Source organism: Ochotona curzoniae, unplaced genomic scaffold (assembly GCF_017591425.1).
Source record: "Ochotona curzoniae isolate NIBS_2020 unplaced genomic scaffold, NIBS_Ocur_1.0 scaffold_3208, whole genome shotgun sequence".
Taxonomy (NCBI): Eukaryota; Metazoa; Chordata; class Mammalia; order Lagomorpha; family Ochotonidae; genus Ochotona; species Ochotona curzoniae.
Genome location: NW_024467106.1, coordinates 10,406,971 through 10,525,888, shown reverse-complemented (window position 1 = coordinate 10,525,888; position 118,918 = coordinate 10,406,971). Strand labels below are relative to the sequence as shown.

Genomic DNA, 118,918 nt, shown 5'->3' with positions numbered 1-118,918 from the left:
GACCTCAGTAGAAACCACGTATTTGCTTAGTTTTGTCCTGCCCTATTGTATTTGCCTCACCTCTCATGAGTTTTTCTTAAGAGCCAGTCTCCCTACAAAGCGCATGGATGAGAATGTCTGTTTTGGGTTTTACTTTCAGTGAACTACCCTGAATTTAAGGGGACTGTGTGTGGACTGTCTCACTTCTGGACGTGGTTCTGAGGCTCTTGTTTGAATTGGGGCCTCTGAGGCCTCTATTGATTTAGAGCAGATTTGAAATCTCAAGGCAAGCTCCCAAACACTGAGGTGCTCTCAGGAATCTGGGATTAGAGATGGGCTTCCCTCACTTCTCAGCCTTCTGGCTAAGATCAGATGAAAAGGGCTCCCATAACCAGGGCTAAAAGAAGCTGTGAAGACATCAGCTGTCTTAGGCTTCCTCCAGTCTGCACTCAACTGAATACATGGACCAAACTTAACTATATGGGTCTCCAGGTAGAGTAGCTATGCATGGTAGTTAGGAGGATGGATTTTATAATCACCTCTTCACCCATCAGTTTTCTTCTCTACATTATAATTTCCATGAAAACAGACACTGGTCTAACATCCTAGAACTTGTTATAGTCCCTAAATGACACTTAAACCCTCAATAAACTGTTGCCGAATGAATGAATAATCAAGCTGGCCAAGGGAGTTGGTGTTGAGATGGCAGATCGTACATGGCCTTGACTGCTATGCTGAGGAGTTTGGGCTTCATATTGCATATAATGGGAAATTAGGGAGGGAACTTTAACCTTACCATTCCGATCTTAAGAATGCTGTTATCACTTCAGACATATTTGTGTTCTTTGTTCTCTCAAAAGGATAGCTAGATCTTGCTGTGCAAATTATTCAGGGAAAATTATAAGCAGATTTGGATGAAAGCCTATGTCAAACATTCACCCACAACAGCAAATTTTTAAAATAATCTATCAGTTTCTAAGATGTTCCTGAATTTCAGCGACATCACTTCCCAAGAGGATGTTCCTTGACTACTTATACAATTCCACCAGTCTGGGTGAAGGAAACGAACATATATTTTTCAAAAGAACAGGTTCAAATGACTAACAGACATATGAAAAAAAAGCTCAAGTTCCCTAGCTATCAGGGAAATGCAAATAAAAACCACCCTGAAGTTCCACTTATCTGCAGGGAGACTAGTCTATGGTCAGAACTCTACTAACAACACCTACTGGTGTGAATATGGGGAGAAAGGTACCCTCCTTCAGTGAGCATAGGCTAGTACAACCATTATGGAAGTCAGTATGGAGAGCACTAAGACAACTGAAAATTGATCTACTGTATGACCCAGCTATCCCACTTCTGGGAAGATATCCAAAGGAAATGAAAGCTGCATGAGAAAATGATCTGTAATCCTATATTTATAGCAGCTCAATCTGTAACAGCAAAGACATGAAAACAACCCAGGTGCACATTGAGAGAGGAACAGATAAAGAAACTGTGGTATATCCATTCCATGGAATACTACTCAGCCATTCAAAAGAATGAAATTCTACGATTTGCAACCAAATGGTCAAAACTAGAGAGCTTTATGCTCGGTGAAATAAGTCAATCCCAAAGGACAAATATAATATATCCTCTCTGATATAGGGTAATCTTCATGCAAATTACACGATCAGCAGGTATACAGGTATATACCTGTATATATATATATTCATCTAGAGGAACTGTATGATGGAGACTAACATACCAAGCATTGAAGATACATAATAATATGCATCTCTCACATAAAAGATGGACTCCCAATGAAACTATTAGACATACCTTGAGAATAGGATGTTGGACTTTCTACTATCATCTATGCCTATAATGTCAAGATATACTTAAATATCAGAATGATGGCCTTGTGACTGTTTTTGAAGGACTATACTATTGCAGTAATATAGGGGAAGTCAGCGAGGGAGAGAGGGAACGAGAAGGGTGGAAAGGGAAAACCCTGAGCCTATGCAACTCTATCATAAAATACAATTTTGAAAGCAGGTAGGATATTATTTATTATTTTTAAAAGATTTATTTTTAAAGATTTTCTTTATTCGAAAGACAGTATTCCAGAGAGAGGAGGAGAAACTGAGTGTGTGTGTGTGTGTGAGAGAGAGAGAGAGAGAGAGAGAGAAAGAGAGAGAGAGAGAGAGAGGGAGAGAGAACTTCCATCCACTGGGTCATTCCCCAAATGGCTGCAATAGCTTGGACTGGGCCAAGCTGATGCCAGGAGCAAGGAGCTTTATTCAAGTCTCCCACAAGAGTGCAGGAGCTAAAACGCTTGGGCCATTTTCCACTGCCTTCCCAGACCTATTAGCCAGGAATGGGAGCTAGACAAAACATGAATCAGCAAGGACTGAAACTGCTGCCCATACGGGATGCTGCCTGGCAAGCAGCACCTTAACCTGGTATATCTCAACACTAGTGCCTATTTATTTATTTGAAAGGCATGGTTACACAGAGAGGGTAAGTTACAAAGAGAGGGAATCCTCCACTTGCTGATTGACTCCCCCCTCAATGGCCACAATGGCCAGGGCTGGGCTAGGCTGAAGCCAGGAGGCTAGAACTCCATCCTGGTCTCCCATGTTGGTGACAGGGGCCACATACTTGGACCATCTCTCCAGTTTTCCTGGGCATATGATCAAGGAGCTGGATAGGAACTGGAACAGTGGGGACTCTAACCAGTGCTCATATTTGGCATCAGAAGCATCGGTTTAACTCTCTGTGCCACAACACCAGTTTCATGGTAAGCTGATATTTCAACTACAGTTTGAGTTCTAAACCAAATCAAGCAGGATACTGTACCGACAAAGCCAGGAAAACCACTCTATCAACAATGCATCAGAAGAGCTTATTTAGTAAAAAACCATTTATCAATCAGGTGGTTCAGTTGACAAACCTGACTCAATCTAGCTTAGAGCATTTTCAGACAAACAGTGACAGAAAATGTTCTGTCTGATGAGAACTGTGAGAACTTGTAAACTGTGCCTTCATTTTTGCCCAATCATCTCAGTAAGTAAAATCATCTGAATGGAGAGACAAACAACCGCCCCTCAATTTCAAGGATATGTTTAACACTGTGCTAGCTCTTCTCACACGGATTTCACAATTGGGGCCAGAAAAGGACAAGCTGTGTTTCTTGTTTACATTGTTGCTGAGGGGGGACAAACACAGTGACAAAGATTCGAAGCTTCCCCACCTTAGCACCCTAAAAAAAAAAAGGCAAGCCCAACAAGCCAACAAGCTTCTGATCAAATTTCAAGCTACTCTTACTATGTACCTTAAGTCACACACATTTACATTCTCAAATACCAAAACCTTTGGAGTTGCTGCTCCCAATATCTGACAGTCAGGAGGGAAAAGAGAAGCAGTGCAGGCGTGATGATCTCAATGGTCTTCCTGCACAGCACTGCTGACATTCTGGGATGTATGACTGAGGTGAGCTGCCTGTGAACTGTAGACTGCTTAGAAGCATGTCTGCTCAGTAGCCATTACAGGTCAGCAGAACCTTTTCTGAGTTATGACAACAAATGCCCCTGACATTGGTAAATGCTCCCTGCTGCAGGGAGCAAGGCAAAAATAATCGCCAGCTGAAAAAAATTATTGAATTGCTCTGTGGCTGGGTGAGCTTTTTTTTTTTTTTTAAAGAGAATGAGGAGAGTTCTTACCTGTGTTTTTATAAAATTCAGCAGGCTGTTGACTTGTGCTATTTTTTTAAGTGACCATTGGAAACTGTAATTCCCTTGGTTTCCTTCACAAGGAGCCATCATCACTTCAAGCACCATTTCTCTACCGATGACTTCCAAATGTGCTCTCCAATGGCAACCTCTCCCCCGTTGATGGACAGAACACCAGGGGTCTGTGGCTCATACTTTTTTTTTCCATCTGCATTTGCTGGAGAGGCAATATCATGGAACCAAATTAACTTGAACACCATTTCCACAAACCTGCATTTTATTCCCTAGATATCTCCTAAACTCCAGAATTGTATGCTTAACTGCCTTACTCAAAAATCCCCCACCTGCATATTTAATTAGCATCTTAACTATATCTAAATCTGAAATTCCAAAAAGCTATCCTCTTCCAACAGAGTAAAAGAATTGCTATCTCTAATGGTCTCTAATATGAAAGTTAGGAACTAAAGCAACCAGAGAAATAAACAAGAAACTTGGAAGAAATGGAGGCTATACAAAGAAGAGGTTCTCTCTGCCAAACAACCTCCTTCATTAACACACTCCAAAAGTAAGAAATTGTAGCCTTAAAGAATAGGATACAAAAAGTGAACATCTAGAGAACAAAGTGAGTTCTTAGATATTAATAACATGGCAACATAAACAGAAACATGTGGAAGAAATAACTAAGAATGTTTTCCAGAGCATACGCACACAGCTGTCAGACTGAAAGTATCTGCTCTGTGACACTGGTCCTGTTATGTTTGGGTATTAAGCCAAAAGCTCAGGCTTCAAAAACAAAAATAAAGGGGACAACATCAAACCAAAAAGCTTTTGCACAGCAAGTGATTGGGGAAAAAATATTTTTAAACCACATATCCAATAAGGATATAACAATCAGAATTCTTTTACGAAAAAAAAAAAACCTCATATGTCTCAGAACAAATCATCTGAATTTTAAAATGGGCAAAGGATCTCATTCATTGGTTTTGGACTGGTGGTATGAAGTATGTCAGGTTTAGTTAAACAGCAAATGCAAAAGTACATGGTGCCCCCTGATGGAAGTCACCTGAATTTCCTACTGAGGTAAAAACCATCTCTTGCTGTAATGAAAAGTGACTAATGCAATTTACAACAACATCCTTCCTCCAGCTTTAGCTGTTCTACTCAATTTTGTGCAAACTATACTGAATCAATGTCTTGATATTACTTTACACTGAATTAGCATTATCAAGCTTTGTCCCCCTCCCTCTTTCTGGGGTTTGCAAAGTTGTTCATTGCCAAGCAAACTCTTTCCTATCCACATACTCTCTAACTAATCTCTTCTCTTTTTCAAACCTAAATTGAGACATAACTTCTAGGAAAACATTGCCTAGTAATGAAAAAGCTAAAATTGAGAAATTACTATGGGCTAGGTACCATTCTAAATTCTTTCAAATACATTTTTATTATGACCAAAATGCATTATCCCACTTTGTAGATGAGGAAACTGAAGGCTTTCTAGAACGGTGTTATGTGGGTGGGCACTTGGCCCAGAGGTTTTGTGGGAAACCCACATCCATATGGGAATTCTTGGGTTCCAGTCTGGGCTCTGCTTCCCATCCTGCTTCCTGCTACAATGCATCTGGAAGGCAGCAGGTGGTGGCTCCAGTGCTGAGTCCCTACTGCCTACAGCCTACCTGGGCAACCCAGATGGAGTTCCAGCTTGCACCTGGCCCTGTGTGGCCTACTGAGGGCATTTGAGAATCATGGTGTGCAACCCCAGTCCAGGCCGAATGGAATTCCGAAGCACGTGTACTGGCTGCACCTTTGGCTGTTCATCCTCATGTATGTGGTGTTGTTTATCTTCGTGTATCTTTTGCCCTGATTTGCTGACACCATAATTGAAAAGTTGGTTTGTGAAGTGGACTCTGAAAATGATTACACACTTCTTGGATAAAGAAGATCAGATTATGCTATAGCCATATTTCACGTCTCTGAAGGACTTTTTCATTTTACACATGTATTCCATCATTTAGAAAATTACATTTAATGGGTAATAATTGCACTTATTCGTAGCTAAGTTCTTAAATTCTTTGATTGATGTTTACCAACTTTTCAATATCTGATGGCTTTACATGGACTGAATATAAAATTATTCCTACCAAAAGGTTTAGTGTGTTCTTCAGGTAAAATATAGCAATGCCTTTCCTGTTTTAAGGGTTAAGTAGGGCGTAATGTGATACAGATCACATAATGAATAATAAGGTGAGGTATATACAAGTTCAAAGTAAATTACAGAAGGGCAGAGATTTTGAGAGAAGGAATGAAGTGTATTTGTCTTGGCCCTAAATGCTTTTTAGATTAAGTTGGACTGTTATGAAATGTCATGGTTGGCAAGTTGAGTCTTTAAAAGGCAGTAGATAACAAATACTAGAAATCTAGCCTGCAGGCCCCTTTACCTGAATGCCTTCCTTTAATTCCTTTTATATCCTTTAGCTCCCTGAAATAGGTTTGTGGGTTTCAAATCTGTTTTTTTATTGCTGTTGCATTCAACTGTGTTTGTGACCAAAATATAGATTTGTTTTGGTGATGTTTGTAACTTCCTTAAATACTCCAGGAGATCAAAGTATCTCTTCAGTCACCAGTGACACGAACCTTCTCTCTGTAGACCAAGCATTATTTTATTTGTATTTACTTTTAACTTACCAGATTCAGTAACAGAAATCTCCCATCCATTTCCATCGCTCATGGGACTAGGCTGGGAGAAAACTCGAGTCCTCCAAGGGGTGACAGAATTCCTTGAACTGGGACTTTTTCCTCTGGAGACAGCTATGCTGGAACCAGGAAGCAGAGGTGGATATCAAATCCAGGCACCAGAGGGGAGACTGGCTCCCTAACTGCTAACATAAACACCTCTTTCGCTGAAGTTCATGTTACTTAGGAAGAATTGGCAGTACAGGAGTAGTCAGCTAATACGTAATCAGAAAGGTCCCACTCGGAAAGCAGTTACCGTAGGTACTTAAACTATTCCCAGTAGCCCTACAGAATTTATAAACTAATGTTAGCAGTTGGCTCTTGGCACGGACATTAGTGGCATTTAGTGTGTGTGAACTGTCTTAAAAGTATTTGGGGCTATTATTTCTTCCCCCTGTAAAATTCAGTTAGCTTTCAGGGTAATCTTGCATCTGAACAGGTGTGCAGTTGTAACATCTGAACATCCAGTTTATCACACAGACTGCGAACTGTTTTTGCACTGCTTGCCCACGGTTTTGCCTGATACATGTTTATTTACATGGCAAAAAGAATTATGCTGGCTGAGATTGCAGAGCAAGCAGCCGGTAAGGCAGTGACTGCACTTGCAGATTTCTGCACCAGTATCATGGTCCTGTGTTTACCCTGGAAACTAGAAGGCTGGTGTGAACAGATACGCTTTGGTGGCAGCGTTTAAAGAAACGCCCCTAGCATCCAGCTCGACTTTAAATGTCTACTGAACGCATGAAGCGAAGGCAGCACTGTTGGCTCGCCCCAACTGAAGCCACCGCGGCGCTGCACCAGCAGCAGGGATCCGCGGGGTCCCCGGCTCGGCTTGCTCCTCAAACCTCCTCATGTGGCGCCAGAGCTGCGTATGCTCCGAGGTTTAGTCGCGGCTGGGCCGTCCGAACCCCTCAAGAAGAGAATTCGTCTCAAAAGTAGTCAAGTCGGCAGACGAGTGCTGTGAGACGCACCCAGAGTCAACACGAGCCGGGCAGAGCGAAGCAGGTGGCGGTGCAGCGTCGGTGCCTCAGCTCGTCCTCTGACCCAGCCCTCCGGAAGGAGCTTCGCCTCAGAGAGGGAACGGCCTTGTGCGTAGCCACAGCTGCAAACCGCAGGCCGCCTCGGTACCCCAAGCTGGGGCGCGCGAGTTTGCCGGGCTGCTGCGGCGGGAAACCTCGTACCAGGCACCCCCGGACAACCGGCGCGCGCGGCCGGCTGAGGCGGGCACAGGCCGCGGGCACAGGCCGCTCGGCCCCGCGCAACGGCTCGGGCTGGGGGCGGAGCCGAGCAGTCCCCGCCCCCGCGGCGCGCGCGGCACTCGGCAACCGGCACAACACAACAAAATGGCACCCGCGCCGCCCGGCGCCTGAAAGGCAGGGCCCGTGCGTCTCCCGCCCGGCCTCGGTCCGCTTGGCTGTTCAGTTCGGCTCCTAGGCGGTGAGTGCGGGGCTGATGGAGGCCATCGTCCAGAGTCCAGACCGAGCTGCCGGGGCTGTGGGCAAAGGCGGAGAAGGCCCGAGCCAGGCGTGGGGTGGGACGGCTCCGGATGGATCCGGGGCGGGGGCGTGTTGCCTGGGAATTGGGATTGGACGCCTAGGATGGGAGGGCCCGGAACAGGCGTGGGAAGGTGGATAAGGTACGGAGATTTAGATGAGAAGTGGTGATGGAGGGATACTGGCAGAGGGAGGGTCTGAGCGTGGGAGGTGCGGCGCGGGAAGGGACTGGGGCTCCGCCAGATTGAGGAGCATAGGTGTGCCAGGATGTGTGGGAATGGCCGGATAAAGGATCCCAAGGTATTCTGACAGGTGTCCTGCTGTCAGACAGAATGCAGAACCTGGAAACACAGTGAAGAATGGGAAACTTAAAGAAGGGGCCAAACGATTTTCGAAACCTACCAGACTAGGGTTCAAGTCTCTCTTCTGCCATATTGTGTATTCCTTAGCCCTATGACTGTGGTCATGTTCCCCAACCTTGTTGAGTATCTTGTCCTGGTAGGTGTATACTGAGTGTCCAGATACAGTTTTGATGACTTGACTTGTACAGTAAATCATTTAGAATTTCCAATATCTGGTGTGAAGGTAACCGCGGTTTAAACAGTAGTGTCGCTGAGTACCGGAGAAGTTAAATAGATGGAAAATCGGGGTTTGAACTCAGACTGTTCAGTTCTGGTCTCTTAAGCTCTCATTTATGATTAAGAACTGCTGCTTGTGAATGTGGTCAGGCGAAAGTTTCAGCATGATTTAGGTTGTCTGGGTATTTGCTGGGATAGAGAGAAATGAACAGTTGGAGAAGACGGGATGGATATAGAAGTGTGAAGGCAGAGTGCTGGAAAGCACAGTAGAAAACATAGAAGAGACCACAGGATGTGAAGGGACTGGGACAGAAATTGTCAGAAAACTTGGTAGAGTGAGATTAAGAAAGATAGAAGGCGGAAGTGGGCAATATGGAATGGGACAGTAGCTTTGGGAACAAGAGTAGTTGTTTGGAAGGCTTGAAGAGGTGTAGGAATTGTAGGAAGGGCTGGAGAGGGGTAGACACGATTGCAGTGGGGCAGATGGCATGGGATGAAGAAGAACGAGAGAGTAAGTTCCAAGATACACCGTAAAGGGCTAAGATGTGGAGGTTAAGAAGTGCTGGTGGATATTGCGTGTTAGGGTGGCCTGTACAGAGAGATGACAGTTGTGAGATGATCAAAGTTTGCCTGATTGGGAGACGAGAAAGATGCCAAGTTGAGAATAGCCGGATGAGAAGTGGAGTTTGCCATCTGTCTGGAGCTGTGGTGGACAGGACTGTGAGTCCAGGTAGGTTGTTTGGGTTGGAGCTGACAGGGTGGTTAGTGTTTGCTTACTCTGCCGTGTGATTCCAATGATCGTGTGGTTCTGGTTGGTGGCTTTCTCTTGGTCTGCAGACCATCTCCAGCGTGTTTAGATTGTGCCTCCAGCTCTGGACTTGTTTTGCTTGTTTTCTCTTGGTCCTAACCGTTCGCTCACTTTAGCCCTACCTCTCAGCTGCACGCTGTTTTCCATTGGTTGGTTTTTGTCTGTATGATTACAAACAAGATCCAAGAGCCATACCACATCCTCATCCCTACCTTTAATTTCTGTTTCAGGACTTAACCCTTCCAGGAATATCTCTGTGAAAGAACGCTAACCAGTTTTAAAACCTGTAAATCCCAAGGTCTAGTTCACCAAGGTAGTTTGTCTATGAGGCAGACTACCTATATCTAGTAAGTCCAGGCTTTATGGGAGCTGTGGCAGACCAGGGAGCGGATCTAGGGATGCGCTGTGGCTTGTAAACCATCACCTAATCTTCCGCTTCATAATTCATAAAAGGTAGGGGCTGACATAGATTTCTGGAATCCATTCCAACATTTGTAACTCTATGAATAAATAAGCCAGAGTTTTACTAACCACGGGAGGGGACAGAAGGGTCTCAAGATAGCCAAGTGAGGCCAAGGGTGTTTGAGCAGTAGGGTGAGAGGAATTCTGGATGGGTTAGTATCTGGGAAACTAAGATGCAGCATAGAAAATAACTATTGCATAAACATGAGATGCTTTTATCTCAAACCAATAATGTTTTAAAAGATTCATTTTATTTGAAATGCAGATTTTACAGAGAGGAGAGATTGAGAGAAATACAGAAATTTTCCGTTTGTTTGCCCCCCAAACTCCCACAACTGCCAGAGCTGAGCCAGTCTGCAGCCAGGGGACAGGAGCTTCCTCTGGGTTCCCCACATGGGCGTAAAGACCCAAGGTCTTGGGCCATGCTCACTGTCTTCCCAGGCTGTCTGTAGGGATTTGGTCAAAAGTGGAACACCCAGGACATAAGCCAGCAACCATATAGGGTGCCCACACTACAGGCTGAGGATTAGCTTGATATGCCACTGCACAGGCCCCAAACCAAGAAATTTAAAATAGAAAGTACACTCTTCCCTTTGTATCCATGGTTGGTTGTTTCTAGGATGCGCCACACATCTGAAAATCCAAGGATATTCAAGTCTCATATAAAATGATGATGATTTGCATATAACCTATAAACATCCTCCTGTATTCTTCACATCATCTCTGGATTATTTATAGTACCTAATACCATGTAAATATAATATTATTGCATTGCTTAGGGAAGTATAACAAAAAATAACAAAAAATTGTGTACATGTTCCGTGTAGATATAATTTTTAAAATGTTTTCTGTCACAGTTGGTTGAATCTGCCAATGTAGAAGCCATGAATATGTGTGTCTGTAGCATGCATGATTGTTGCAGTTTTGTCATCTTCTGACATGCCATGGAAGGGAGAAGGATATGTGAAAGTGGGACTGGGCCCTGTTCTTCATCTAATCCATTTTGGTCAGGAATATGTGAAGTTTGACCACTGTAAGCACATGCCTCTTAGCCCTTCTCAAGTTTGAGAGTGCGATTCTTGGGTAGAACAGGAGTGCTGCTACAGCTGAGTCTACAACCCGTAGTCTTGCTGAGAGACTTTCTTCTGTGGCAGAATGGCATTATATAACGCACAGAGTTTCCAAACTCACCTCAAGAACCATTTCCTGTTTAGCTACCCGGAAACTCTCTGGACTTCGTCATTTCTGGACAAGGTTTATGTATTCCTGAGCAAAATGGATGAATGGGTATGTACTGTTGTATGCAGTTTTCATTTTATAGAAGTTCACTGTGTAAGCATGCCCGGTTACCTTTTTAATCATTGGTGATGTGTTCTTCAACCTGCAACTCTTCCTGGAAGGGGGAGCGTGGGGGCTAAAAGTCCCAACTCTATGATCAACCTTGGGCTTCTAGCCGCCGTAAATGGCCATTTTGAGCCTATTGACCACCAGTCATGCAGAAAGGCATTCATTGTTCCACAGATTCCAAAGATTTTAGGAACTATATGATAGGAAACTAGAACAATTACATACACACACATATATACTTTTGTGTGTGTGTGTATGAAAAGAGAAAAACTTTAAACAAATCTGAAATAGTTTGGATTGAGCAAAGACTAATTCATGGATTGGGCAGCCTTCAGGACTAGGACACTTTGCAGTGTGTGCAGACAGCATTGTTGAAATGAAAATAGAGGTGAGGTAAGGAAACCATCCTGCTCAGTGAGAGCTCAGGTTGGCCTTTTTTCCAAACGGTCTAACTGCTTGTCTGCCTGTGACTGAATGGAGCTTGTGATTGACTGAGACTCAGCTATTTGTCCCCAAAGCATAGTCCTAAGCTAAGCTTTCAGTTCATGTGCATGTTAAGTTACAGTGCAGTTCACTTTATGGATACTGTCTCAGCAAGAAGGGTAGGATTAGCCTTGAAAGTTCTAGAAATAATTTAAGAAGTTTGGTAACTTCACAAAAATTAACCTTTTTAAAAATACTGAACACTCTTACAGGTCTAGATGGGCGCCTGGCTCTATTGTTGCAATGAAGAAAGGTCCTCAACAGAGAGTCACCTCCAGCAAGATGCCACCGTCATCTCCCTCTCCGAGCCCGTCATCTCTCACTTCCAGTATGAGGTCCAGGTCACTTTCACCTCTGCTTGGGCCTGACACTTTGCCCTTTTATTCCGAAGGACAGTGGTGTGAGCAAGTCGAAGTTACAGATGAAAACAGCATGCCTTTGGACTGCCAAGACCGTAAAAGTATGGCTATCTAAGAAAGCTAAGAATTTGGTCCCCAGAGTCATGAGCAGGAATGGATAATAGGAGCCCACATTTTTTGATCAAATTTATATCTATCATAACTTGGCATATTGTGGGGTTTTTTTTCTTTTATCCTTTCTGTATGTATTTCATTTTTTATAAAAAGATGTAGTCATTTATTTGAAAGGCAGAATTACAGAGAGCGAGAGATTTTCCATCTGCTGGCTCCCTCCCCAGATGGCTTCAGCAGCCCGAGCTGGACCAGGCTGAAGCCAGTAGCCATGGCTTGTTTGTTTCTGATAGAAACCAGTGGAAAGATTGAGCCTCTGGTTGGGGGTAAAAATTGCTGAAAGGATTAAGAATATGCAGTTTGCAGAAAGAGGAAGTTTTATTTCCTGTGCCGTAAAGCTCATACCCAGGTTTGCCATCCTGTGGTACTGCAAGGACATATTGTCCACTTCAAAGTGGAATGCCTGGATTCGGTATGAAAACATCCTTACTTGGGCTGTGCCAGTGTATCCGTGAAAGGCCTCATTTCCACATGTGGTACATCACATGTCCCACCATTGAATTTGTTTCTTAAAATAGTTGGTCATTCTGAGAGTTTTCACAAGTGCCTTATTCTTCACTAAATCGTAAAATCACAGCCATCAGACTCTGTTGACCTGGATGTCTGATCAGTTCACACTTTAAATATTACCACTGTTGAGTTCGTATTGTACTGACCTTTATGCCATTTAGGTTGGTACATTATTTTTAATTTGATTGTGACCCCTAAAGAAACAAGTGGTAGTTTTCTTCTTATGGTTATTTTTGTTGAATGCTATATGGCTTTAGCAGTCTTTGATGGCAGTAGCCAAGAAGGTCATTAAGTCAGTGTGCTGGACATCAAATTAGTGCTTTGTCTCCTTAAATTATATTTTTGTCTTTATTTAAAATAGTAACAAATTTTGAGATTCTCGTTAGAGAAACAAATTAGGAAAAAAAATACTTTTTAAGTATTTCTGCATTGCTTAGCTTTAGTTTGGAATTTTAAAAAAACTATCAAGTTGTATCAGTTTAGTTTTAAAAACTCACATGAGGGGCCAGTGTTGTGGCATAGTGGGTAAAGTCACCACCTGTAAGGATGGCATCCCGTATGGATGCTGATTGACTTCCCAGCTGCTCTTTTTCCTATCCAGCTCCTTGCTACAACCTGGGAAAAGCAGCAGGAGATGGTCCAAATGTTTGGGCCCCTGACAGCCGCATGAGAGACACTATTGAAGCTGCTAGCTGCTGGTTTCTTGTTATTTCTGACTTTCAAGTAAATAAATGTATCTTTTTAAAATTTATTTATCTTTGTTGGAACGACAGATTCACAAGGAGAAGAGGAGACAGAAAGATCTCCCCTCTACTGGTTCACTCCCTAAAAGGCCACAGTATCCTGAGATGAGCCAATCCAAAGCCAGGAGCCACTATTTGGTCTAAAAAATGTCTTCAAATGCAATATAAAGGACGAGGATCAATTAAATATCAGAGAAGGCAAATCCTGTTCATTTAAATAGTTTCTCTCCCCTTTTTTGCAACCTTCTCTGTCTCTCCTTGATATCTAGAAGAGGTTCAAATTTCTATTATACAACTAAAAAAATAAGTGTGGGCCCGGCACAGTAGCCTAGTGGCTAAAAATCCTTGCCTTGCACATGCCAGGATCCCATATGGGTGCCAGTTCTAATCTTGGCAGCCCCACTTCCCATCCAGTTCCCTGTTAGTGGCCTGTGAAAGCAGTCAAGGACAGCCCAAAGCTTTGGGACCCCACTCCTGGTTTCGGATCAGCTCAGCTCTGACCATTTTGGCTACTTGGGGAATGAATCATTGGACAGAGATTTTCCTCTCTGTCTCTCCTCCTCTCTGTGTATCTGACTTTCCAACAAAAATAAAATTTTAAGAAAAAAAAAAGGTGTAGGAGGTCAGTGGCATAAAAGGCTAATCCTCTGTCTTCCATCCCATATGGGTGCTGGTTCTTGTGCCAACTGCTTGGGAAGAACACGGAGGATAACCCAAGGACTTGGGTCCCTATACCCATGTGGGAGACCCAGAGGAAGCTCTTGGCTCCTGGCTTCACACTGGTATAGCTCTGGCCATTGCAGCCATTCAGGGAGTGAACCGTGAATGGAAGGTCTCTCTCTCATTTTCTCTGTTACTCTGATTTTCAAGTGAAATAAATCTTTTTGAAAAATGTTTGCATTACAGTGGCAGCAAAAAATGATTAGTTTTTCAGAATAACCAAATCTTCCTCTATTGATAATCTGTTTCTGCAATTCCAGAAGCTGATTCGTGTGTAGGAGTCCGATATATTACAGAAGCCCTCATTAAAAAACTCACCAAACAGGACAATTTGGCCTTGGTAAAATCTCTGAACCTTTCACTTTCTAAAGATGGCGGCAAGAAATTTAGGGTAAGTTACCAACCATTTCTGGATCTAAGCCCTGGTTCTAGTTTTTCTGTACCCCAGAGCTACAAAGAAGGAGAAAGGTCAAGCTGTCATCCCTGTGGTAGCCCCTTGAGTGCTCGCAGTGAAAGCTCTAGATCAGAAGTGTAACAGCTGTGACATCATAAGCAACTGTCGCCCAGTATTCTGCACGTCATTGCCTGCCTCTAGCGAAGGCGCTGGCAGAAATACAGCTTCCCAATCAGAAACTTGGTTCCTGTTTTTTGTACAGTTTTATTGGAACACAGCCAAACTCATTTGCTATTGCCCAAGGCCCTTTCTGCATCACAGTAACAGAGCTTGGGAGAGGCAGTCCCTAAGAGAAAGATCTGACATGATTCTCCAGCTCTATGGTGGTCCAAAAATATGCCTGTACAATCCTTCTGTTATTCATTTTCAGTGTGATATTCTTTTATTTTGTTGCCTTTTACAGAAAAAAAAAATGCGATCCTTGCTATAGGGTTAGCTACTCTATTCATAACTATACAACATGAAACCCAATTTAATTAGCAAAATGGAATTTAGATTCTTCACAGAGGAAGGATGCTGAGTTGAGACCTTAATAGTAAGAACTTGGCTGTGTGAATAGCAAGGGCACAGAAAGGAAAAGGAAAGTATCCTGGAGCTTAAAAGCTACAAAAATGGAATATCTGCTTAGTAGGTAGTTGCTGTGTAATTATTATACATGGGGTATTCTTTTAGACAGTAGAAGTAAGTACTCTAAGTTTTTAATCACGGAGAATTTAGATCTTAATTTGGAGACTGCCTCTGACTAAAAGGAAAACTAGCAAAGATGAGAGGAATGCCAGGGAGAGTGCGATGAAAGAGCCTGACGGAGGCGCTGGGCAGAAGCTCCAGCAGGAGGGCACCCTCAGGTAGGAAAGGACGAAATAAAATGCCAACAGAATACAGTGCTGACGTCATGTGCATTTAAGATGCCCTTCCCTCTGTTTTTAAACCTAGCAGATTCCTTCTTGGGTTCTCTGTATTTTTTTGTTTTGTGAGCCTAGTATTGTGTTTCCATTTTCTCAGTCACTAATTTCTCATCTTTCTGTTGATCAGTTTTTATTTAGTACACTACGTGCCAGGCAGTAGTCCTATATAGCATGAGCACAACAGAAAAAAAAAATAGACTCTTGTTGCCTTGTGTTCTGCTGCATTTCTTGCTAGTGTTCACTGCCTGGAAAATCATGTTTGCTTGTTTGTTTGTTAGCTGTCTGCCCTGATGAAGGAGAACAAACTCCTGCCTTCCTTATTCCCCACTGTATGCACAAAACAGCTCCTGGCACATAATCCACTTTTGCGAAGTATTTATAGGATAGATGAATGAATAGTAACCTTGGCGAGAACCATTTGAGTGTGTGGATGTAGTAGAAGATACATGCCCAATCCAAATGGCTCCAATCCGGAGGGAATGGAGGGAGGAATGATGCAGTGCAGACAGCTCTGTGAGAACATGAGTGGCAGATAAGGGAGATAAGATGATGGCTCAGTGCTCCGGTGCCTCGCTTGACAGAGAGGAATCAGCACAGAGATGCTGTCCGGTTCAGTGCTGTGTTGCTGTGTCCTCATTACCTCTTGCCATGGCTTGTATGTGCTTGAGTAGCTAACAAATATCTTTTGGAAAATGACCACTTTTTAACTTCTGGATAAGAAGATTCGGGGAGCAGGTAGTTTAGATTATGCCAGAACATAGGCACCTCAGGTAAACTCAAAGGAAACTTCTGTTTGGAAGAAAGGAAGGGAGAGAGAGAAAAAGGGGTAGCGTAGACAAGTTGGGGCAGAGGGAGCAGTGATTTTTGTTGGATAGTCCTGAACTGTCTGTGTAGTCAGTGATCCACTGGGGAGCAGGATAGCACCCCCTTTGGTGAGGGGGAGCTGCACCCGAGGCATTGTCTGTGTGAGCGCTGAGGGTTTGCTATTCTCTGATGACTGATCGAAGCAGCCGCTGACACACAGGCTTTGGTTCAGCGTGCTGTGTCCGTGCATCTTGTATAAAGTTTTTACTCATTTGTTTCCAACCAGTATATCGAAAATTTGGAAAAGTGTGTTAAACTTGAAGTCCTGAATCTCAGCTGTAATCTAATAGGGAAGATTGAGAAGATGGACAAGCTGTTAAGATTACGGGAACTCAATTTATCGTATAATAAAATCAGGTGAGTAAATGCTTCCTTAGGTAGCATGACAAAGTCTGTGTATAGAGTGGTTCATCCGCTGCCCGTGTTAACCAGAGCCCTTTGAAACCTTGTCCATTCATGGTCTAGTCCTTCACATATAGCTGTTTGTATGTTTTGGCATTACATAGGCACAGGAAATTATCTAACATTATCAAGGAAGGAGATAATATTTTCGAGTCCCCAGCTGTATCTGAATTCCATTTCTGACAAACCTCCCACAGATGTCTGTGATTTTCTCTGTATTTGGGAAAGAATGTTGACAGGAAGCCAAGAGTTTTTAATTTTACTGTTTTGGTCTCAAGTATTTGAGCCCACTGAACCAGTGTATTTATCCTGATGTTCTTTGCTCATTGCCCTAAGGAATAACTCCCAATCCTGTTTCTGATTTATAATAAATATTACTGTGAGAAATAATCATTAATACCTACAGTGATAAAACTGCATGTGGACAAACTTATTACAATCAAAAAGATTCAAAGATCAAATCTGAAACATCTTAATATTTGTATGCTTTTCCCTCAAGTTATGTTTGGTAAATATGGTGGCCAAAAAGCCAAAATAATAGCAGACTTTTTAGTAAGACAAAAATGATATTTTAAATCCAATTAATGAATGAAACTTAAAATACAAAATTCAGGTAAGGAATGATTGCTTCTGATGAAAATAATTTCAGGAAAATAAAAATGAAAATAAAGAAGCTTAGAAATATTCACCCAGTACAGAAAATTGACAAAAGAATTAAATTTACAATCACATAAATGTTTTATTAATTTAAATATTCTTATTGAAATATTTACATTCAGAAACACAATATCGTTCCAGAAGTAATTATATCCTGCTGGCATTGTTAATTTTTATAACAATGATGTGATAGTTTCTAGCATTGTACTTACTAAATTTGATTTATCCTTTTGTTTCCAGCAAAATTGAAGGCATAGAAAATATGTGTAATCTGCAAAAGCTAAACCTTGCAGGAAATGAAATTGAACATGTTCCAGTATGGTTAGGGAAAAAATTAAGATCTTTACGAGTCCTTAATCTAAAAGGCAACAAGATATCATCGGTAAGTTATTCAAAATTGTTTTATTTTCAGATTTTTGAAAATCCTGAATAAAGCCAATTTACAATTTTCAGTTGTTTTGAGAAAAAAAAAAGAGAAACGTTTTGTTTTTAGCCAACCACTAAAATCAGGCATAACCTAGAATACTCCAGAGTTCATTAGATATAGGCAGTTCTCATCTTGCATGGTTTCCGCAGTAACTAAGAGTTGATTGTTTAGCAGTCGCATTTATTGTCTCACTTGAGCCTTTAACAATGTTGTTCTTACTAAGAAGCCAGTGCAGAGATTGTTTTTCATATACTTTGAGTTAGACAGGGTGGTCTTATTCCCACTTATATGTAAGGTTTCAGACTCAGTCCCTTACTCAAAGTCACAGCTCATGCCAGAATTTAGATCACTACAAAGCAAAGAATTTTATTTCCCTTTACAGTATTATCGTATAATCAAGTTTTCAATCTTGTGGATTAATATTAATCATGATATCGTGTGGTATTAGAAGTTGATCACTCACTTTTCATACCAAAGCAGCATTGTTGTAGTCAACATAATTGGATAATGATATGGATTTTACTCTGGAGTATAGTTTGCAATTTTTATGGTTTTTATAGTTGCACGTTCCAAAATTTTTTGCTAAGTAAAAACATTCATTTGTCTAAAAATTGGAAAAATCATGGTGTAACTTAAAAACCCTCAGATGTGGAACAGAAAATGAAAAATGTTTCTTTAAGTATGTATGCAGACTTGTCTCCTATAATGTTAGAGAATGCCTTACTTTTTCTAAAATTTGTTATTTAAACTGGAGAATATGAATCCCGGTACCAACTCCTTTAAGAGTATTGGTGGGCTTGTATAAAATGAAAGCTGTAAAAATGCTTTAGAAACTTTTATACACTAAATAACTCTAAAGCTGTATTCCTCAAATTGTCACAAATGGAAGCCAGTACTAACAAGCAGTATTTATTTAACACTTTTTAAAAGATTTATTTATTTTTATTGGAAAGGCAGATTTATAGAGAGAGGAGGAGAGACAGACAGAAAGATCTTCCATTGGCTGGTTCACTCTCCAAGTGGCTGCAACAGCTGGAGCCAAGCTGATCCAAAACTAGGAGCCAGGAGCTTCTTCCATCTGGGTCTCCCCTGTGGTTGCTGGGTCCCAAGGCCTTGGGTTGCCCTCGAATGCTTTCCCAGGCCACAAGCAGCGAAGTAGAGCTACAGGATATGAACTTGTGCCCATATGGGATCCTGGCACATGCAAGGCAAGGGCCTCAGCCACCAGGCTGCTGCACTTGGTCCTGATTTCAATTTTCAAAATATTTATTTATTTGAAAGGCAGAGTTACAGGAATAGACAGAGACAGACTGAGAAAGAGAGGGAGAGAAAGATGGTAAGATTGTCCTTGTCTGGCTTATTTGCCAGTGGCCACAATGGCTGAGTTGGCCTGGTTAGGCTAGGTTGAAGCGAGGAGCCTGAAACTATCTGGGTCTCCCAAGTGGGTGACAGGGACCCACCTAAGCCGCACCATCTTCTGCTACCTTCCCAAGCGCAGTATCAGGGAGTTGATCGCAGTGTTCTGACCCGGGATGCTTGTGTGGCTTAACCAAATATACCACAGAGCTGGTTCCATCTGGAGCTCTCGAATCTCTTGTGATTACGGGAAGAGATATCTAAAAATTCCTCAGAGATTCCTACAAGGTAGTTGATGCTTACGATAGTACTAAGTGTCACCTAAGTAACAGAAAAACCACCTAATAAATGTTGGTGATTTTTGATTTTGTGTAAGGTTTTCATCCTGATTTTGACATGGATTATCATTAGGAGTCATGCACATTAACTTGGGAAACAATATTGGCTTGTACCAGCTATTTAGAATAGTGTTAGTCAACTTCCTTAAAACCTTTCATAAATGGAGGAAAATTGTTTCAAAATGTGTCTTGGGGCAGGCATGTGGTGTAGTGCGTTAAGCAGCTGCTTGGAGTGCCTGCATTCCATATCAGAATGCTGGTTTGGGTCCTAGCGCCTCGCTCTGCTTCTGATCCAGCTTCCTGCTGATGCATCCTGGGAGGCAGCAGATGATGACTGCCGTGGTTAAGCCCCTGCCAACCATGTAGGAGGCCCAAATAGAGTTCCGGCCTCAGGGTTTTGGCTTGGCCCAGCCCTGCCACTGCAGGCATTCAAGCAGATGAAAAAAGTACCTCCATATCTCTACATATCCTTACGTGTCTTAACTATTGGTTATAAGTCAATTATCAAAGGCTTACCAAAATCTTTTTCTAGCCATTTAGAGATTTTTATCAATGTAATGAAACACATGTAAGTTGCACTCACTTAAAGTGAAATTCCGTGCTTATAGGCTCCGAGCTTTGGACAAGTCACCAACTTCTTTGAAATTGAGTTTCTTCCTCTATAAAATTACGCTGGTGCTTGCATCGCAGGTTGTGGGAATCACAGTGAAATGGAACGTTGGGGCCTGATACTACTGTGATGCGTGTTGTTTCCTTTTTATTCCTTCTGCAGTTTTGGGGGTTTTGGGTTTTATGCATTGATTCCCTGCAATGTAATAGCAGTTTCCTCAATGCCTTACTTCCTTTTAGGTATGTTTTAAAGTATAGCAATTGTGGTACTATGTTGTTGTTTTAGCTCCAGAATGTAAGCAGGTTGAAACCACTTCAAGATTTGACTTCCCTGATCCTACTTGAAAATCCAGTTGTGGCGCTTCCTCATTACCTCCAGTTCACCATATTCCATCTGCGTTCATTGGAAAGTTTGGAAGGTCAACCAGTAACCACCCAGGATAGACACGAGGCTTTTGAAAGATTCAGTTTAGGTAAAATAATTTTTAAATAACCTGAAATTTGGGCAAAGAAGGAATTTATTTTGGTTATCAAAAAAATGCTGTATGAACTTTATGAGACTGTTAAACTTTTTAATACTGTTAAAATTTATAATGAGTTTTATAATACTGTTAAATGAACTTTGTAAAGTCATTAAAGTTGCATGGCAAGTGATACCATAAATCAATTAACTTAACATATATGTACAGACAAAAAAAAAGGAAATCTAGGTGCAGTGACAGAGAGGAACCTTCCAGATGGTGTAATGTGATACACAGGAGTGACCCTCTGAGGAAGTAGCAGTTAAGCTGAAGACAGAGGGAAGAGAGGGTTCGCCATGTGAATTGCGGTTGTCATGAAAAGGAACAGCTTGTTTTCTTAGGGTACGAGGACCCTAGGAGTTCAGTGAGGCAGGAGTATTATTCTCCCACTCTCCCCCATGAAAAAAAAGTTTGGGGAGATAGAAAGACGTAAGAAGGCACAGGTCTTGAGGTTTGAATTCTATTTCAAATATAAAATCTGATTAAGAAAAATTTTGGGCCAAGGTAGAGAATGGTACAGGGCCAAATGAATGTGAAAGGATCTGCTGGGGAAATGCTGCAGTGATCTAGGCTGTAGCTGCTGGCGGCCTGTACTTAGGTGGTGGCTGTGGGAAATTAAATGGATCAACTTTGGTGGTAGGATCAGTAGCACTAATAAATTATATAATTCTGAGACTTCGGGGTTGAGTAAGTGGTTAGTTGGGATACCGTTTATTAAAAAAAAAAAGGAAGAATGCAGAATTTTGTTTAAGACGTGGAGTTTGAGATATCTGCAAGAGAACCAGGTAAAATTCAAATTTAGAGTTTGAAGACACATGAACTGGAGATACAGTTTTGGGAGTCATCCACAAAAATGTTTTCATGGGAATGAGTTTGCTCATTCAGGTGTGGATGGAAAAGAGGAAGAAAGGCAGCTCGCTGAAGAAACTGAGAGGCCAGCAGGGCGGAGGAAAACCAGCAAACAGCAGGTTGCAAAACCCCAGAGAGATTCAAGAGAGGAAGTGGTCGACCATGTTGAGTGTTGTGGAGACATGAAGCGAGCTGCACCAGAGGAAGTGCTTTAGACCAACTGCGGGCGGTGGCGAGCTTGACAGGAGTGCTGGGAACAAATGCCAGATTACAATGGCTTGAAGAGTGAACTGAAGGGAGATGTTGGCTGGAGTTTCCACTTAGAGTTTTTTCTGCCCTAGTCCTTAAAAAATGTTTCAAGTTTAATAGTAATAATAAAAAAAGAAATATTTAGCCATAGCTTCCAAACCAGGAGATGGGCAAAAATGATGAAGGCAACAACCCCCAAAGCTGGTAATGAAACAGACCAGCAGAATATTCAAGAGTGGAATGGAGGGACGAACCATGACTGGATTCTCTTGGTCCTTGAGAAGACATGGAGATGATATTAGAGAGGAAAGAAGGCGCTTGATAGGAAGGGTACTTTCTGCATGGAAAGGGAAGAAGATGCAGGTAGATGTAGCTAGTTTTGTTTTGTTAGTGGGATAAGAAGGTGTGTTTTTTCATTGAAATATAAAGTCATCCTGTAAGAAAAGCTCCATGGAGTATAGAAGGTTTGAGGAGAAAGAAGAAGATTTGAAGTGACTGTTGCAGAGTGTTGGGAAACGAACCAGTCTTTTAACCTTTTAAAATTGATGTTAGTCCGTTTGCACCTTTATGTTGCAGTCCAGTGCTTAAAAACAGGGTAAAAACCAAAAACAGGGTGCATTGTATTAGTTTAGGATTCTCCTATCGCCATTTGTAGCTAGGATTTGTATGTTTTGGAAACATTAACAATATAATGTGAAGGAAAGTTATCATAAAAATATATTATTGGGAAAATGTAGTTTATTTGTAACTCCAAATATTAATTAAAACTTGAATGTGCTAGATAGACTCTTAGGAGTAAACCTTGAGCTAGAAAGAGACAAGTAAACGATTTGGTCACACTTTACACTGTCCTGTGTGACGTGGGGCATGGCAGAAGTTCACAGTGGCGTGGGAGCATCTGGGGAGAGAAAAGGGCCATTGTAGATTTCTTAGAGATTTTGTAAAAATTAAGACCCAAAGGATGCACAGCAGCCCACTAGGAGTTAGAGAAGACAGCTCTGGGCAAAGGGTGGGAGTAAGAAGCCTGCACATGAGAAAGGGCATTGCAGGTCTGAAGAACTGGAATGGTGTTTCCAGAAAGCGGCAGGGGGTGTGTGCTGGGAGAAGGGACCCAAGAGGGTCAGGTGGCTTCCCGAGGATCCTTATCAGCACTGCGTGTCAGCTTTTTGCATCTTAACCTAAGAGTAATTAGGAAGCTCTTGAAGGATTTTAAGATGATGTAGTATTTCACACTCATAGCATTCCTTTAAATAGAATTATGAACATCAAATAAAGCATGATAGCTTTAATGCTGCTTAGTATCACAGGAAGGTATTCTAACATGTATTGTTAGCCCGGGAAAGGATCAGAATTCTGCATTCACAGTAAAGTTTTTACTGAACTTGTTTTCACATCAGCATAAAAGTTGAAAAAAACATAGTCAAGCATCACAAATGGGTTGATGTCTGTATTGCCTTTTAAAAGTATGATCCAAATAATACCTTTTTGCTTTTAATGTAAATGAATTTCGAGATCAGTGTTATATTTTTTCCCAATGCTGTGGTGGATAATTTTAGAAGTAGAATTGTGTTTATACAACTCTTGAATTTCTGCTGTTTTATTTAAGAAATAGTCTTATATTCTTTTCAAACAGGAAATATAATGATAAACTGTTACTTTTTTATTGGCAGAAGAGATAGAAAGACTGGAAAAAGACCTAGAAAAGAAGGTGATGGAAACCGAAGAGCTTAAAAGCAAACAAACAAAGATCCTTGAGGAAATCAAAAGCCAAGATAAACTGAACAGATCCTTAAAAGAAGAGGCCATGCTACAGAAACAAAATTTTGAGGAACTTGAGAGTGACCTAAACACGAAAAATGAATTGGTGAGTCTGTATTTTGTATTATGTTTCTGGTATTAAGATAGTTTTTAACCCCTAGGTTCAAAAATGCAGCTTCTTGATCATAGAGTGGGGCAGACATAGTTTAACAGAAATATGCAGATGACTTTACATATTGTAGTTGACCAGACACTGGATGATATGGCAACACGAGGTTCATGGTGTGTGGCCTGTTCCATGCAGCATGGCATCCAGAACCAAAGGAAAGGGTGACCCCCGCCCCCCCACCCACTCTGAGGCAGTGGTGAGCCTGCCCCAGACATGTGTATGTTTTTAAACAACATTTTAGATAAACTATTTTAAACTTTTAGAAGGCAAAATTATTCACATTTAAAATATATTCTAAGCGATTCTATTTCCATTGATAGATTCTATAGAAATTATAGCCAGATGTGTGAAAATTTTATATATACGTATATGTAATTGTTTATACTCACAAACATGTATATACACACACAAGGATATTCACTGTAACATTGTTCACATGAGTAAAAACTATAAATCAGTGGGAGAGCCCTTAGTGGACATCTATGTGGTAGAACAGTAATAAAGCAGAGCTGTTATGTCCTGACATAGAATGCTGCTTGACATATTTTACTAGGTGAAAAAAAGCAAGTTGCAAAACAGTTTATAAAATGTGTTTTCCTGTATTTTAAAATACATTAAATCATATTTAAGTAAAAATGGTAAAATGTGCACCTAACTCTTTACAGTAAGTATTTCTGAGGAGTAGAATTCTAGGACACCTTAAAATGGCCCATTGTGTGTATCTGTTATATTTGATTTTTTATATCTTGGGTCTGTGGTTGAAATAGGAAGCATAGTAAAGTGTGAAAAGATGGAGAGTAGATAAGGTCTGTTTAGAAGGTAATTTCTGCAGAGCATAGAGCAGTCTTGAGGTCATGTTAGGTGAGCAACGACCAGGGAAGTAAGGGTGTGCAGACTGACAGGAGACCCAGTGAACTGTGACATTGCTCTAATAGAGGGTTTTCTTAGGCACTAGAGTTAGCTCCTAAGGCCCCGGAAGAGAAAATGCAGACTTAACAAATACAGTTAGGAAAAAGTGGGTTTCATCTAGTAACCTAGAATAAGTTCTGGTGGCTGTCCTGAAGTGTGACAATGACTGAAATATGTTTGCTGTCTGAAATAGGCAGAGGCCGGCCACATGCTCAAGGTTTGGGGAAAGATCAACAACAGTAGACAGGGAAAGGGACCAAATGACTAAAGGCTTTTTCAAATCAGAAAATCTCGGATTATGTAAACTTGGGCCATTTTTTGATTATTAATTACCTACCCCTCTTCCCTCCCCACCCCCCCACCCCCGCTTTTGGTGTTAATCCCGCAGTCTGACATTTGCATAATTTGTAGGGACTTATTGTGTAGCTAACAGAGTTGTAGATACACTTTCCTAAATTCTGTATCCCTTAAAAATTCTGTTTTGTTTTTTTTTTTTTAACAAGAAGGAAAATGTTCTCTTCTCTGATTAGAGAAGAAAGCTGGCACTTTGAAATATGAATTTTTAACCACTTCCTTCTTGCCTGAGGGAAAAAGGTCATGTTATACCAGGCCAGTTTGATGCAAACACAGGACAGCTTCCCCAGCTCCATTGTGTAAATGCTCGGAGTATTTGTGAGTTCCTTCACGTACCTTTGTAGATGGTTTTGAAGTTTCTCAGTTGTATCTGGAAGATATTGTGTTAATGATAAGTGTTCTCCATTTGTGATAGAGTGAATTGATGAGGAATGAACCTGGCGGAGAGTTATTGACAGTTGTATTTAAGCTGTGAACTGTTCCCTCGCTTGTAATACAGCTATGGTTGTGTAATGAGTATGCAATTAAGTACATAGTCTTGGACTATTTTTGTGATTTTACAAACAAGACAAAATGATATATGTGAACTGTTTTCCAGTTCATGTATAAAAATCTTTATTATAAACTTTTTTATTAAAAATGAAAACTTTTGTTAAAATCTTTTAATATAAATCTTCATTGTTTTTAAAGTCTATATTGTATTCCATTAAATAAACCCTCCATAATTTAGTCAACCTACTCTTAACTGATGCACATTTAGGTTGCTTTTTGTTTATCTATTTATATATTTATTGCTTTTACAAACAACTGCAGAGAAAATCTCACAATGGAAATGCTGCAGTGAGACCAGCATAGCCATGGGTTTCTAAACAAATGTGGATTGAAAATATTAGGCTAGGTGCTCACCATTGCCCCTTCAACATTACTGTGTAGCAGCTGCTGGCAGCATTTCCATTGTGCTAGCTGTTATGTGGAACCTAAAGGTGATATAAAGGATACAGGAGGGTGGGTGGTATGCTATATGCAGATCCTGTGCTTTTATGCGTGGACATGTTTTTATATGGCAGGGTCCTTGAATGGAACTCCTGTGGATGCTGAAGGATGATTACTCACACACGTAACTTTTATACACATACCTGTATTTCTTCAACATAAATTACCACAGAATGAACTCTGTTGTGTAATTTGTATCTAAATTTTTTATTTATGTTAGCACATACTGCAGAAAGCCAATAGCCTATTTACACTTCACAGCAGCAAATGAAGGGATCTAGTTTCCAACTAGATATTGTTATTTCAAACTTGTATGATAGGAAAAAATGTCATTTTTGCATTTACTGGAGAGTTGAGAAGTGCTTGTATATTTACTGATTATTTTGTATTCTTTAAATTGCCAATTTGTGTTCTTTTCCATATTCTATTATTCCAAGGGACTAAATTAAAAGAAAAAGAATTATAAGTCTTACTCTAGTAGCCTATATTTAAAACCATTTTCCATTATCTTTTAAATAATATCTGATAATAATATAGCTTACAGTTGTATGATGTTTTCCAGTTTTGTAAGGCTAGCAATTGCTTGTACATTTAGGCCATTTATTATAAAATAGCATTGAAATAAGTCTTCTGGTGGCCATCTAAACCATAATAATCCCCCAGTCCCCCACCAGCGGAAGTTAGCCTCTGTCCTCTTACAAGTTCTTTAGTTCCTGTCCTTCTGTTTCCTTATTTTTAAGTAAGTATGATTTGCCTCTCTTGCCCACCTCAGAGAGTTGAACTTAATGAGGTGATCAATGTTAAAATGATTTGAAATGAATCAAGCCAAGGAGTGGGAGGTGGTAAAGCTGACTCATGGAGTGACAGTGAAATGTGTCCATGTAAAATAATGCAGGTAGTGATAACTGTTTCTTCCGGTGGTAAGTTTTCAGCAAGGATTGGGTTTTGTTCCTGCAGTTAAACTCCAGAGTTCTTTAGTGACAGTATCTGTTTGCTTCTTTTTCCCTTTAGTGCTTGTCTTGGTTTCTGGCAGGCTTTGTGCTGGTTCTTTATTCTTCCATAAAGGTAGCTCCTTCAGGGCTCAGCTGCACACTGTGTTTTTCATGGTTTGCATGACAACTTGTATTAATCTGTTTGTTTATATTTTAAGTTTTGAAATTGCTCACCTCTTTAGGAAATGTGTTTGTGTGTATATATTTTATTATCATTATTATCACATATAGGTGAGCAAATTTGAATGTGATGGGGGGAGTGTTGCTATTGTCTTTCCTGCTTATTTGCAGTCACCTCTTGATTATCTGCAGTCACTACGACAAGCAGCCTACTTTGTTGGGCCTTCGCTCCTTAATTGCTCTCACTTAAGCCCACCTTCAACAGATATTTACTTTTCTTACTATGATATGTGCTAAGCCTGTGGCTACAGAAAGTCCGAAGTACTTTGGAATGCACAGATTATTGCTTGCCTGAAAAGACCAGTCCGTGCATCCTCCGTGTGTCAGGTTACAGTTTCCTTTTGTTTGACCCTACTGCCAATGAGATTTGTGGTGAACAAACCCAAGATCAGTTGACATTATTGTTTGTGAGTGTTTTTCTTAGGGATTTGTGAATGCTCAAGGAAATATCAAAGTGGGTAGTGTGCCTTACTCTCTGGAGCAGGACTGCAAAGGCTGCGTGCTACAATAGGTAGAGTGTCAGGAACTGAGCTCCACCTCTCTGACTACCAGCTCTGCCTTTGGACAAGTTATTTAACTTCTCAGTGCTGCCTCTTAACATCTCACAGGGTGCTGGTGATGAGTTGGTGGGATAGCCCAGCACAGGGTCTGGCGTACAGTGAGTCCTCGGATTCATTGGCTGTTACCCAAGCTGGCATTTCTTCACAGATAACCAGGGGGTGACTGTAAACTAAATAATGCATGGCTTTGAATTCCCAGGTCTTGCAAATTTGTGCTTTTTATGTTTTCCTTTCCTCAGCTTGCATTTTTATCTTACTGAAATTTGACTGCATGTTTTTGTCTGACCACTACTTTCAGACACGAGCAAAGAAAACCCCAAATCACAAAAATCACCTTTGAAATGAACTTGAACAGTTGGCTTAGTAGAAACATTATCCGTGCTGGTGGTTCAGTGTCTAGCCTCTGCTTCTAATCTAACAAGTCAGTTCACCATCAAAGACTCCATTTCTGTATAAGTCAGATAACTGTGTTGGATGATTTCTTGTGTTCTCCCAGCTCTAAATTTTTTAAGAATAAACAAAAAGTTATAGTAGAATTATTTTATTATAAATTAGTATTCGAGGCTGGTGTTGTGGCACAGAAAGTTAAATTACAGGTTGCAACACAAGCATTCCATATTGGAGTGCCAGTTGGAGTTCCAACCAACCTGCTTCTGAGCCAGCTTCCTGCTAATGCTCCTGGAAGGGCACCGGAAGATGGCCCAAGTCCTCGGGCCCTTGCCATCCAAGTGCGAGACCAAGGTTAGCGTTCCTGGTTTCCGAATTTAGCCCAGACCTAGCTCTTGAGACCAGTGGGGGTTGAATCAGCATATGGAAGATCTCCTTCTCTCTGACTCTCCCTCTCTCACTGAGCCTTTCCAAATGCATAAATAATTCTATTTAAAATTTTACTCTGACATATTTGGATCATTGATTTATTCACATTCCTTACCACATGTTACAAAGAATAGTACTCATAAAACTGAAATGCCATTAGACACAAAAACTATAATGTAACAGGAGAGCAATTAAAGCTAGTCTCTTCCCGCTCTTCCTTTTCATTCCTCTGTAACTAATGCCCAGTGTTATTGCAGTGATTGGAGGCTATGATCCACATTTAAGAGTGAGTTTCAGAGAGAATGCTAATTATTAAGAGCCAAAAAACAGATACTTAATATCCAGTTACTTTAAAATAATTGATTGTATTATTTTCATGTTCCGATAAACACTTAATAAAACACAGAGATAAAACCCTGACATACCATTATAAACTTCAAAGGTCTTTTATGTGATCTCTTATGAAATAATTATTTTTATTTCATTCTTAAAAACCTTAGAACAATGATAAAATATTTTGAATGTGGGTTTTGCTGTGGAGTTTTTAAAAACAGTTATTAGTTATGATGAGAACTGGATATATTCTTACATCTTTATGCTAATTTACTGATTCTGTGTGTTGTCTTACACTAAATTGGGCCTATAGCTAAAACAGAAGACCATGGAACTAACGCGAGCCTGTCAAAAGCAATATGAGCTTGAGCAGGAATTGGCCTTTTATAAAATCGATGCGAAGTTTGAGCCACTAAATTACTATCCATCAGAGGTGAGTTATTTTTAATTTATTAGTAATCCAAGGTTAATGCTGAATTGGTTGGGGAGGAAGGGCAGGTGGTAGGGACCATTCAAAGGATTTTGTCAGTAACCAGACCACTTTCTTGAGATGAGGACATCTGCAGATGAAACTGTCCTCCTTGAGTTATTCTTCTCAGTCCATTAGAACAGTGTCGGCAAGAACCAGAAAGCCCCCACAGGGTCTCACACAGCTGTATCCATAACCAAAAGCAGCCGTGTGAACCTCGGGGTCCTCACTGAGGGGCGTGGGTGATGAACTCCCCCAAGTGCTTCCGTGCTGTGGAGTAGTAGTACTCGCTCCGGTTTATTCAGTCATCACTGGATTCAGGCTTAGTGGACCATTTTGGGGACGATTGCCGCATGTGCTCCTACAACTGAGAGCCAGTGACTCCAAATTGTGTTACTTAATTTTCTAAAAATCGATTATTAAAGTATACTTGACCAAGATTTAACTTACATTAGCTAAGAAACAAAAAATAAAAGCATTCAGAATTTTAATTAGAAATCAAGCAGTGCTGAAAGTCAAGCTTTCATTCTTGTGGTAGATGATACATATTTTAGCATCTAGGCATGTAATATTAACATAAACTTAGGCAATTCTGTAATATAATACCTCTAGTGAGATGACTGCTTGGAATAATCATGGATTATTATGTTTTTCAGTATGCTGAAATTGATAAAGCCCCAGATGAAAGCCCTTACATTGGCAAGTCCAGGTACAAGAGAAACATGTTCGCCATGGAGAGTTATATTGTTCCTAATGCCCAGGCAGTGCAGATCAAGCTGGTGGAGCCGCCTGAGGGAGGACAACCTGGAAATGAACCTGCTAATCCAAGAGTCTGTTCCCCGCTGGGTGTACAGCTGGAAGACAAAGAAAAAAAAATAAATACAGGTTGAAAAGAATTCTTTAAAATCCTTGAAAAATATAAAAAAGATTGAATATATAGACCAGCTTTTCTTACGTCTTTTAGTCTTTTAGTTGAACATGCTGATGATATTGTATAGCTGTTACATGAGAAGTCTAAACAGAAGTAGTGATTCATTGCAGATGATTCATTAATGATTCCAATTGATGGCTGAGAATGGGGCTTTTGACAGGAATTTGGTGGCATTGTGTCCAGGATAGCTAAGAATGCATAAATCCTATCCTGCCATCAGACATTGAAACTGTACATTCAAAGGCAAAGCTGGAATAATTGAAGCAAGTAAGGACCTATTTTATTAGTTGTCTTGCAGATTGCCAGAGCTTAAGGCAGTGCTTGGGAGGAGCTGGCCCGGGGCCCCCTGACTTCCTGACCCCCACACCTCTCTTCTGCAAGGGGGATCCTAGCACCTCCGTAAAGTCACTGGGAGAGAAATCAAGCTGAGGACACTGCGGAGATGGTGCTGATGACAGACTCTGATTACATTTGTCCACTCAGCTGCGTGGATGTAGAAGAAAGAGATAGCAGACCTGAATTCACACCTCCCCACTTGAAATCCTGGGCCGTGGTCTGCCCTCAGCACTCGTGTTAGCCACTCAGGGGTTACTGAACCAAAGACGTGGAGGGCCTGTAGAGACTGCCTGATGAAGGGAAGACAGGGCTTGCTTCTTTCCCACATACACTCTATGCAAGACGCTGGCGGGGCAGGCGAGATAAACTGCTCTGTGTGCTGACTCCCTGCAGAGAGGTTGCTCAGTAGTGAACCTCTTGATACACTCTCATACTAAAGCAGGGTTTCTTTCTTTCTTTTTTTTTTAATGCTCTGGAGTTAATAACAACTAGTGATATGTAAAGTGCATATTTTGCAATAAAATCCACCTCACTAGGGTTTCACTAGTGTTGAGGGTATTGAGCAAGGCCTCTTTTTGTTAAGATATAAACAGGTAAAGAGACCAATTATAGGTCTGTAAACATATCATGAAACAGTTTATCCTAGAGAGTCATAGAGATAAAAGCCATAAAAGTAAGCATTTAAGAAAAAATTTTAAGATCTGTAATAAGAGAATTTAATTGAGGGGGAGGAAAGAGGCTACTGAAAAGGGAAATCTAGTAGAATTTCAGAATTTAAGGTGTTTCTTGTGTGTGTGTGTGTGAGCATGGTTTTTAAATTTGCAGCACAAACCCGACTGTCACAACTGCATGATGAAATAGAAAAGGCAGAACAAAAAATTTTAAGAGCTACTGAAGAATTTAAACAACTGGAAGAAGCTATACAGCTAAAAAAAGTATGTAAAAGTAAAGCAACAATGCCAAGAGGAAATGAGAGAAATTGTATGTGTTTCCCCTTTATAGCTATAGAAAACCACTTTTGTATCAGTGCTGCCTGACTAATTATGCATTGGTTAATTTCAGAGTCAAATATGGTTCTAGGATTCCCCCGTTACATTTTTTCTTCCATTCATAATGATATTCTGTTAGCATTTTATAAAGTATATAGAAATAAAATACTTTGTATAAAAGAATGTGTTCTCGCTATTAAGGAAGTGATTATTTTGGCCAAGGAAGTGGCTTCCTAATATATCTTCTAAATTAGGAATCGCTCCCTTAAGATCAGAGGACCTAGATTAAGAGCCAAAGGTATTTAAAGGTATTTCTGATTGGATAAACACTGTCAAAGATGAGAACCAAAAAAAAATGTGGTATACATAAAGATGAAAAGTCTACAACATGTTCAGAAATTGCTGATGTGCACCCTGAAGACATAAGGAACCCAAAACCATGATATAATTGTATAGGAAGAAATGAATGATTTTAAAAATGAATGATTTTAACGTTTTCCTTTTGTATGTAGTACATGTAAGTTGTATGTTAAAGTCAGAATTCATTCGTAACAGCTAGAACAAGAATGTGAAGCCAAAATTGTAGTTTTTAAGAAAAGATACACTGTGTTGTTACTTTTACATTGTATAGTAACTAGAAATTTGTGTTTATTGAGAGGTGAACAAAACAGATGGTGACCTGAGGTGGACACATGGTGACATGCAGGAGCCAGAGAGCGAGGGGCGGGCTTTGAGAGAGGCCAAGGCCTTCAGATTAAAGATTTCCCTGTAGTCTGGATGTCCTGGAAGATGTGGGCATGAGTTTAAGGTTCATGGAAGGCCTAGAGGCCGTTTTAAGTAGCTTTATTTGTATGTGATGGGACACCTTTGAAGGGTTTTAAGTAGTATACTGGCTGATGCTACTTGTCACTTGTGAGAGTGAAATTGGGGTGAGGGTGATGGGAGACGATGGAGATGAATGTTTCTGTTGGGGAGGTTGGCGCATCCCCAGTAAGGTGATGCTGACTGACTTTAGGGAGGTTTCAGCAGTAAGACTGGATAGGACTTTGATTTTATACTTCTATGCAGACTTTTGAGAAATGGTTAGTATAAATGTCCATGCTGGGGCCAGCGCTGTGGGACAGAGTTAAGCTGGTGCGTGTGATCTAACAACCTGTGCCACAGTGCTGGTTGCTTCTGAGCCAGCTTTCTGCTCAGGTGTCGCTAGTCAATTTCCTGGCCAATATCTTTACATATAAACTCATTAAGACACCGTAGTTAGTGAAAACTCATTAGAGAAGTGTGACCAGTGAAATGATCTGTAGAGTCACGCAGAGTCTTGGTCCCGCACCTTCTAGTGTGACTTTGGGCTTACTTAACTGGCCGTGACTGTTCCCTGGTCTGTGAGACGGGGTAAGTTACATGCTTTGCAGGTTAAAACATGTAGCTTATGAACAGTGCCTGGCACCTAGGAAGGACAAGAATGAAGTAAGCTGTCATTCATGTAGCATCATGATGATTATTAATATTTTACAAGGTGCCTATGCCAGAATGACTCCATTTGTATCTGCTGTTAAATCACAGGATTTTGTACATGTCTGCATGTAATCATCAAAACACAGATATGCATAGGGTTTCTAAGTAACTTCCACATTTTATTGATATTTCAAAAACTGATAGAACATAGAACCTTTGTAATTTGCAGAAGTTGTCTTTGTAAATCTGTTGCTATCTTGATTATTTTGTTACTGATATAATGGGGTCTGGGGGTGCTTAGATTTCAGAAGCAGAGAAAGACCTTCTTTTGAAGCAGTTGAGTAACAGAATACAGCTTCTAAATAAATTACGCCAGGAAGCTATGGATGTGGAAATGCAGATGGAAAAGCAAAGGCAAGATATTGCTGAGAAGCAGGAGGAGATCAAGGGTCTGCAGACCGCCCTGGACAGGCTGGATCCCAAAGACCCAAAGCACGTAAGTGAGCTGAGGCATCGTGCCTTGTTCTGTATGGGGGAGGGGAGGCAGCAAGTGTCTCATCGTGACTGCAAGCAGAATCGTTTTTGAAGGTCCCTTAGTTTGGTGCATGAATTTAGGGAGTGTGTGTACATTATATGTGTATATTATTATATGTGTGAATATACATCTACACACAAACATGTGCACATGCATGAGATTTGTGTGTAAAGGTAACCTGGACTTTGGATGCATTAGCTTTCAGTAAATGATGGCCACATGCTTCACCTATTACTTTTGAAGTGGTTGAGTTTCATTGTATTGCAGAACAAAAGAAACCGCCAAGAAACTTCATAGCCATTCTCCTTTCCTTGCCTCTGCCTCCTTTTTTTTTTTTTTTAAGATTTCTTTTCATTTATTTGGAAGGCAGAGTTATAGAGGGAAAAGGAGAATGAGAGAGAGAGAGAGAGCGCTTCCATCTTCTGGTTCACTATGCGAATGGCCACAGTCCCAGGCCTGGGCCAGTTTGATGTCAGGAGTTTCATCAGGATCTCCCAGGTGGGCAGGTGGGCAGAGGGGCCAAAGCACTTGGCCATCCTCTGTTGCTTTCTCAGACACATTAGCTGGAGCCGATTCACTCCCTAGATGGCCACAATGACCAGAGCTGAGCCAATCTGAAGCCAGGAGCCTCTTCCAGGTCTCCCATGCAAGTGCAGGATCCCAAGACTTTGGGCCGTCCTCAGCTGCTTTCCCAGGCCGCAAGCACGGAGCTGGATGGGAAGTGGAGCACAAACCTTTGCCCATATGGGATAATGGTGCTAGGAAGTGTAGTATTAGCTAGTAGAGCCATTGTGCAGACCCTCTTTCTATTTCTTCTTTAATCTCTTATGAAAATATGCACTAAGGCTATTTTTTAGTCTCTTGAAGAATGAACTCTTTCTAAGATGCAGTCAGAAGTGGTCAGGCCAAGATAAGAAAGAGGACTAGGCTCTTGGTTGTCTCTTCCTTGAGCAGTCTTTTCTAAGGGCTGTGTCTTAGCTTATATTTCTAAGATTAAAATACACTTCCTGCGTATTTTACTTGCATATTTTGTACCTGTGTATCCACAGAAATCATAGCATTGAATATGGTGGAGACAATGTACTATTGAGTGCTTTCAGTACTTGACAAGTAATTAATTATTCCTTTAAATATGTTAGTAAAATATGTGGGCCAGCTAATTTTAATAAAAGTGAACCTGACCATCATAGAGCCCAAGGCTTAATATTAAAAATGAGGGCCTAGCGTGGTAGCCTAGCAGCTGAAGTCCTCACCTTGCATGCGCCAGGATCCCAATGGGCTCCAGTTCTAATCCCAACAGTCCTGCTTCCCATCCAGCTCCCTGCTTGTGGCCTGGGAAAGCAGCTGAGGACGGCCCAAAGCCTTGGTACCCTGCACCCGCATGGCAGACCCAGAAGAGGCTCGAAGCTCCTGGCTTCTGGCTTCAGATTGGTGCAGCTCCAAACGTTTTGGCCACTTGGGGAGTGAATCATCGGATGGAATGATCTTCCTCTCTATCTCTCCTTTTCTCTGAATATCTGACTTTCCAATAAAAATAAATAATAAATCTTTTTTAAAAAATAAATAAAATTGAGTCCAAAAGTCATCTTAATTTTAAAAAAATTGTTACATGAAAAAGCAGATTTTACATAGGGTGAATGCCATGTGGTTATTCATATCTGACTTTAATGAATTTAAACCCTGTTTTTTTTAAAGATTTATTTATTTTTATTACAAAGTCAGATATACAGAGAGGAGGAGAGACAGAGAGGAAGATCTTCCTTCCGATGATTCACTCCCCAAGTGACCACAACGGCCGGTGCTGCGATCTGAAGCCAGGAGCCAGGAACCTCCTCCAGGAATCCCACGCGGGTGCAGGGTCCCAAGGCTTTGGGCCGTCCTCAACTGCCTTCCCAGGCCACAAGCAGGGAGCTGGATGGGAAGTGGAGCCTCTGGGATTAGAACCGGCGCACATATGGGATCCTGGCGTGTTTGAGGTGGGAACTTTAGCTGCTAGGCCACACTGCCAGACCCCAACCCTGTTTTTTTTAGAACCTTGTTTTACAAGCAAAAAGGAAACTTATATGTGTTTTCTGTGTTGAACCTCCCTCTAGCACAAACTGATTCTGACTGCCTTGAAAAACTCAGTCTCCATTCCTACATCTCATTTAGCTCCTGTAGACTACAAGTGTGAACTTTAGCAAAACAGAAGAATCTAGAAAGGGGTCCCGTGTGTTTTCTGAGAAATGTAGATAGGCTTTTAATTAATTTTATCGAATCAGATGAGGTTTCTTCTTGAAATGCTGTTAGAATCAGAAAGTAAAGGTGTGACTGATGATTGCTGATGGAAACAGTTGTGTTAAGTGCCACCTGAGCAGCCTGCATTGCAATGCTTGATTTTATTAAACATCCATATGGTATTGGCGATTGCTTTTTCCCCCTCAAGTGATTTGCTTGAACTCGTTCTTTTAGGAAGATGACTAGCCCTTGTTCAAGAAGTACAGTGATTTCACAAAAGAATGAAAAATCTATGAGATGATTAAAAAAAAAATTTACTCCAGAAGCAAGTCTAGTCAGGTTTTCAACGAATATAGCCATTTAACTAGGTTTGAATGGGAACGTTCTTTTGAAAAATCAAACCCCAGTTGAGTTGTAAATGCGTACACAGAGCCAAACATAACAGGGACGTGTGTTGCACTTCCCTCTGGGGAGAAGCCCCAGGAAAGCTCAAGCAACTGCTCTCCGCGGAGAGATGCGGAGTTTGGGCGTGATTGGCCCTCGAGCGCTTCCTGTGTTATGATTTAAAGCTCGGCGGGTGGGACCTGCCCGCCAAAGCTGCCGGTGATTGGGCGCGCTCGGCTGCCACTCGCTCTCCGCCGGGAATGGGGCTTGAGACCCCGCGGAATTGCAGAGGCTCCGAGGCGCTTGCAAAATGTGGCTGTCAGAGAGGGAAGCACACAGAACTTGAAGACAGCGTTAGGGAGCGTTCCGCCCACAGTTTCTCCTTTCTCAGCGGCTCAGTTATCGGGACAAATCCTAAGTTAAGGTATGGTCATTTTTCCTGTCGCTGTACAAAGGACTTAAAAGGAGGAGGAGTCAGAGATGTAAGTTCCTGTTTTACAATAACTTGTAAGTTTCATGTTAGTGAAAATCGTCGAATATACTTTCGCGCCCATGTGTTTGGTGCACGTCGTTGAACTCTTTCTCCTCCATATTGTAGATTTCAGTGGATTTTTTCCGATGAATTTTAAAGATATTGACAGATGAGTGCAGTCCTTTTTTAAAAATTGTTTCTTGAGCCATAAACCTCATCAGTTTACTTAGCACGTAAGCTGTTATCTGAAGTTGCTTTCGGAACGATTTCAGTTGCATATTTGGGAAGGGGAGGGAGAAGACGAATTTTGAAAATCCCATAAAGTTTCACTAGTAGTAAATGAAAAGCTTTCTAATCAAGCTGCCACTCAAAATGAAGAGACTCCCTGCTTGCATTAGGGGGAAGCAGACATAGTCGGATAACCCAGTGGCTCTCCGTTTGTGAGCCTTGATACCCTTTGCCCAGATGCTGCTCATTTCCTCCTCATTTGTGATTCAGTCCCTCTGGTGCAGGAGGGCGTCCTGGAGCCCCGAGGGGGCGAGAGGGCGGGCAGAGCTTCTGGGGAGGCACTTGTCTCCACGGAAACAGTTGCCTGGGCAGGTCTTTTGATGGATGTGAGATTCAGTTCTCAGGGGTCAGAGGAGGGGTAGCTTATATCTCTGAGGCGTGTTTCCCTTGGCACACCTGAGTTATGAGTGGCTGTGTAGGGGGTGACTGTCAGGGGTCTGAGGGTGTGGTGGCCTTTCTCCATCTGGAACCTCTGTGAGAGCAGGCGTGTGCCTCCCTGGGACTCTGCATCTGGAGACCGGTTTGTGGTACCTCTCAGTTTCCTGTTATATCAAATGTAAAAGCAACGGGTCAGTTTGTATCTAAAATTGAAAATAAATCTCAATTCCAAGTATATTTATTTATTTGTTTCCTGTTTTGCTTTTGAAAACAAATTTAACATTTTTTCAGGTTAAAAAGACGTTATTTTTCTACTATACAGGTGTTTTTAAGAAACAGTTTTTTGAATATGTAAATATTCAAAATACAACAGATATAACATCAGCAGATATAATTCTTGCTAAAATATGGATTGTTTTGGAATATGCTATTTAGATTTTTTGTTTCCCCATATGTCAATATAAGCAATTTTTTGGGAAAAGATTTAAGATATATTTTAATGCCGTGCAAATACTGAAATGACATATTACTTATTGGGTATACCCTTGTTTTTATTTTTTTTATTATTATTTTTATTTTTATTTTTTAATTATTTTTTTTTATTACGAGCCTCTGAGGAGGCTCAGCTTTTTTTTTTTAAGATTTATTTATTATTTATTGTAAAGTCATATATACAGAGAGGAGGAGAGACAGAGAGGAAGATCTTCCGTCCAATGACTCACTCCCCAAGTGAGTGCAACAGCCAACTGCTTTCCCAGGCCACAAGCAGGGAGCTGGATGGGAAGTGGAGCTGCCGGGATTAGAACCAGTGCCCATATGGGATCCCGGCGCGTTCAAAGCGAGGACTTAAGCCTCTAGGCCATGCCACCAGGCCCTGGGTATACCCTTGTAAACATTACTTATCCACTGTGCTCCTTCTTTTGATTTATTTGTTTTTACTGGAAAGGTAGTTTTTTTTTTGCCTATTAGTAACATTGCATTATGTGACACAGTTCTATGAAAGGTAGTTTTTTAAAACAAGATTTATTTATTTATTTTTATTGGAAAGTCAAATTTACAGAGAAGGAGACACAGAGAAGAAAGATCTTCGTCCACTGATTCACTCCCTAAGTGGCCGCAACGACCACAGCTAAGCTGATCCAAAGCCAGGAGCTTGTTCCAGGTCTCCCACATGGGTGCAGGGTGCCAAGGCTTTGGGCCATCCTCCACTGCTTTCCCAGGTCACAAGCAGGGAGCTGGATGGGAAGTGGAACAGTGGGTTTAGACCTGGCTCCACATGGGATGCTGGTAGTTGCACATGGAGGATTAGCCAATTGAGCCATCACCCAGGTCCAGAAATCTTAGTTTCTAATCTATAAAATGGAAACAATTCTTGCAAGTGCCCAGAGGCTAAGATGAAATGTGGAAATACAGGGCCTGACACAAAATATGTGCAGGTTATTACATTTTTAGGCTTTCTTTTAAAATGTTGCTTAAGATTATTTTAGGAAGAGTTCAATGAACTTGAGATTTTATTGTTGTTTTCCGTTTAGTCCCATATGAGGGCTCAGAAAAGGGGTAAAGAACAACAATTTGACATTATGAACAAGCAGTACAAACAACTTGAAAGCCGCTTGGATGAGATACTTTCTAGAATTGCCAAGGAGACCGAAGAGATAAAGGACCTGGAACAACAGCTCACTGAAGGTGAGTTTTAACTGTATTTGAGATAAATCAGTGTCAGTGTTAATACGTAAAGGTGAGGACTAGACGAGAGTAGTTAATACAGTTCACTGTTAGCACTACCATTTGGTAAGGAACTTCGCCATTTCCAAAAACGCTTAAAAAAATCAAACACATTGATTTGAGGCTTGTTTGTTTCCCTGATGCCTCATGAATAAGCTCATTCCATTCAAGTCAGTGGTTAACCATGACAAGCCGTGGCCTGTGGGTGTCTGCTGTGGCATCCAGCCCTTCCAGAACTGAGTCCATTGGCATCAGGGAGTTCTAACGAGGGTGTAGAAAGAATTTTAGGATCTGTTTTTGCAGTGCAGATTGAGTGGTGATGTTCCGGGCCGTCGTGGTGAGAGCCTGGGCTTCGGTTGTTGTGTTGCTGGTAGCAGCTTGGTCACTTTAGACAGGTTATTTCTGTCCGTTATTATCTGTTGGGGAACTAAATAATTCTCGTAAAATACCTGGCACATATGGGAATTGCCATGTATAAATATTTTTCAAGGCTTTAGGTTACTTGATTGTGTTGTCAATCTTGGATTAATCTTATATATTAAGTGGGTTTTTTTATTTAGCAGCAAGAAGTCGGTTTTGCTGAACATCCAAAATATTTATTTTCAATTATTTAAACATTTCCTATCACGAACCAGGCATTTTGTAAGCCCGTACCTCTAACGATATGCTGTTTATGTTGTATTTATTGCTTAATACTCCTATACTGCGGATAATAGAAAATGATCATTGTGTCTTGAAAAAGTAAACTAAGATAGTAGATAATTAAAAGCTTAAAGGTCTGCTAGCACACAGCCAAGGCAGTACTTACACATTCTTACACTTTTCCTGTTCTGTATAGGCCAAATAGCAGCTAATGAAGCCCTGAAGAAGGACTTGGAAGGTGTTATCAGTGGGTTGCAGGAATACCTGGGGGCTGTCAAAGGCCAGGCGACTCAGGCCCAAAAGGAGTGCAAGAAACTGCAGGATGAAAAAGAGGCTCTGATGCAGAGACTGACTCAAGTCGAGCAGGAGAGGGACCAACTGGAAATCGTTGCCATGGATGCAGAAAACATGAGGAAGGTACGTTGCTCTTCTGGCCTGCTCGCCTGAGCTGCAGCTGGAGAAGGTTGCCCTAATTCGGGTTGTTAAAGGGATCAGCAGGTAGGCTGCTGTGGGGGACAAGCAATATTAGCAGCTGTTTGACACTTTCTGTCTTTTAGAAGTTTGGATTTCTTTTTCTTTTACTGTGATGCATGGGAATCGTTTTTCCTTAACTAAGAAAAGGGAGGTTTTTTGCTGAGTCTCCATTACTGGAAGCTTATCGTTGTCAAATAACTCTAAAGAATATGAGGTTATAATTATGAATGCTGCATTAAATGCTAATATTGTTTGTGCAGCAAAATTAAGCACAGTATGAAAAAAATCAAGTACACTATGGCTCAGTGTGTTTTTCCTTAGTCCTGTTATTGCTTGATAATCTTATGTTATTTTACAGATAATAAGATAGTGTTGTAAAGTATGCCTTTCTGTGCCTGATTTGAGAATTTCACTTGCCCAGTTTTAGTTGTTTGACGAACTTTATCATACATGAGAACCATAGGTTTCTAGCCTCACATTAAGCATGGCTAACTCTAGAAATGTAAATTAATATGTTTGAATAGGAGGAAATTTCTCAAGCATATAAAAAGTATCAAAAATACGCTTGAAGGGATGTGGTTAGGATGGTACTCAGAACAACTGTCTCTGGTGTCAGATGGCCTCGGTTGGAGTCCCAGCTCCACTTCCAATTCCAGCTTCCTGTTGGTGCACACCTTGCGAGGCTCAAGGGCTTAAGTCTCAACAGCCTGTGTTGGAGACCCATGGAGTGTTCTGGCTCCAGGTTTCAGCCTGGCCAGGCCCTGGCTGTTGTGGCATTGAGGCGGAGAATCAGTGGGTGAAAGAAAGATCTTTCCGTATTTTTTTAAAAAAGAAATATTTTTCGGGCCTGGCGCTATGGCGCAGTGGTTAAGGTCCTCGCCTTCAACGCCCGGGATCCCATATGGGCACCGGTTCTATCCTGGCAGCCCCGCTTCCCATCCAGCTCCCTGCCTGTGGCCCGGGAAAGCAGTCAAGGACGACCCAAAGCTTTGGGACCCTGCACCCACGTGGGAGACCCGGAAGAGGCTCCTGGCTTCGGATCAGCATAGCATCGACCCTTGTGCTCACTTGGGGAGTGAATCATCGGACAAAAGATCTTCCTCTCGGTCTCTCCTCTCTGAATATCCGCCTTTCCAATAAAAAGATAAAATAAATCTTAAAAAAATAATAATAATATAAAAAAATATATTTTTGAGAATACATATTTGACATCATGTTACAGCTCCAGCTTAAGAAATGAAGCGCTGCTAATGCATGCCCCCAGAACACACAGAATTCTGAATGTGCCTCTTCTTTCATTGCTTGTGTAATTGTCAGGAAGCAGCCTATGGTATCATCTTCCATGATTTTAAGACTTTTTTATGTTAGATATCACAGTATACATATTCTTTGGCTGCTTCCTTTATTCCCTCACATTTTCTGTAGCTTTACTTAATTCTATTGATGTATAACATCCTATTGTATGTATATACCACACGTTGATCACTTACTCAGTTTTCTTTTGGGCATTTAAGTGGTGCCCAGGCTTTGCCAGCATCACCAGTGCTAAGCCTGACATTCTCATACACCCCTTGAATATGAGGGCTTAGGGTCAGAGTTCAAGTGTGAGTCAGAGGATATGCTCTAATTAACTTCACTATATGTTGTTCAATTAACGTCCCTAGGGATACTAATGGTATGTATGTCCTCCAGGATTGAAAATACTACCATTCTACCGCAACCTAGCCAAAACCTTGGTGTCGGCCAACCTTTTTATAAGCTTTTATTTTCAAATAATTTCAAACTTCAGAAGAGAGTTGCAAGAATGTTATGGGTAACCATATTTACTGTTGGAGTTGACGGTTAATATTTTGCCACATTTGCTTTATCTCCCCGAAATTACAGTTTCCATATGATTTTGTATGCATTGAGTGACTTTTTTCCTGAGTTATCGAAGAATTAGGAGTATCGTTGTAGATACTCCTGCTCCTGTGCCCTCAATATTGAGCTATGTGATTACCTAAGAGCAAGAAGATTTTCTAATGTCAACACAGAAAAATTATTAATTTCAGGAAATTAATGTTTCATCACATTTTGTGTTTGCCAATCTGTCAAGTTTTAAGTGGAATCTTTTTTCTCATCTTTCTGGTATGAATAAGAAAATTGAAAGAATAGTTGATTAAATGTGAGCCCTTACATTTAATAAATATTATGTTGTATTTCTCTCTCTTTATAAATACCTATTTTTCCATTCCACATTAGAAAGTTATACACAAAATATCAACCCTTTCTCACACTGATGTTTTCCTGCATGGCTGCAGGAGTGTTACTGCATCCAGGACAATTCCCTGTAATTCCCTGGTGTCATCTACTCTCCAGCCCGTGTTCGAGGGTGATGTAGTTTTATAAATCCGTAGATTTTCTCACTTTCTGGATTTGCCTGATTGTTTATTCAGGATTTGTTAATTTGCTCCTCTGTATTCTCTAAAAGAATTTTATTTTTAACTAAATTTCCTCCTAGTTACTGGAGAGTGGCTGGGCACCTTTCATTTACCAGTCAGATTTTTTCTTCAGCAAATTTGTTGATTTTTTTTTGCCTATTTTTCTGTTGGATCCTCTCTCTTATGATTTTGGGGAATTTTTCTGTGTTCTGGATGTGAATTCTTTGTTGGTTATGTGTGGTGTCTGCATTCCAGATAAGTAGCCCGGATGGTTCAGGTAGGTCTCCAGACCACACGTTGAGAAGCTCCTCTATGGAAGTTCTTTTTGTAGGACCCACTTCTTTAATCTGGGAGAGTTTGAATCCATTCTTTTAAGATCCCAGATAAATGGGTGAAAGCTTTAATGTTTAATCATAAAAAGCGGAATGGACTAAAAGGAATTGGAACTATGGTATGCTGATTGAATGTGCTGAGAGTCTTGTTGGTGCTATTTTGAGTTGCTTTATCATCTGTGATATTACACAGCTCTAGTCCCATGTGTTCCATAGATGGGGAACATACTGTGTGGCTGAATGGAAGACTGGGTTTGCTGTCAGGCATCTGGATTCATGACCCCTTAACTACTCAGGCGTGCGCAACTTACTTAAGCGCTTGTTCTCGAGTTTCTTGTAAAACTCATTCTTCAGTTTCTCACTTGTAAAACTCTGAAAGTAACACAGTAATTACAGACACAATGATATGATGCATGTGAAACCATCTAGTTCAACATCTGAAGGAAAATAAGCCTGGAATTTAACCCTTCTCTGTTTTTCCTTCCTACCTTGCTTCTTAAGTTTTCAGTCTCTTGGAGTATTATCATAACTGGTTGGGAAAGCCATATGTTGCGGCTTACTTACTTTGCTGATTACATGCAGTCAGGATTCTGTGTGCCAGCTTGGCTGTGCACAGCATGAGGCTCCATGATACTGCGCTTGGAACTGTTCTGTGCCAGGCGGCAGTGGCTGCGTACAGCGCTCGTGTTACTAGTAATGATTTCCAGATGCTCAGGCAGGACGGTGAGGGCTGCGTGGCTAACCATGCTGGATCTTTGCAGGAGCTTGCGGAGCTAGAAAATGCCCTGCAGGAGCAGCACGAGGTGAATGCCTCATTGCAACAGACCCAAGGAGACCTCAGCGCCTACGAAGTGGAACTGGAGACTCAGCTGAAAATCCGGGATGCTGAAGCCAGCCGGCTCAGAGAGGAGCTGGAGGAGCTCACACGGCTTACCCAGGTGAGTAGGGACTCAGCAGCCTGGCCCAAAGGTACCATCCTGCCTTGATTTTACTGCCTTGATCTTACTGTAAGATGAACACTTCTTAATGTAATGCACACAGAGTGAATGGAGTGAGGCACTGCAAGTTCAAATGCTAGCTGTGTGCACTGGGCGAAGGACCTCATGGCTTTGAGGCTCCTACCTTTTCTTCCTGTGTAGAATGCTTTAAGTGAAAGGAAGTAAGATAATGACCTCAAAGGCACCTGGCTGTTGATAGTCAATAAATTCTAATTTTTCTTTCTCAAAATAGCTTAAAGAGATCTTTCTTCATTTGATGTTAAATTTTAGTTTGCTGGGGTCAGCATGGTGGCATAGCAGCTTGAGCTGCCACTTGGAACACTAGAATACTACATCTTGAGTGGTGGTGCCAGTCCATTCTTACTCTCTGCTAATGTGCCTCGGTAGGCATCATTGATGGCCTTAGTACTGGACCCTGCCACTCGTTGGGGAGACCCAGATGGAGTTCCAGGTTCTTGACTTCAGCCTGGAGCAGCCCCAGCTGTTAGAACCATTTGATGAGCGAACCAGTAAAGAGAAGATCTTCTCTCTGTGTGTGTCCCCTTCCGTCTGTCTCTGTCATTCTGCCTTTCAAATAAATAAATCTGAAAAAAAAATTTTAGTTTGTTTCCTGTTATGATTACTTAAAAGAATCAGTAGTTTATTCGTGCCAATTAGAGGAGACACTATTCATCCAATAAATTCTTACTGCTGGTTGGCTGTGAGGCACAGGGGCTGCGGATGCTCAGGGAATAGCATTGATGTGGTCACTGATACCATGTAGTGTCGTTGCAGTGTTCTAGGGGTGAAAGGAATGGGAGAGAAAGAAAAGGACAGTGTTGCATGGCAGAGAATAGGATGGCCAGGGAAGCCCACGCTGGGTCAGTGACATTCCAGCTGCAGCTTGAGGGATGGGTAGGCCCTGGCCATGCAGAGTGGGGAGGAGGCAACAGGCCTGGCAAGGGGTGCGGGTTACAGCCAAAGGAGTGAGTGGTAAGTGAGAGAGAGAAAGCAAGAGTAAGAGCAGCAGCAACAAGACGAGAAATAAAGGTGGAAAGGCAGGCAGAAGTCAGTGGTATTATATTCTGTATCAGAATGAAATTCATGCACTTGAAGCTCGTACATCATTCTTTGGAATTGTATTCTTTCATTTTTCTGTCATAGTTTTGACTGAAAAAAAAATAAGTTTGACCACAAAAAAAAAAGAAGAAGAACAGAAGCTTTTGTAACAGCCTAGCCTTTTCATCGATTCGCTTGCCCCACTCCAAGGACAGCCGGGAGTGGTTTTCAAACCCCAAATTGAGATATTTTATGGAATTAGATCTTCTCCCTCTGGTCTACAAATCTAAAGATTGCTGATGGATAAAAGTCAGTTACGTCATATCCCCACCCGGCAGCTTCTGAGCCATCAAGTCTGACGTGGAGTCTAGGCACCTGCATTTTTAGCAAGCACACCAACTTTAATATAGGCATTTTTGGAGCACAGCTTAAGAAATACTAGCCTAAGTGAAGGCAGAAAAACAATTGTAGATGCTTGGGGCCCGGCGTGGTAACCTAGTGGCTAAAGTCCTCGCCTTGAATGCACCAGGATCCCATGTGGACACCGGTTCTAATCCAGAGGCTCCACTTCCCATCCAGCTTGCTCGTTGTAGTCTGAGAAAGCAGTCGAGGACAGCCCAAAGCCGTGGGACCCTGCACCCACGTGGGAAACCTGGAGGAGGTTCCTAGCTCCTGGCTTAGGATTGGCGCAGCACTGGCCATTGTGGCCACTGGGGAGTGAATCATCAGATGGAAGATCTTTCTTTCTGTCTCTCCTCCTCTCTGTATATCTGACTTTGCAATGAAAATAGAATAAATCTTTAAAAAAAAAAAAAGAAACAAGCAAACACACACACAAAAATAGATGTTTGTCAGGTAGGGGTGGTTCACAGCACGTCAAGCTACCCGTTAGTGTGTCCCACATCCAGTCACTGCGTGCCTGAAACTTGATCCTATCTTCTGATACACTGGGATGCAGTAGATGATGGCTCAAGTATTCGGGTTCCTACCACTCACAGTGAGACACCCAGATGTTTCCTGGTTTTGGCCTGACCCAGTCTTGCCTGTTGTGGGTATATGGGGAGTGAATGAGTGGATAGAGTCTCTCTCCTTTCTCTGTCTGCAAGTCTGTATATGTATGATGTATGCTTGGTGGTATTTTCATCTTGTGCATCTTGGCTGAGCTCATTCTGATGTTTGCTCTTCTTAAGGATGTTTGGCTTAAAGTGTGTATTAAAGGGTTGCCTTAAATTTTTAAATTTGTAAGTACAACATGAAACTGGTGGGATTATATATGTATGGATGGATTTATGCCTTTTTAAATCATAAATTGTTGCTATTTATACTTCCTATCATTGCTTCCTATGGTGACAGTTAGAACAATCAGCCCTTCAGGAGGAACTTGAGCAGGAAAAGCAAGCCCTCAAGGATGCTCTCGGAACAGCCCAGTTCTCAAAGGAAAAGGAGCAGGAGAACAGTGAGCTCCGCGCCAAGCTCCAGCAGCTCCAGGTACAGGCTTGTTTTTACAGAATACATCCCTGCGTATGACGACCAGAGGAGCTCTCTGTAGTCAGCACTTAAGCTGCTCTAACACATTGTAAGCTGCTTAAATTATCTGAAGGGTTATCTATCAGGTTAGGGCAGTGCTGTAGCCCTGATGCCCTGGATGTGGCTTTAAGATTAGTGTGTGGCCGTCTTTTGTGTTGTGAGGGTGCAGAGATGAACACAGTGTCTGTTTGAACAGTCTGCTCTGTAAACTTTTGGGCAGAAGCAAAAGCCTGCATTTTTCCTACAAGCAGATTTGTTACTGGGCTACGATAAAACCATCAGTTGGGTACAGGCTTCTTTCACTGAAGTGTCTTAGGAGTTTGCCAGAATTTAAACAAAGTGAATGGCAATGAGCTTTCTTACTGGTAAACTATTTTCACAATCCCTTTCTCAGAAAGGATTCTATTAAAAGTGCAGTTGTTTTATATTTGTGGTATGAATGACAGTCTTTCACATAATAACCTGCCTAATAGATTGGGCGAAGCAGGTAGATAGGATTTTCCAGATAATTAAACTCTCTCAAAGAGGACAGCTGTCTGAGCCAGCAAGCCCCTGAATCAACACTCAGCTCACCAGGTCTGCCAGGGCAGGGGCCCCTTGGCTCGCTGGGCTGGCAGCTGATGTCACCGGAAGGAAAAGAGCCGAATTTAGGGGACTCAGGGGAGGCATCCCGGAAACCACACGAGTGGATTTGTGACACTCCGATTTTTTCTTCTTCCAATTCCTCAAATTTTTTTTTTTCTCAAAGTTGAAGTGGAGTAATGAATTTGTTATTGCTATTAGTTCAGTTCAGCTTCCAAGCCAAGTATCATAAAGATTTCTACATCTGCCATTCTTGGCTGAGTTGTACACATGTTTTGGGTCTCTACTAGGTTGCTTTTTACTTTATATAATTGAAATTTTCAAATGATCACAAATGAGACAATAGCCATAGAATCCTTTATTTAGCCATCACCCAGGCCAAACAGTCAACAGCATTTATTGTTTTATTTAATCCACCTTTTTTGCTGAAATATTTTAAAATTTTATGCACATTTTAGTTCATCCATTAATATGTCAGTATGTATCTCTTACCAGAAAAGAATTGAATAAGGTCTTCAGGGACTTTCTCCTCCAAGGCAAAGGCTGAACTCAGCCTTCTGAATACGGCCCGTTCTGAAGGCCTGCTGTCGTTAGAACTAGTCCTTTGGTTACTTGGCCTAGTAACCTCCTGGTTTGTGTAACTGAAAGCCACTCTACATTTGTTTTCTTAGAAATCATTTAGTGGCAATGAATCCAAACCTACTTACATTGCCCAAGAAAGAAAACAGTTTGCTAGGAACCAGAACCATTCTCTCCTCTTTCCCTGGACAATGTGTTTGGTTCAGTATGGGCCCAGCCCCAAACTGACATCTTTCAGGTCAGCACTTGTAAAACTTGCTGTGATGAATATTAGTTCCAGTTATGGGGAAGATGACAACCCATTTTTTGTCTGGCTAGTGGATTGGATGCTCTTGGGTCAGATGGCCTGTATCCAGGATGAGGTTTTATGGTAAACCCCCTTATCCACAGGGATATGTTTCAGGATATTTTGTGGATCCTGAAACACAAATAGTACTTGAATTCCTTATAAATCATTTTTTCTTATGCACTCATAGCTATGGTATGGTTTAATTTATGACTTAGGTACAATAAGAGATTAAAAACAGCAACAGTGATATGCTATAATAAGTTATTTAAAATTTATGTTTATTTCTGGAATTTTCCATTTAATATTTTCAGACTAGAGTTGGTCACAGGTCCCTGAAACCATGGAGTCACAGATAAAGGGGGAAATGAATGTAGTGTAGATAGCTGCTTTAGGGCAATGAGCAGGGCCAGCTAATAGACAAGAGGACTCCAAATGGAATAGGCAATCAAAGCAAGTTCATTCTAAATTCTATTTTAGTTAACACCAAGTTTGATAGGTTAATCACTCAGTAGATTGTAAGCGTTCGGAGAATACGGTCAACTTAGAATTTATAAAGCTTTTGTCTATAATTTGAGGAAACTTTCTTTTTAAGTAAAAAGAGGCATTGTTTGAATTTAATTCCACAGTCTGGATGTAATCATTAGTTTGTCAGTGAAAATATGATGGTGTATAACATATTCTCCCATCTTCCCCTTCTTCATAGGATGACAATAACTTGTTAAAACAGCAGCTTACAGAGTTCCAAAATCACCTTAACTGCGTGGTTGATGGCTTGATTCGCCCAGAAGAAGTGGCTGCTCGTGTGGACGAGCTAAGGAGAAAACTGAGATTAGGAGCTGGTGAGATGAGGTAAGGGGAAATAAAGACCTGCAGGTGTACGATGACCTCACACCTCCAAGCTGTGGGGGAGATCCGGGGCGAGCTCACCTTTCTGAACTCTGCCAACATTGGATTCCTTCTGGACAGTTCTCCTTAGGATGTTTCATGCCTGAGACTCAAGATTGAAGTTTTAAGTAGAGAACAAATACCAAGAAACCCAGAGATTATTGCACTCATGTGAAGTGGACATGTAATCAGACATTGCTCTCCTGACGCGAGCTGACATTTTCAGGTGGCCATGGGTTGTCTAGCTGGCATTTTCAAATTGCTGCGGTTGTGCCTCCACACAGCTCTTTTTTCTTTTGCACTAATGTTAACTGCATGTTTACGGCCAGCATTACAAATAAAATAAACACATCTGTATTGTCTCTCTCTCTCGCTCTCTCTTTTTTTTTTCCTGACCAGAATCAATAGTCCTTCAGATGTCTTAGGAAAAAGTCTGGCTGGTTTACAAAAACAGTTGAGTGAAATCCTTGTGCGATCCCAGTGGGAAAGGGAGGAAGCACAAGTGAGGGAGAAGCGCCTGCAGGAGGAGATGGCTCTGCAGCAGGAGAAACTAGCGAGCGGCCAGGAGGAATTCCGGCAGGCCTGCGAGAGAGCCCTGGAGGCCAGGGTAAGGACGGGCGGGAGCAGTCGGCTGGCAGTGCTTGGCAAATTATAACGCCACCTTTCTCATAAATGCAGAGTAATTGTTATTTTTACTCAGAACAAGTTAAGCCATGGGGAGTGGCTAAAATTCCATCTAGAAAATGGTTTCTGGCTTGTTTGTGGAGCTGTTTTCCTTGTTTTGGAAGCAAATGAGAGATATTTTATAAGGGCAAGTAAATAATGCTACATCGCTTACATGCAGTATGGGGCCAGAATATGACTTTTATTTTCTTGATGATATTGATGGTGAGACCAATGTTTATATACTATAGAGAGCATTGAAGAATACAGAACATCACCAGGAGAAAATTTCATTATACTTTGTAGTAAAATGAAAGATAATTCTACAGAAATCTTCCTTAAAACTTGATTTCCTTACAGATTAAATTTGATAAGAGGCAACATGATGCAAGAATCCAACAGCTGGAGAATGAAATCCGCTACTTGCAGGAAAATCTCAAAAGTATGGAGGAGATCCAAGGCCTAACAGATCTCCAACTTCAAGAAGCTGATGATGAAAAGGAAAGAATTCTGGCCCAACTTCAAGAATTAGAGAAAAAGGTGAGGCCAGACTAGGACAGTGAGCCACCTAAGTAACTGCTGATCAAGTTCTGTTCTCTGGCGATCAGATCAGCTGAAGAGGGAGATTTATTTATTTGAAAGGTAGAGTTAGAGAGTTAGAGATTGATTTTTCATCTCCTGTTCACTCACCAAATGGCTGCAATGGCTGAGTCCAACCGAAGCCAGGAGCAAGTAGCATCCTCCAGGTCTCTCACATGGGTTCAGGGACTCAAGTACTTGAGCCAGTCTTTGCTGCTTTCCAAAGTACATTAATGGAGCAAGCTGGATCAGAAGTGGAGATGGCAGGCCCTGAGCCAGCTTTACGTGCTATGCTGCAGCACTGGCCCCGTCATCCTTCTCTGGGTGGCCTTTCTCCAGCCAGCTTCAGGTATCTGCTCCAGTTGTCCATCCTGGATTCTAGCATGTGCACAGGCTGTACCCACTACCTCCAGAATCACAACTAAATGTCTACTCTGGCTAACATCCATGTTCCAACAAGCTTTTCAACCCTCTTGAGCTTCCAGTATGTTAGCCCCACCTTTTCTATCGTTAAGCCCTCTCTGACCTGACTGTCCTCTTTGTCCAACCTAAGTTCCATGGCCTGCCATTGTAGTCACTTGTCCCAGATACCTTCAACTCCTGCCCTTTTCTCCTGACCTACTCTCTGACAAAATTGTAGCTCTCTGCCTTTCTTGGGCTTGTACCTGGACCAAGTATTCCTGGAGGGACAAAGTCACCGATTCAGTCTGTGCTTTACTACTTTAAATTCATGCTGCCCAGCCTTACATAAGGAACATGGCTTTGCTCTCCCTGCTCACCCCTGTTTTCTGACCCCTCGCACCTGCCGTATCCTCATAGCCCTGGAGGATGACTTGCTTCCTACTTCACCAGGAACCCACCAACTGCCAAGTCCTGTTGAGTCTGCCTCCAAAATATGCATACTTTTTCCTTCTCTGCCAGCCTCTGTTCTGAGCAATGCTTGTGGCCATCTGACAAGACCCTGGCCACAGAACAGCCCAGGTACTTGTTGAAAAGTGGGTTGGCTGTAGTAAGCCCCCTTATCCCCAGATTTTCCATCAGTCTTAGAAAAAGGACACAGATTCTTCAACCTGTACATCCTCTGTGCTTTGCCTCCATTTTGGTCCATCCTTTTCTTGAAAAAAAAAAAAAAAAAGATTTATTTGAAAGGCAGTTACAGAAGGAGAAGGATCTTCCATCTCCTGTTTATTCAAGTGGCCACAGCTGCCAGGGCTGGAGTAGGCCAAAACCAGGAACCAGGCAGGTCCTCCAGATCTCCCTGTTGGGTACAGATGCCCAAGCACTTGGGCCATCCTTGCTGCTTTCCCAGGCTCATTCGCAAGGAACTGAATCAGAAGTAGAGCAGCCAGGACTTGAACCTGGACACACATGGGATGCTTCCCAGCAGCTTCCTTAGCATACTGCTCCACAGCACCGGCCCCGGTCCATCCTTTTCTCACTGTGCTCCTTTTAAAAAGGTTCCTCAAAAATGACTGTTCTGTTCTTCACCGCCACACTCCCAGGACCTCATTCAGCAGTTTCAAACGTTGGGCCATCGATTTCATAGTGATGGTGCCAAGAAATACTTTTCCAAGGAATGAATAAGTAAATTAATTAATGAATTAATGATCCCTTGGATTCTTGACTAGGAAGACTGATTGGAAGATTTTTCTCAGTTTTGAGGTTGTTTATTTATCTGTTAGATATTTATGCCATGCCGTTGTAAACCAGGTGAAGTTCTAGACATAAGGCGTACAGCATTGAATAGTCCCCACTCTCCGGGAGTTTACCGTAATTAGTTGCTATCAAAGCTTTCATCTATTCATTAATACTGCTTTTCTTTTTAGAAGAAACTTGAAGATGCCAAGTCACAGGAGCAGTTATTTGGTTTAAATAAAGAACTAAAGAAATTAAAGAAAGCTGTTGCTGCCTCTGATAAGCTAGCCGCAGCCGAGCTCACCATTGCCAAAGACCAGCTGAAGTCCCTGCATGGGACAGTTATGAAAATCAACCAGGAGCGAGCAGAGGTAATTCCACATGTGTAGAACAAATCTCCGTAAGTGTCGCTCATGTCCAAAAGCAACCACTTGTGTTTACTGATTCCTTGTTATAGATTGTAGCTATTTTATAGACCACTGAAGTTGTCTGGGTTAAGACCTAAGGACTGTATTTTTCCCAGCACAGCCCTCAAAATTGTATTTTGTGCCGCCATGGCCTGCACTCTGTTGATTGCTAGAAGAAACCATCAGATGTCATCTACCGTCCATACCTGAATGTGTAGGGCTCTGCTTCCGGTAGCTGTCAGTGTGTGCCTGGACCAGGGCTTTGACTAAACCCTGTGGAATGTCACATTTCTCATCCCCTGTGGTCATCTGAAAGTATCTTACCTCACGGGGCTGTGAGGATGCCTGACAGAGTTTCTGTTCTGGTGCTTTGTAAGCTGCAAATGCCAGTGAGGCTAAGATAGTAAAGCAAAGGAGAAAGAAACTTGATGAGAGCTAGAGAAAAGATAATCATTGGAGACGATAAAAGAATCTAGAAAAAGATAGCCCCTGTCCTTTCTGATGCAGTACCCCCTGCCCATTTGGCCGCTGATGGGATGGGCAGGCTGTGCTGGGAACACCACACAGAAAGGTGGGGCTTGGCACCACAAATGCTTGGACTCGCTAACAGGCAGGGCGCTGGAGCATTAAGTGGAGAGGAAAGCGGAGTGAAGACGACGCTCGTGGCAGCGCTGGTGCTCTTCCCGTCATCCCTCTGTCCCCACAGGAGCTGCAGGAGGCAGAGAGGTTCAGCCGCCAGGCAGCGCGAGCGGCCCAGGACCTGAGCCGAGCAGAGGCCGAGATCGAGCTCCTGCAGAGCCTTCTCAGGGAGAAAGAGGAGCAGGTCGGTACTGGGCCCTGGGGCTGCCTCCTCCCGGGAGACCACATGGCCTCATTCCTGCATCCTCAGAGGCTTCTGAAGTGTGCACTCAGTAGGCCGGCAGTGCCTCCTTCCCTGCTGTGTCCCAGGGGGAGTGTAGTTTAAATGTGAGCAGTAATTTCCGTGCTGGGAAAGTATAAGTAAAAGGTACAGAGTCATAATCAAGTTGCAAGGCTGACTGCATCTGGCAAAATTATCTTACTGGAAACTTGGTGTTGTTTCTCAACAGTTTCGAACCGACAACAAAGCAAATGTAGATGCTGGAGTAGCAGACGCGGCTGGAGTAGCAGACGCACAGGTGCTGGAAATTGAGAAGCTGCAGGAGACAATGGAGAGACAAAGGACCGAGATCGCGCGGCTGCGGCGCTTAGTCAGCCTCCCCAGGCCTGGTACAGTATCGGCTTCGGTCTTCACTGTCACTTTGTAACTCTGAAATCACCTCATCTGTCTTTTACTCTGAGAAAATGTATTCACATTGTGTATCAACTTCTTAAGTAAAATCAAAGAATTTAATTCTGTTTACAAATCATTTATTAGCTTTTCCTAACTTTGTAATTGGAAGGCAGAAGGATGTGCCTGACCTCTCGGTGTCGGCAAAGGGCAGGCAGCAACTCACCTTTGAGGATCCGATAAAACTCATTGACCAAACAGATTTTCACACCAACTTCCTTCCACAGACAACAAAGGGGACATTGAAAGTGTGTTAGAAGAAATTGCTGAACTCCGCCGTGAAGTCTCCTATCAGAATGACTACATCAGCAGCATGGGAGACCCTTTCAAAAGACGAGGCTATTGGTATTTTATGCCACCACCACCGTCATCAAAGGTAGAGATTCTGTGATACTGGCAGCACAGGCCGAGTTTACTGGAGGAAAGGGTGTGGCATTGTCCCTTTCTGCAAAGTTGTGAGCAGGGATCAACAGCAGCATGTGTAAGCTGAGCCATGCCCTAAGGTTCTTCAGTGGTTTGGGTTTTTCTTTTTTTGAAAGTCAGATATTCAGAGGCGGGGGAGAGACAGAAAGGAAGCTCTTCCATCAGTTGACTCACTCCCCAAATGGCCGCAGTGGCCAGAGCTGAGCCAATCTAAAGCCAGGAGCCTGGAGCCTCTTCTGGATCTTCCATACGGGTGCATGGTACAAAGACTTTGGGCCATCCTTGACTGCTTTCCCAGGCCACAAGCAGGGAGCTGGATGGGAAGTGGGGCTGCTGGGACACAAACCAGCACCCATATGGGATCCTGGCACATGCAAGGCGAGGACTTTAGCTGCTAGGCTACCGCTCAGGGCCCTCTTTAGTGTTTTTAATATCTGAGATGAGTATAGAGCTTGCCGAGGGACAGTGGCAGTATTCAGGTGGTCCATTGTGGAGTCCATGAGTGAAGACGCTGTGACGGGATAATGTGACTTGGGCCAGGGAGCCTGTTGGAAATGGATATAGATGGACCTCTCCAGAGACTCAGAAGAATAGGTGTGTGCATTACTGTTCCTTCTTTATCATTTGTGATTTATTGCAGGGGGGATGCTCATCCTGTCCCCTGGATCACTTCTCAGGTGTCAGATGAGGGAGAGGAGGGGGACAGAGGGAATCAGCACCCCATCAACTGGGCCACTCTCCAAATGCCCACACCTAGGGCTGGGCCATGGATGAAGCAGTGATCCAGAGACTCAGGCCCAGCCTCCCGCCAGGCTGGCAGGAACCAGTTATTGGAGCCATCACTGCTGCCTACTGGGTTTGCGTAAGCAGGAAGCTGGAGTCAGGAACTGGAGCCAGGGATTGAACCCAGGTGCTCCATTGGGAGACAGGCATTTTAACTTAAGCAGCAGGTAAAGGCTCGGTCCTTCATTGTAACATTCATTTAGGCCTTGCTGAAGTCAAATGCTAGGTGCTGGTGGGGTCCCAGGATAATGAAACAAGCCCTGCTCTCAGCGAGTCCATGCCAGTGTGACTACAGAACAGTGACAGGTATGTTCCAGCACACTTGACCTGTGTGCTCTATTTCAGAGCTCTTGTGGCTTCAGCTCATGGGAAGCTAAGGAAGGCAGGCTACACAAGCAGGATTATAAAGCTGGCACCTGGCACGTAGTGGGGGGTGGGCCTTCAGGAGAAAGATGTGGCTCATGTCAGAGTTCATTTTGCTATAGCAAGTGTCCTTGTGTGCTGTAGGACCTGATGGGTACAGTGAAACATGCAGTTGGGAAAGTGGATTGGGGTCATGCTTTTTTTAAAAAGGTGGCCTCAGAGTCCATTGCACTTATTTGTAGGCTGTGAGAAACTAGGGTTCCTGTGATGCCCAACTCCAGGAAGGTGTTCTGGCTGAGCATGGATTCTGGCCTTATGATTGCGTGTGCTTTGCCAGAACTCAGCGAGTGAAGGGTGGAAGAATCCAGAGCTAGATCCAAGGAGCCAGGAAAGGAGACGTGGGGTTTCAGGATGTTAAGTAGACAGCGCGATCGAGATGCCTCAGTGTGGGCGTGAGGAAGTGGCCAGTGTGCTCACCTGGAGCACGGGAGCTGAGTGACACCCTGCCGGATCCAGCTGGCGAGCCGTGGTTGGGGAGAAGCAGGGATCGGGACTGGGGAAGTAACCGGAGCTGCTCCTCCCAAAAATCTAAAGGAAGCCGGCAGCCCAGGTACAGCCGGGTTGGAGGAGCTGGGCAGGTTCAGTTAAAGGGAAGGGTTGTGAGCATGGGCTGGGTGAGGGCTTGGAGGATAGTCGCATTCTGAGAAAGGCAGGATGGAAAAGATGGGCTTTACAAGCCTGCCAGGCCACCAGGTCAGCAGATAGTGTCACCAGATCCCCTTGGAAGTTCACTGGTTTCCTTTGCCTCAGCTGCTGGGCAGTAAAGGACAAGGGGAAAGAAGCCACCTGGGATGTGATGGTTGTGAAATTGGAAGTGTTCAATTGATGTTGCGTTTACCACTCTTCTAGTCCTTCACTTTCTAAAGATTTATTTTACTTGAAAGTCAGAGTTACAGAGGGAGGAGAGGGGATAGAAAAATCTTCCATCCACTGGTTCACTCCCCAGATCGCTGCTGGGTCAGTCTGAAGCTTGGAACCAGGAACCTCTTCTGGGTCTCCTCTGTGCTTTGGGCCGTCCTCCGCTGCTTTTGCAAGCCACAAGCATGGAGCTGGAAGGGAAGCGGAGCAGCTGGGCCTAGAACCAGTGCTCATGTTGGATGTCACCACTGCAAATGAAGGATTAGCTTACTAAACCACCTCACTAGCAGATCCCAGCAGAACTCTGCGTGGCTTCCATGGCATTTTCATGTTGATCATATCCAAACTGTACAGTGTTTATGGAACTATACCTAATATGGCCATGTAATCATGTCGCACTTGTGCCTGTGAGAAATGAGACTTAGATGAATATAACCCAAGTTCTCTGTGTGCTCTGCCCTGCATGTTGGTGTTCTCAGAATCAGCCTTGCATCTGTAACATAGTGTGTTGTGCTGTCATTTATTTTAGATTTCCAGCCATAGTTCCCAGGCTACCAAAGACTCTGGTGTGGGCCTCAAATACACAGCCTCTACTCCCATTAGAAAACCACACCCTGGGCAGCAGGATGGAAAGGAAGGTGGTGGGCTTCCACCTGCCTCAGGATACTGGGTCTACTCTCCCATCAGGAATGGACTGTTTAGGTCATCTTTAAATAGAGGTGAGAACTTGTTTAATGACCTTTATAAGGGTCCCTGAAATCCATAATACATAGTCAAAACTCCTTCACGTGCTCTGCCGAGCCCTGTGTTCTGACCTTGTGTAGCAACCTCTTTGTACCCCCACTGCACTCCCACTCCCCACCTGACTGCTTAGTATACCTGCCTGCTTCAAGCTTTTTTGTTGTTTTTTTGTTTGTTTGTTTTTGACTATTCTTTCTCCTTCCTCTTCCAAACCAGTTCCTACTTGTCATTCAGTAAGACCCTGGGCCTCAAGCAACACTCCTTTTCATGAGTCTTCCTCAACCGTGCTCCCCAAAGCCCCCTCAGCAGACCCTGCCTATGGCCCTGGAGTGGGAATGTGGGACCTTCGTGCTTTTGTCACGGCCTTCATCCGGCTCCTCCTCAGTGAAGTGAAGCTCTGTCTCCTGTGGCTCCAGGAGGGAAGACTCGGAGCTGTGCAAGCCCCAGCTCTTGCACAGAGCACCTAGCGATTTTAGCCAATTGATTCTGCTGCTCTGAGACTGTTTATCTACAAAATGGGGATTCTGTCATCCAAGATTTATTCATTCAAGAACTGTCCCTTGGGTGCCTGCTGTGTGCTGAACTCTGTTGTCAGCTGGAAGCGGGTTGCATTCCTCCTTGTTTGGCAGGAGGGCAGTAAGCCTGCATGCTGTGGAGTGCTCTGCCTCCTGACAGCAGTGAGCACCAAGGATTGCAAAATCGCATGGCACATCCCTGTTGGCATTTTGGGAGCGCGAGGCCAGCACTCACATGGTTGCTAAAGGGAATGAATGAATTGGTGAACAGAAAAACAACCCAACATATAAGCATTTTGACCTGCCCCTCAAACCTGCTTTTGACCTTTTTAAGGGCTTTGTTCTCACATCTCCAGTGTGTTATCCCTAAATTCCACTCTTCTCTACTCGCCGCGTTACCAGATAGATTGTGGACTTAACATGTGCTTCTGTTTATTTCTTTGAAGATGCAGACAGCGAAGGAGGGAGTCAAGAAGACAGTGAACTGGATGACCAAGACGAAGCTCCGTTTGCGCCCCCTCCTGGATACATGATGTACACTGTGTTTCCAGACGGTTCTCCCGTGCCCCAGGGCATGGCCTTGTATGCCCCACCGCCTCCTTTGCCCAACAACAGTCGGCCGCTCACCCCTGGCACTGTTGTTTATGGCCCGCCTCCTGCTGGTGCTCCCATTGTGTATGGTCCTCCACCCGCCAACTTCTCTGTCCCCCTCATCCCTATGGGCGTGCTGCATTGCAATGTGCCAGAGCATCATAACTTAGTAAGTGGAAACAGAAGCGACCATCACACTGCTTCACGGCGGCTAATGAGAGCATATGCTGCGGAGTCCATCTGCTTATGACTGGGTGCAATGTTTGCAAGGCTGGTGGCCAGAACTGAGAGACCATTCTTTCATTAGAATACTGTGAACTTGAGTTAGGATTCATTCTGCAAACCAGATTAACCATTTTATAAGAGAGGTATTTTCAGCCCAGAAATTAGCTGTTTCATGTGTATTTTTCTGTTGATATACTAGTATGTATCATGACATACATACATGATATGTAGCTACATGCACATAAATGTGTAGATATATTTGCACACTGGTCTCATATAGATATATGTGTATGTTTGCACATACATGTGAAAATGCATGTATGAACACATGAGCAGCATACAGCAAAATTTTCATGGAAATTATTTCTTGATAATGGGATTTTTTCATAATTTTTATAGGTCTATTTTATAGTTTTTTTCCTTTGTTGCTTGCATTTCCCAATGGTTTTCTATGCTTGTAAGCAATATTTTATGAGGGTTTCACATTTATCTATAGGTTCCATAGCTAAGTAACTGTGTGAGGGTGCACTATACATCCCTTTTTTTCCTTCCCCTTAGCCTACATTCCAAGAAGTGATTATTAACTGATAGATAACTTTTAACTTGTTTTCAAAACAAAAGGCAAACTCCTTTTCAAACACTGTGAGCTCTTGTTTTTTCTTTCCCTTTTGAGTGGAATGAGAGGAAGACGAAGGACTGAGACAGCTGCTACCAACCCGGCAGTCCCATTTTAATAGGTCAAGGGTCTGTGTGTGTGCCTGGCTTGCAGTGGACTCCCATTCTTCTGCGCTTTGTCAGTAGATTGTAACTTGGAGAAATGCCCTCTATCCAGCACTTACTGCTAATCTCTTCAATGGGTTCTTTAGTCTCCCAGGTACCCAGCTGCTCACAGTATCCCCAGTATAGTTTTGTACTTCCCAACACGTGCCATGCTGTGTCTTTCCCCCTTCACTCACACTCGAAAGCCCGAGCAACGCACCTGTTTCTCAGAGCAGCCTCCTCCAGCAGCTGGCCTCCTGTGTGGCCAGCGGGAGCCCGGGCTCTGTCTCGTCCGCTGAACTCTGTGGAGGCAGGATTATCCACGGCCAACACAGGGAGTGCTTCCAGCCACAGACTTAGGAAAAGTTTAAACGTTCTGTGAGCTCTCCAGTTTCATCTGTGGCATATGTGACAATTGGCTTGACTTGATTTCTTCTTTTTATGAATCTTAGAATCTACCATTTTCCAGGTCATAGGTCACATTGTAACCATTTTTGGCAAGAAACAGCAAAAACATCCTATGGTATTTCAGGTTTGTGTGTTTTGTTGTCGCTTTGTTCAGGAGAGTGAAGTTTCTAGATTGGAAGACATGATGCAGCATTTAAGATCAAAGAGACGTGAAGAACGGTGGACGAGAGCCTCCAAACGGCAGTCTGAGAAAGAAATAGAAGACCTGCAGCATAATATTGAAGAGCTTTTGCAAGAGAAGAAAGACTTAGAGCACGAAGTGGAAGATTTACATAGAACTATCCAGAAACATCAACAGCGAAAGTAATTGTTATAGCCATTATATTTTTGTAATTCAGTTGAATATGATTTCTTAATTCATTCAGACAACCTGAAATCAGAACTGGTTCAATATCTAAAAGAATGTTCTGTGATCTCAGAGATGCCTAGATAAATTCTATCCGGAATAGCAGTCACCAGCCACAAGTAGCCACCAAGCATCTGAGCTGTGGCTGATGGAGCAGATGGACAGACGTAATCTCATTGTAATTAACTTAGTAGTCTCTCTCCTGGCCAGTAATCCAAATCAGATACGCTTGTAGTTCCCTCAGAATGACAAAACCGTTCCTCCTCCCCAGTCATCCCAGTTAAGGTCCTCGACTGCTCTCCCAGGCCAAAGCACGGAGCTGGATGGGAAGTGGGGCTGCCGGGGTTAGAACCAGATGCCCATATGGGATCCTGGTACGTTCAAGTCTTGGACCTTAACTGCTATGCTATCATGCCAGGCCCACTAAAGTTCTTTTAAAAAGTGGAGAGGAGTACTAGATATTTGAGAGTTAAGAGGATGGGTTATGTTTGTTATTTTTGTGGGTATATATGTTATCCTTGAGTTATTAAATATATAAATATATATATAGCTTGTGAGAGAATTGTTTGTATTTACAGGAAAATGGTAGGAGAGTAAGATAACCACTTTTCCTTATTCTAAAAGTATAATAGATGATTACTCTAGGACATGTAGGTCGCATAAGGGAATGGCTAACGGGTACAAGGTGTGCAGTTAGACAAAATAGCTTCTAATCCATTGCACAGTAGAGTAACTGTGGTTGACAACTTTTAATTCTATTTCAAAAACAACTGGCAGGGAGGATTTTGAATGTTCACAGTACAAGGAAAAGATAAATGTTAGATGGTTATACCAGTTACCCTGATATGATCCATTGCACATTGTATATGTGTATTGAACTGTCATTGTGTCACTTAAATATGCACAATTATGAGTCATTTACATTTTTTAATATTCAAAGAAGACATGAAAATATTCTGCATACCTACACTTAAGGGAAAAAAAAGCTGTACTATAGTGAATTTGTTTTCACATTTTTCTGAAATATAGTCCTGAGTCTTCTCCATTTTCATATAATTTTACCATGCTATTGAGTTATTAAATCTAGTATTATGTTCTTTTTTGTGGGGGGTGGACAGCAGAGAGACAGAGACAAACAGAGGAAGCACCCATTCCCCCAGACACCCACAAGATAGGTGCAAGTGGAGCCAGGAGCAAGAAAATCCAGGGGCCCACCTGAACCGCTAGGCTGCCTCCCAGGGTCTCCACTGGTGGGAAGCTGGAGACAGGAGCCGGTGGTGGTACCCAGCCCAGACACTGTGATGTGAAGTACCTGAACCACTTATGTCTATGGAACTCAAATACTGACACGGTAGTTTTACTCTGGCAGAGTAGCGTAAGTCACAAACGCGGGCAGTCCGAGCACAGCTGGCGACCTGGGGCCTTGAGGACATGCTGCTGATGGTCTCAGGTGTTTGTTTTCATGTAAGTATCAACATTGTCTGCGCCAAGTACTGACAATCCAGGAACTCATATTTAGAACAAACATATCATACAGTTGATATCTTTTGCATTTATTGTCACTAGTATCCAATTTTTAATAAAAAGGTAAAGATAGACTTTGGACGTAATCAAATGTAACTGCCTTCCTTGTCATTTCTCCTACAAAGTTAGAAAATCCTCCCTCTTTCTCTGCATTGGCTACATTGGAAATCTTTGTGTTTGGTCATTTTTAGGGACTTCATCGATGGAAATGTTGAGAGGCTTATGTCTGAAGTGGAACTAGAGAAGTCACTGCAGCACCAGGAGGATATTCTAGATGAAATTGAGTGCATTGAGAAGACGCTGCTGAAGCGGCGCGCCGAGCTCAGGGAGGCCGACCGTCTGCTCGCCGAGGCCGAGAGCGAACTGTCGTGCACGAAAGAGAAGGTCTGTCCCGTGGGGCGTGAGCTCCGTGGGGTGACGCAGCTCGCCACATCTGCAGGCAGGCACATCAGCGCGTGCTGCCAGCTCGGACAGCTGGGCTCCAGGCCAGGCTCTGCTGGTTAAGCAGCTGGGGAAAGCTTTTCTGCTTCCCTCGCCTCCACATTCAAGCTAAGAATATGTAGACAGTTCAGTAAGAATTAATGAGATAGCATACTTTAAACTAAAGACATTTACTTCCTTACTTGTGTGTCCTTTTTGAGTTTTTTTAATTTGTTAGCTCTGATTTTTAATATAGATCAGGCAAATTCTTTTTAAAACTGTGGTTGACTTCATAAATCTTTTCATTTCAAAGGTTGATAATGCTATAAAATTTTTTTTTTAATATGAGATCATATTCTTAAGAATAACACAGGGGTCTGGTGCAGTAGCCTAGTAGCATGTGCTGGGATCCCATATGGGAGTTGGTTCATATCCTGGTTGCTCCACTTTCCTTCTGGTGCCCTGCTTGTGGCCTTGGAAAGCAGTAAGGATGGCTCAAAGAAGTCTGTTCCCCACAAGATTCTACTACTACTACATTATTCTTTTTTTTTCTTTCTTTTAAAGATCTTTCATCCACTGGTTCACTCCCCAAGTGGCCGCAACAGCTGGAGCTGAACCAATCCAAAGCCAGGAGCCAGGAACTTCTTCTGGGTCTCTCACCCGGGTGCAGGGTTTTCCTCCTAGGCTTTGGTCCAATCCCAGCGCATGCAAGGGCGAGGACTTTAGCCACTAGGCTACCTTGTTCCTTATATTATTTTAAATGTAATGCATTTAAATTGATGGATTTCTAGTTCCAGCAACTGGAAAAATGAGTTACTCACAACATTCTGGGAGTGATGGCTTTAGTGTGAATGGGAAGTCCCCCTCTCTTAGGTGAGCAGGTCTGTCCGTCATTCAGTCACTGCAGACCAGGCGTGAGCAGAGCTAGGGAAACATGGTCGCTGATGCGTGGAAGTGACGATGCCAGGGGTAGGCGGGGGGTGCCGGGGTAGGCAGGGGGTGCCAGGAGTAGGCAGGGGGTGCCAGGGGTAGGCAGGGGGTGCCAGGGGTAGGCAGGGGGTGCCAGGGGTAGGCAGGGCGTGCCAGGGGTAGGCAGGAGTGCAAAGTGGCCAGGAGTAGGCAGGGCTGGGGTGCAAAGTGGCCAGGGCTGCTGCGAAGCTCTTTCTCCCCATTCTCCCCAATGACTCAGGGAGGTGGCTTGGTAAAAAATGTGCCAGAATATGTTCAGACCAACACAGAAGAAGACATAGACACGCACACACGCTCACACTCAGCCTCAGCTCACACTCACACTCAGCTCACACTCACAAAAAACAAGCAAAACAATTACTTTGCCAGGTGGCTTCTGTAGTCTTGACACCATGCTGATCGAAGAACAGAAGTGGGGTGAAATATCTAACTCTTGGGGAGCTTGCCAACCCTTAACACATAGATTTCTTTCTTCAATACAACTACAAAACCGTGGGGGAGTCAGTGCTCAGCCACGCACAGAGCAGACCCTCTTCTCAGACCTACCGCAGCCATTGCTTTAGACATCTTAGCAGAAAGAGAAATGAAGTCGATTTTTAAAAAGATTTTGGCAAATCTTTTAGACTTTTAAATAGTTTAAAGCTATTTAATATTTGTGGTTCTTAGTCATAATTAAATCATCACATTGTGTTTTTTTTTTAAAGATTTATTTTTATTTTTTTTATTGGAAAGGCGGATATACAGAGAGAGACAGAGAGGAAGATCTTCCGTCCGATGATTCACTCCCCAAGTGAGCGCAGCGGCTGATACTATGCCGATCCGAAGCCAGGAGCCTCTTCCGGGTCTCCCATGCGGGTGCAGGGTCCCAAAGCTTTGGGCCGTCCTCAACTGCTCTCCCAGGCCACAGGCAGGGAGCTGGAAGGGAAGCGGGGCTGCCGGGATTAGAACCGGCACCCATATGGATCCCGGGCGTGCAAGGCGAGGACCTTAACCACTGTGCCACTGCGCCAGGCCCAATCACATTGTGTTTTTACTGAACTTGATAATGTCTAGGGTACAGCAAGAATCTGTGTGGAGCATCTGGGTAAAAAAAAAAATCACTTCACTGCCATTTAATTGGGTTTGTAGTTTTACTACCAAAAAATGACAATAATGTATAGATAGTTGTGGAACCCCATGGTCATGGGCAGTCCCAGCACCTTTACATGTGTTTTTCATGGCCCTTCCGCCCTTGGTGACACAGTTGCAGTTTATAGAGCTGCTGTTACAGTGCATGGCTCCTTGTTTCAGCCAACACAGTATTAGCATTTTCCCATGTTGCTGTGCTGTGTCATTTAAGATTTATTTTATTTATTTGAAAGGCAGAGTTACAGACAGGGAAGTATCTTCCCTCTACTAGCTCACTCCTCAAATGGCTAAGAGTTGTGCCAGTTTACATTAGCAAACACTTGTGAGTATTGCAACTGAATTGCTTTTAATGATGATTTCTTTTCTAGACAAAAAATGCTGTTGAAAAGTTTGCTGATGCCAAGAGAAATCTCTCACAAACTGAGTCAGAGGCTGAGGAGTTAGAAAGGAGAGCACAGGAAACTGCCGTTAACCTTGTCAGAGCGGATCAGCAGCTAAGGTAGGCGAGCCCTACGCCAGCAGTGTGGACACCGAGCCGAGCGAAAAGCTTGGTTCTCGGGGGCAGGGGACAGTCATGGCTGGTGACACAGGATGCCGAAGTCTGAGGGGAATAAAGTGATGTGTTTTAGATTGCTGCAGGCCGATGCAAAGGATTTGGAGCAGCACAAGATAGAGCAAGAAGAAATGTTGAAAGAAATCAGCAAAGTTGTAGCAGCCAAAGACTCGGACTTGCAGTGTCTAAGCCAGAAGAAGGAACAGCTGACAGAGGAGTAAGCCGGGCACAGTGGGGCTGGCGGGGTTGGCGCCGGAAGGGGGCCCCGGGTTCCGCGCCTCCCCTGCCGCCTGCTCAGGTCCTGCCGGTGACTTTCAGACTTCAGAAACTGCAGAAAGACATCGAGACAGCGGAGCACAGTGGGGATCACCACCTGCAGGTCCTGAAGGAGTCGGAGACACTCCTGCAGGCCACACGGGCTGAGCTGGAGCAGCTGAGAGGCCAGGTACAGCACGGACACCTGGGCAAAGCGAGCAGTGCGTGCTGCTCCCGACCCTAAAGCCACGCGTGTTCGTAGCAAAGGAGTAAGAATGCGAAGGGAGGTACAAGAGAATAAAGAGTTCTAGAGTGTCTCAACCTAGAGCCCAGCGCTGGCGCAGTCCAGTTCTGACTCGGCACAGCGTGTTGTGAAGTCTGGGCTGTTCTGAGATCATTTCTGTGGAATGTCTTGATGAACACCTACGCTTTCAGTCTGCACCAAATCATAAAACTGGTCTTCTTGATAAAAAGGGTTATGAATATTTGTAAAATAATTTTTCCTTTTGCATTTTTGCAATATTTGCTTTTTTGTAAAGAAATATGCACTGCTTCCTAATATTGTAAGTCTTTTTTTTAACTTAATAAATGAGTAAATTTCAGAAGCATCTGCATAACAAACCGGCAGTGTTGTCAAAATGTAGCAGTAAACTTTAGGGGGAAAATAAATTCTTTCCAACTCGTCGTGTTGTTCTCACTGATTTAAGTATGTGCACTCACGGTGTTCATGAAGCATTCCAGGCTCCAGCCTGGCCTTCTCGGCTGCAGTATAGTGGCTCTTGTTTCAGCCTACAACCTTTGGCTGGGCTAAACGGCGATTTCCAGGTTAACAGGAAGCCGCATGGCTGTTGACAGACTTGGCTTTCTTCCGTTTTCTTTAACAGGTGGCAAGTCAGCAGGAAGAGATGAGCATCTTGGACAAGCAGTTGGGTCTTAAAAAGGATGAGCTGCGTCTTCTCCAAGAAAGTCTGGTCCAGGCCAAAGCCGACCTCCAGGAAGCGCTGAGGCTGGGAGAGACGGAAGTCGCTGAGAAATGCAGTCACATCAGGGTAGGTCCACCACGCAAGTCTCCTGGGTCCTCTGACAGTGCTGTGGATCACTCTGGAGGTGTTTTCATCGATTCTCCCCAAGTGCAAACACAGCTTCCTGACATCTTTCCTGCACTGTCAGTTTGGTGCGTGTGTTCCCGCTGTGTCTGTCATACTCAGCTCCCTGTGTCTCGTGGCTTCCCCCGTCCTCTGTCCTCTGTCCTGTGCCCTACAAGGGATTCTGCCAGAATTCCCTCTCTCTGTCACAGGACAGATGCCACTTCCTTCTCCCAGCCCAGCCTGCTGCCACCTCCTCGAAGCTGTGCCCAACTCACTCCTCCTCTTTGTGGTGTGGTGGTGCGTGGCGTGCTCCCAGGGGCGGCCCTGTGTGTGAGCCTGGCTGTCCCCTACCTCCAGGGCCTCCTGAGTCCCTTTGGGCAGAAGCCAGCTCGCTGTCAGCCCCTTCCCCCCAGCTCGGTACTTGCACATACGCCTAGGCGAGAGTACTGGGATTCCTCCCCTCTGTTACCCAGAAGTACGTTTGTGTAAAATGTAGCTGTTCACCTCCTTACACACACGGCAAAATGGAATGAGTTCTTTCATACTGGAACTGATTTTATTTCCATTCATAGTTTCACAAAAGGGGGTGGTAGAATATTTGGTATTTTTTTTTTTTTAAACACAGGAAGTAAAATCTCTTCTGGAAGAACTGAGTTTTCAGAAAGGAGAACTGAATGTTCAGATTGGGGAAAAAAAAACGCAACTTGCACTTATAAAGCAAGAAACTGAGAAAGAGGAAGAAAATCTTCAGGTGGTTTTAGGGCAGATGTCTAAACATAAAGCGGGTAAGTTTGTAAAAAACCATCATATAAAATTTGAAGTTAGAAAACTCTAGATCCCACGTCACAGAAAAGCTGCAAGTTGTTGAATTAGCATCTCCTAAAATTTATATTATACTAGAGAAAAGCACATAAAAAGGGTATTATTTTTCGCCATTGAAATCGATGAGGTTTATTTTAAAGCAAAACAATCACATCCAGTGCCCGAAGACAGGAGTTCGCAGGGTTCTGAGTAGCTGTGTACCAAGTGGAACAATGCCTCGCGTTTTAGGACTCTCAAAAGTTCTGTGCATTGAACTCATGAGCCCAATTCTAGTAATTCGGAGAGGGCAAGAATTTTTGCTCAAATATTTGGAAATGACCAGTTTAAAGGCCATGTTTTAACATTTAAGGACATGCAACACTGCTCCTGAGGAGAGTGAAAAATACATGCCAAGTGAGCGTGGAGTCTGTTCCCAGCCTCTGCGTGCGTGCGTTCCTGGGAGCAGATACATCGCTCTGCTCTTGTGATAGTCTTCCTCTGGGTGCTCGCATAATGATGGATTTTCATTTCTTAAGTTATTTTTCTATTTCCCAAATTTTCTATAATTTCATAGTTTTTACATTTTCATCATCAGAAAAAAAAGATAAGGTATTTGTATTTAAATGGGGCAAAAATGTTATGCAAACCTCAGTGTCTGTTTTAAAATGTTTCCTATTTTGATTAGTTTTCATTCAGGTAAAATATTTTTAGTTGTTGTGTTTTTTTCCCGTAATTTATTTTATTTATTATTTGAAAGGCAGAATTACAGAGAGAGAGGTCTTCCTTCCACAGATTCGCTCCCCAAATGGCCACCAGCAACTGGAGCTTGGCCAGTTCGAAGGCACGAGTCAGCAGCAGCTGCTTCTGGGTGGGTACAGCGGCCAGGAGCCAGAGCCCTCCCACATGGATGCCAGGGGTCTAAGCACTTGGGCCATCCTCCAGCGCTTTCCCAGGAACACTGGCAGGGAGCTGGAGCAGAAGTGGAACTCAAACCAGCACCCATATGGGAAGCCAGCTCCGCAGGCAGCAGTGTAACACGCTAAGCCACAGTGCTGGCTCCTTAGTTCTTTCTTGTGTGCAGATAAATGCTTTTGGATCTGGACATTTTGTTAAATATTTTTAACTGTTTTCAAAATTAAACAAATAATACTTCACGACGGTTTTATTACACTGAAAGTACAACGAAGGCCACAATTTACCTCAACGACATTTTTTTTATTTATCTGTCATTTCCTGTATTGGTCAATAACATTATTTTCTGTTTCATTTTGTAAATTCTTCCGTTTGACAACATGGAGTATATTTTGTTTCTGTCTGCTAGAACTGAAGAATATTCTGGACATACTACAACTGGAAACCAATGAGCTACAAGGCCTGAAGCTCCAACACGACCAGAAGGTGTCGGACTTAGAGAAGCTTCAGGTTGAAGTGCTGGAGGTAAGGAACGGAGCCGCTGCGGCCTCAGCGCCGGCAGCCCTGCTCTGCTGCCATGGTAACGCCCTCTTGAACCTGACGCAGGAGAAGCTGCTCCTGGAGAACCTGCAGCAGACAGCTCAGCAGCAGAAGGGGGAGATGGAGTGGCAGAAGCAGCTCCTGGAGCGGGACAAACGGGCCATGGAGAGGCTGACGGCCGAGATCCGCGCCCTGCAGCCGTGTGTCGAGCGTCTGAGCAAAGAGAAGGAAGAGCTCCAGGAGAAATGCGACAGCTGGGAAAAGAAGCTGGCACAAAGCAAAAGGTGAGGGCAGGAACAGGCCTTCAGAATCACTTCTTCACGCTCAGAGCACTGTAAGTACAGCCCACTTTAAGAAGTTAGGCACGAAAGGAAAGGAAAAATAAATTCTTCACAAACCCCATCTTAATATGAGACGTCAGTCGCTCTTTATCCCAAAAGCAGTTTTTAGAACATTCTGTTGTGATCTTTTAAGTAAAATAATACATACTAGAAACAAATGGAGAGATTCACCTTTTTCCTTGATAGGAAAGCTCTATTGTTAAGGTTTAGTTCTCAAATTTAAATCCCAGCAGATTTTAATTTTTTTTTAATATAGAAACAGCATGCTGGTTCTTCATATGGAAATGTAAAGGACCTAGATAAAACTGACGCCATTGAAACAACTGTGAAAAAAAAAAAGCTTTGAGCTGGAGTGGGCACTGTGGCACAGCAGGTTTAGCTTCTGCTAAACTCCAGTTCCCCGCTCAGAGTTCCCAGCTGCTCCACTTTCAGTCCGGCTCCTACTGCACCTGAGAGAGAGGAAGATGGCCCAAGTGCTTGGACCCCTGCACGGCCATGGGAGACGCTGATGGAGTCCCAGGCTCCTGGCTTCTTTCCCAGCCCTAGCCATGGCGCCTGTTTAGGGAATGAGCCAGGGCAGATGAAAGAGGAGCACCTCCCTTGCTCCGTGTGTGTGAGAATGGATGTCCATGCACAGGACAGATGTCCTAGTGTCACACATGTCCTAGTGTCACACACGAGCAATCCACTTTTATCTCAGATGTGGAAGTCTAGATGTTAGCCATGATTTTTGTTAAACTTCAATTCAGTGGATTGTTTTTTCAGAAGAAAACCTCCTGTTTAGAAAGTGATAGTAAGGTCTCTTTTGAAATCAGTCTGGGGCCCGGCATGGTAGCCTAGTGGCTTAAGTCCTTACCTTGCACACACCAGGATCCTGTATGGGTGCCGGTTCATATCGCAGAGGGCTCACTTCCCATCCAGCTCCCTACTTGTAGCCTGGGAAGGCAGTTGAGGACAGCCCAAAGCCTTGGGACTCTCCACCCATGTGGGAGACCTGAAAGAGGCTCTGGGCTCCTGGCTTCGCATCGGTGCAGCTCCGGTCAGTGCAGTCACTTGGGGAGTGAATCATCGGACAGAGGGTCTTCCTCTCTGTCTCTCCTCCTCTCTGTATATCTGACTTCCCGATAAAAATAAATAAATCTTAAAAAATATCAATCTGAAGATTTCCAACTCTTTGTGTGACTTAGTCTCCTACTGTTATGAATGGGCGACAGTCGTTGGTCTTCAGTCATCTCCTGCTTACATTTAAAGATCTGTGTGTGACAATCTGACCTGTTCTTTGTGTGACAGGGTTCTAGCGGCTACAGAGGAAAGCAACAGAATGGAGCAGTCAAACTTAGAAGAGTTGGAATTGAAAGTCAGGAGACTGCAGCAGGAGCTCGAGGGGCTCCACAGGGACAAGGTCTCGGCGTGCAGTGACGTCTCCCTGGCGCAGCAGCAGCTGCGAGGTAGGCGCGGCGGGCGCTACGCCATGACGTCACGGCGGGCGCTACGGCTGCACTTCCCTCCTTGCAGGAGTAACTCGGGCCAGGGGATAGAGTCTGGACAGTTGGGTTGTGGTGAGGGTTGCTCAGTTCCATGTCTGCACTAAAAGCCAGTGAATTGTACACTTTAGGACACATAAGCAGTTTGTCTCCATGAAGCTGTTATAGAAACCTAATTCACATTCCTGAGGGAACAATTTAAAAACACAGCAAGAAGGTGGAATAGAAACTTTTTGGCCTTCTCCCTCAGAGGCAATCCCTACTGGCAGTTTGATTTTTTTCCTTGTGGTGTGTGTGTGTGGAGAAGATGCCAAGTAGTTCTGACTGGTACTGTACTTGTATTTGCTGCGTGGTGGGTGTGATGCGCCTCTCGGTACCTGTGGTGCTGCTGGGAGACAGAAGTTCGTATTTTGCACATTTGCAGAGAGGAAACGGAAGCTGTGTTCTTGTGACTTGTTTGATTCCCAAGCAGCACACTGAAGATCCTCCAGCTAGTCACGGGCAGTGCCAGTTTGTCTTCTTAGAAAGTGCTGAATTTTCATTTCTGCCAGCAGTATAAAAAATGCCTATTTTTAAACTAAGTACTCACCGGTAGTATTACCATAGATTTTGTTTTGAGATTTTAAACATGGAAGTTTTTGTAAAACCTGTGCTCCAAGCCCAGATGTGAAGTGTGCATGTAACTGTCTTTTGGTCTTTAATAAGGTAGTGTGGTGTAACAATATAGGGAACAGAAAACAAGTCTAAATTCACTTCTCTACCCTGCGGGGGGCTGGTTGGACCCTGCACAGTGTGTGGATGTGTGTTTCTTACACCGTGTTATTTCTGCAGAGAAGCAAGAAGCAGTAAGATCACTACAAGAGGAACTAACCAGTGTGCAAGACCATTTGAACGCAGCAAATCAGGTAATGGTGACAGTGTGGTGCAGCATTCTGGTAGGAGCCTGGAGGCGTGCAGGCAGTTGACCGAAAACAAAAACCTCCAGAAGACCCAGTCCTCATAAAGATATGTTCACACGTTTATGAGTTTGGGACCTGTATGAATACTTCACACATCAGTAAAACCAGGCCTGTAGGTTCATTCTCAGCAAGAACGACGTCTGACTCTGTCATATTCTGAACAGCCCCGGGAGGGGAATGTCACTTATTCCCACCTCACTGACAAGGCAGCTCAAGTTCAGAAGCATTTCGTCTCTTGCCAGGATCCTAACATCTTTTATCACCTTACTTTTTAGGCCCTTGAAAGAGAACAACCTGTGATCAAGTTTAGCTTTGGGTGCCCTTCTGTCATTTTTTGGGGTTGATAAGAGATATGGAACCTTTGTGCTTCTCATTGGTCAGCTGTGGTGGCCGCCAGGCTGACGCTCGCCAGCCCCGCCGATAGCCGTGGGACCACTGACCTGTGTTCTGTCCCCTAAGGAGCTGCTTCACACCACCAGGCGCCAGGACGCACTGCTCAGCGAGCAGAGCCAGCTCCAGAGGGACATCAGTGAGTGGATGCGGAGGTTCGAGAACTGTCAGAAAGAAGAAGAGGCAAAGCAGCAGCAACTCCAAGTGCTTCAGGATGAGATCGAGAAAAACCAGCTCAAACTGGCCCAGCAAGAAACGGTAGCCCTGCCCCCTCGGGGTTTTGAGGGAAGGGCAGCATTTGTCATGCACCTTTGTGCCCCGGGATAGAAGGCTGCAGAGAAGTACCCCTTGCAGGATTAGGTGTCACTACACTGTCCTGTGGGGCACAGCTTCTGACTCTGCGGATGAATATTGTTAGAGCGTTCACCCACAGCACCTTGGCCTGTTCGAATGGTACTGGGCACGTACAAGGTGCCACTCCCCTCCTGTGTCACCACTCATCTCCCTCGTGCAGGAACACTCTGTCCCCGTGGGCTCTTTCTACTTCCTGTTCTACCGGGTCTGTGCATGAAAGTTCCTTCATCTAGCACACTAGATGTCTAATTAAGGTTGTTCTTCACTAAGGTGTTTCAAAACCTCCAGAAAGAGCGAGAAAGTGAAGAAAAAAAATTGGAAGTCAGTAAAGTGACCCTGCAGGAGCAGCAGCAGCAGCTGGAAAAGGAGCTCGCAAGTCAGAAAAGTAGGCTGGACCAGGTGCTCTCGGAGGTGCTGGCGGCCGAAGAGCGGGCCAGGACCCTGAAGGAAGAGGAGCGGCGAGGCGAGAGCCTGGAGAAGACGCTGTCCCAAACCAGTAGGTGTCTGGGTGCTGCCCAGGGCTGTGGGCGGCAGGCAGGGCAGGCCCCAGGAGGAGGCAGGAAGGGCAGAGCAGGGAAAAGGCCAGTCCTGTGCGAGATGCAGCAGCAGGCAGAGACAGGGTTCCAAGCCAGGGCTGACCACCCAGGCCGTCTGCTTTCCCAGGTGCCTCCTTTGGGAACATTCTCTCAGGAGGGTGGCATGTCACAGCAAAGCCAGGCAGAAGCTAAGGCACACTGTGAGCTTTGAGAATACGGAAGGACGCCTGCTGTCTCAGCAGTCAGAAATCAGTGTTAATAGCTCTCCTCCATCTTGATTTGACATACTGAATGGTGCCAGCATATTGCCTTTGGGCCACTTTGCCCTTTCTTGAGCTATGTGGCAAAATAGAATGAAAAGGCAAATTCATTTTGGTACAAGCTTTTGAAATCTGGGTAGCTTTTTCATAGTATGCATTTTTCACGTGCTTTGTAGAGACTCATGGAGGTGATGTGAGTATCCGGGTGGGGGGCACCCATCCCAGAGTGCCAGGGTTTGAGTTGCAGCTCCACTCCAGTTCCAGCTTCCTGCTAACGTGTCCCCTGGGAGGAGGCAGGTCTCAGCCACCTATACCTAAGACCTGGATCCCGTGAGTTTTAGGCCTCTGTCTTCGGCCTGGCCCAACCCCAGCTGTTGCAGGAAGAGAACCAGTGCATGGAAAGGCTGTCTCTTGCTGTTTCTCTACCTTACAAATATATAAAAATAATTAAAAGAAACATTTTTAAGTAAAATAAATGATTTTTTCTTAGGCTACAAGATCTAATAATGGCTGGCAAATGTAGATTTGAGGACATGAAAAGGTTATGTAAATCCTTTTGTCTTGGGAATTTTTTTTAAGATTTATTTATTTATTTTTAATTGGAAAGGCAGATACACAGAGAGATGAGACAGAGAAAGATCTATCTGCTGGTTCGCTCCCCAAGTGGCTGCAATGGCTGGAGCTGAGCTGATCTGAAGCCAGGAGCCAGGAGCCCCTTCTGGGTCTCCCACACAGGTGCAGGATCCCAAGGCTTTGGGCTGTCCTCGATTGCTTTCCCGGGTCACAAGCAGGAAGCTTGAAGGGAAGTGGGGCAGCCGAGACACGAACTGGCCTCCATACGGGGTCCCAGTACTTGCAAGGCGAGGATTTAGCCACTGAGCCATTGCACCGGGCCCCTGAGAACTCTTCTTACACCCAGTTTCAATCATTTCATTATGAAAAAGAAATGAAACACATATACTTAGTTCTTATCATTCCAGGTGTGATAAAAAAGCAAAACAGGGTGCTATTCTTAATAAAGTGATAAGAAAACAACTGTCTAAATGTCACTTTTTGTATCATTCACTTTTCTAAGATGGATTTGTCTTGAAGGTAGAGTTACAGAGGGAACTGGACAGATTTGATTTGTTGCTGGGTCATTTCCTAAGATGGCCACAAGAGCCAGAGCTGAGCCCAGTTGAAGCCAACAGTTCCACCCAGGTCTCCTACATGGGTCGCAGGGGCCAAACACCTGGGCTGTCTTATGCTTTTCCCAGCCATTAGCAAGGAGCTGGATCCGAAGCGGAGCAGCGGGGACACAAACCTGTGCCCAGGTGGGATGCCAGCATCGTAAGCCTTGGCTTTACCTGTAATGCCGCAGTGCTGGCCCCACTGTCATTGTTCTTTCCAAGCACCGTTGACTGTGTACCTGTTTGCATACACAGTCCTAACAGCAACAGTTAGCTCTTTGTCTATAAAATGGGGCTCATGTCACTGCAGCAACCAGCTCCAGATCCTTCCACTGCACTGTGCTAACTGTGGTCCACGCCAACCTGCAACATTTGGTGCTGGGGCGGAGGGCAGGGAGGATTCCCCTGAGCAGCTGGTGGGCACTCTGCTAAAGGAGCACTCTGTCCTCAGCCTGCCCAGGGCCTCTTGTCAAGCCTCCTCAAACCACTTGCTTTCAGAACGGCAGCTTTCCGAACGGGAGCAGCAGTTAATGGCAAAGTCCAGTGAGCTGCTGGCCCTGCAGAAAGAGATGGACAGCATGAGGGCGGACTTCAGCCTCCTGCGCAACCAGTTCTTGACTGAAAGAAAGCAAGCCGAGAAGCAGGTGGCCAGCCTGAAGGAAGCACTCAAGACCCAGAGGAGCCAGCTGGAGAAAAATCTTCTCGTGAGTACCTGTGGCGCTGGTGTTCAAGAATGCTGTAAGTGCAGTGTATCCTACAAGGTGAGGTTGAAGACCACTGTGAGGCAGCTCTGGCTGGCTGGGGAGACCACCGCTCTGATAAAACACTGCCTCCGCCCCACTGTGCTGGTCTGCCCCAAGGGAAGCACCCTGCTGTGGGCCATGGGCTGAGGTCGGGCCCCAGAAGGCAGTGTTTACAAAGTGCTTACAAAGTCCTGCCTGCCTCCTTTTTCATCAGTGTTAGTTTTAATCATTATCCCAAAACCAAGCAGCTTGAGCTACCCAGCCTTTATCTCTGAAATAAGTTTGGAAGATGCTGTCAGCCCACAACAGACTGTGGTGTATGGAGGTAAGCGAGTAGCCAGGGGACTGGCTCAAGAATGGGTTTTTCCAGTACCTTGAGACAGGACCAGTGGAAGCCACATTTTTAAACCATCTGTATTCCCAAAGGGTAATATGCTCACAGCGAGTGGTAACCAAGATGACTGGGAAATGGATGTCTGAAGTTAGTCTTCCCCAGTAGCCAACAGGTGTTACCATCCCCTGTTCCAGGTCACTGGAGCCTCCTCACCCGGCAGATGTGGGTTCAGGCTTGGTTGGGGCTGAGAGACCAACACTGCCTCCTTCCCACTGTGCTGGTCTGCCGCAAAAGGCAGATACAGTGGTGCCCATGCTACAAAGCTAACAGGTGTCTTTGCCTTGCTTCTGTGCTAGGAGCAAAAGCAGGAAAACAGCTGCATACAGAAGGAAATGGCCACGATAGAGCTGGTAGCTCAGGACAACCACGAGCGGGCCCGGCGCCTCATGAAGGAGCTCAATCAGATGCAGCATGAGTACCTGGAGCTGCAGAAACAGGTGCGTGTGAGGAACCTGCCGGCCAGTCTGGGACAGAGAGGACCCCTCACGTCCTCTGCCACAGGGCTCAGACAGACTGCATTGCCACTACTGATCTCTGGAGGCCAGTGCCACAGCGTCACCGGTTAAACCTCTGCTTGTGGCACCAGCATCTCACATGTGCACAGGTTCAAGTCCTGGCTGTTCAGTTTACTCCCTAGCTGCATGCTCATGGCCTGGGAAAGCACTGGAGATGGCCCAAGTGCTTGGGCCTCTGCACCCACATGGGAGACCCAGAAGAAGCTCCTGGCATCAGACTGACCTACCTCCATTTAGAGCGCGAACCAGTGGATGGACGCTTTCTCCTTTCTTTATCCCCTTGTCTCTTTTACTCTTTCAAATAAAAATAAATCAATCTTTTTAAAAAAAAAATATTTGAAAGGCAGAGATAGACGGTAGAGGGAGAAACAGAGGTCTTCTTTCCACCGATTCTTTCCCCAGTTTCCCAGTAGCCAGGACTGGGCCAGACCAAAGGCAGGAGCCAGGAGCTCCTTCCAGGTCTCCGCGTGGGTGCAGGGGTAGGTAACTTGGCTTATCTTCCTCTGCTCTCCCCAGTGCATCAGCAGGGAGCTGCACTGGAAGCAGAACTGCTGGGACTGGTGCTCACTTAACCTGCCTGGCCACAATGCCAACCCCAGTTATCTATTAGATGAAAAATGTTATTACAGTTCTCTTAAGCTGACCAAGGTTTTAAATTTTTAAAATAATTTTTGCTCATTTATCTCATTTATTTGAAAGCCAGAGGGACAGAGACCTATACACTAGTTCATTCTCCCAAGGCCTGACTGAGTCACTGCTGGGCCCGGCCAGAGCCAGGTACCAAGAACTCAGTCCAGGCCACCGCGTGGACGGCTCCATCCACAGGTTGGAGCCTGTTGCCTCCCAGGGTGCGGACCAACAGGAAGCTAGAATCAGAAATGGAGCCTGGGACTCAACACAGGCACTCCAGAATGGGATGTGAACTCCCAGGTGGCATCTAAACCACAGGCCAAACATCCACCCCTCAGCAAGCTTTTTGTGTTGGTTGGTGAAAGCAAAAGGTGGCCATTCTTTACATGAAATTGTATCATGTTCCAAACATCTTCGTTGGGATTTTATTTTTATTGGAAAGTCAGATATACAGAGAGGAAGAGAAGATCTTCCATCCGATGATTTACTTCCCAAGTGGCCACAAATAGGTTGGCACTAAGTTGATCCCAAAGTCAGGAGCCTGGAGCCACCTCCATGTCTCCTACATGGGAGCAGGGTCCCAAGGCTTTGGGCCGTCCTCGACTGCTTTCCCAGGCCACAAGCAGGGAGCTGGATGGGAAATGGGGCTGCTGGGATTAGAACTGGTGCCCATATGGGATTCCAGCACGTGCAAGACAAGGACTTTAGTGGCTAAGCTACCATGCCTGGGATTTTAGATTTTATGCCAGATTCAAGTCTGGAGAGCCAACCCCTGGGCAAGACACAGAGTGTAGGAAAAGCCTCTGGTGTCATGTCACGTGCCAGGTGAGACATGCAGAAGCAGCCCATATCTGGGTTGGTAACCTCCAACCCCAGATGCCCTGATGGCCTTGAGCCAGTGTCAGCTTCTGGGCCGTCCCTGAACTCGTTGTGCTGCTACAACCCGTTGTAGCAGTTGGCCCTACTATACTTTGTCTTTGGCCATTCTGGGTCAATCTGTGCTGCCAGCCCTGTACCCCATACCTTACAACACACCTTTGTGATGCAAGGCAAACATTTTTTAACAAAGTTATTTAAAAATCACGAACTAACAATTTTAGATGCCTCTGTAGACCTGGTAGGGCAATTACCAGTAAGAACAAATCTGACATCTTTGTTGAGCTGTTGCAAGAGCCACATTAGAATAAAAGTGTCAAGTATTAAACCCAATCTGTAGTTCTTTCAGATATCTTAGACTGCTCAAATCTAAGCCTGCTTTAAAAAGAAAAAAAAAAAGCCCTTTCTAATGCCCCTTTCAGCACTAACAGATCACTCAGATCACTTAGGACTGACTTCAGTAAGGGGTCATTTTCTTACTGGAGGTTTTATTACGTAGCTGCCACTAAGTACCCTAGGTACTTCACATTTTGATCTCAGTACTTACCTTTCTGAACAGACATCATCCCTGGGTCTCCATGAGTCTCAGCAGTCAGCTAAGTGACCCTGACTACACAACATTATCCACAGGCTTTTCTAATCCTGAAGCTGCTTCAGTCATACACATAGCAGTTTGTAGATTCTAGGATATTTAAACAACCCCAAGTGTTTATAGTTCCAGCCATCACACAACAGATGCTTCTTGTGAGACAGTAAGATCCAGTATACCAATCAGCTTGAAATACCAGTAGGTCAGAAGTGCCTCTGACAGCCGTGCCTGCTTGAGTGGCGTATGGCTTGGCGGGACACAGCACACCATGCAATGTCAACTCCCCTCTTGTGCCCACCGGGTGGACTGCACACAGGCACTGCTGCTGGCCACCCAGCACTGAGAGAAAACTGGCCACGGTCACTAGCCTGGAGATCCAGTGTCCACCTGCACACTCCTCTTGCACCATGGTGAAGGCAGACTCCGCAGTGCAGCCCCTGGGAGTTCCACAGGTGATATTCATAGCATGTACACATGGCAGTTACCCAGCTCGACCCCCAAGTGAAGTCCCAAACTACCTGGTGGTATCTGACTCTGTTCAGGTGGAAAACCAAAAGTCTCTGGAGAGAAGGCAAATGGAAATCAGCGACGCCATGAGGACCCTGAAGTCTGAGGTGAAAGACGAAATCAGAAGCAGCTTAAAAAATCTCACCCAGTTCCTTCCTGAACTATCAGCAGATCTAGAAGCGGTTTTGGAAAGAAATGAAAACCTTGCAGAGTTGGAAAGTCTCAAAGAGAATTTTCCGTTCACTATGACTGAGAGGCCCTTTGAAGAGAAGCTGAACTTCTCCCAGGTTCACATCAAGGTTAGGGTTTGTCCTGTTACTCCTTGGGCTCTCCAAAAGCGGAATTTGGTTACTACCTCCCCCAGTTAAGCTAAAAGACACATTTTGGGTAGGGTGGTGGAGAAGAGAGGGAGGAAAAAGCATGCCAACCGCAGCCATGGTACTTGGAGACCACTGACCTCTCCCCTTTTCCGTCTACACAAGGACACACACTGGCACGGAGAAGCCCTGCGAGAGAAACTACGGCACCGTGAAGACCGACTCAAGGTAGCCATTGGTTGATGTCTTTTTATTGGTTTTACTTGAAGGAGACAGAGATCTCCTGTGTGTCAACCCAGGCCCTTGATGCCTGCGGCTGGAGCAGGTCAACATAAAGTGAGATACTCAAGCTTAGTCTCCCACATGGATGTAAGTGTCGCAAGTGCCCGTGCCACCACCCGCTGCCTCCCAGGGTGTACACGGGCAGGAGGCTGGAGTGGAGAATAGATGTGGGATTCAAACCCAGGCACCCGGTATGGAATGCAGGTGTCCGGGTGGCGTCTTAATCTGTCAGATGCCTGCCCTCACAGTAGGTTTGTAAACCACACGGTTGGAGTCAGGAGAAGTTAGCACCATATAGCATATGGAAGTATTCAAAACTATGCATTCCCGTATGAACTACAGTGCTGTTTAGCCTACGAACTGCTTTACTTCAGCTAAGACTGACAGAGCCTACATGCCTGGGACAGGAAAGAGAGATGCAGTGATGACACTCACAGGCACAGTGGGCAGGGAGACTGGGAGTACCTCAGCAGGCCTGGGCGCCAGCTAGGCAGGGTGCTGCTCTGAATACCCAGTGCGAGAGCTGGAAGGGAAGACAAGAAAGCCGCCTGTCTGTAGGCAGTGGAAAAGGGGACTGTCAGTCCTGAGCTGCAGAATTGGAGGTTATGGTCCAGGGGCGGAGACACACACGTGGGATAGACCTAGACAGGACCCATGTTTGCAGCATGGGCTGTGGGAGCAGCACTGTGACTGAGTGAACAGGCCCTGGGACGTAAGGAGGGCCTGCAGCCATGTGTGACTATTGAAGCATCTGGGACAGCTGCTGTAGTATAGTGCCGTTAGCCACTACTTGGTAATGCCTGTCACGTGCTGGGTCAAGTGCCAGCCACTGTGCTGCCAGGGCAACTTCCCGCTAATATGTGTGGGCAGGCAGTGGGGGATGGCCCAAGGAACTGGGTCTGTGCCACCTGCCTGGGAGACCCAGGAGTCCCTGGCTTCCCCTCGCCCAGACCTTGCTGTTACAGCTGTGAACCAGTAGATTTCAGGCCTCTCTTTACTGTGCTTCTTGTTCCAACTTTCAAATAGATTTTTATTAACTGTCCCATGTTTCTGGCATTTGGGGAGTGAGCCAGTGAAAGGAATGTCTGCTTACCCTTTTGGGCCATTCTGCTTTTCAGATAAATACTCCCTAAATTATTAATTGGAGTCAACATGAAAATTCAGTCGCTGTGCGGGCTTTGTGGTGCAGCACATGAAGAGGCAGCTTTCTTTGCCTGCATCCCATGTCAGAGTGACAGACTGCGTCCCCTGCTGCTGTGTCCCATTCAGTTCCTCCTTAGGCAAAAGGTGGCAGGAATGGAGTGAATACCTAGTGAAAAGACAGTAAAGAGAGCAAATCTCAAGGCTGACAAGAAAAGAAAGAGTACTTCTGGGGGAAAGCAGAAATCCTAAGGGCTATTGGCACGAAAATGGGCTAAATGAAAGGCCTAGTTAGTAACACCAAAGGGTAAAATTTACACAAAGTATCAACTTAAACACAAGAGCATATCTAGCCAGCATTTGTATTTTTTGATAGATTTACTAACCCAGTGTTCAAACCAAGGAAGTGAAGTAAAGGTTCTGGTACATCCTATATAAAACCTGGGATTTTCTCCTAAGGCCCAGCTTCGGCAGTGCATGTCCAAGCAAGCAGAAGTGCTGATTAAAGGGAAGCGGCAGACGGAGGGCACGCTGCATAGCTTGAGGAGACAAGTGGATGCCTTAGGGGAGCTGGTCACCAGCACCTCTGCAGACTCGGCGTCATCACCCAGCCAGTCTCCGCTGTCGGCTTCTCTTGTGGAGGACTCTCATCTGGGACAAAGTAGGGTAAGAAGATGCACTTCACGCTGGGCCGGACGTGTCCCCGGGAAGTGCCAAGAAGCCTTCAGGTTCCCAGTCTAGAGAACAGAGGGCATCCAGTCACCTTCAGCTCCAGACCAGTAGCAGGAGCTGTGCTCGAAGCGCAGGGGAACACTGGGCCAGCTGCTGGAGGGTGGCGGGACGGCTGGGCCAAGATTGGAACTGGAGACAGACTCACTCTGGAGCTCATCTTCTGCAGTCAACATGAAGACCTTAGACCTGGCAGCATATGAATCTTGGTTTTGTCTGTCTCTGTGCCTATTATTCTTCAGCAAAATCTTTGGCTGCAGATTTATCCTTGAGTTTCAGGAAGATATTCTGTGTGCAACTTAAGTAAAGTCAATAGTCATTTTAAAGGAACATGAAATTGACTCGTGGAACTGGCAGACTGTTACTGTGAGGAGACAGGTGACAGTTCATTCTTGAGCACCCACTTTGTGCACGCACTACACTTTCTACCAACGCATTTCATCTGTATGTCCTTGTGACTAGGACAGGGCCTATGTCAGTAAGGAGCAGTATAAAACGTAAAGGATTTGATCAAGGACACAGTACAGGACAAGGCCAAGAGCAGTTGCTGAACCACAAGGAATATTAAGGACACTGCATAATAGTCCCACGGCCAGCAAATGACTTGCTAGGTCACATACTTGAGTAGCAGCCAAGATTTGAATTTCCGTTGACATTTCTGTAGTGGGATTCAAGTCAGGTAAGAGCAAAAACCAGCATGGGCTGCAGGGCAACATTTAAGGAAAAGCCCGAGATGAGATGGGAACTGAAAGTAGACATCCTTTAGAGGTAGGACAGCCTGTGTTGGAGTATGCAATGATCCGTTCAAGTGCGCCATTAACAGGAAGGGGCAGGCATAGCAAGTAGTGGCTGCACTCCACTAGGCTGCAGTCAGGGTGGGCTCCTGATACAATGTCTTCTTTCCAGCTCTGCCAACAAGCTCTGCATGGTCCATCCAAACCATCGGACAGTTACTGACACCGAGGCCATTCCCAGCTTCCTGCTTACAGGTATGTTACAGATTTTGAAGTGCATACTTTCAGCTGGAAGATCACAAATCCTTGCACTTCTTACAAATAACAATTCTGCAGTGCTTCATCTTCAAACATTTTTCCAAAGAAGTTCTTGATACTTTGTTATTAGCCATCACTTCCTCATCTGAAGAATTTGTCCTCCCTTTCTGTTCTGTAGGAGACAGATGACTCCGCGAGGATGAGATGCACTGTCGTTTGCATGGGAAGTCTGAGGAAATACCTTCTCTACTACCTCACCAAGTTCCTAGCTGAAACGTTACTTGACTTTTTTATTGAGATCATGGGAGTGAAGATGCTGAGTTACCACTCTGGTTTTCTGCTTGTACCATTAATGCCAATATTTGTGTGAATTACATGTACATTTGGATTTCACTGTATACATTCTAAACCAGGGTCCTACGGTGTTTTAATTATTAGAATATTTTTATAAAAGCAACACAGATTTTAACTGCATTTCAGTCTAAAAACTAGTGAATCTAGTTATGAACAATGTACCTCAGCCCCTCTTCATGTATACAAAGAGTTATTTTTTGGATTTAGCCTAAAATCTATGTTTCATGTAAAAATAAAAGATATACATTCAACTTAGGTCTATCATCTGAGTTGTCATTTCACCAATCAACCTACAAATAAAGTCATTTTTTACTAAAAATTCAAGAAAATGCCAACCTTTAAAATGTGTCCATGTTTACCTGTGAGATCAAATAAGGAATGGTTATCAACTAATATACCATTTGGAAATATCTGTGATACGCTCAGGCTCACGATTTCCTCAGCCAACCAATTCTTGGTGAAAAATAAAACTCTCTACTCTAATCCAATGAAAATGCAAACTATTTTCAGGTTTTAAATCATTGGTCTATAATTATTGGCATAACACCATGATACATGGTTTTAAAAGCAATAAAAACCTAACAGTTAACATACCCACTTACCCTGTCAGAGTATCCACACTGGGGCCAGTGCCATGACTCAAAAAGGCTAATCCTCCAACCTATGGTGCCAGCATTCCATAGGTGCACCAGTTCGTGTCCCCGGCTGCTCTGCTTCAAATTCAGTTCCTTGCTTGCGCCCAAATCTTTAGACCCCTATACCCACATGGAAGACCTGGAAGAAGTTCCTAATCTGCTCAACTCTGGCCACTGCAGCCAATTGAGGAGGGAACCAGCAAATGGAAGATGTTCTCGGTTTCTCCTTCTGTCAATCTGCCTTTACGAAACTATGAAAACAAAGAGTGTCCATTTTCAATGCCTGTGCCTGGCTCCTCACTCCAGCTTCCTATTAATGTGGACCTAGAGAGGCAGAAGTGATGGCTCAAGTGACTGGATTCCTGCCACCTACATAGGAACATGGACTGAATACCAGCTTCAGCCTGGCCTCATACAGCTCTGCCCATTACCAGCATTTAGGGAGTGAACCAGCAAATGGGTGCTAACACTCAAGACTTTTTATTATTATTTTTATTTGAAGGTACATAAAGTTGATAGAGATGGTGTCCGTCACCCCCCCCCCCCCCCCCGCCAAATGGTTGCAATAGCTGGAGCTCAGAAAATCTGAAGCCAGGAGCAGATTCTGGGTCCCCCATGTGGGTGCAGGGGCTCACGGGCTTGGGCCATCCTCTGCTGCTGCCCCAGACTATAAACAGCTGAACTGTAAGTGGAGTAGCTGGGATGTGAACCAACGCCCATATGGGAGAGACTCAACCTATACCATGGTGCCAGCCCCCACCAATCAAGATTTAAAAAAAAAAGCAAATTCAGTCACAGTTGTATGGATTATCAGTGGGCAAGCATGCAAAAGACTGCCAAAAACTGTTTTCTAGTAGACAGCTTTTGAGTCCTAAAATGTGTTACACCGTGGTGCAATACATAACAGCGCAGTATGTTAGTGTTGGAACGTTGTACTTCTGAAGAGTAAACGGGGAGAACTAGACCATTAAGAAATGGCATAAACATGATTCTTACAAAGGTAGTGACATACAAGTTCTAGAAGACATCTATTTTAAAAAAAAATAGTGGGAAAGCCATGTCTTCTGTGTTTGCATTCTTTTAATTTCTCAAATCTTATCTAAATGCTAAAAACCTTGGCCTATTCACAATTATTGACATCTTTAAGGACAGAATTCTCTGGGCCCATGCTGAATAACACTGAAATATCTCCCCTGTAAACTGTACCATTTATCACTTTACAGTAAACAGAAGCCAAAACCAGGGTCTAACTGAGGTAGAGAAGTTATATGAAGCCAAATATCTGCTTTTAGTAGACATTTTTCCCAAGAAATCTTACTATTTTGAACAAGTGTTACATGTAAAACATCAACAAAAAATAAAAATCAAGATTACCGCAGCAAACACTTTATTATCCATGAAAGATACGTGAACATTGTACTGGAATGTCTAATGCATAAGTAGTACTGAGCACCAATTACCAATGGGAGAGCCTCCCCATAGATGCGAGGACTAACAAGTAACCCAGAGAAGCAGGCAACCTGAACAAGCAGGAAGCTCTGTGGATTAAGAATTAAAATTTTCACATTGTCTCCAAAGTGCACTTGCCCACATCAGGCACATTGATGTTACAATATGACAATCTGCTCCTCCATTTTATGAGCACCCAAGTTTACACATGCACAAAATGAATTTGGCCTCAAGTACAGTCAAGGGAGATCACCACCAGACACCGCATGTGCTGATCTTGCACCGGACAAGGAACACACCACGAGGACTGATGCAAACACAAAGATCAAACTGGCTCAGCTACTCGGTGGGGTGGCTCTGTGTGCTACATACGTATACGTCTACACACCAGTCAGGACAGCTCTACAATCGAAACTGCAACTTACACCAAATAACTAACCAGAAAAAAATAAATCCTATTATAGTTCAGAAAATAATGCAACCAAATTTAATTTAATCTAGATACAGGTACTTTATTTACAAATATTTAGATTAATAGCATTTTGTTACATCAAATGAAGAGTACAGCAGTCTGAATAATTCCTTCTGTCACAAAAAACAAGACCCACTGTAACTAACTTTGGGAAGCTGGATATTGCACCTGAACAAGCAGAAGTCTGTCCCCTGTGATCGCTACCTCATATCCCCTAACGAGGCGGGTTGTTGGTTTTGCTTTTGTAAATACATACTCGCTAGTAGGTCATGGTCCCTGGGAGAATCCCTTGTGATCCAACAGTGTAAGCGAAGTGGGGCATAGAAAGTCTTTAACAGAATGTACCAATCTATACTACAGGAATCTTACTTTGAAAATTAAACAAAGATAGAAATAAAAATGAATCCACAAATTAACCAAACCCTATTTTCTGCACATTCCAGTTTGGGTTTTATTTAACAATGACTATACAAGACTCTGGTACTATCACATGTTTACAACCCGGAAAGATGTACGCTAGTGTCTGTCAAGAGGGATTTAAAATGTGTATTTTAAACACAGTAGGTGAGCTGAGTGCATTTTATATAATATGCAGAGGTTTACCTATTCTGCTTCAAATAACTTCTCAATTACCAGCCACTGAACCATAAACTCAACTAGAATCTAGCAACTAGAGGTGAAGAGCTCAGTAAACCATATTTGTTGTCTAAAAAATTAAGATTGTTTCTCTTGCCATACAGGATTCTTTTCAGTGGCCAGGCTGACTAGTGCAAAGTAACAAGGTACACTCTGCATCAGCACAAACACTGAAACACCATCAGAAACACCTGCCCTTTCACAAAACAATTTATGCCAACATGTCATACATTAGCCCCTCATACTAAGAACACAAGGGATATCTTAAATTAGTTCACTGTAGTGTTAAAAATGCACAATTAAAATCCCTTAACAGCAGATTTGTGGTTCTGCCTGTCCGGTTCAGAATCTGACCATCCCAAGAAGAGAAAAGATATAAAAGCTTAAAATGTGCAATAATAAACCCAGCCTTTTTTCTTTTTCTATACAGTAAGGCAAGAATGCAGCCTGTAATGCAAAATGTTTACAAAAAGAGAAAAGCAGGTTAGCACATTGTCAATTGCACAAGAATAGTTAAGAAAATCAGCAGGTAAGCCACAGTGCAGAGATGGAACAGAGTTGGCTAGTGTTCATCCCTTGATGCTGGGAGCTCTTTCCAGCACAATGTCCCCAACACGGCCAGCACCAAGGGGTGGAGCCAGTATCACCTGGGAACTGCAGTCATGTCTACTCTGATGTGAAATGGAGGGAGAAACATGGTCACATGTAGGTCATACTGTACAAACTGGTATTTTATACTGTTGCAATGCCAGTAATCAATTTATTTTCTTCATTAAAATAATATACAAAGAATGTATTGTTAGTTCGGTTCCTTCAAATTTTATACATATTTACTTTCTGTTAAAAAGAAAGGATAAAATAATGTAAAAAAAAAAAAATAAAGCTATTAATTAAGCACAAAAGATAAACGGATATGTTTCCCCGTGCAAGGCTAAGACAGAAGCAAACCTTGTCAAGAAAAATGCCACCCACAACAGGGAATTTGTCCAACAAAAATGCAGTTCTAGAACCCCGTTCTCTACCATCAGAAGTCATTTCACAGCAATAAACTTGTATGTTACACCAAACATACTTGAACAGTTAAAAGATGTGGAAAGGCATAAGATACCAAATTAAACCATACGAATGAAGCCTTGCCAGAAAGGGAGGGTAAAAATCATGAAGTCCAGCATCAGTGCTCAGTTTAAATCATATACTGGTGACAGAGCTATCACAAGGACAATCAAGGGGAAAAAAGTCTAGATTTACCATGCAGGAGAGATTTATTACTCTACTTGCCTTTGATAACCTGATTACATCTAGTTGTTTAGCAGTTTAGTATTGTGTTAAACTGTTTTTACAACAGAGTTTTGTTTTTAATTAAACCCAGTAAGATGTACAGAAGACAAGGACGCAGTAAAAAGCACTGCTTCCAACAGACAGAGGTGAAAGGTCAAATGCGGGGCCGGAGCCGAGAGGTCACTAGCAGCCACAGCCTTCTCTCTGGGGCTGGGGCTCACTGGTTAGCCGGCCTCCCTGAGGCGCGGACGGTTTGTGCTGCACCCCAGACTCGGCGGCATTCAGATCCAGGCTTCCATCCTGAATGTTCTGGTAGATTTTCTTGGCAGCCTCAAGGAAAGCATCTTCTACATTTTCTCCCCTAAGAGGCAAGTGACAACTTTATTCAAGAACCACCACTTTCTACTGAATTAAGACATTATACACTGATGTTTTTTGCTAACCTTTATTCAAGTGTCATGGTGACTTCAACTTAGCCACTGTCATCTAATGAGAGGACTGAGCTAAGACAACATGGGAATGTATTCTATGGAAAGCGTGTAAACATTGTTCTAAGAGCTATCTGTACAAACCCCTATCTATTAGATGTGCTCCAATCACTAAAACAACAACTAAAATTGTTAATAAATTACATGACAGTTAAGATAGGCCATTTCTGTAGCAGAGACTCCAAGAGATATGAAATCTCAAACATGCTGAACAGCATTCTAAGATTTGATTGGTACGATCAGCCAAACATGAACTGTGTTGTCTCATGTGATGGTGACATATTTGTGCTAATGTTGTTCACACTTCAGCTGGCTTAGAAATAACATCACAGTATTAATACTAAAAACAGGAGAACCCCTTACTACCACTGCAAGATTTGGGGGCTTAATAAATGACAATCTATGATTGGGACACGAAGAACCCTCATTACACTTCTGCTTAGACACTGAGTATCTCTGTAAGCCGTGCCTTTTAACAGGATCTCTGAGGTACGGTAACACCAACAGACTGGCCAAGCTTGGGTCTGAGATGACAAAGCACTTCTGAAATGTAAACATGGTTTCATTTATTAACCTGGGTTTACCAATGGCATAATCAAGGTACAACCTTGCAAGTAAAGTGGAAAACTCTGTTATTATTCTGAAACATGAGACAGAAGAAACGTTTGTTTAGGATTTTTTCCTGCTGCAACATTTATGTATTATATGTTAAATGTACAAATACATTAATTATATGCTTCTGATAAATTTGGTTTTGTATTAAACATGAATATAACTGAAAACATTTGAATTTCAGCCATACTTACGTTTTTGCACTTGCTTCAAGGAACAATAACCCTAAAAATAAAATTCAGATTATAATGAGGACATTTCAAACTGACTCACAATTGCATTCTCTTCAGTTAACATCTGAACAGAAGTTGCCTAGTAGCTTGTTCAGCCATCACATTATTTTATGGAAAAGGAAGTTTAACATGGACAGTATTGTTATCTGTCATTAACAGTATTCATATTCTTAGCAAGAATCTCACAGAAACACATTTCCTCATTCTGGAGGGTTTTTTTTTAGCAGTTTGCATTTTTTGAAACCCATCAGTCTTCAATAACAAAATCCCACCTTTCCTTAGCAATTCTCCCAAGTGTGATCATTAAGTCTTAAAAGAACCCACCGTTTTCTTCAGCAAACTGTTTGGCTTCTTCATACGTAACATCTCTCTGTGCTTCCAAATCTGCTTTATTTCCTATGAGAATTATTACCTAATTTGTGATCAAAAGAAAGATATCTTAAAACAAAAGCAATCATTTAAGTCAACCATTCAAGCTGTGAAATATGAAAATGTGAACAGAAAACCATTTTTAAAAAAACCTTTTTAAGAAAGAAATGAAACATGAGGGTACTTCAACAAATTCATGGGGAAATAAATTTAAAAAAAGTTAAGGGTCAGCACTGTAGCATAACAGTTTAAGCTGCCAATTGTGCTGCCAGAATCTCATGTGGATTCCTGTACAAAAGTCCCAGCCACTCCACTTCTGATCCAGCTCCATGCCTGATGAACCTAGGAAAACAGTGGAGGATAGCCCAAGCGTTTTTTTTTTTCCAAAGATTTATTTATTTTTATTGCAAATTCAGATATACAGAGGAGAGACAGAGAGGAAGATCTTTCATCCAATGATTCACTCCCCAAGTGACCACAATGGCCAAAGCTGCGCTGCTTCGAAGCCCAGAGTTTCTTCCAGGTCTCCCATGGGCGTGCAGGGTCCCAAGGCTTTGGGAGGATGGCCCAAATCTTTAGGCCCTTGACCCCATGTGGGAGACCCAGATGAAGCTCCTGGCTTCAGCCTGGCCTTGCGTTAGCTATTGCAACCACTTGAGGAGTGAACCACTAGAGAGAAGATCTATCTCTTTGTAACTCTGCCTTTCAAATAAATAAAATAAATCTCAAAAAAAAAAAGTTAAATACTTCATTGCAAAAAATTTTTGAAATCTGTACAGTTTATTCCATGAACTTTTCAAGGCCCTGCTAAGTATCAGCAACTAACCAGCAGGTAGAACCAGAGAATCAGAGTCATCAGTACAAAGAACCGAGGCAGTCCTGATGACGTGCGTGGGTAGTTTCTCAGGTTGTGACCCCAGAGTTCCTGCTCATATTCTTCTTTGCTCTATTTTTTGACTTTTTCTTTGTAAGAACATAAAAACAATCCTCAGTGAAGCAAGACACTAAAAAGCATTCGAGGCCAAATGTGGTCCTCAGGCCAAAAATTGCTCAAATCCTGTATAGACCAAAAAGTATGAATTATCTAAGATTGTCAGGGTCTACAGACAAGCTCCAGGAAGTCTATGATTGTCTTGAAATTAAATGTAAAGTGCTTTATAAACATGGACATTCCCTTGGGCAAGAAAACAAATGGCTTTCATCAAATTCTCAAAAGGTATGGGAACCTCAAAGTTGTGTTTTTCTGTTTTTCAGAAAGTTTTAAAAACCATTAGATTACCGGTGAGGAAACTGCAGCTGAAATATGGCAGTCATGTCCCCAAGGCCTATACTTAAGTTGGTGGTAAGAGGAAATTTTCCAGTTGGGAGAAATCTAAACCCCTTTCACTTGTGGCCTACAGAGACATATCATCCCTAGGCACGACTAAGTTTGTGTCAAGTGCTAACAAAAGTCCTTGTGCGTATCCAGGGAGAGGAAAACTAGGGGTAGCATATGGGGACTTTATATAATTAGTTCAAATCCAAGGCAAAATATATACCTCTATTCACTTTGAAATCATCCATACAGTGACAGCACACGAAAGTTAAAGGAAGCTCTGTGAAGTTCTAAGGAAAAAGCAGGTACCTTGGGAAACAGTCAAATTGGACACTCTCAAACAGGAAACAGACATGAGTATGACCTATAGCTCTTTCTCAGACTTTATAGTTTTCACACACTCACATCCATGTGCTCATAGGTATGTGTAGTTCAAACGATTTTATCACAGGTATGGATCTGTGTTGTCACAATTGGAATACTGAGCTGTTCCTTCAAAACCAGGGAATCGCCTGGTGTCACTCTTAACTACAGTTGCACCACTCCAACCCTCCCAACCCTATCACCAACCCCTGGCAACCACTCATCTCCATCTGTTAACTATAAAGCTATCATACTGAAAGTGTTCCACAGATGGAAACACACACCCTAGCCTTTGACATTGGCTTTTTGTATGCAGCGCAATGCCCTTGAGAGTCACGTAGCATTCACATGTACACTAATTCATCCCTATGTATGGCTACGTATTCCCCAGCAAGGATGCCCAGAATGTTTTAATCATTCAGTTGTCCTTGGCCAAGCTGGGTTTCCACTTCTTGACTTTTGCAAATAAAGCTGCCATGAACATTCATCTATAATATCTACCTATAATCTGTTAAGTGCACTTGCAGCAGTAACAGAGTCAAAGTTCCACCACAGTCCCTAATGTAGCAGAGATACATGAACTAATTTTCAAAATGGTTAAACTGTATGTGCCTGGTAAAAGTCACCCTTATCACTGATGACACACGTCACTGAACCAGCCTCCTGCCAGGTGCGAAGTGAGAGGCAAGCCGGATACTTGAGAAGCCCAGTGTCAGTCACCACTCAGTGCCTGTCCTCACACTGTTCCTGGAATTCTTTCTTCGCAGCATAATTAACTGCATACCTGTTGGTTAGTTGGTTGCTAGATTATAACCTCTGAGGAACCAAGAATGCACATTATCTTTGCACAGAACTACAACTAAATTTCACAGCTTCCACTTGATATGCTATCTCACACCACAACTTTCATTTCTTTAAAAACAATAAACAAAACCCAAATAAAATATAAAACCTAGAATAATATGAAAAACATAAACTAAGATGTCTTCAATTAGAATATATTAAAGATGTGCTCCTTCTTGGCACCCAAACACAAACTCTGACTAGTCAATGGCTTCCTGTTTGAATTACCTTAGACCTTAAATTTTCTGAGTAGGATGTCTTTTAACTTACAGTATTTGGATTGGTGAGATTCCTTGCATCTGTCAACCAGCTGCTTAAGTGATTATATGTACTTCTTCTGCAAAAAATTAGAGTTTAAATTTATGACTTCCACATACAATTACCACTTTAACATAAAAAGGAACTCTAAATAGTTAAGATACATAAATATTCTAAAAGTACTTTTGCTTTGACTAGCTACTCAGAGAACAGTGATGAAATATAATCATATACTTTTCAAAAATCAAGTCAAACCCATGATTTGAAATAAATAACTCAATATCTAACAACTATGATATGTCAGAAGCATGTTGACATTTAAAAGCATGTCAATAAATAGATAAGCAAGCAGGGAATAAGAAAAGCAACCAATATCAAGTTCTGACCTCAACTGCGAATCAAATTAAAAACAAAATTTTTAAGGTATTCATATTTTCCATACAAAATGGAGCCCTAGTAGTACCAAAATGCCCTGCCAACAACATAGTCAATGGAAAACCTTTTTGCACTTGTCTTTAAATTTTAATTTTCAACTAAAATCCAAGACAGCCAAATGGACTAATAATTCCACCTTTACTTAGTAACAATGGGGTCAGTGCATGCCACATCTACATCCCGCAAGGGTGCCAGTTCCAGTACCAGCTGCCCACTTTTGATCTAGCTCCCTGCTAACTTATTTCGGGAAGGCAGCAAAAGGTGACCCAACGCCTCGGACCCCTGCATTGGAGAACTGGGGGAGGCTCCAGGCTCTTGGCTTTGGATCAGCCCAATTTCATTTGTTGTGGCCATTTGTAGAGTGAACCAGCAGATGGGAGCACGGCCGGGTGTTCTCTCTTAATCTCTCTGTCTCCTCCCTCCGCATACTCTGCCTTTCAAATAAATAAATTTTAAAAGAGTAAGCTAATTATTAAACAGCATGAAAACTGCTTTTAGCAGGGTAATTAATACCTACATGTGACTGGAAATTCAAGTCCCTAGATATCAGTAAGGAAATTTATCTGAACGCTGTACTCCCATTTGCCAGACAGCTAAACCATTCAGGGTTAGACGACACTATTTCTCCACTTTCATCCAGTAAGAGTTTAGAAATCTATGGGAGCTTTGCTCAAAGTAAATAAACGAGAATGAAATTTATAGGCCTGTTTGCATTAGCCCAGTGCTCCCTAGGAAAGTAAATCAATACAAATGTCCCTGAATTAACATGGTTCAAGTTACATTTTCCATTTTCACGGTAATTTATCAGAGTATTAAATGCATTTTGACTTACTATTTCATAAATCAAGAAGCATCAGTAAAGCACAATGTTACAGAGTAAAATCTGCCTATGTTGGTGATAATATGATAATGTATGAAGTTAAAAATATTTCTAGTTTGGCACAGCTGCTCCACTTTCCATCCAGCTCCCTGCTTGTGGCCTGTGAAAGCAGTGGAGGATGGCACAAGGCTTGGGACCCTGTACCAGTGTGGGAGACCCAGAAGAAGCTCCTGGCTCTTGGCTTTGGATCAGCTCAGCTTCAGCCACTGTAGCCACTTGGGGAGTGAACCAGAGGATGGAAGTTCTTTCTGTCTCTCCTCTGTATGTCTGCCTTTCCAATAAAAATAAACAAATCTTTAAAAAAAATTGGAGGCAGGCACTTGGCCTAAGGGTTAGGATGTCTCTGTCTCCTATCAGATGTTTGTTATTTGGTTCCAGCTCTTAACTCAAGATTCCTGCTAATACAGAAGTGGGCGGGGGGAGGGGGAGTGTGGGACGGGACAGTGGTGATGGCTCAACTAAGTCCCAGTCACCAATATGCGAAACCCACTCTGTTCCCAACTAGTTTTAGGCCCTGGTCCAACCTTGGCCATTGTGGCATCTGGGAGTTAACCAGCAAATACGAACTTTGTGACGTTCCTGATTTATACCCACAGAACATTAATCCATTTTGTTTATTTAACATGTGAGCTCATAAAGATGAACAGATGTGTAAGCCAGATCCAGAACTCTTTTTACATATACAAAACTATCCTCTAAGTGGTTTTAATCTAGCTTTGTGAATACATTCCATGATTTCCAGCTGGCAGTGAGCACATAAAACTCAGTATTCCAACTATTTAATCCTTTCCCAGTAGAAGTGGAATTCTTTTCTCAAATTCTTTTCTCATATCATCTTGCAAAACATCACTTCAATGAAGAAATTACACCAATACATCAAAGTATCACCTTTTTCCCAATGTTCAAAATTTTTCTGAGGAAGCCATGGCCAAACATCATTTTTTAAAAACACAATTTAGGGCCTGGCACCATGACCTAGCAGCTAAAGTCCTCGCCTTGAATGAGCCGGCATCCCAATGGGCATCGGTTCTAATCCCAGCAGCCCCGCTTCCCATCCAGCTCCCTGCTTGTGGCCTGGGAAAGCAGTCAAGGATGGCCCAAAGCCTTGAGATCCTGCACCCGCAAGGGAGACCCGGAGGAGGATCTGGGCTCCTGGCTTCAGATCAGTGCAGCATCGGCCACTGCAGTAACTTGGGAAATGAATCATTGGATGGAAGATCTTCTTCTCTGTCTCTCCTCCTCTCTGTATATCTGACTTCGCAATAAAAATATAATACATAAATAAATCTTTAAAAAACACAACTTTATCACTTCACAATTTATGCTTCTGATAGATCCTTTTTTACACAAAAGCTGCATTTCATTTAACACGGAACCTTTTAAATAAATTCAGTCACTCATAATGATTTTTATGAATTTTAAAATCTCAAAGCTGACATACAGAGTAAATTGTAGACTGCCATCACTTTAATAAACATATCCTTTGTAGACTTTCAGTATCATGTAAACCAATATTGACATATACCCTAACTTTTGCCAAGGATTTTGGAATTGTTGTTACCTATCTAAAATTCACTAATTCAATTATGCAATAATTGACTACTAAAAAATAACTATAACATTATTTTAATAATTCTAACATGTGAAACTGATGAAACAAAACCACTGCCATATGGGTCGTGCTGTTAATTTAGCAGAGGTACCTATAACAATTAGAATTAGTGTTAAAGACGAAAAGTATTTTTAAAGCTGTGATTTTCAGAGATTAACAGAAAAAAAAAAAACTGGTGTCATAACTGTAACATCAATGCCACTATGAAGTATTACTAGTGTCCAGAAAACACCTAAAGCTTGAAGTCCTTTCTTCAGCAATAATTTTACTGATACAGCAAACATACCATAAAGCCTACACTTTCAAATATATTCAATTTTGTTCTCAGACTACTTGCAAAGTTGTGGACTAATCTCTACTATCTAATTCTAGAATATTTTCATAATTCCCATATCCAATATGTCACAAATGGCAATACATTATCTCTACGGATTCTCTGGTTCTGGATATTTAAGCAGAATCACAAATATGTCATCTGTGTCTAGCTTTTTTCAGTAAGTGTGTTCTCAAGCTTCACCCACATTACAGTACATACCATAACTTCATTTTTATTTATTTTTTAATTCAACGACATACAAAACCTGATGAGATTCTGGATTTTTTGGTTGCTGTTTATTTATTTAAAAGGCAGACAGAGATCTTCCATTTGCTGATTTAATTTCTTAATGCCTTTAATAGGCAGTTCTTGGCCAGGCCAAAGCCAGGAGCCTGGAACTCATCTGCATCTCCTTACTAAGGAACTGGGACCCAAGATATTTCAGCCATTTTCTGCTGCATTCCAGGGTGTGAATTATCAGAAAGCTAAACTGCAAGCTGAGACTGCCCCAGGCATTCTGACACAGAAGGCAGACATCCCAAGAGGGACCTTAACAGAGAGCAACTAATACTCAAATGCTGGTTCCCACCCTTCAAAATGCCCACAATGCAGGTCTCCTATGGGGTTGGCCAGCAATCGAATCACCTTAGCCACCACTACTGACTCCCAGGGTATGGACCTAATTAGGTGAAAGCTGAAACCAGAGAGTCCAGAAGTAAGGGCTGAATTCAGGTATTTCGAATGAGATGCCAAGCATCCTAACCAGTCTTACTGGCTAGGCCACATATTCACCCCTGTATTTCATTTATAGCCAAATAACATTTCACTGTATGGATATACCACGTGATGTTTATCCATCAATTGGTGGACATTTTGGTTATTTCTTGCTGAAAGTACTTTTGATGATTTGACTTAAAAAGTATGTTTAAAAGCAAGAACAAACTACATTCTAAGCACAGAACACCATATTATATTTTAGTAACACATATTTTTTCATTATGTGATGTCTGTATTTACCATTCAATAGTCATGTTACTACTGACTGGTTGGCTACAGTGAAGAACATTAGGCTTATTTCACCTTGTTTTGTCCTAAAATCAACGAATCTAATAGTTACTGAAACTCTAATAAGCACTATCATTATAGTCAGCAACTGCCATTTATTCCAAGCCAACATTTCCCAAAACAAGTTCCTCAATAAAATGAACTCATGCCCACAGAATTTCTCAGGATCCTGGTATGCTGATGAGCCCTGGGACTCGTGCAGAGTACAGGAGTGAACATCTGATGAGCAGTCATTATGCCGATGGAACACCTACATCCCGTGCGGGAGCACCTGGTTCCAACTTCCTGCTAATGTGTACCCTGGGGGAGCAGTAGGTGATGCTCAACTAGTCACTTAGCTGCCAGTCACATGGGAACCTTGGTCCATCTGTGGCCACTGCAGGCATCTGTGGCAGGAACCAGCAGGTGGATGAGAGCTGACTTCTCAAACAATTAAAAAGAAAACATAAAATATACATTTCCAAAAGAATACACTTGCAAGTTTATCACTAAGCCCCACTTACCCTTTCTACTCCCCCAAAAGACAAAATCATGCACTTTAGTGCCTTACAGCTATGTGAACAGGGATGCAGTTCATTTTCTAACTCGGGACAAAGAGCACATCATTTAAGGAAGTGGTACATGTCACCACACACTGTGAAGTCCAATCTTCAGAGCCTAGTTTTGTTACTTTATGTCAAGTGTTCTGAGTTTCCAGAAACAGCTTTTGAGATAAATTTAACAGTGCTGCAACTAGTATTTCTGAGCACTGAAATCCACTTTAGGACAAAAACAGAACACAAGTAAGTTAAAACTGAAACACATTCAGATGTAAGCGTAAGGACTTCCAGCATGTGTAGTGCTGGATCAGCAGGACTGTTCACTGAACTTCCCGAGAAAACACAAGCTTCCACTGACGCTGCTGAGTGCGGCAACTCCTCCAGAGTTGTTGCCACAGAAGTGAAAGGAACAAAACTTCAAGTTTTTTCTCCTTAATTAAATCCATCTGCTGCTGTTTTCCAAACTGTAATCTTCTATAAGGTCCACTACACCACCATCTCCTAATTTTTCCACCAACTTTCAGGAAAGTAATATGTTACATCAAGTTTTACAAGGCATCTTAAAGAAATTACATAACCCTTAAATAAGCTCTGCTACAATTATACACTTAAAAACTAAAAAAAATGCCTAAGTCAACAGAAAGAAACTACACATTGCCCAAGATGGAGTTCTTCTCCAAGAAGAAAGGGTGAAAATGTATAATCTCTTACCTAGTGATATCATACACCATAAGTGCGCCTGCAGCTCCTCTGTAGTAGCTTCGTGTAACAGCCCTAAACCGCTCCTGTCCTGCAGTATCCCAGATCTGCAGTTTGATTTTTTGGCCACTAACTTCAATTATTCTTGTACCAAATTCAACACCAATTGTGTGAGGACAATCAGCCATAACTGTCAGGGAGGGAAAAAATATAGCCCAACTTTCAGAAAACTTCAAATTAAGATTAGTGAGGAAAAATCCAATGAGTAATCAAATGACTTACTAATATCTGTAGGCTATAAATAAACTAAACCTAACACTGGGAGGGGAAAGAAAGAAGTCAGAGAAACGTGACTGGACTAGAATAGCGGCTGGCAAACTTTTAGAAAGAAACAAACATTAAACAGTTTAAGTTTTATAGGCTAAAAGTCACAACTGCTTGGCTCTACCACTGAAGCATGCAAGCAAAAACACAATACTAACACAGATATGGCTGTGTTCCAGCAAAAATATTTACAAAACAGTCAGTGACTGGATCTGGCACACCGGCCGTGGTCTGCTGACCCCTGAACTAACAGCATCTGACCAGCACAGTAAAGACTTGAATAAACTCTTCGCAATACCAACATTAAGTTTTCAGTCTCCTATTTAGCTGTAACAAATCATCAATCAGCTTAGGACTCTAGGAGTTGCAATTCAAGCTTCTATCCTGGAAAATACTGTCAGTATCTCCAAGAAAATCATCACAAATAGTGCATTATTAATTATATACTGACTCCATTCCTAAGATAACAGGACTTATTAGTCCTTATCACTAGATCTAACACTTCAACCCTACACTAATCTCTGGTAAAAACACACAGGTTTCTAGACATTTCATTGACGCCTACATCAAACCTTTATAGTATAGTTAAGCACCACAAAAATGATACAGAAGTAATTTCAACTGTGTTTAGTAATTACAACAAGCTGCTCCTTTTCCCTATCATCTAAGTATTTTAAGCTAAACAAATGATATATACAGCAAATTTCTCTTAACAGATCAATTTCTACAGCAAATCAGAAATAAGACTTCAATTTGATACTATTCTAATACATTTATATGAATTTTACATCTTTTCAAGAAGTCTAAAAAGGTGAATCATATCATATATAAAAATAAACATTTCCAACATTCATTTTATCTGCACCTATTCAAAAATCACTGTACCTAAAAGCGCAAACAGAGGGAAAGGTTATACTTAAATGCAAATGGTACACTAAAATGACATTTTTTTTTTAAGTGAAGATTCTACTGGTTTATCTCCCATATTGAACTTACATTTTTTTTCTGTAAATTGGTGAAGCAAGCAAGATTTTCCTACTCCCATGTCCCCTGTTCAAAACAAAAATTTTCAGGTGGCAATTACATTTCTCAGTTTCGTATTGTCATATGCAGTAACTGCTATACCCCTTATTATGTATTATATCAGAAGTTTCTGGAACACTTAAAACTATTAGCCTAGTTTACATTGGGTTAAAAACATTTGGAAGTCAGTTTTTACTGAAATATATCAATTGAATATCCCAACCTTCAGCAAGTAATAGTATTTCCTTGCAAATTATTAATAAAGCATCCAGTTGAGAATCTTTAAACAAAACATTTTTACATGAAGTAGTTTTAAGTTCTATATGTTTTCCCTCTTAACCCATGCACATAAAGCAAGATTTTCAACATTGACAAATAGGGCACGTAACACACACAGAAATAAGAAATTAAATCAAACTTGATTTAATAGGTCTCCTATTGTATCTCACTTTTTAAAATCTCTTAAATTTTTAAAATTACATTTTAAAAACTTGCAAATTACTCAGAAAAGATGTCATCTCTTACTATCTAACAGCAATTTTAATCGTTGGTGATGGATGAGTTATGATGCACATTACAGAAAAGTGACCTAATGTGAAGAATCTAATGAAAAGCAGATAAACTTTGAACTCTATTAGAACTAAGCATGAACTCACAGCATAAAGTGATTTCATCTTGGGTCTGGTGCTGTGGTGCTGTAACTTACAATGCTGGCATCCCATAAAGGCACCAGGTCAGTCCTGCCAGGTCCTGGAAGCTCCACTTCTGATCCAGCTCCCTGGTATCTCAACTTTGAAAGCTGGAAGACAGGGCCTGGCGCCGTGGCCTAGCAGCTAAAGTTCTCGCCTTGAATGCCCCGGGATCCCATATGGGAGCCAGTTCTAATCCTGGCAGCGCCACTTCCCTTCCAGCTCCCTGCTTGTGGCCTAGGAAAGCAATCGAGGACGGGCCAAAGCCTTGGGACCCTGCACCCACTTGGGAGGACCTGGAAGAAATTCCTGGTTCTCAGCTTCGGATCGGCAATACCGGCCATTGTGCTCACTTGGGGAGTGAATCATCGGACGGAAGATCTTCCTCTCTGTCTCTGCTCTTCTCTGTATATCTGACTTCGTAATATAAATAAATAAAGAAAGAAGGAAGGAAGGAAGGAAGGAAGGAAGGAAGGAAGGAAGGAAGGAAGGAAGGAAGGAAGGAAGGAAGATGCCTCAAGTTCCTGCCACTCCACGATGGAGTTCTAGGCTTCTGTCCTAACTATTGCAGCCACTGTGGGGAATGAGCCAGCATCAAAGACCTCTCTCTACCTCTCTATCTGGTCCTCTCAAAAAAATTAAGTTCATAAAGAGAAAATGAAAGAAAGAGGAGAAAAGAAAGATAGGCAAAAAATCTTTCAATTAAATTAAAATCTTGAAATTTCAGAGGAGCCAGCATAGAGCGAAATGGTGAGTTAAGCTACCACCTGTGAAGCCAGCATCCCATATGGATCCCAGTTAGTGTCTAGCTGCTCCACTTCTGGCTCAGCTCCCTGCTAATTGCCTAGGAAAACCAGCAGACCAGATGTTTGGGCCCTGTCACCCAGCAGGGTGGCCCAGATGAAGCTCCTGGCTATCTACTCTTTCAAATAAATGTTGAAGGCAGGTTGGTGAGGGGGCGGGGTATAAAAAGAAACATAAGGGGAAAATATCAATGTTAGCCTTAATGTACATTACATAACTTATTCTGAATTAATGATTAATGTTCTCTACCATTTTGGGAACCCAGGGAGTTTCAAGCACTTTCATGGAACTTTTGGAATGTTTCAGCACTCATTGCTGGTAATAACAAGCATTCAGATAACCCTGAAGAATCACTAACATCACAAGATAAACAAAACTGAACCAGAAAATTACCCAGATTAGGGTCAAAATGCAACAGAAACACTTTTAATGGGAAGTGGAGAGGGGGCTTTTAGCTTTCCGTGGAACAAGAATTTACTCCACTTGGAGTGGTCATTTAGCATACAGATACTTTGTGTATTAACCTTCATGGGGAACAAGAATATGAGAAACTTACCAATAATAATATATTTAAAGATGTAAGAGTAGTTGTATGGTGCAGTTGCCATGGTGGCACTAAAAATAAAGAAAACTGTGTTACTTCAAAAGGAAAGTACACACAAGTTATCCAAACTGATCACTATTATCCTTTAAAAATACATACAATAAAGCACACAGAATACAAAATGTTGATTACACTAAGTCAAAGTTAAAACAGCATTTCCCAAATTGAACAATTAAACACACTATCTTGGATGAAAGTTGTTTTAACATTGTAATGCTTTATTTACAGAAGTATGAGAAACCACAAATACCAAAATGTCTCCAATGCTGCACGTTAGGAAACACCTAGCAAAAATGTCACTTGAGAAGACTTCAAACAAGAAAATCTTGTAAGTGTAAAGAAAGTATTGTTATAAAACAGTCCCCTTTCCCTCTTAAGCTCCCCTCTCCCCTGTCAACTGATCAAGTAAGTTACTAAATAAGCAACCTGAACTTACAAATACAACACAACATTTTAAAAGATCTGTTTTTATTTGAAAGGCAGATTTACACAGAGGAGAGACAGAGCTCCTCCGACCACTGGTTCACTGCCCAAATGGCTGCAAACAGGTGCAGCTGAACCAATTAGAGTCAGGAGCTTCTTCTGGGTCTCCCACGTGGGCACAGGGGCCCAAGGAATTGTGCCATCCTCTGATGGATGCTTTGCCAGTCCATAAGCTGAGAGCTGGATCCGATGTGGAGCAGCTGGGACTAGAACTGGTACTCATATGGGATGCTGGCACTACAGGTGAAGGATTAGCTTGCTGAGCCACCACAGCGACATCCAGAAAAATGTTTTATCCTAAATCAATAAGAGAACTGAAAAAAAAAAAAAAATCACACAACTGGAAAAGCAAATTAATATAAAAAGCAGATGAGGGCCCGGTGCGGTGGCACAGTGGTTAAGGTCCTCGCCTTGAACGCCCGGGATTCCATATGGGCGCCGGTTCTAATCCCGGCAGCCCCGCTTCCCTTCCAGCTCCCGCCTGTGGCCCGGGAAAGCAGTCGAGGACAGCCCAAAGCTTTGGGACCCTGCACCCGCGTGGGAGACCCGGAAGAGTCTCCTGGCTTCGGATCGGCATAGCATCGGCCGTTGCGCTCAATTAGGGAGTGAATCATCGGATGGAAAATCTTCCTCTCTGTCTCTCCTCTCTGTATATCCGCCTTTCCAATAAAAAAAAAATAAAAATAAATCTTAAAAAAAAAAAAAGCAGATGAATTGGAGCTAGCTTTGTGGCACAGAGGATTAAGCCATTGTCTGTACAGTTTGGGTTCCAGCTGCTTAACTTTCAATTCAGCTTCCTGCTAATGTAGCTGAAAAAGCAGAAGATGCTCACGTGGGTCTCTGGGCCCCTGCCACTTGTGTACAAGACTGGGATGGGGGTCCCAGCCCAGCTTTGGGGAGTGAACCAAGAGATGGCAGATCTCTACCTCCTTCTCTTTCAATACTGAATCCTATAAAAATGTTCATCCTACAATTTTAAAAAAATTTTAAAATGAGCAATTTCATATGGCTCAACCTAATACAAGGCTTTCAGATCAACAATGTGTGAAGTATGTATTACGTACTGTTCCAGAACTGAGAAGTAATGCCATAAAACAGTACTTAAAGCACAGCTGCTTAGCTACCACCTACAACAAATGAGCATCTGTTTGACTTGCTGCTAATCCTCTTTACTGCAGTTCTCCACTCCATGTGTCTGGGAAAGCAGCAGAGGATGACCCGAGTGTCTCTGCCCTTGGCACCCATTTGCTCTGCCCCAATCCTGGCTGCTGGTGTCCTTTGGGGAGGAAATCAGCAGATGAGAAGTCTACTTCTACATCTATAACCGTGTCTTTCAAATAAATACATGTCTTAATTGTACTGTTTTGTTAAATATGAATACTCATGAGTTAAAGGGTATTTTAAAAGATCACAGTTCAGGGCCCAGTACAATAGACTAGTAGCTAAATCCTCACTTTGCATGCACCAAGATCCCATACAGGCACTGGTTTGTGTCTCAGCTGCTCCACATCCCATCCAGCTTCCTGCTCGTGGGCTGGGGAAGCAGACGAGGATGACCCCAAAGCCTTGGGACTCTGTGCCCATGTGGGAGACCTGGAAGAAGCTCCTGGCTCCTGGCTCCAGATCAACTCAGCTCTGGCTGTTGCAGTCACTTGGAGAGTGACTCAGTAGATGGAAGATATATCTCTGTATCTCCTTCTCTTTGCATATCTGCCTTTTCAATTAAAAAATAAGTCTTTAAAAAAGTAAATCATAGCTCATTTTAATTTCTCTCCTACTTTCAGTAACTTAAAAAACACACAGGACCTATGTCTGTCTCATACAGAGGATTAGGAAGCTCAACAAGGCTAGCATACATTTGGAAGCACCAGTTCAAGTCCTGGCTGCTTCTCATCTGATCTTGCTTCCTGCTAATATTCATGGAAAGGCAGTAGATGATCGCTCAACTAGCTGGATCCCTGCCACCCATATGGGAGACCTAGTAACATTCTAGATTTCAAGCTACAATTTGGCCCAGTCTTGGCTGTTGCACCCACTTGCAAGAAAGAACTAGTGGATGAAAACATGCGCTCTCTCTCCCCACATCTTTACAAACAAGTATCTCTTAAGAAAAACTTCAATTGATTCAATTGTCAGATCTTGTGCTAGGTGCTAGAGAAACAAGAGGTGAATTCTTTTATTAAAACAGGCAAATTTTAACACTGAGAATAACTTCTAATAACATTTCTTTTCAAGCAGTTAAGCAGTTTTCAGCTTAACCTAAAATATGCATTCAGACACAGATAAAGACTTAATTCTAACTTAAAAAAATTTTTTTGGTCCAGGCACAGTGGCCTAGTTGCTAAAGTCCTCACCTTGCAAGCACCAGAATCCCATATGGGCGCCGGTTCTAATCCCAGCAGCCCCGTTTCCCATCCAGCTCCCTGCTTGTGGCCTGGGAAAGCAGTAGAGGATGGGACTTTGCACCCACTTGAGAGACCAGGAAGAGGCTCCAGACTCCTGGCTTGGGATCAGCTCAATTCAAGCCGTTGTGGCCACTGGGGGAGTGAACCAGGGGACAAGAGATCTTCCTCTGTGTTTCTGCCCCTCCCTGTATATACAGGGAAGAAGCTCCTGGCTCTTGTCTTTGGATCGGCTCAGCTCCCACCACTGTGGTCACTTGCGGAGTGAGTCATCGGACAGAAGTTCTTCCTCTCAATCTCTCCTCCTCTCTGTATATCAGACTTTCCAATAAAAATAAATAAATCTTCAATAAATAAGTGTAAGTGGAGTAGCTGGGATACGAACCCGCATGCACACAGGACTGTGACACCTGTAGGTAGAGAACTAGCCAGCTGAGCCATAGCGCCAACAAAATTATATATTTTGAGAACTACAATCAATGGGCCAGTTTTTAACACGATTTTAAAAAAGGATTTCTCAAACTCATGTCTTTAACCACTGTTAAGCTGAGGAATTTATTTTTAACAAGCTTAGTTTCACAAACTGAAGGTCAAAAACAAGGGGAGCAAGACATATTAGCATAGTTCAAACACTCAAAACGCAAGTCCATTCAATATCATAATTAGTAATTAAGAAAAAAAGGAGAGGCCTGTGCAGTAGCATACAGGCCAAGCTTCTGCCTGCAGTGCCAGCATCCCATATGGTCACCAGTTCTAACTCTGGCCACTCCACTTTCAATCCAACTCCCTGCTTACATACCTGGGAAAGCAGAGGATGGTTCAATCCTTGGAACCCTGCACCCACTTGGGAGACTCAGATGAAGCTCCTGGCTTCAGACCTGCCCAGATCTGGCCATAACAACAATTCAGAAAGTGAATCAGTAAATGGAACATCTCTCTGTAAGTCTGCCTTTCAAATAAAAAAATAACTAAGTCTTTAAAAATGATAAAATGGAAAAAAAGAAGTCTTGGTAATATTCTGTAACTTATGTATAGCTATCAGTGCAATTAAAATGTGTCTTATTGTATACTTAAAAAAAAAAAAACACTTGGATAAAGTACATATGCAGATATTATCTTCTTCAATGCCTGATTAAAAAAGAGTAAAGCATACTATATTTCATTCCCAGCTGTATCAACTATATCAATGCAACTGCCTAGGTTGCATTGTACCAAGTGTTACACTGCTGGGAGAAAAGCAGTGATTAATGCCAAATTTGTGTTAACTATGCGAGTATGCCAGCATAGTTGTTTGTTGTTGTTGGTTTTTTGTTTTTGTTTTTGTTTTTTTAATACAAGTGAGGATGGTGGGGAACTCCAGGCCAGGACATGCCACCCCAGCCCCTAGACAGGGGAAAAGCAAACTGCCTGGGGAAGGAGGACAGAGTATGGGAGTGGAAACAACTGAGGGCATGTTTGTTGAAGAAGGCATCACTTTTGAGGGCTTCCACACACTGGGTCCCTGCACTTGCAGGCAGGTGAGGAAGCTGAGACAGAGTGATTTAGAGCAAGGAAACTAGAGGGCATGTCTGGGTCAAGCCAAAGCACCTGCCCACATGGGAACCTGGCTGGGCTAAATAGCATCATCAGCCGCCCACTGGCACTTGCAAAAGCTAGGGCTGTGGGGGAATGCTTGGCTCGGCTAGGCCACAGTAACCGTCCGTGAATGTCAAGCTAGGCTGCAGAACCCACCAGAAGATGAGAGCCCGATCTGGGGGGTAGATCCTGTATAACTGTGGGCTTGCCCCTGTGGGACTGCAGAATCCACTGACACATGCAAGGGCTGGAACAGAGGGCAAATCATGACAACCAAAGCTGCTGCACCTGCTGACATGTGTGAGCTCTGGGGCTAGAAGCAGGCCTGGTAAGGGAACTTGAGAAACTTCTCTACTGAGCTCTAGCTCCCAATGGAGAGCACACGAGATGGGAGTGGCGCAGGCCAGGCTAGGTTAGATTGCAACAGCAGTCAGCAATAACTTAAGATTGTGGGTGGTCTATGATAGGCTGGTTCGAAGAACCCACCAGCATGTGCAAGACCCGGGGCTGGGAATGGGCCTAGTAGCAGAACTCTGATGACTAACCTGCTGCACTGTAGCTCCCACTGGTGAACGTGACAGCTGGGCCTGTGGGCAGACCAGGCTGGGCAAGGAAGGCTGCAGTACCTGCCGGCATGCATGTGGGCTGGGTATGGGGGCAGGCTAGACTGGGCTAGTCTCCAGCACCTACTGATGATCACAAGACCCAAAATGAGTGTGGGCCAGACCAGCCTAGGCCACAGCACAGGTTACATCAGAGCTGAGTCTGGGAGTGGGCCAGGCTAGGCTAGGCTATAGCACCCACCAGTGAGTGCCAGGACTGGATGTCAACCATGTCAGTCTGGGTAGCAGCACCCACTGACACACATGAGATCTGTTGCTGGTAGCAGGCCTGCTAGGAGAAACTGGGGAAATCGCCTGTTAGACACAGCTCCTGCTGGTTAGTATAAGAGCCGGGGGTGGGAGCAGGTTAACCAGACTGGGCTATAGCACACGTTGACATATATGTGAGCCGGGTCTGAGGGCAGGAAAGACAGAATCAGTCCACAGAGCACACTAACACAAGTGAGAGCCAAGTCAGGGTGCAAACTAGGCACCCTGCCACAATACCTGCCTGCTCACAGAGCTGGGAGTGGGCCAAGCTGGGCTAGGATGCTGCACCCCCTAGTGAGAGCTGGGAGTGGGACCTGGCCGGGTGGAGTCAGGCTGTAGTACCTGCTGGCAAATACCAAGACATGGGAGGTGGCCATCTCAAACTGGGCCCAGGGTTGGGAGTACACCTGCTAGCAGAACTTGGAGGATTCCCTTATTGAGCTACTGCTTCTACTAGTAAGAGTGAGAACTGGGACTGGAGCTGGGCCAGGCTGGGCCAGGCTGCTACAGCTACTGATGTGCAGGAGAGCCAGAATGGGTGCAGGCAAGCTAGGCAACAGCACCAGCTGGAAAGTGCTGGGACTGGATGCAGGCCAGGTCAGGCTAGACCACAATACCCCTGATACATGCAAGATTCGGGGCTAGGAAGACGCCTAGGGCAGCTCTGGGCACTCTCCTGCTTGGCTGTACATACCAATGATGAATGCAAGAACCAGGGCTGATGGTGGGCCACGCTGGACAAGATGGTAGCATCTATTGACATACATGAGGGCCAGGTCAGAGGAATGGGTGGGCTGAGCTAAGCCACAGCACTCAAGGGTGTGCATGAGAGCCAGATGGGATACAGGCGGGGCTGCAGCAGAGGCTGGCAAGCACAAAATCCAGGGCTGGGGCAGGCCTGGTGGGAGTAACTGAGAGTCATTCTGACCTTGCCCTAACACCCACTGGTGTGCATGAGGACCAGATGTGCAGCGAGTTGGGCAGTAGCACCTTCCAGTTCACATGGGATGTGAGGCTTGGGTGGAACTGACCAAGCAGTTGCATCCACCAATATGTGCATTAGCTGGTGCAGGTAACAGACTGCACCTGACCCTGCCCTGGCTGGTATAGACAAGAGTCAAGTCTGAAGTCACCCCAGGAAATGTTTCTTAGGGAACTCCCTGACTGGACTGCTGGACTCAGACCTAGATCACAGGGAAAAATCACAGGACATACAGTTTAACCTTGGAGTCAGATGATGACTGTGTAGTGGACAGCATGCCCAGATATACATGTGGGACATGATGGCTAGCTCATTTAGGCCAGCAGGGGATGTCGACCGTCTCATCAGAAGAGGGAAAGCAGAACAGGTTTGGGCAATTCTGGCCAAACTTTGCATGATCCTATGTCTGTGAATGCACTAACGTGGACTTTATCTAACATGGACTTTGTCAACCAACAGACCTTGGAAAGATTCTTCTTAGCCCTGAAAACAGAGTCAACAACTTCTCAGAACTATCAAAACCACTCAAGTAACACCCTCAGAACATTCTTCCCCATATGGGATCTCTAAGAATCATCAAATGACTAGTCCCCATGCCCAGGTGCCGATGTAGTTTGACTGCAAGGAGTGGCCCCTCCCTCTCCCCTTTGCAGACACAACGGGGGTAAAAAAAAAAACAAACCCTAGAATACATGTCCTACCCAACCCTTCCTTTAACCTGACCCTCCCCACCCTTGTCAGAGTTAAGATTAGGGCATGTACCTCAACTATCATAAACAATATTAACAAGAAAAAAATTTTTAAAGCAGAACTATATTTCAAACAACTGGCACTGAACACAGGATGACCAACTTATAAACTAATAAAACAACAGTTATAGTTATTATCTGCTGGGTACTTAACACGCAAGAAAGGGTGTTAAATACTTGCAATTTCATTAAATCTTACCACTATTTGCACAATAGCTATTATTAGCTCCATTTTACAAAGGAGGGAATTCACTCAATCCATAAGTAACATGCTAAAGTCACACAGCTTAAATGGTCACATCAGTACTACAAAGACTCCTATTTTTTTTCTTTTTTTAAGATTTATTTATTTTTATTGGAAAGTCAGACATACAGAGAGGAAGATCTTCCATCCAATGATTCACTCCCCAAGTGAGCACAATGCTGGTGCTGCACCAATCCTAAGCCAGGATCCAGGAACTTCTTCCAGGTCTCCCATGCAGGTGCAGTGTCCCAAGGCCCACTTCCCATCCTCGACAGCTTTCTCAGGCCACAAGCAGGGAGCTGCATGGGAAGTGGGGCTGTTGGGATTAGTACTGGCACCCATATGGAATCCTGGCATGTTCAAGGCAAGGACTTTAGCCACTAGGCCACCACCCAGGCCCACAGACTCCTCTTAACCACTACCATCCTCCCACCTCCCTGTTCCTGGTTACAAGATGCACCATGAAGGTCTATAGCAGTGGTTTAAAACACAAGACATCTCAGTGAGTTCTAATATAACATGCTGAACAAGTATTAAATATTTACAGTTAAAGGATGCAATGTGATCAGATGGTATAGTAGATAAGGCCTGTCTGTGGTGCCAGTATCCCATATGTGTGCCAATTTGATTTGTATCCAGGCTGCTCTGCTTCCAATCTGGCTCCCAGCTTGTGGCCTGGGAGAACTGCAGAACATGACTCAGGTCCTTGGGTTCCCCCATGTGGGAGATTTCAAGGGATCTCCCAACTTCAGATTAGCTCAGCTCTGGCTGTTGCAATAGTTTGGGGAATGAACTAGCACTAGCAGATGGAGAACCACTTGTGGTTTCTCTTCTCTGCGGCTCTGCCTTTCATATAAAAATAAATTTTAAAAGGAAAAGTTAAAACATGTAATGTAAAGCACCACTTTACTGTCTTACATAATCCTTACAACTCTGAAGCTTTATGTTCACACAAAAAATGGAAAATAACTGAAGTTTGGAAAAATGCACAAATTTGGCCAGAACTGCAAAATTAGTACATGACAAAAGTAGAACCTGAAGCAATGTCTGCTTCTAAAGACCATGACTTTGCCGAGGTATATCGAGAGCCCCGCCAGGGGCAGGCGTTATGGCAGTGGGGTAAGCCGGCTCACAGTGCCTAACTCAGGCCCTGGCCACTCTGCTCCCGATCTGTGTCCACTTAATGTGTCTGAGAAGCAGCAGATGGTGAGCCAGAGACCAGGATGGAGTTCAGGACAGAGTCCTGGCTTCTAACCTTGGCCTGACCTAACCCCGAAGGTTGATGAGCATTTGGAAAGTGAACTAGCAGATGCAAGATCTGTCTTTCCCTCTCTTGTCACTGTCTTTCAAATAAATAAATCTTTAAATCAACAATATAGGCACGCACACACACACAGCACAAGACTGATAAGGGCAAAAAAAAAAGTCTAAGAAGGAAGAAAATTTTACTCAGAAGGGTAATAATACTGCATAGTACACATAAGGCAGGTACAATTCAGTTCTGAGTCACCTTCTGTAATGGCAGGTGCAGGGTTCCAAGGCTTTAGGCCGTCCTCAACTGCTTTCCCAGGCCACAAGCAGGGAGCTGGATGGGAAGTGGAGCAGCTAGGATACAAACTGGTGTCCATATGGGATCCTGGTACATGTAAGGCGAGGACTTTAGCCACTAGGCTGCTGTGCTGGGCCCCATAGCTGATTTTTAGTAAAATATTGATTCAGGTATTAGAAAAGCCAAACAGCAGAAAGCAAAAGCACAGTCCTCATGCTTTGGGTCACTTGGCCAGTGCCACAGCAGTCAGGGCAGGCCCAGCTGAAACCTGGAGCCGGTAACTTTGTGGCTCGGGCTGTCATCTGCTGCTTTCCCAGCTGTATTTGCAGGAAGCTCGAGTTTTGGGAAGTGGAGCAGCCAAGACTCAACCAGCTTTCTGGAAGGGGATTCCGGAAGCTCTCTGTCTCTCATCTCTGTAAGTATGACTTTCCAATAAAAACAAATAAATCTTAAAAAAAAAATAAGCCATGAACTTGCTGGGTGTCCAAAGAAATGTTTACTAGATACATATTTAACATTAACTGTATTCAAGCAAGCCCTTTTAAATATGAACTATGCCTTTAAAAAATGAACTATGCTTAAGTTGCTTTTAACAAAGTATTTCTCAATCTCATCTCCTGAACATGAAACATACCACTGCCAAAGGTAAGAAGTGTATTTTTAAAGATTTATTTATTTATTTTCAAAAATTATTTATTTTTATTAGAAAGGCAGATATACAGAAAGGAGAAGAGACAGAGGAAGATCTTTCATCCAATGATTCACTCCCCAAGTTACCGCAGTGGTTGGAGCTGAGCTGATCTGAAGCCAGGAGCCTGGAGCCTCTTCCAGGTCTCCCAAGTGGGTGCAGGGTCCCAAGGCCTTGGGCTGTCCTCGACTACTTTCCCAGGCCACAGAGAGTTGGATGGGAAGTGGGGCTGTTGGGATTAGAATCGGCACCCATATGGATCCCAGCGCGTTCAAGGCGAGCCACTGAGCTACCACGCTGGGCCCAAGAAGTATATTTTAAAATGAGGTATGTCACTGCTCAAAACTCTGCAAAACACTCTTTTTTAAAATGTAACAAAGTCACAGATCGATTTCCAGGCCAATATAGTTAGGATCTAAATGGTTTAACATATACTAAACACTAACCAGTGCTGTGTCATGAACAGAACACAGTATCTACATTTACAAGACACCTTGACAAAGAAGATAACACACACAAGTAAATGCCTCATTCTAAAATGTGTAGGTCCAGATACAAAGGTAAATCTCTTCACACACACTGCTTGAGGATTCAAGAAATTTCAAAGTAACTGGCTTACCTAAAAATAATCCAAACTAGTTGCAAGGAGTTGGACATAGTGATTGAAATGTTTGCTGGGGCACCCACAGTCCACACTGGAGTGCCCGGAGCTGAGTCTCAGTTTTGCTTCCAATTCAGCCCACCCTGGCAGATACCTGCTCATGGTGAAGCCGTTCAATACTGTCACCTCACAGATCTGGACTGAATTCCTGACTCCTCGCACTGGTCTGGCCCACCCCCGGCCAGTGTAGGCACCTGGGGCGTGACCCAATGAATGGGAACCTTGCTCTCCCACAAGAGCTCTCTCAAAAACAAACAAATTCTAAATCATCTTTTGGCTCAAAAATACACTTACAAGTATTCCATAGAATTGTAAAAAATTCAGTCCATAAGGGTACAGGAGTTAATGCACCATTTTTACTTCAACAATCTATAAGTAATCTACATTCCGGTCCAAAAGGAAAATGAATAAAATAAGCTATATCATGAAAGAATAGAAATTTAGGGCCCGGCGCGGTGGCGCAAGTGGTTAAAGGTCCTCGCCTTGCACGCCCGGGATCCCATATGGGCGCCGGTTCTAATCCCGGCAGCCCCGCTTCCCTTCCAGCTCCCTGCCTGTGGCCTGGGAAAGCAGTCGAGGACGGCCCAAAGCTTTGGGACCCTGCACCCATGTGGGAGACCCGGAAGAGGCTCCTGGCTTCGGATCGGCATAGCATCGGCCGTTGTGCTCACTTGGGGAGTGAATCATCGGACGGAAGATCTTCCTCTCTGTCTCTCCTCTCTGTATATCCGCCTTTCCAATGAAAAAAAAAAAAGAATAGAAATTTAGTTTAAAATATATTTGTTTCTATATGTATTAACTTTGCAAATACGTCCACAGTTCTCATATTAAAAAAGGATGGTGGGCCTGGCATGGTGGCCTAGCTGCTAAAGTCCTTGCCTTGTACACATTGAGATCCTCCTGTCCCAGAGGCCCCGCTTCCCATCCAGCCCCGCCTGTGGCCTGAGAAACCAGTCGAGGACAGTCCAAAGACTTGGTGGGAAACCTGGAATAAGCTCCTGGCTCCTGGCTTCAGATCGGTTCAGCTCTGGCAGTTGCAGTTGCTCTCTGTATATGTGATTTTCCAATAAAAATAAATAAATAAATCTTAAAAAAAAAAAACAGTGCAAAGTTTTTACACAATATCATGCCATTTTTAAATACATACACTTCAACCCTAGGATGTATGTAATATGAAATAACCACCCAACTATGAAAACCTAATGCATGGGTTAAGAGTAAAAAAAAGAATGCAATTACTAACTTCACACATCCTTGGACTCATTTACTGTAATGAGAAAGTGCTAAGACTCTGCAATGCAACATCTTTTTTTCTACTTAATAAAATCACAGATCTGTTTCCAGGCCAATATAATCAGGAGCTAACTGGTTACTCACTATTTATTAAACACTAATCATTTCTTATGCCATGAACAGAAATGCAATGTCTCCACTTACTGGACACCTTCCTGAAGAAAACGATATATACAGGGCCTGGCACCGTGGCCTAGTGGCTTAAGTCCTCGCCTTGAACGCGCCGGGATCCCATATGGGCGCCAGTTCTAATCCTGGCAGCTCCACTTCCCATCCAACTCCCTGCTTGTGGCCTGGGAAAGCAGTCAAGGACGGCCCAAAGCCCTGGGACTCTGCACCCATGTGGGAGACCTGGAACAAGCTCCTGACTCCTAGCTTCGGATCGGCACAGCACCGGCCGTTGTGCTCATTTGGGGAGTGAATCATTGGATGGAAGATCTTCCTCTCTGTCTCTCCTCCTCTCTATATATCTGACTTTGTAAAGAAAATAAAATAAGTCTTTAAAAAAAAAAGAAAATGATTCATACACATAAGTAAATGCCTAAATTCTGAAATTTCACAGCATGTTCTAAACTAACAAAAGGCACAAAGCAAGGGACTGATAAACAGAGTATTTTGTTGCTATACCTCCAACATGCAAACCAGTTTAATAATGAAACAAAAACAATCCAACTTTTAACATTTCCAACACATTTCCCCATTTAACAACAACATGAGAAGCATCATATGAAGCCTATCATATGACTGACCTCAAAATAAAAAAACAATACCCAATAATAGAGGACTTTTTCAGTTCTTTTATGGTTTAACTCCATAGTACCAGACTATAGTAACAATCAAAATGATGTCTTCTCAGCCTTAACAGAAGCATTCTAACTTGCTCCCAAGCCCACTAAAATGGAATGACACTTCATTTCCCAGGCAGATAAAACACAAAACTTCAGTAAGCCATCTGATAATCTTACTTCATCAAGAGGAGTAGTCAATTTCCTCTCCTCAACAGTAGCACAATCTCTGAAAATGATCCACTCACTTCAGGGTGCCACTTTTAAAAAAACATTTTTGGCAAAACATTTAACGTCATACTTTTACTAAACTAATAATGTAGATAAGAAAAAATAGACTACCTAATGTGTCAAGAGGAAAGCAAAAACTTCCAGCTAATTATGCTAGTATGCACCTCTGTTAATACAAGAAAAAATATTTAACACCAATCCTGCACTTTCTCCCTCACCCCAGAAAACTGTGATTATACTACTGGAGTTAAGAAGGTTAGTAACAAGTAAAAAGTTTAGAGATGAGACTTGCTTCAAAATAATTTGGCAGGGAAAAGACAGGTTTATAAAAATGAAGCAAGAATGCTGTTAACATTGGCTGATGGACATGTTAAGACTGTGTGTAAGATTTATTTGTTTAAAGTTGTCCAGAATGCAAAGCTTGCTTTAAAACGGCACCTCCAGCCTTTATCTGTAAATTAGTGCTTCCATCCACACCTAGCATTTTTAAGCACATAAAAATATTCAAAGGGTTTTTTTTTAAATGTATTTCTCTCTAGTCTTACTTTTGACAATTTAATGCCTTAACCAAGTTTATTCCACTAATACTACAATTCTACAAAACTATCTGAAACTGAAAAATATCTGTTGTGAAACACTAACTTTTGTGGCAAATAGAAATTATCACCAAATATAAATTTTAATACAAAAACTTTTTAAAATGTAGACTTAATTCCAAGTTTTCTTAGTAACTATTAGAATGCTATTTTTTCACATCTGACCACAGCTATGTCTACTATTACCAGCTCCTTTATAATCGCTAATCTCAAAAATGTTATACAAATAAAGAAGCCAGTCAGCAAGGTGATACGGCTCCAGTGACACTATCACAGAGCTGGGATACAGACCCCGGCCCAAGGCCAAAGCCCGGCAACATCCATTGAACACCCAGCACTGGCCAAGCACTTCTGCGGGCAAAATCGACATGGCATGCGATGTCTAGGAGCTCTCTGAATACCGCTGAATCCTCAAAACAACTCTCAAAATGCAGCACAACCATCCCCCGCCCCTCAGCACTGAAGTAACTTGCATAAGGTCACTTTAACCAACTAGGAAGTGGCGGTGAGAGCCCGAGGACTCCAAAACGTTGAACCATTACTTTCCAAGACATGACCAACTAAAACCGCCTCTACACAACTCGCAGGGGAAAAAAAAAATGTGTTTTGGAAAGGCTTGGAGGAAACAGGTTTGGATGTTGGGCTTAAGGTTAAGCACGCATAACCAAAAGGCAGCAGGGACAGTAACGCAAGCAACTGTAACCGGGGCGGTACTTTCAACCAGGGCTCCGACCCCACCAGTACACCTGCCCGCTTCACCCACCAGGTACCCACCAGGTACCCGGGTACCCCACCAGGTACGAGGTTAATCCCGCCAGGCGTGCTCCAGGGGGGTGTCTGACAGCCCCGGGGCTCCCCGGAGGCTGTCACGGGGACATCAGCTGTCACCCAGGGCCAACGGGCAAGAGCAGGAATGCAGCTGTAGTCCAAAGCGGTCGTGTCTGGAACCCCAGCCCGCCTCACAACTTCTCTGTTTCCTAACGCCGAGATCACCAGGCTCCGAAGGGCCGTGTGTGTGTGTGTGTGTGTGTGTGTGTGTGTGTACACCCCATCCGCGCCCCGCCCGGTGCACGCCCTCCCTCTCGACGCCCACAGGCTAAGGTAGGTTCGGGGCCCGACGGGACGGCCCCCCAAAACCACAGCATGGCAAGCACACCTCCGGCCCCCCCCGCCACAAGGGCAGCGACGCTGGCCCGAGGTGCTGCCTTTTGTCCTCGGGGCTCGCCGCGGCCTACGGGAACGGACCGAGCGGAGGACGCCGCGGCCTGGGCTCGGGGGGCGGCCTGCGGGGGACGCGCCCCTGCCCACCCTGACGGAGGCCTCGGGTGGCCGGCGGGGCTGGGCACGCCTCCGCACCGCGGTCCTGTCCTGACAGGGCCTGGCCGGGGGCTCCGCCCGCCCGCCCGCCGCCGTTCCCCTACCCCGGACCCTGGCTCCTCGGGAGGATCGGGCCTGCAGGCCGCGGCCGCACAGACGCTGCGGAAGGGCCTGGGGTTACCTGGGGGGTTGCTGGTGGCTGGGCAGCTTTCCGGGCGGGAGGGGGAGCGTCAGGACGAGGAAGACGAGGGCGGCCGCAGCGGCAGGCGGGGCGGGGGCGGTCGGCCGAGGCCCCGACAGGCGGGCGGGCTGGCCGAGGGGTGCAGACGCGCCGGCGGCGGCAGCGGCACCAGCGGCTCCCTCAGGATCTTCCTCGGGCTGGTCCAAGATGGCGGCGCTCCCTGCACAGGGTTTCCTGTCACCCTCGCAATGGGCCGGACCACAAAAGACGGGGGGTGGGAAGGTGCGCGCGCAGCGGCGGAGCCCGGAAGAAGGTGGCCGAGGCTGGGCTGCTAGCCACGCCCCTTCCTCACGCTGCCCCTGCGGATTGGTTGCGCCGGCACCGAGGCCCGCCCCACTGGCCCTCGTGCCTCTAGGGGCGGGGGAAAGCGGCTGTGCGCAAGCGCAGTCGCGTGTCCTCGCTCCTGGGGAAGTTACTTGCGCAGGTTGGCGGAGAGCTGGTCGGGTGTTGCTGGTTGGGGGATTTGGCTTGTTGCTGTCGAAGACTTTTTTTTTGTAACTATTTTGAATGCTAACAACTTCCCGTTACGGAAACCTTACAGCAAACTTGCCAATGTTAAGGACCTGTTTACTGCATTCTTTCCACACGTTCTTAGTGAACCTGGGAGGTACATAACACGTTTTATCAGTGGCCTCCCTGAGGCTGAATCGGTTAACTCACCGGGCCGTGTTTCACCTCTCCCACTTAACCTTGATTTGAGGGTGCCTTTGGCGGGGCAGTGCAAACTGGCATTAATTGCAGTTTGTCCACCACCTCCCAGATTGCAACCTGGCCTACTGTGTCACGGCTCCTGAAAGCTGGCCATACCTTAGAAGTTTCTTGGATTCTGGGCACTTTTGTTGATAGTGGATACAGGTCTATTTATGTATACTTAATTTATATTTGACGCCTGTATCGGTACAGAGATAAGCATAACTGGTAAAACTTTGTTGGGTGTACACTCTTTTTTTTTTCCAATCTAAGTACCTTGTACTTGTGTGCGACCCAATACGTCCTGGAGCTGTAGTGACAATGCCAACTTTGCCTCATGGATAACACAAGCCCACCTCACTCTACCTGCAAAATGACATTTAAGCTTGCTCTTGGCATTCAGGAACTTGCATAGGCTAGTTCTGCGCTGAGCAAATGACACTCCACTGGGAAAGTGTATGGGAATTTACAGATACTGTTTTCAGAAAGATTTGGGTATGAATCACTCTTGTGCAACCTAGTACTAACAGGCTTGTCACTTAATTTCTCAGCACCTTCCTTGGTCTTCAACAGAATGTCTCTCATGGATCCTTGTGATGTTTAAAGATTGTATGCAGAATACCTGGCGTATAATAAAAGTTCAAATGGGAGTGATTATTATGTGATAATCTGATGTAAAGTAATTGAAATCCCTTCCAGGAGCAGCTGTTCAATGCTTCAGATGCCTGCGTCACCTGTCAGGGTGGTAGGGCTCAAGTCCCAGCTAGGGTCCCAATTCCACCTTCCTGCTGCTGCACGCCCTCGGAGGTGGCAGGTGAAGGCTCAACCGTGTGAGAGACCCAGATTGAATTCCCAGTTTGACCTCGCGCAATCTTCGCTTCTGAAGGCCTTTGGAGAGTAAAGCGGTGGTTAATAAGTCTCTCTTCTCTCTCTGCCTTTCAAATAAATATTTTTTTTTTAAAAAAAAGAAAGATGTATTTATTTGGGAGGCAGATTTACAGAGAGAAGGAAAAGCAGAGATCTTCCTTTTACTGGTTCAATCCCCAAATGGACTCAATGGTTAGAGTTGAGTAGATTTGAAGCAAGGAGCCAGGAGCCTCTCCTGGATCTCCCACGTGGATACAAGGGCCCAAGGACCTGAACCATGCTCCCCTGCCTTCCCAGTCCGCAACCCAGGGAGCTGAATCAGAAGTAGAGCAGCTGGGACTAGAACTAGCGGCCATATGGAATGTCAGCACTTTAGGGTGAGGATTAGCCTGTGGAGCCATCATGCTGACCTCAATAAAGTTTGTAAAATGCTAAAAACAAAAACAAAACCCTCCTGTGGAGATCTGTTCTTCTGTTCCCATATTCTTTAGTAAGTACAATTTGTGGCTACATCGGGGTTTTTTTTTTTCTTTTTTATTTGTTCATGTCTTGCATTTGAAGTATTTTTCAATGACATTCTTGGCTTAAAATTTTTTGCAGGAGACCTTAACCACCACACAACTGTAGTCAACCACTTTCTGGGATTTCCCTTCTTGGTCCCCAGGTTTCCTGTTGTCCTCAAGCTTAATGGAGCAGATCTGGTGGCCAGCACACAGGGCCTCCCCCAGCTTGACACACCTAGACTCAACTATGGTTAGAGGCAAGCACAGAGTAATGGGCTTGCTGCCTGAAGCCTTGGTGACTTCATGGACGCCACTGCAAGGCTGTCGCAGCCGAGGGCCATCTGCAGCAGCTATTGTAAAGCAGCGGTCACATCTGTTCCACCTCCAACAGTGATGCCTTTCTCGGCCAGGGCAGTGGGCTACGGCTGAAACCGAATCTCAAAAGCACCCAGGCCCTGCCTCTGACGGTGGTGGTGGTGAAAGAACACTGCCACACTTAACGTTTTGAAACCAAAAACTTTGCCTGTGGTAAATAAAGGAGAAAGTTGTGCACCGTTGTCATTACTTGTGTCCAGGGACAAAATTAAGTGTGACTAGAACGTTTCTGTGGATTCAACTGTCACTTGAGTTGGAATGACTATGTTTAGGGATAGTTCTTGAACAGTTATTGTATGCCAGGAGCTGTCCTAAAATTCACACCACGTCCCCACAAAGTCAACTCTCTATTCATGTTTTATGAATCAAAACAAAGCAAAACCAAACAAAAAAACAAGGCAACACACGTCTACTGTCATGTAGGTGAGAATCGGCAGGACTGATGAAACACAGGCAGAGGACGCAGACAAGCCCCCAGGATGGCTTCCGTTAAAGACCTCCAGGGTATGTGTTTTTCTTTTCTTTCATTTCTTTTTTTTTAATTTATTTTTTTATTTTGACAATCTTTACATAGTTAATTGGGGTACAAAGGTTCAAGGGCTACAGGAAAGTGGATAAGACTAGTATTTTTCCATATTGTTTCCTTCATGTTTTAAGGGGGGGTATGAAGGGAGAAGGCCCACCCAATTTCCCACCCTCCCCAGGTTCCAGATGTAGGGCATGCTCTGAGGTTCTTGCTCACATGGTTTTGATATTTCAACAGTTATGAATCACTGCCATTCTTGCCACTCCAAGCACTATGAGGTCTTTGAAAAATCCACTGATTGACTTAGTCCATCATAGCTGAGATGGTTGGTTGACCTGTTCTGTCTTCTCTTTTTTCTTGTTAGGGTTCTGAGTCCAGCATTTAGATTAGGAAGATCTCCAAAGAAACTTCTTGTATGTGCTAGCAAGTACAGGGCCCGGCACAGTCCATCGCCCTGATCAGCGGGCCCGGCAGCGTGGCCTAGCGGCTGAAGTCCTCGCCTTCAACGCCCGGGATCCCATATGGGCGGCGGTTCTAATCCCAGAGGCTCCACTTCCCATCCAACTCCCTGCTTGTGGCCTGGGAAAGCAGTCAAGGACGGCCCAAAGCCTTGGGTCCCTGCACCCATGTGGGAGACCTGGAAGAAGCTTCTGGCTCCTGGCTTCAGATCGGCTCAGCACCAGCCGTTGCACTCACTTGGGGAGTGAATCATCGGACGGAAGATCTTCCTCTCTGTCTCTCCTCCTCTCTGTACATCTGACTTTGTAGTAAAAATAAATAAATCTTAAAAAAAAAAAAAAGTCTACAGCCATACCACCCTGAACGCGCCTGGTCTCGTCTTTTCCTTCATTTCTGAGAGAACCAGGTGCTTAGGGGACCAGAGCTCACCTAGATTGACCTACAGGTCAGTATACATTCATTGTAACACATTGGCTTGTTAAGTGACACACCTACCTATTAGACTAGACCTCATTAAACAGCCAATAGAATGCTAAACACAGTTCAGAGGTGGGCCCCGCCCCCTCACTAGGGCTGTGAAGTGCCTTTGGAATGTGAATCTCTACTCTCTCATTGAAACACCTGTTACTCACCATTCACCCTTCTGCCACCATTCTTTTATGAAGGTGGCCAGGGCCCCGTGTCCTGGGCAGCCCTGGCTGTCCGGCATCGGTAGGGCTTAAACCAAGCCGCAGATGACCAAGCTCCCATTCTGAGGCAGTGGTCTAGACTTCTCATATCGATAGTTGTAGCACCTTAGCTTTAGTGTCAGTCCTTAACTGCTGCGTAAGTCCATGTGGAAGCATCACTTTGACGCAGTGAATTCTTAGTGCCTAAGCTGTTCGATTAAAGATAGTAGGAATGGTCCACTCTGCTTAAAGTCCTGGAATTTTCAGAGCTTTGAAAGAGTGTGTGACTGACTGTAGCGTAATTTAAAAGGTCTGTATGTATGGTAGGAGCTAAGTGTTGATCAGGATTTCTAGGAAATGTTGTATAAAAGCTATCTGCAAGAAAACAAATGTATATACACAGCATATTCACTGCAGCGTTGTTTGTAATAGCAAAAGACTAAGAACAAGTAAAATACTGTGGAGTGCTTTATAGTAGCTTACTGTTTCTCATATTCCAAAATACTATGTAGCCATTAAAAAGAATGAAGCCCATAGAAAGATCCTAACAGGAAACCATCTCTTGAAAATTAAATGCAAAAAGCAAGAGGCAGAAAACTAAACAGTATGCTAGCATTAGTTAATTAGAATCAAGGAAGAAATAAACACATGGATACACATTTACTAACTAGACAATAGGAGTTTTTCCTGTTGCCCTGTCATAGCTATAACTGGGACCCAAACCTGAGGACAAGAAGTCCATAAGGAGCCCATTGCTGCATTCAAAGAATTGCAGGCATCTGGAACCAGCTACCTTCCAGTGAACCATTGGAAAACTCATTGATCCAAAAGTCAGCCCCAACTGCCACTCCAATATTCCCCTACTTGTCCTCCAATCTCAACTCTCTCCCCATGGACACATATACCAGACTGCTCACCTCCGAAAGACCAAAGAGACAGCCTATAGTGAGATGCACTGTGGGGGATAAGAGGCTCCTCCCTTCTCCCCATCGCGGGGGCTGTATACTTT

At 43.6% G+C, this 118,918-nt stretch overlaps 3 protein-coding genes and 1 long non-coding RNA gene across 7 annotated transcripts; 2 read left to right on the top strand and 2 right to left on the bottom strand.

Annotated features, from left to right (window-relative positions):
• The first annotated feature begins 3,396 nt into the window (after window positions 1-3,396).
• On the top strand, window positions 3,397-5,642 carry LOC121144547 (uncharacterized protein C4orf3 homolog). The gene is made up of 2 exons (XM_040962815.1): window positions 3,397-3,453; window positions 5,452-5,642. The coding sequence occupies exons 1-2, from the start codon at window positions 3,397-3,399 to the stop codon at window positions 5,551-5,553; spliced, it is 159 nt and encodes a 52-aa protein (XP_040818749.1). The 3' UTR covers window positions 5,554-5,642.
• Window positions 5,643-6,356: 714 nt separating this feature from the next.
• LOC121144625 lies at window positions 6,357-7,589 on the bottom strand. The gene is made up of 2 exons (XR_005881901.1): window positions 7,394-7,589; window positions 6,357-6,502 (listed from the first exon to the last, which is right to left on the bottom strand). It is a non-coding gene; the product is annotated as an uncharacterized LOC121144625 (long non-coding RNA).
• A 90-nt stretch (window positions 7,590-7,679) lies between these two features.
• CNTRL (centriolin) lies at window positions 7,680-81,463 on the top strand. Of its 3 annotated transcripts, XM_040962942.1 has the most exons (45): window positions 7,680-7,859; window positions 11,806-12,053; window positions 14,357-14,487; window positions 16,546-16,676; window positions 17,619-17,760; window positions 20,395-20,581; window positions 23,398-23,591; window positions 26,922-26,975; window positions 29,105-29,224; window positions 29,917-30,145; window positions 31,353-31,462; window positions 33,273-33,467; window positions 38,778-38,931; window positions 39,809-40,029; window positions 43,600-43,776; window positions 46,228-46,362; window positions 48,555-48,700; window positions 49,136-49,343; window positions 49,760-49,939; window positions 51,805-51,984; window positions 52,727-52,843; window positions 53,109-53,268; window positions 53,557-53,705; window positions 56,346-56,535; window positions 57,519-57,832; window positions 59,210-59,418; window positions 61,177-61,369; window positions 63,871-64,001; window positions 64,132-64,272; window positions 64,374-64,500; window positions 65,195-65,359; window positions 66,024-66,183; window positions 67,521-67,636; window positions 67,718-67,935; window positions 69,283-69,440; window positions 70,308-70,381; window positions 70,895-71,083; window positions 71,450-71,675; window positions 73,643-73,848; window positions 74,578-74,718; window positions 77,434-77,697; window positions 77,881-77,943; window positions 79,597-79,803; window positions 80,786-80,855; window positions 81,037-81,463. In XM_040962942.1, the coding sequence occupies exons 2-45, from the start codon at window positions 11,837-11,839 to the stop codon at window positions 81,045-81,047; spliced, it is 7,110 nt and encodes a 2,369-aa protein (XP_040818876.1). In that variant the 5' UTR covers window positions 7,680-7,859; window positions 11,806-11,836; the 3' UTR covers window positions 81,048-81,463. The 3 variants fall into 3 exon arrangements, with proteins under 3 accessions (XP_040818876.1, XP_040818877.1, XP_040818875.1); XM_040962943.1 differs by lacking the exon at window positions 26,922-26,975 and having other exon boundaries at window positions 7,681-7,859; XM_040962941.1 differs by lacking the exon at window positions 26,922-26,975 and having other exon boundaries at window positions 7,681-7,859; window positions 67,521-67,935.
• A 2,319-nt stretch (window positions 81,464-83,782) lies between these two features.
• On the bottom strand, window positions 83,783-113,991 carry RAB14 (RAB14, member RAS oncogene family). 2 transcript variants are annotated; one of them, XM_040963684.1, is made up of 8 exons: window positions 113,762-113,991; window positions 99,106-99,164; window positions 97,030-97,083; window positions 95,722-95,899; window positions 90,176-90,242; window positions 87,340-87,427; window positions 86,977-87,007; window positions 83,783-86,043 (listed from the first exon to the last, which is right to left on the bottom strand). In XM_040963684.1, the coding sequence occupies exons 2-8, from the start codon at window positions 99,155-99,157 to the stop codon at window positions 85,866-85,868; spliced, it is 648 nt and encodes a 215-aa protein (XP_040819618.1). In that variant the 5' UTR covers window positions 99,158-99,164; window positions 113,762-113,991; the 3' UTR covers window positions 83,783-85,865. The 2 variants fall into 2 exon arrangements, with proteins under 2 accessions (XP_040819618.1, XP_040819619.1); XM_040963685.1 differs by lacking the exon at window positions 97,030-97,083 and having other exon boundaries at window positions 113,762-113,962.
• Between the last annotated feature and the right edge of the window lie 4,927 nt (window positions 113,992-118,918).

What these genes read in the sequence shown, in the direction of transcription:
- LOC121144547 (XM_040962815.1), top strand. Translation starts at nt 3,397, where the DNA reads ATGATCTCAATGGTCTTCCTGCACAGCACTGCTGACATTCTGGGATGT. An exon ending in TTCTGGGATGTATGACTGAG is followed by an intron (nt 3,454 to 5,451) that starts GTGAGCTGCCTG and finishes GTGCAACCCCAG; the next exon opens with TCCAGGCCGAATGGAATTCC.
- CNTRL (XM_040962941.1), top strand. Translation starts at nt 11,837, where the DNA reads ATGAAGAAAGGTCCTCAACAGAGAGTCACCTCCAGCAAGATGCCACCG. An exon ending in ATCCCAAAGACCCAAAGCAC is followed by an intron (nt 33,468 to 38,777) that starts GTAAGTGAGCTG and finishes TTTTCCGTTTAG; the next exon opens with TCCCATATGAGGGCTCAGAA. An exon ending in AGAGCGGATCAGCAGCTAAG is followed by an intron (nt 64,002 to 64,131) that starts GTAGGCGAGCCC and finishes GATGTGTTTTAG; the next exon opens with ATTGCTGCAGGCCGATGCAA.
- RAB14 (XM_040963684.1), bottom strand. Translation starts at nt 99,157, where the DNA reads ATGGCAACTGCACCATACAACTACTCTTACATCTTTAAATATATTATT. An exon ending in CCAATTTACAGAAAAAAAAT is followed by an intron (nt 95,900 to 97,029) that starts GTAAGTTCAATA and finishes CCTCCCTGACAG; the next exon opens with TTATGGCTGATTGTCCTCAC. An exon ending in ATGGTGTATGATATCACTAG is followed by an intron (nt 90,243 to 95,721) that starts GTAAGAGATTAT and finishes AATTTTTTGCAG; the next exon opens with AAGAAGTACATATAATCACT.